Genomic DNA, 144179 nt, shown 5'->3' with positions numbered 1-144179 from the left:
CCTTCACAACCATCCCTCCTCATCAGGCCTGAAATTCCTCAGAGGGCCCCATTCCTTAGGATAAAGCACTATCTTATACACTTAAAATGTAAATTCTCCTTTGGCTCAAAATTTCAGCCTTTCACATTTATTTTTCCTACTTATCAAAAAGAGGCTTAGGTTAAAAAGAAAGTTAGAAACACTTCAACACTATCTCAGTGGGAATTTACACGGTTTATTCAGGAATTCATTTAGCAAACAAGGATTAAGATTAATTGGAGCCCTGGACGTACCTGGTTTTGAAGGTTTCATGGTCTGAAGCAGACCTGTAAACAGGTAAATCACATCCCATGTCTGAGAGCTGTGGAAAGAGCCTAGACTGAAGACACACAGACTTGGGAGGGAATCACATTTTTCCTTCTTACTGGTACCATCTTATGCCATGCAGCTGAACTTTGGTTTTCTCATCTGTAAACTATTAAGAACAAAACCAATTTCACAGAATTCAGGCTATAGCCATAGGGAGACTGCTCAAAGAAAAGAAAGTTTTATAACGGCAAGTGAACAAAGGAATCATCACCAGTCTTATGGGAGTCATGAGGAAGTATGGATAGGGTCTCATCTCAAAATATGCCAGTGCAAAGTGGTCCTTTTACAATTAGCTGGTTTTTGTTTGTTTGTTTTTGTTTTTGTTTTTGTTTTTAACACAAAAGGGTGAGGGAGTTTCTCAACTGTGGCTCCTTTTTTCGAGCCCAGGGCTCAGACAAAGTTCAATGTTTTCAAGCATTTAGCATATGGCCTGGCCCACGGTAGGCACTCAGCAAGCATTCCTTTCTTTTCCTTCCTCCAGTAGAAGGATGTACAAAGTGGTGTGGGGGTTCAGAGAAGGGTGTGACAGATTTACTCTGCTTCAGAAAACTGGATTTGACAAATGATCCTGAATCTTAAAGGATGAATGGTGGCTTGCCAGAAAGAGGGAAAAAAAGAAGGCTTTCCAGATAGTGCTAACATAATAGAGAAGGGAATAGAGGCTTACAAGAGGTTTGCATATTCAGAGACCAGCTGTAACTTCAATGTTTTACAAAGAATAACTGGACATGAGATAGGTTTAAGCCAAATTGTAAAAACCTTTGAAAAGCCATTTAATGCTTACTATTTCAGGAAAACAATCCAGGAATTCATTACTCTATCAAGATGAGGTTCCATTTTATGAGACTACTGTGTAAGGGATGGAAGCAGGGAGACCAGTTAGGCCTCTTTAAGGCCTTAAGATTTCACAGACAATGCCTTAGATTTGGAGAGAGCTTGTTTAATTAAAGTCCATTGGTACAGCTGGAGGTGTCCTGCAGAACCACATGCCTGGGGATTTTTAGAATTCATGAACATGTGACAAGGATGGATTCCATGGTACGTCTGGTAGGCTGCAAAAAGCACCTACCTTCCCAAACAAAAGACAGCCACATGCTAATCCCTGGAACCTGTGACTGTTACTTTCTATGGTAAAATAAACAAATAAAATGGAACAATGCTACTTTGTATGGTTAAATAAATTTAAATTTTTAATTGCACATATAACTAAATTAAAGATCTTGAAATTGGGATATTATCCTGGATTATCTAGATTGTCCCTGAATGTGATCACATATAGTAGAGGGAGGTAGTAGGAGATCTTACATAAACAAAGAAAAGGTGAAATGAAGATAGAACAGAGAGACATTTGAAGATGCTGGCCTTGAAGACTGGAGTGATGTGGCTACAAGCCAAGGAATGCCAATAGACACCAGAAGCTGGAAAATACAAGAAATGGATTCTCCCCTAAAGCAGCCAGAGGGACTATGTCCCTGAAAATACCTCAATTTCAGCCAAATAATATTGATTTTGGACTTCTGACTTCCAGAACTGTGAGGTAATGAATTTCTGTTGTTTTAAGCCACGAAGTTTGTGGAAATGTGTGAAAGCAGCCACAAGAAACTAATATAGTGCCTCCTCAAAGCTATCACTACTTAACACACTTGTTGACCCAGAAATCCCTAATTCTCAACAGGTATCAAGCCTCATTTGTCACATATTAGACATGGTACTCTTGTTATGTACTTTGGTCAAGTTTTCTTGGAACACATGAAATAGGGAGACCATCAACTTCATGGAGAATGAAAGGGGAAGAATAGGCGTGTTTATGGAAAAGCCCTATCCAAAACTAGCCTCTAAACCCCCAAAATGTTCACAAATGATTTAGATTTGGCAGCTCCTCTGACTGGATTAGATTTCAAGGAACCATATAATCAATCTCCCTGTCTTTGCCTGTAAGCAGCCAAGATCCTGAACCATGTGAGAATACCACATCTTAGGAGAAAATGGCTGGAGAAAGCACATATGGAGATCGGATTGGATTGTGTTGCTACTCAAAGAGATGCTGTTAAGACTGATATCAGTATCTCCCTCAAGTGTTAGATTGGAAAACAACTTCTGTGAGAAAGATTGGAGCAGAACCCTGAACACATTTTAGCCATCCTGTGAAGTCAGAAGGGCTTCATAAAATCCTCCCCCACACCCCGCAACTCCATTATCCTAAGGAATTATGCAGAAAAACTAAGTATACCTATGCGGATGTTGAAACCAACACAGCAGCGGAATGATGGCAGAGTAAAATCCTACAACTTCCAGCTATGGACGAGAATCTAGAGATCACCCAGCCTAAGCCCTTCACTGCACAGATGAGAAAACCAAGCAGATTTTTCAACCCAACTTTAAATATTTCAATATTTTCTCTGTAGTCTTGCTTCAGTGTCCATAGTGTTTTTCTGGGTCAGGTGCTGATTCATTGTAATGAAAACATACTTACAAACGCATCCCAGTACACAGAATGACCAAGATCTTTCCCCTGCCTGCCAAAGGGGACAAACTAAAATTCCTCCCGAAGTTTAGACGCGTCCTCAGGGTCTGGGACTGAAGCTCATTAGCAACCAGGGAATTAGCGGAACCTTGAGGCTGAACGGTTGCAGCCGGTACGGTGGCTTTGAGAAAAGAACACTTCCGGCTGGCGAGGCTGTGCCCCCAATTTGTGGTTAGGTTGGCCCCAGCCCTCGTGTTACGATTTGCCACGTTAACTCTGGAAGGCGGGCTTGCGTCTGGGTCAAGCTTTTCCATTGGCTGCTGGCAGGGCGGTGGTTTGGAGCGAGGGTAGCGCGTTGAACTGAAAGCCGCTCGGTCCAGTACAAGGCCTGCAGTCCGGTGGGAATCTGGGGGCCTGCAGGCTGGTGTCCGGTGGGAATCCGGGGGCCTGGACAGGTGTGGGTCCTTAGGGGATGGATCGCGTGTGGAGTGCGTGGTGCGGGAAGTGCGTCAAAGAGAAAGGGTCGTCACCACTTTGGGCCCAGCGCATCGTGGTCGCCTGGCTCAGTAGGGCCGAGTGGGATCAGGTGATGGTATATCTGTTCTGTGACGACCATAAATTGCAGCGGTACGCCCTGAACCGCATCACCGTGTGGAGAAGCAGGTAAGGATGCAGGCTCAGCCCTCTTGCAAGCTGGTGGAGCCTCAACTCTTCTTTGTAGGATTCTGATAAAGGCCCTATTCTATAATCTTCTCCTAAATGTCTAACGTCCTTATGAGTGGTTTGGGCGTTGCCCCTTTCCCAAGAGCCTGGGGGAAAGTCAAGCAGCCAAGTTTTGGTACTAATCCCGTTTAAAGAAAGAAAGAAAGAAAGAAAGAAAGAAAGAAAGAAAGTGCCTCAGCCACCCTCTTGTTAAATCTAGCTTTAACCCTTACATTCTTCCATCTTGGGGAGGATGCTGTAGGGACCAGCGTTGCCGAGCCAGGGTTTAAGGAGTAGGTTAACAACCTAGGGTGTATTTCTGAGTTGAATTGAGCTGGGGTGGGGGTGCTTACTAACAAAACCACGTTTGAATGGGGCGCCTCAGTCCAGTTGGTAAGATTGGGGAGCAAAGGATAAGGTCTTCTCTAACTGAATGAGTTGAAGTTGTAGAGTGAAAGAAAGAGGAATGTCCACATTTAATTTTTGGTTGATTGCCTAGCAGTTAGGTGTCCTTTGTATACCCTAGCCAGCCTCTCATGCGCTGTATACTATTGGATCCTAGGGACATTATCCTCCCCCTTCCCACTTGATTTGTGTCCTGTCATGCACTCTTGAGCCAGTTCAGTTATATAATTGGAATAACTTACAGCAACCTAGGTTCTGAGGGGGAGGGTGGATCAGGGTAAGGGACCTTTGTGATGGTGCTGGATTGTGGCCCTTTAGGTTAGGCAACGAACTCCCCCTGGCAGTGGCTTCTACTGCTGACCTGGTACGCTGTAAGCTCATGGATGTAACTGGTGGCTTGGGCACTGATGAACTTAGACTGCTCTATGGCATGGCATTGGTCAGGTAAGATCTACAGGGGTAGGAGTGGGGGTGGGTAGAGGAATGGGGGTGGGGGTACACTTGATAAGCAAAGCTTGGCTTTACGTGCTGCCTGAAACAAAAAGCCCCATGTGTCCCTCTGTATGGGTCACGCTGTGGTTGTTTGATTTGACAGCTTTTGGTACACCCTGTCAACACACATTCCTCTTTTTTTTTTTTCCTGAGAGCCTTCTATCCTCCATTTTTCTTTCCTTCTTTTTCTGGAATGTGGGGTAGGGGTGGTTTAGACCAAGTGATCTCAGTGAATCTCTTCCAGCTTTGACAATTTAATTTTTTTTCTTACCCTTTACCCAGATGAACTTCTCTGAATGGTTTGATGTCCTTGGCTATGACTTAATGTGGACTTTTCAACCCTTCCCTCATATATACCTAGCACCATCATGTTCCCCTTTTGTCCATGAACACTGAAAGGTTGCTGAGTTGAAGTGGACACATGGGCGGGGAATTCCTGATTTACAAAGTAATTCAGAGTGATTCTAGCTGTTTCATACACATCAGGAAAAAGGCTGCCACTGAATTTTCTCATCTGTTGAAGTCTGTTCATCTCCTGCTGTTTCCTTTGTGTGCATTGAGGTCCTCCCTAATTCTTTTTATCTTATCCATCATTTAGGTGGGCTCCCCATATCATTTGATGTAGGTAGTCTTTTGTTTTAGCATTTATAAAATATTATCTAGCATAGTATGTTATGTCGTGCCATGAATATTTATCCTAGACTGACCTCTTCAAGGCCAGAGCAGTATCTTATTCATCTGTATGGCTTCAGTACAGGGCAGACGTCCTTGTGCTGGCTGATACCAGTCATAAGAACAAGACAGAACAGTTATTGGAAAGGTTGTAGAAATGCAAGGTGTCAGTAACTCAGCAAGGTGTTTTGAAGCCCTACTGGTTTGAGTAAAACAGTTCTTGGGCTATGCCACTTATTTCTTCCCCAACCCCAGGTTTGTGAATCTCATTTCCGAGAGGAAGACAAAGTTTGTCAAGCTCCCTCTCAAGTTCCTGGCTCAGGAGGTGTGTATGACAAAATTGCCTTACTAAATGGGGCATGGGGTGATGTGGGCACGCAGTCAGACTAGCTCATCCCACCACTACCAGCCAAGCCAAGCAAGAACCCCAGAGCCTCAGCCTCCAGCTTGAAAGTAGCAGACTTGCTCCCTTGCTCATGGCTGCTATCTTCAGTGGCTTGGCCTTTCCAGCTTGTTTGGGGTAGGCCAGTGAAGCTAAGGCACTGGAATGCTCCACTGGGTGAGGACAAGAAAGAGGTGGCAGTCACAATGCCTGCCTTCTGGGAGCTGGCAGTCTGAGGCAGGAGATAAACTCAACCAATCAGCATGAAAATGCCTGACATTCCTGTCCTGAGTATGTGAGGTGTGTAGAGGCCCAGAGGGCAGGCAGGTTCTCAGTCATCAAGAGAACTTCCTGAAAAGGGGTATGGGAGAGAGGGAGGAAGGATAAAGGGTACCCAAGGATTCAGACTAATACAGACAAGGCAGAGGAAGGCTGGAGGTGATTGTTAATGCCCATTCATAGGAATCTCTTTATTGGAAGAGGGTCATTGGTGGTTGGAGGAGGCAGATTATCTTTCCTGATTTTCAAGATCATCTACACAGAGTAAAAAGAATAAGGAGACCTTGTTTATAATCTTGGCTCTGCCACTAAGACTGGAACCTCATCAAGACCTCAATGTCTCTGTCAAATGCAGGGAGGCCAGGCTAATTCATCTCTGTGGTCCCTTCCAACTTTAATATTGTCTGATTTCTGTACTCACACCTCCCTCACAATCAGGTAAACATTCCGGATTGGATTGTTGAACTTCGCCATGAGTTGACTCACAAGAAAATGCCCCATATAAATGACTGCCGCAGAGGTGAGACTTCAGGAAGTATATCTATCATAGTTAAGTCCAGGAGCCTGGACTGGGTGGCACTGTGGGGAGAGGGAGAAGGAGGAGGGTCTTTAACTGGTGTCAGAGCCAGAACTAGGGAGAGGCAAGTGAAGCACTTGTTTTGGGCACAAACTTTAAGTGGGTGTCAAAAGCTCAGTAATTGAATTAAATAACATTTTAATGTGGAAAAACCCACAATGAACAAAATATCAAAAAATTAAGTAAAGACAGGATTACCATTACTCATTTTTCCTTTTGCTTCAGACTCCACTATGGCTTGGCAGGATGCTATTCTGATCCTGTTTTGATATCTTGGTTACTTTAATTTTTGGCATCCCCTTAAATTTTTTGCCTGAAGGGGAATGGAAGGCAGGTTGAGAGGTGTGAACCATCAAATGTCATGAACCCAGAGGTTCTTTAGACACCCCATCCTAACTGATTCATCCTAGCCCTGTCATGTTGGGGAAACTGAGATCTAGAAAAGAGAAGAGACTCAGCCAAGGCCATGTAACTAGCTAGTGGGTCTGGGTCCCTATTCTCTCGCTTGCCAGCCCTATGTTATTTTTGGCATCCCATCTCTAATACTGGTATTAGTTTCTTCTAGGAAAGTTGCTGGTGAGCATGAGAAAGCAAAGAACAGGGAGATAACCCAGAGCAAGAATGGCTGCTTCTAGATATTTGAGATGTGTGCCTTCTTAGAGTTAAGCCTCTTCCCTGGGGTCTTCCCATAATGCTTATGAGACTGGGGGCCTGCTAGGAGCTGTTTGCCTGTGGCTAGTCATATGACACTTCCTTTCTTCCTCCCCTTGTTTAGGCTGTTATTTTGTTCTGAATTGGCTCCAGAAGACGTACTGGTGCCGCCAACTGGAGAATAGCCTGAGAGAAACCTGGGAGTTGGAGGAGGATAGGGAAGAGACAGATGAAGAAGACCAAGAGGAAGATAAAAACATTGTTGTTGATGACATCACAGAACAGAGAACAGAGCCTAAGGATAAGGGGAAAGGTGCAGAACTGGATGTCAGGGTTGATGGAAACAGTGAAAGCAACAAAGAGGTTGATTCACATTGGGAAAAGGCTCTGAGACATAAAGAGCTATATGGTAGGTGTCCTTGGGGGGCAGAGGCAGTATAGAGGGGCTCAAGAGTCTGGAAGGCCCAGACTTAGGGTTGACACTGGTTATTTCCCTGGCTCAGCAAATCCTCTGGGGTTGTAGTGAGTTTTAGCTTAAAAAAGTTACTGTCACATACCATTTCTCTTGAACCCTGTGAAGTAGGAGAGGCAAGAATTCTAGTTCCAAATTTACAACTCAAGAAATAAGGTGAGAAGGACTCACAGTCCCATGAGGAACAGAGGGCTGGGCTGCCCTATCTTTTCATACTCTGTTTTCAGAAAGAGCCCGAGAACTGCTGGTATTATACGAAGAGGAGCAGTTTAAGGTAAGAAAGCACCCTTGACTTTGTGTATTTTCACTTGCCCCAGCCATTTCTTCCTTCTTGCCAGCTTCCTGAGAGAAATCCTGAGAAGGAATTTGAAAGAAAAGTGGCAGAGCTGGAGGGAACTTCTCAGAAAGAGAAAGGGGGGAACTAGGAAGGAAACAAGAGAAGCAGAATACAGTTTGTTGACCCTTCACACCGATGGAAGAGAGCAGATGATGGAAGTTTGTGGATATATGCCCCACTGGGTGGTAGGGAACAACTGGGCATAGGTGGTTGCATAGTCCTGCAGTACTGCAGCTGATAAGCATATGGCACCCAGGAACTTTCCTAGATCAGGTGAACTTGAGGGTTGCTATTTTAGCAGGAAGGAAGGTAGCTTAGAAACCATTCAGCTTGACCCTTTTCACAGATGAAGGAATTGAAACCACAGATTAGTGAAGGGACTGGCCCCAGGTCACATATGTAGTTAGCGATAGAACCAGAATTCGAATCTTGGTCATCTGATACCCTTTCTTCCATAACCCATTGCTTCCCCTAATTCCTGGGCCCAGTTGTCTCTGGCCCAGTTCCAACAAAATGCCCCACTGTACATCTCAGTATTGGGGTGTCTGGTGATTGGGAGCCACAGGAAATTCAAGAGAAGGAGGGAGATGGAAGAAGAAAATAAAGTCTGGCATTTGAAGGTCAGGATAATTTTAATTGTGGGGTCAGTAAGGGAGTTGTGGTCCTACCCCTGAAGGGAGGTACTGAGAGGTCCTATGGGAAGGGATCCTTGAAGGGTGGGAGAGGGTTGCCTGGCTGAACCACCTTTCTCATGGTAACCTCTTTGCTGGCAGGTGCTTGAGAAATTTAGGTATTTACCTCAGGCTGTTAAGGCATGGAACAACCTGTCTCCACCTGTAGAATGCATCCTGGCAGAGCTCAAGGGCATTACATGTGAGAACAGGTGTGTAACTAGATAATTAGGGGCTGCCTACTCTAGCCGCCTCACTGAAATAGGTTTTCATATCCCAGCTTGCCAACCTCTGCTATAAGGAAATCTTAGGGATAATCCTGATCCCCTGTGGGGTGACCTGTGTTCTGCATGACCCCCTTCTCTTGGCCCTCCCAGCTACCAGGTAGAGCTTGCCTACTCTGAATCACTAAAATGACCAGAGACAGGAATGTTTGCTGTCATCAGTCCCCTGGCCAGCTTTGTTCCTCTGTGTCAAGTGGCATGTGGAGCTCTGGGCAAGTAGGAAAAGACTTTCATCTCTTTACCACTTCACTGTCTAGCCTTTGTCCAACTTTGAGGTAAAAGATATGGTGGGCACTGCAGATCTTTTTGAACTGCAATCAGGGAGTATTAATCCCTTGAATAGTTGTGGTTAGGGGAACAAAGGAGAGGCCTTCCCAGGGTCTGGCTCTTTGAAAGAGTAAGTCCTTCCCTGCTCAGTGTGGCCATGTGCCTTCCTTCCCCCCTACCCTCAAAATACTGCTCAGTTCAATCCAGAGCAGACAAACAGTGTCTATCCATTCCTTTCCTACCTAGTTCTTGGCTCTTGCTACCTAAATTCACCTGGAAAGGACTTTGGGGAACCTTCCACTAAGAACCAATGAAAGCATTGCTAGGCCTTCCAAACTAGGAAGAGTTGGAAGAAATATGGGATGGAACAGAGAGTATTAGAAAGGTTGTATATGTGGTAGGGTGGGCCTGGGTGGGAGCCTGCAGTGGAGGTTGGGATTACCCTGAGAGTCTTCATTCCCAGGATATTACTAGTTCCAAAGATGTTTTATCAGTGTCTGCCCACCCTAGGTTTCTTGGCACTCTTCAGCACAGGCCACCCAGCAGCTGGGACAACTATTCCTGTACCTCTGTATTGTAATGTCTGCCTGGTTATGCTGAGCAGGCAATTGGCTGGCTGCTTTAAGTGCTCTTCCTGGATACTGACCTGAGGAGGTGGGAGATGGATGGAAGGATATCCCTTTCCACCTCAAGCCTGATGGAGGGAGGGATCTGAGCATGACAACATGATCTGACAATGCCTCTGGGCATTGAGTCACCTTGGGAACTCATGTTCCACCTCTAGGCCTGGTCAGCTAGGGGAACCTCTCTTGGAGAAACTGCTCGCTCAGGAGAATACAGCTGGCTGTTGTTGGTTTCACTTTTAGCTACATGAGGTGAAAGCTGTACTTTCAACCTCTATAACTTAGTTCTAGGTTCTTGAGGTCCCTGAGATTAAGGATTATGTTTACTCCAGCAACTGAGTCCTCAAAGTTTCTGTTTCTAGGATCTGAAAGAGGGCAACCATGTAGAAGAGGAAGGATAAGAGACTGGAGGACTGTCAAGAGAAACAAAAAGACTGAGTAGTAGCTAAAGTCTAAAAGCCCTTGACTCTGTGACCTTAGTCATTTAACTCTCTGTGGGCCTGGGACTTTTCTCCATCTGTGTTTTCAGGCTTGTTCAGCTGCTACTGCCCTCATTATGGGCATTAGATCAGCATGTGCTTGGTAAATGTTCAGAACCCACTGATCCCAGTCTCTGACCCATCCTCTGTCCCAGAAGGCTGAGGCATGAGATCCAACTGTCAGTTACCTTTGCTTCCCCCCGTGCTGCTTTGCCCACCTGAGTCAGAGGCATAAGGTGCCTTGGGAGTGGGTGGGGGGTAGAAGAGGGTCTTCTCCCTGCTTAGTTGGCTTAATTGTCATCTTGCTTCAGGGAGGCTGTGTTGGATGCTTTTCTGGATGATGGCTTTCTTATCCCCACATTTGAACAGTTGGCAGCTTTGCAGATAGACTATGAAGGTATGGTCCTGGGGACTTACTTCAGTCTTAGAGTACTGTGTTTACTGGTGGGTAGGTGGCCCAAGGCTGTTTCCTGCCATTCCATAGCCTCTGGAAGCCTGTCTCAGATAAGCAGGACAAGTAGCCCCACTGATAACTCAGTTTCTGGGCTACTCTTAGGTGGCCTGGAATTGGGTGGGGTGGATGGGATGGGATGGAATAAGATGGGATGGGATGGGATGGGATGGGATGGGATGGGATGGGATGGGATAAGTCTTAATGTTATTATTGTGCTATGTTAATTGTGATTTAGTCCCTTGCTAGTGAGCTAGAACAGCAGAACTGGAAGGGCCTTGTGAGGTCATCTAGTTCAACATCCTCATGTTACAGATGGGCAGACTGAGGTCCAGAGAGGGGAAGGTACTGACCCAAAGTTACACAGTGAGTTATTGACAAAGCTGAAGCTAGAACCAGAGCTTTTTTTAAATACTCTGTTTTGAATCAGTTGGTTGCCAGATACTAACTGGTTTCTCTCCTTGCTGTTCTACTCTTCTCTTTCTGTTCTCTGGTGGCAACTCTGTTGTTGGTGGGCCCCCCTCCTCCCTCTCTCTCTTCCCCTTCCTCTACACCTTCTCTCTCCCTCTCATTTTCTTCTTTCCTCCCTGCCTTTTTCCCTCTCCTCCCTCCCGGTCTCCCATCGGCCCCTGCCTCCCCTTTCCTTATCAACCTATATCCCTCACAAACCAGAAAACATGGACTTGAGTGACATCCTGGTGCCAAAGCCGTTTTCTCAATTCTGGCAGCCCCTGCTCAGGGGTCTGCACTCCCAGACCTTCACGCAGGCCCTGCTAGAGAGGATGTTCTCCGAGCTGCCAACCTTGGGGGACAGTGGGATCCGGCCCACCTACATCCTCAGATGGACCATTGAACTGATTGTGGCTAACACCAAGACTGGTGAGAGAGTCTGGCCCTAGTCCCAGGGCCTAACACAGCCCAGGCAGGAGCATCTGCCATTGTTCTCAGCTCTCAGCTGAATAGCACCAGGCTGACACATTTCTTGTTAAATGTTTAGGCTTGCCCAGGAGGGCACCATAATAGCAGTGGACAAATCTTGTAGCTTTTTTTTCTCAGGGCCAACTAAACTCGGTCTGGGACACAAGGGCCTAAATGCTTGAGCAATTGGGAGGAATAGAGTGGGGAGTCTGGGGGAATAGGGAGAGACAGAGCCAAGCTTTTAAAAGTACAAGGTTGGGTGGGGGGCTTACTTTTTCCTTCTCCTCAAACCCTCTCTTCTCTGTCAGGACGGAATGCTCGCCGATTTTCTGCAAGCCAGTGGGAAGCAAGAAGGAGCTGGAGGCTATTCAACTGCTCTGCTTCCCTTGACTGGCCCCGGGTGGTTGAGTCCTGCTTGGGCTCACCTTGCTGGGCTAGCTCCCAACTCCTTCAGCTGTAAGTGTCTTGAATTCCATCTGGTAAGAGGGTGAGGCCCTGGCCTCAGGGCCACACAGCCCTAGGGTGGCAGAGTTGGACAGGGCTCTTGCAAAAGACTCTGAATCCCATTCCCCTCCTACTAACAGGTGGGAGATCTGAGTCCCAGATAAGGGAGGGGCATGGTATTCTTGCCTAAGGTCACACAGCTTAAGACCTGGCTGAACTGAGTCCAGTATGAGAATGAATGAGATAATCTATGCCCCCTTCCACCCCCAGAGTGCTTAGCACAGTGGCCTGTACAGAGTAAGTGCACAATAAATGGTAGCTGCTGTTTATTACTGAACCCAGTCTTCTGACTCTGAGCCCAGTGCTGTTCTCCTTTGTTATGCCTCTCCTTTGTGTGCCTTTCATAGGTGCTTACTGATTTTCAGTGGCTTCCTATTGCCATCCTCTAGGCTTCTTAGCCTGACATTCAAACATCTTTCAGATTCTGCCCCAACCTATCATGGTAACCATACCTCCTGTATTCCCCTTTACCCAGTCTACCCTGGGTGCTATAGTCAAACTGAATATTGCACTGGTTCCTGTAAATACCTGTGGTTGTCTCCCTTTCCTTTTCTCTGTCATATTCTGACCCTGGGTCACTTCCCTCATACTCATGGAAGCCTTTAGCACACAATTGTCTTCTTGCTTTCTGGAGCAATATCTGTTTCATTTGAGTGTCTCATCTGATACTCTTCAGCTCTTCAACTCTAGTGACCTTCATTTTCCACTACACTCAGCAACCCATTTCCATCATTCAGAGCTCCTCTGCCTCTGAAACCTGACATCCCAACATTCTTCTCAGTGACCATAACCTCTTGACCTTCATTTTCTCATCCTTGCATCCCATGATGTTAGCCCTCTGCCTGCATCCAAACCTCCATTCCTCCATTTCCTCTCTCCCTCAACCTTGCTTCCCCTCCATCCTATCTTTTGTTCATTGCTTCAACCGCTCATGATCAGGACCCTCTGCTCTGCCCATCCTTTGGTGTATCTGACTTGAAAACCCCTGAGCTGGGATTGATCTGACTCACTCTGCTTCCCCATTCCTCAGCCTGGGTAGCTGAGCTCTGCTGGAAAAAACCACATATCACTGTGGATTGATGCCATTACAGCAGTATGATTTTTAATCTCAGGCAGGCCTCAGTTCAGCTTGTCTGAACTGTTCTCTTTTACTTGTTCTCTGCCCACTTTCTCTCCCATTTCCCCACTTTTCTAAACCCTTACCACTGACCTCAAGCCCCTCCCCCTCTCCCATTTCACCGTAGCTTCCTCAAGCACAGGAAAACATCCAGAAGGGCCCCCTCAACCTGAGGTCCAGTCCTCGTGAACTAATCTGCGGCTACATTCAACCATCTTGCTAATCTTGGGATGAGGTGGCTTTGTCCCACCTCAAAGCCTGCTCTTCCACCTGTGCCCTGGAGCCAGCTCTGCCAGCATCTCTGGGCCCTTACCCCTGCCTCTCCTTTGCTCTACTCACTCTTAATCTTCAACCTATGAACATGCCTCGGGTTTTTTTTTTTTTTTTTTCATCTTAAAACAGTAGTAACACAAGCAAAATCTCCTTTGACCCTGCATCCTTGTGTTGGGTTATTACCAGCTTATCACTCCTTCCTTCCCCCATCAAAACATCTCAAAAGAGTAGTCTATACTCAATAGTCTTGATTTCCTACTACCCTCTTATTCCTCAACCTGCTATAATTTGACATTTACTTCCAAAACTGCTTCGACCTCCAAATTACCAAATCCAGTCAACTCTTGTCTGTTGCTGCATTATGGCTATTTACCACTCCCTTCTTAAAATGCCTGTGCTGTTTTCCTAGTTCCTATAAAGTACCAAGGCCCAAATCTCTTTAGTCCTGGCCTTACCCCCAAGATCCACCCTCCTATATTTGACTGTGTGTCAGACATGTCCCCGTGGATAGCCCACAGGCCAAAAGAGAATTGGTTATTTTATTCCCAACCCAATCCTGAAGTAATCCTCTTCTGCTCCCTATCTTCACTATATATGCTGTCATGCTGACTTCAAAATCTGAGATTTTGTGTTACCATCTCTACTTACCATAGTGTTTCCTTCCCTTTATCAGACTTAAGCTTTTCAAAGGTAAGGGCTCTGTATTAGCCATCTGTGCCCTAACACACCATGTAGATCCAGGTCCTAAATAGGCCTCAGTAAACATTCTCGAACTAAACTATACTCTGCTGTCTCATTGACGGCAGTGCTGTCTTTGGTGGGAGCTAACTCTGTGCCTGGGGACTAATTGAAGTGGGAGTCTGGATGCCAAGACCCTCTTAGTCCCCTGATCCCTCCATTGAGTGAGCAAGTCTTTCTTGAAACCTGATGGCATTGGTACAGTGGTAGCTTATAAGAAAAAAAAATGTGGCTTTATAGAGAATGTCAGCCAGGACAAAACCTCCAGGAGATGGAACTGAACCAAACAGCTAAATTGACAGATGTGTGTGCTCTAAAGAGAAGTGATATGGGTGGGTGGGACACTGGGAGGAGAACCAAAAAAGTTTGGAGGGTTCAGGAAAGCATGACAGTGAGGGCATTTGAGAAATTCCAACAGGAAAAAGAATAAACAAAGTTTCAAAGTCTAGAAAGACCATGGCATGTGAATGTAATGGGGGGAGGGAATGAAAAGACCAGCATGCAGAGGTTTGGATAGGTGGCCTTTAAGGTACTTTCCAATCCTAAGTGCCTGCAGAGTGGAAGCTGCTGGTCTTGGAGAAGTCTGGACCACAGAGATCTTCTCCCAATCCAAGCATACCAGAGGGATGTGACACATACCAGCAGTAACTGCAACTTACTTGGGTACGACTCCTTGTGCACAGATTCTGCATTTCCAAGATAATCAGTGAATCTAGTCCTAATCACCCAATACACAGATTGAGACACAGTATTACCCTAGCTATTATGCTGCAAGTCAGTGGTAAGACTGCAAGTCAGAACTGGGACCAGAATCCAGATATCCTGTCCTTACTCCTGTCTCTTTCTACACTGAATGTTCCATTAGATTGCACAATTGCAAAAAGTATATATTAGTAGGCACATACAGAACTTGGCTTTGTTTTCCTGAGAGGAAAAAAATAAAAGATACCACTGGCAAATAACTGTCAGACATGGTGCTGTGCTTTTTGTAGAAGCAATATCATGTGACACAACAGTCTTCTTATTTGGTAAGAAAGACATTGAGACGCTGAGGAGTGAAGTAACTTATCCAAAAGTCACATAGTTTGTTGATGGTGGGACAGAGTCCAAAATCCACATTCTTTCCACAACCTGACCTATGACCAGGCAAACCTGAGGAGAGAGATGCATTTTAAGATTGATATCACCCCCACACTTCAGTGGTTAGACTAGACAGCTTGAGATAGCATGTGGGTAATGATAAACAGTGGTGATACAGCATCTTGCCAATATCAAGTGCCTGGGAATATTCATTATTAAGCATACTAATGGACCACAGTGAGTTTCTCTCTGGCTTTTCCTCCAAAAATGCTGGAAACTTTTTAAAGTTTTTATTTATTTTTATTTTTTTTTTTGAGACAGAGCAAGAGCATGAGCACAAGTGGGGGAGGGGCAGAGAGAGAGAGGGGGATAGAGGGTCTGAAGTGGGCTCTGTGTGCAAAGCAGAGAGCCTGATGTGGGGCTCAAACCCATGAACCACGAGATCATGACCTGAGCCAAAAGGAGATACTTAACCCACTGAGCCACCAAGGTGCCCCAAGGCTGGAAACTTTTTAAAAACTTCTCCCAGCCAGCTGATATCAGTTCAGTTTGAGCCAGTGTCCTCTTGGAGTAATGAAATTAGCCATGCAGAAAGGGTGTCCCAGTAGAGTCACTAGTCCCCAGCCCTACCCCCAGTGACCAGAGATCATATGTGGTCAAATAGCCTGCTGAGCATATGACAACCTCCATGAATGACCCACAGTTCACAAACTCAATACCCCTAGAAGGAAACTATTTGTCCACTCCATCCATGCCTTCAGCAGTGACCAGGTGCCTGGTTCTATATGAGGCTGTACAAGGGATGTTGATCCTCTTCCTCCCCAGGAGCTCTCCTTCCTTTTGGCTCTGTGTCTGTTGGTTTTGCTGTTTGCACCGTCCTTTATGTGCACACTATCATCATCTTTAACTCCCCTTTGCCCAACTCCTACCATCCGGCCACCAAACCCTACTCTGTCTGTCTTTCATGGCTTCTCTCCCTCTCATCTCCATAGTCAGTGCCCTAGGTCAACCCTCACTCGCTCCCTGGTCTCCCTGTCCTCAGGCTTCCCCATCTAGTCTATCTTCCACATGGCCATCCTCTACACAGGCACCATGGTGATCTTCAGAGGTGGAGCCATCAGCTGTGCATAGAGTCATCAGGTGACCCCCTGTGCTCAACATGCACATTTAACCTTTGCAGTCTTCTTTTTCTCCCACAGCTCCCCAGCACAGCCCTTCCCCTGGAGCAAAGCTACTCCCGCTACATGTACCCAGTACAGTGTGCTCACTTTTGTCTCTGTATAAAGCCCTCGCTTGATCTTTCCTGCCCTCCTTGTGCTCTGCCTCTCTTCAGCTATTGTAGTGCCCAAGGTCTGCAGTGCTCATGTGGCCTCCCCACCCCACATCTTGCTTTGTCTTGTCAACCACTGACTTTTTTTCTTTTCCTCCATTCCAGGTTGGGCTGTAGTTGTTCCTGAAAAGGGATCAAATTTTGTATTCCATGTATAAGTTGCTCAGCACACTTCCAGGCATATCTTTGAAGCTCAGGACAAATTGCTCAGCTAAGCCATTGGAAGAGAGGGATCTGCCATTCCCATGTCCAGCCCTGTAGGTCTACTGCCTAGTTTGTGTATTTACACAGCATTTAGTACAGACTAATAGCTATCATTTATTACATGCCCACTCACTGTGTGCTAGGCACTATGCCAGGCATTCTATGTGAACTATCTTATTTACTCTTCCCAACAACCCTTTAAGTCAAGTGCCATCCTCATTTTACTGAGGATTGAAGTGAGCTACAGAGATGAATCACAGAGCTTGTTCAGGGTCCCTGGGCCCTTTCTGTTTTTGTATGTTCTTCTGCACTGCCTTTCAGAGGCCGGTCTGGAAACTCAAGAGACCAACTTCAAACCATGTAGTATTGGGGTATAAAGTGACTTGAGATTTTGAATCTTTCTTACCCCACCCCTCCCTTTGCTCAGTGTCTTCAAAGCCATGGGACAGGTCCTGCCAGATGAGGAGCAGGAGAAGCTGCTGCGAATCTGTTCCATTTACACCCAGAGTGGAGAAAACAGCCTAGTACAGGAGGGTTCAGAGGCCTCCCCCATTGGGAAGTCTCCATATACACTGGACAGCCTGTATTGGAGCTTCAAACCAGCTGGTTCCAGCTTTGGATCTGAAGAACCCCAGCAGCAGGAGGAGCAGGGCAGCCTTAATGATCTCCAGAAAAATGAAGAGGAGAAAGAGGTATTGGAAAATCAGGTGGAGGAGGAGGAAGAGGAAAACGATGACCAGAAGTGGGATGAGGAGGAGGATGAAGATGATGATGATGAAGAGGAGGAGGAGGAGGAGGAGGAGGAGGAGGAGGAGGAGGAGGAGGAGGAGGAGAGAATGGAGGTAGAGCCTTTCTCTGCTGAGGAGTCTTCCACTGCTGAGAATTCCAGGCTCCTGGCCCAGAAAACAGGAGCTTTACAGGGCTCTGCATGGCAAATTAGCTCTGGTAAGAAGCCTGGTACCCACTTTCTCTCACACCAATCTTCCTTCTCTGGCTGGCTCTTGAGGCTTCCCTCCACCCTAGAGGAGATGGAAAGTAGCAGAGGTTAGCCAGTATGAGGCAGGTCTGGGAGGCAGTCTGGTGTGTGGGTGGCACCTGGCTTTCTTCCCCTTTAAGACAGTATGTAAGCTTCCAGGCCCTAAGAGCTATCATGCTACTGGATGCTTCATGCAGAGAACACATTCAGAGGGGATGGTGTGGGTGTGGGCACTGAGCAGCAGAACACAGAGGAGAAAGTGAGAGGTGGGTGGATATATATGATTCTGCATTTGTTTTTTGTATGCAGTGATCCAGGAGCAGGTAGACAAATAATGCTTCCTATTTATATGTGAATGTGTATGGACACATGAGGGCTGGGTGGTGATGAGACAGAATTTTGCTGTGTATATGAGAAGGAAAACAGGTGTTAAGTTAGAGGAAGTGGAAGGGAAAGCAGAAGAGTGAAAATAAGGAGTGTTGTGGCTTTGGGGTGAGCATACAAGTTAATGGAACAAAGCCTAGAGGGGGAAAGAAAGAATTAGGTGATAAGAAAGTGGGGGTGTATGAATCTGTTCCTGCTAATGGATGTGTTTTGAGTGCCTTTGTTTAGGTTAGGGGATAGGAACCTTGAGGCAGGGAGATCCTGAAGGAAAGAACATTTTGGTGTATATGTATATACCGTGGAGGCAGGGGTAGATGCAGGGCAGTCAGTATGATGGAACCTGAAAGAGGGAAGGAAAACAGCTGGGACTGGGTGTGGCAGAGGGTAGGCATGTTAGGGAACAATAGGGAGAGATGGGGAAGACAGTGAAGGAACTTAGGGGGAAAGGTGGAGCCTTTGCTCTTGTGTGGACATGTGTGGAAGGTCTGGGGCATAAAGGCACTGAGTGCTAGGGGTAGGGGAACATGTTTACGTCTGTTTACCTGCCTGCACATGCTGCATATAGAAAGGCATGGTGGCAGAGAACTCCTTAGTACAAGGAGGGCCGTGTTTGGGATCTTTGTAAATATTGAATGGGAGGGGCATTGACATGGGCAGAATTGTATGAGTATGTAAGAGAGAGTAGGGACTGTGAAGTCATTGTGAAGTGGATGCTATGAATCTGTGAATAGATGTACACATGGTCGTGTATGTTTTTGGAAGAAGAGGCAGGGTCACTGAGACCTAAGGGAGACAGAAGGTATCTCTGTGAGGGAGGGGTATCTCTGCAATGAGAGGTGGGTGTATAAAGGTGTGAGAACAGGCAGTGAGACAGCCATCCAGAGGTAGCCTGTGTGTGTCTGTGTTGTCACTGAGGGACATGTACACGGATGTCAGGCTAGAGAGGCAGGGGCCATGATGTAGACAGGGTTGGGGATGCTGCTGATGGGGAGGGAAGGGAAGATGGTCGGGTCAGTGACAGACATGGGGAAAGTGGTCCCTGTCTGCGAAGGCATCTTTGTATTTATAGGGCAACACAGGGCATTAAGATAGGCACAACTTCCTTCCTGGAAAAGAGGGTGTGTGGTTCTGTGGATAACATAAAAAGCTAGTCCAGAATGCCAGGGCATTATTACAGAGAACTTTTAGGGTACCAAGGAGATGCAGAAGGCCTGAAATTGGACCTACTTGGAGGAGCTCATGAAGGCTTTGCTTGAAAACACTGGATGCACCAGTGTAAGGGTGGGGATGAGGCTTTACTATAATACTCTGTAGAGGGTGTTTAAGTGGTAGGACAGAGGAGGTGGGTTGTGCCTGATATGGTTTGTTCTAAAGTGGAATTTCTTTGGGGTGGTAGGGGAGTGGTTTATGAAAGTGGAAAGGCAGGATATTAAAGTCTTTTATTCTCCCTCTTTCCATTGCTGCTTCTGTGTGGCCATACACATATTTGGGGATATAGAGACATTAAGATTTCTGGCTTGTATTCCTGTGAATGAGAGGTGTAGGAGGCAGAGTGAAACTGGGAGCACTCATTGAATGGAGGGTCAGTCTATATGCCTTAGTGTGTATATTTAGGTGGCAGTGGGGAGTGGGATATGCAATAAGGCACCCCTTTCCTAGGTAAGGGATGTTCTGTGTGTGTATATCTGGGGGCAGTAAGACCTTGCAAAGGGACAGGGGGAGTATAATACCTCTGAGAGAGAGTACACTCTGAGGTGGGGTGTGTGTGTGTGTATCTATCTAAATGCAAGGCCACTAAGAAATGTGGCATTCAGACACGTTGGGGGTGGGGATTGTGTGTAGATGTGCAGGAAATCTAGGCCTTTCACATACTCTTGAGGTATCTGGGTTTGGGGATGAGGTGTGGGAATTCTGGAGTATCCAGACTCCCCAGAATATATGTGTGTACAGAGCAGGTGAGAAGTTGAGGCAGTGATACAGCCAGGTCTGAAGAAGTTGTTCTTGTCTATGTCTATGTTGGGGACATATCTGGGGAGGTGGGAGAACAAATATGTTTTTAGTTGTGTGCATGGCATGTGTGGACTTGGGAGTAGGTTGTGGTGGCATGTGTGGGTATGTGTGAACACATAGAGGGGATAAGAGCAATGAAGAGTGAATAGCCGAGTATGGAAGGGGTGGGGAGTGTGAAGGTAGAGAGGAGCTCATGAGAAATGATGCAGACAGGAGTGAGGCTGGACATGCACAGAAATCCCATGCTGAGAGGCTAATTGAAATGGGTGGGTAGACCGTGTAGTTAGGCCTGTACACCACTCTGAGAACTATCTAATCAACCCACTTTTACTTCCTCCCTTGGCTTCACAGAAGATGTACGATGGGATACCTTTCCCTTAGGCCTAATGCCAGGTCAGACTGAGGACCCAGCAGAGCTTATGCTGGAAAATTATGACACCATGTATCTTTTGGACCAGCCTGTGCTAGAGCAGCGGCTGGAACCCCCAACATGCAAGACTGGGTGAGTGCCAATGGCAGCAGGAATTCTTATCCCTTTCTCTGCCTCCTGCAGGAGGGAGGGAGGGAGGGAGGAAGGGAGAGACACAAAGCAAGATGGGTGGGGAAGGTAGCTTCCCCCAGTCAGGGCCTAAGTGAGTGATGGATAAGCTCCAGTCCCTGGCTGGGCATTTTCCAGGATTCCCAGTCCCTAGTTGGTGGTGGGGGGCGAGGTTGGTGGTGGTATTGAGGTAGCCTCACAGAGCTGGCTTGGCACCCCTCTCAGATTGCATCCAGTTTGTGTGTGTGTGTGTGTGTGTGTGTGTGTGTGTGTGTGTGTGTGTGTGTCTGTCTGCTGGTAACACAAAGGAGCCCGTCCAGAGGGCTTGTACATTCTGGAATGCGGGGCCATTGTGATTGGGAGAATCCTATGAGCACCAGAGAGAGACCTCTGTGGGTCTTCCCCTGTGCTGCCTGCCCACTCCCTGGGAAATGAGCCCATCTTCCTCTGGACATTCAGGGAGAGGGCTATAGAACCCAGGGGCTGCAGCAACAGGCCAGGGCCAAGACAGTGCTATGGACTCTCTGTCCTAGGCCAGGGGACAGCAGGCCTCTTAGAGAGGAGATGAGGCAGCTGGGAAAACCAGATAGTCTATAGTTGGGAGTGGGGCCCACATGTCTGAGAGACCTCCTCTCCCCTTGAATAAGGCTGAATAATGTGCTTGATGAGCACCACGGTATCAAGTGTGGGTAAGTAGAGCTGTTAATTCCAAAAGGAAGGGGAGTGGGCCCAGCTCCCATACCTCCTGTAGTAGGGGGGCTTCCTCTGCTGGAGCAAGCATGCCACCCCAGCTGCACCCCTGACTTGACTGTGTGGCCTTGAGCAAGTCCCTTTGCATCTCTGGGCTTCAGTCCCCCTATCTGTAAGATGGTAGACAATGGATGGGGATGGGACTAGATCATCTCTGAGGGTTTCAGCTGCAGTACTGTAACCATGGATCTGCCTGAGGGGAGGATGATGGCTTTGCTCTCAGCTGTCACCCTCATCTACCTTGAAGGACCTTTGATCTGCAGGAAGCAGGGGAAATGAGTGTTCTGAGCAGCACCAGGGAGGGAGAAGGCAGTCCTCTCCCTAGAGTAACCTTGCAATCCTGGGATGGGATCTGGGCCTAGCCCTGTAGCCCAGTCCTGGCCTTGGATGCCTTAACCAGCTGTTGGAGGTGGGATGGATCCAGCTCAGGGTACTCTGGGCCCCCAAGATGTAGGGCCTTAGAAAAAGACCTGTTAAGGTGGCCACTTTCAATATCTTCCTGGGGTGGGGTGGTTACGGGTCCTCCCTCCTACCTCAACTGAAATAGTTCTGCTTTGATCTGGTTTATATACTGGGGCTCTGAATAAAGTTTCATTTGAAAAGTTCTACTCCTTCCCTCCATCTCAATTGAGGGGAAGGCAAAACTATCCCTGGGGCCATCTGAAATAGTTTTTCAGATTTGTTCCATACTCTTCTTTGTAAAACTAGGCAGGAGGGTGGGTCCTTTCCATAGACACACATGCATCAAATACCCTTAGCCCTTCTAGAGCCTAAAGCTGCCTCCTTCCCTGACTGACCCCTCCCCCCTCTCTCCACAGCACCCTTGGCTTGAGCTGTGGCATGGGCAGTGACAACTGCAGCAACAGTAGCAACGGCAGCAGCAACTTGGAGGGCCTTCTCTGGAGCCAGGGCCAGCTGCATGGACTCAAAACTGGCCTACAGCTCTTCTGATACCCATTCTGGTGTAAAGTGTTTATTCAGCCCTGCTGGGGCAACAACCCATTCCCTGCCCCTTTTGTCCCTCACTCCTGCCCTTCTTGTCCCCTTGCTCTTCCCCCAGTGCACTTGACGCTCCATGAAACAACCTGGAAGACAGTCCATATCAGCCGTATCAGCTCAACTTTCCATCAGAGTGGAATTTTGACTGTTTTGGTTTTTTTTTAATTTTGTTCTGAGAAACAATAAAAAATAAACAGTTTTGATGTTTGTTAGATGAGGGGATGTGTGCTGGGGCAAACCAGTGTAGTTCTCCCTTTATTCTAGGGGGCGGCAGAGAATGTGGGATCGTAACAGGACTTTAAGCAGAAGCTTGGTCCTTTTGCCCCTTGGGCCCACTACCCCTAGTCATTTTCACAACTAGGCCCCACTCATACTTTCTTCCTGATTCAAACCATTTTCATTTCTATGACCTGTAGCATGGGGCCAGCTTACTTAGAAGCATTAGGCCCCATAAGCGAGGCATTGGTGTCTATAGAGCCCAGCCAGCATCAGGCGAATCTGCTCAGAACCTCCCTGACAGTGGGAAGATCCAGGCCTTCCTGATGCTACCTAGCAGGCTTCTGGTTCATTTCCTTGCTTACCCTCACTGGGCACTAAACAGCAAATGAAAGCCAAAGAGAATCCTTTGTTATTTTTCCATTCCTTTGGCCAAGAAAGATAGAGTGGACTTTACTATAGTAGGCATTGGAGACAGAGAATATCTTATGGAGTGGCCCAGAGCTCCTTCTCTGTGGTCACCAATTCCCTCAGACACTCAAGAGTGCCTACACTGTGTCGGCTCTGAGCTGCTAAGAGACTGGGATGAATAAATCATGTTCACATCCCTCAGAGCCCTCTGCCTGTGAGAAAAGACAAAAGTTGCCAATTATAACCTGATGTTCTGCTAAGTGCCCTAAGGGAGCTCTGGTGTACCACAAGTTCTTTGTTTTTTTTTAGGGTGGAGGTTGAGGTAAAGTCTGGCTATGGTATTATCAATTCTGGGGAGAGTGATAGCTGAGCAAGAGAGTGCATCTCTATAGGGCCAAGTTGGGCCCAGACAAGGGGAAGCAAGGGACAGATCTAGGCAACATTTCATACAAGAAGCTGGCCCAAGGGGTAGCTTGGAGCTAAGGAATAATGAAAAAAAGGAGAGGGCTTATGCTGTGAAAATTCCGAGGAGGAATTTAGTGGAAATGTTACACCAGAGCACTGTCAAATGTTAACTCGAGGTAGGATCCCTATGAAGTCCCCAACGTCTCTTAAAGGATATCCAGAATATCTTTGTGGGTATGTGTATATAATCATTTTTCTAGAACTGGCCCACAGATCTAATAAGATTATCAAAGGGTCCATCAGTCCAACAGCCCAACAGGGTTAAGATTTCCTATCTTGTGTAGACCCAAGCATTAGGATTGGGCGGAGCAGTCTCCTGCACTGGTTAACACAAAGTCAGTTTACCTCCAAATCTTCCCACCCCTGCCACAATGGTAAATGCTGTCTTTTGACATTGTGGAATGTCAGAGCTGAAGGATCCCAGAGCATCTAAGCCACATATAGCCAAGAGATTTATGAACATGTACTCTGTGATGTAGCTCAGCACCTGCTCCATGTGAAGATGGGTGTTGCAAACTTGTGGTTCCCCTCTACCACTTCTCTGGAGCTGCCTGGATTTTATATATTATGTATGTATTGGTATTGTATGTAAGATATTTTTTTGCCAAAAATTTGGAAATCATGCTGGTCTAACACCTAATTTTATGCATTGAGACACTGAGGCTGACAAAAAGAAAGGATTTGTCCAAGGGCACAAAACAAGTTAATAGTATATAGATCCAAGTTTCTTGCAACATCAGCATTATCTGGGTAATTGTTAGAAATGCAAATTATTGAACCCCATTACTGACCTGAATCAGAAAGGTTAAGGGTGGGCAGAAATCTGGCTTAATCACCATGTGATTCTGATGCATGCTGAAGTTTGAGATCACTGGAATAGAAAGGAAAAAAAAATCTGCCTAAAGACCTGGATTCCAGGGAATTCCACCACTCATGGGAGCAACCTTGGGTAAATTATGCCAGCTTCTTCATCTGTAGGAGGGTAATATTTGCCTCACAGGCTTGTTGTAAGGATCAGAAAAAAGGTAACAGATATGAAGTTGCTCTTTAAAGTGTACCATGCTTTGTATGTGTGAGCCATGTGGGTTCATGCCAGGATTTGTGGACCTCGAACCCAGGACTCAGGTCTGTATAACTTAGGACAAAGTGATTCCCCCTGGCTTTCAAAGACTGACCTAAAGATGAGAAACAGATTATATGAGCTCATTTCTAGTTCAGGTCCAGAGTCAAAGGCCATTATTTGCTGGAGTCCTGAAACCTGGGATTTGTGAAGCCAGGTCTCTGGGAAGGGCTGCTTTAGATGATGGGGTCAGAGGTTGAGTCAGGTGAGGGAAAGGGGTAAGGGAGGACCGGCCAGGAAGCAAGTGCTCTTGGACCTTTTCTTTCTGACTAGAGATCAGAGATGGATTAGAAAAAGGCTTTGGACTGTACACATTTAACTGGGGAACAAGGGAAGGAAATGTAGATTATACTGTTAATTCAACAACAGTAATTGAGAGTCACCCCTTCTGATAATTTATCTGTGAAGAACATAGTTTCTGTTTCTAAAGAACTGCCTTATTTGTAGAGGAGTCTGCATGCCAACATAATTATAAAAATGACAAGTGATAAGATAGAAGGATTGTTCAAGATCCCACTGGATAAGCACTAACAATGCTTGATGGAGGAGGTGGGACAGCTGAATGGAGGAGGTAACATTATCAGTGAGTCTTCAAAGGCAAATCAGAGAAGTAAGGTAAAAATTTGAAAGGGATAAGAAAGAGTATGGCGTGTTGGGGCACCAGTGAAGAGTCCAGGATAATTGGAACATGATAGGTCCTGAGGCCAGAGAGGTGAGCTAGAGAAGGAAATGGTCAAATTAGTTATTTCCCACCTATTACTAGGGAGAGACATTGGATACTGAATTGCCACTTCTTGGAATTCTACCACTCCCCAAACACTCAGGCTGCCACTGCTCTCCAAGAAAGTCTTAATTTATTAACATATTCTGTAAGTGTGCCTCATTTCCTCATGTGAGTGCAAGTTCTAGAAGACAGGAACTGTACTCTTCCTCTGTCCTTCCCTAGCCCAGTATAGACCAGGTCACTATTTGGTTCTAAAAACGTAATACATGTATGCCTGAGAAATGTGAAAGGAGGCAGAAAAAAGATAAGGAGAGATGAACACTCTTAGTCCCAAAAAGATGATAAAAGAAATATTCTCAGATTTATGAATAGCCCCTTCGAAAGGCTTAGGCTGGGCTCTCCTGCAGCAACTGTGGTCATCTCTTCCTTTAGAATGGGACTGGCCTGGATTGTGCATGGGGTAGGGAGGTTGGGGTGAGGGTAGGAAACTCCTAAAAAGCCTGAGGGAAGAGCAGACACCACTGTAATAAAGGGCTCATTGGCCTGGGAGCAATGAAGCCTGTGGTTCCAGTAGTGGCTTTGCGATTAACTCCCTGTTCAGTCTTAGTCAAATCTCTTCAGTTCTTGTAGCCTCAGTTCCCACACCTATAACGTGATGGAGTTGATGCAGCTGAGCATTCCACCTGTGACTTCTCTGTAACGTATAGGGTGCCAGGCTGCTTCTAGCTCTGATATTTTAGCTAATGTCCAACAGAGTATTTCTGTGGCCCTGAGAATATTCAGAGGAGAAACTAAGCCTGGGCCCTGAGGCCTCCACTTAGTTCTGACCCATGAGTGGAGGCCTGGCCCCAGTCCAGCCCTGTGGGAAACACAAGATGATTAACACTTGGAGCTGTGTTAGTATACAAAGATAGAAGAAGGCATATGCTTATTGTGATAAAATTCAGATGAACTCATTCAGAGAGATCCCTCTCCTTACAGCTTATCTCAAGATGCAAGTCCCAAGGACAGAATTTTTTTTGTAGTTTCAAGTTTTTATTTAAATTCAAGGATAGAAATTTAAGTTTAGAAGTTAACTAGAGTGTGTATAGATAGGTAGGTGTAATATGGCTTTTGTTGTTGATGTTCTTAAAGAAACACAGGCATTAGTAGTTAGTAGACAAATAGTTTATGCAGAAAATAAGTGTGGTAACAGTTCATTGTTGTCAATGATACAGCATTTTCAATCATGATTATAAGTGAAACAAATTAAAACCTCGTTAAGGAGTATAGCACATTCATGCTAGTGAGAACATTGCAAAGCATTGCACCTGCATTATAGGAGTAGACAAAACTGGGGACAGGATATATTTCCACTCAACTCTGGTTGGCTTTGTGTATTTTGTCATTGAGACTTACATTATGTTTGGGTCAAACAAAAAACCCAAAGAGGTTTTATAAAAGTTTACAACCATTAAACAGTATTGTTTAATCCCACAAATGGATAAAGCAAAGTACTATAGCTCAGTGATATACAAACCAGGACTAGAAATAGTCAATCTGCCTATGTATATAGCTAGCTACAATATGATAGACATTGAATATGCTAAGTCTTTTCAAAGGCAAGCTGTTTCCCAAAATGAACTGGTTTGGTTTCCATTGAGAACTAACTGTAGTGCCACTTCAGTTTAAGACTATGCCCTCCTCAGTGTTAGACCTGAGGAGAAGAAAATTAGGGGAAGGCAGAGAAGGGTTAGGAGGAAACCTGAGCAGGGCTCTTTGGATAGCTTAACATTATTTTCCCTGTGCAGTGTCAGACCTGGGTCACAGAGTAAAAGTGTATTGAAATTGTTGGCCCTCAAAAAGGGCATTTATACAAAGTCCCACACTTACAGCATAGATAGAACAGTAACTAAGTGCCTCTAAAAATGAACTCTTCTGTGTTAGAAGAAAGCTCAGTGCCAAAGGTTAATGGTTATCAATGTTTGAATTACCGTATAAAGATAATTTGTTTTAAAATAGAAAAAAATGGGTATTCAAAGTGTTCTGAAAACTAGCAGTGTGTGTGTGTACTTTATATTTATATTATTAGAGGGAAAGTTTTATAGACCCTTTGCATAAGGTATCTGTCATTCTCCTTTCCATACCTTGTACTTTAAGATAGAGTGCAATGGCTGTAATGTTACCTTTGAAAAGGCTCTGGTGCCTGGATTCACCATACCACTCCAGAATCACACTTCTTCAGATTGAAATAAAAATAACAACAAAATTACAAAAAAAGAATCACAAAATTTACAAAATCTAAGGTTTGAACAGGCACCGACTTGCTAGGAGTTCAGTAACTCAGTGAAAAAACTTAAAAGTACAAAGCACCTCTTGCAAAATACACTGTTCCTTGAAAACCACACAAAACACTGTGTAGTAACTCTGCTGAGTGTTTGGAGGTAAGTATTCTGAAGGACATATGCTTAACCCTAGGAAGGAAGCCTGACTTTATTATCAAGAGAGCTGAGGAAGTTCCAATTCTTCTTTGTATTTGTTGTTTTATAATTAAAGACAAAATGGAAAAGTCAAGAAGTATACAGACCTCGGTATAAAAAAAGTTCTCTAATAACTTCACTAAAAACCACACTAGATTTATGCATTCAGAATTGTACAGCTCCATTTATAGATTCTTGCAGATTATTCACTAACACACTTTTTACACAAAATCCCTTTTGCAGGGACATATTAAGTTTAACAAGCTAAAGAAAACTTATGCAATATAGTGCTTGAAACTGCACACATAATAGCTGTGTGCATAATAATAAACAAACCTCGAAAAATAGTCTTTGTCTATAAGCTACTACTTGGAAATCGCTCCCTCATGACCAGGCTGCTTTCTTGTGACACACAGTGCCACAAACATTATGATGAAAAGTCAGTATCGAACTTAGTTTAATATGAGTTTTGTACATTTGTTTTTATACAATCAGGAAAAAAAGAGATACAATTTGTATCAACAAAATGTCATTTCTGGTTATTTGAGGCATTGCTTTTAGCCACTTTGGTTCATAAACATTTTATGAGAAAAATGACAATTGCTTTTGGAAAATAAAAAATACATACACTGCCTTAAGTATTTCCTGTGTTGAGAGAAGGTTACAATGTTTTTGAGTACTTAACATGAACATGTTCAAGATAAATTGCAGCTGACAAGATTAATCTTGTGCTTCCCCGTAAATTGTGCAGCTAGTGGATACTTTAATCCTATTGATCATTTTGTTAGGAAGATGAACTAACTGGCAGAAAGGCAGTAGAGTCATCTAAGAGTGTCAAATACCCTGATTTAGACATGGGGCCAATTTAGAAGGTCCAAGAAGTTGAAGGAATGAAGTGGTATTTGTGTGAAATAGCAAGCACTTCAGTGGCAACTGTCACTCTCTATTTTCTACCTGACAGAAAATACTTTTACCACTCAAAATGCTGGGGAATGGAAAGACCAGAGAGGATAGGAGATGAATATGAAGTTGTGGTTAACTGAAGAGAAATGCTGGCTGAGGTGCAGTTTTGATCAACTAGGACAGTGACAGAAAACCAAAAAGCAGCATTCAAGCCATTATCAAACCACCAGAAACAACCCTGACTACAGCCTCACATGCGGAGTGCTTCATGGTAAGAAAATTTATAGGCAGTCACACCTTCTCATGAAGAAACAAAAGGCCAAAACCAGGCCACCTCAACTTTCATGAAAAAAAAAAAAAAACACATAGAAATTAGCAAGTTCCAGCTCAAGAAATAGCAGGTCATGGTTCAAAATGTTGAAGTATGCAATGGATTTAAAAAGGGGTTCATTTAGTACTGCTTAAAAAAAAAACAAAAACAATAAATGCAAGAGGCATTTAGCTACAATGGTTTCCACCCTGAGAAAGTTGTGCAAATGGTGCTGCTCAATCCAAAATCCTGTGTGTTTAGTGACGCATTTAAGAATTTTTAAGGGAAAGTGCATAACTGAACCAGCTATTAGCAAAGATGTAGCATCCCCTTTTGTAAGCTGCCTTTTTCCACTTAGAAAATCCCCTGGTTTTGTTTCCTAAAGAAATTCTGTTCCACTAATGATCCACCTTATTGCCCAAAGAGTGGACAGCAGAAGAAAGTGGATTACATGGCTGTGCACTGTCCTCCATTACATTTTATCCTGTGATGTTGAATACTGCATAGGTCATAAGTTTAAAGGGTATCCATTAGACACTCCTTGAGTGCAGCTTTGTGTTCATCATTTAATGCTGCATGAGTTTGGCCATCTCTCCTTGGAAAAGGGAAGTGGAGTCTGGTAGTAAATCCCTTCATCCTTGTCAAACTCTTCTGTGCTTGTCTAGCACACACCTGCTATGCTTGTCCATCAGCTCCTCTGAAGAAGAAAGCTGTAATCTGATCCCAAATTTGCTAAAGTGAAGAGACTTAAAAGCTAAGAACTGTCAGTGTTGACAAGTAAAAAGTGCAAAGGAAATACAGTTAGTTTTCTCTGTTGCCTAAGAAAACAATATTCAAATATTGGCATGTAATTTCACTTTCAGAACTAGTTGAAACTATGAAATGTGACATAAAATCAAGTTAGATTCATGATCTATACAGCTGTAGACTAAGGACTGTGCAGAGCTTTTCTTCTCATTATCACTATATAAAAGGTTATATGGGGATACATAAACATCTCAAACTAAATACATACAGTTATGCATGCAATATAATTGCTAACAATAGGTTTGAAATATAGGTCTAGAGCTTTGATGTGACCCTATAGCTTGGTTAATAAAGATATTGAATGGTCAGATATTCATGCAATAAATTATGTATTTACTTTTTAAAAGCTTTAAATATCCTATTAAAAATCCCAAAAGGTAAATTCAATATATGATTTGATCCAGATGCTCTTGCTCTCTAAATTAGAAATATTATCAATACTTTGTAATATAGAATGTGCAACTAAGAAAAAATTGATAATGGAATCCTTTGGGAGTTTCTTGATTTTAGATCTCTCCTCATGAGTTTTGTCCTCCATTATCCGCATGGTGCCGAGCAAAAAAGCATGGGACTTGGAGTCAGAGGACTTGAGTGTGAATCCTGATTTGGTCACTTGCTAGCAGTGTGACCTTGGCAAGTAACTTAATCACAATGAGATTCAGTTTCCTTTTGTAGAAAATAAGATTAGTAAAATTTACTTTACAGGGTTGTTTTGCGCTTCAAATGACAGAAACACTATAACTTGTAAAGCGCAACACAAAATTATTAGTTACTTTTATCTTAGCATTGACGCATTATTAGTATGAATATTTATATATGTATAAAGGAATAAGTCCTGTGTCATGTCAACGTGCAGCCCTAAGCTTAGAAACAATCAAGGCTGCCAGTTGCTGGGCATCTGCTGTGTGGGGATTCTTTTCCATCACTGCAAGGACGATGTTTGAAGGGAAAATATTGCAGAGGTTCTTATAAGTCTGATACTGGTGCTCTGGGATCATATGCTCCCTGGTATCATTGCACATTCCAACCCAAGGATTCCTCCAAAGCTGTTCCATCTTTTCAGGCATGCTCCGTACCATGACTGGCTCATAGCATGGTTGCATGAGGCTGTTACTCAAGGGATAGGAGTGATAGCCATAGGAGTCGGTTGTACAGGGTAATGGGTCCCAGCTGGCATGTTGTTCCCGGCACAGGGGAGGTCTTCTTTGCCTCATTGGGTTGCTTTCATAGAGGCGGGAGTCAGAAATACTGTCCATCCGAGTCATTACCAGAGCACGTCCTGGCTGGGGGGTTGCCCCAGGGTGGAGATTAGGAGGCATGGGGTAGTCTCCAGGACAGCTTGAACATGCTCCAGTTGCTGGGTGCTGGGCTTGTAGAACTAAGTGGGGAACTGACTGCTTGTGGGGGGCTTGCTTAGAATCCTCTGGGCCATAGCTCTGCACTCGTGTTAAGGCGTCATGGTAACCATGAGGAAAAGGCTGAAGACGGTTCTGAGATACTGAGCGATGCAGCTTTAAATTGCCTTCAGGATGGCCATCAGCTACAGCCAAGTACAGGTTGTTGTAAGAGGAGTAGTTGTCGTTCCTGGTATGGCTCATACGATTGTCAGGACAGAGGTTGGGACTCCGGGCATACACCCCTCGGTCTACTTCAGCCATGTAGTACTCTCGATTATGCATGCTGTTGATGTTCAGTTTGGAGAAGTCGCCTAACATTGAATAGTAGCTGTGGTCCCCCAGGGACTCAAACTTTGAGTATTGGTCAGCATAGCTAATAGGTGTCCCATGGCTGTTGGTAACCAGGATTGGAGGGTACTTCATACTAGCCATGTGTTCCAGTGAGGCCTTCTGGTGGGGGAGATGAGAGGATCCTGGCACTGGGCTGCTGGCTGAACGAGTGTTGAGTGCACCCACCGCATGGCTTTTGGGGGGTGGGATTGTGGGGACACTTAGGGCAGTCACAAGTGAGGGGACAGAGCTGGCCTCAGGCTTACGGGCAATGGACAGCCATTCCTCAGGCTCCACAGCCATGGACCGGATGCTGGGATCCGATTGGCGCTTGGGGGCCACACGTTTGACTTCGGAGGTTATTTCACCTTTGGCATTAGACAGCCCTGTGCTACACTTGGCCAGGGTGCCTTCACTCATGGTTTTCACTGTGGACAGTTTGGCACTGATGCGGAGCTCATCAGCCACCGAACGCTGTGGTTGGTTGGCCCGCTCCGGATGGTAGTATTTGCACTTGTGGCCATAAGTGCATTTTTTGCCTGAAAAATAATGTCTTGGGGTAAGACTCTCTCTCATACTGGTGCAAATCTGTCAGAAACTGCTGTAATAAACTGGGTACTCAGGTTAGAGTTTTACTATTTGGGTTTAAGAAGAAAGTTAACTGTCCATAAAGATGAGAGGCAGCACAACACCAAGGAGGCATCACACACTGTGAGGGAAGAAGGAAGAAGTGGAAACCTGGACAGGAAACTGCAACGTAAAAGCTAAGAACTGAGCAGTTGAACAGCCTTCACTTTCCTGTAATTCACAACTTTGCCTAGGCATAACCTGCATGCTGAGGCAGTGTAGGGCAGCAGCAGGCAGCACAGTGCAGTGCAAAAAGCACAGGCTTGGAAGCCAGTCAGCCTGAGTTTCAATTTCAGCTATGTTGTTTACTAGACATGTGACCTTGGTAAGTGACTTTACTTTCTGAGCCTCATTTTAACTCTTCTGTAAAAGAAGTCCATAATTATGCCTGTATTATAAGGTCATTGTAAAAATTAAATGAAGCTAATGAACAAGAAAATACCGTATAATTTAAATAAATGTTAACTGAGAAAAAAAACCCAAGATGTCACATAAACAAATGATTATCCAAAAAGAGTGAACATCCAAAGTAGCTTCAGACCAAGCAGCCCATGTTGCATTGTTAGGCTCACAAACTTTGTATCAGAAGGACTTGGCATAGATCATGAAAGCACTCTAGACAACTATATTTTTAAAAACCAAATGAAAATGAAGTTTGGAAGAAAACTGGAAAATACAGATCTGAAGAAAAGGGTATTATTAGTTGACAGAGAGTGCAGTCACCTACTTGAGAGACACAGCCTTTTTTGAGGCCAAATCCAATTTGGCATTGCCTTTTCTGCTTCTGTAGGCCATGTGAGTTTCTGCACTTCCCTGCCTCCAGCAACACTGCTCAGGATGGAGACAGCTAGAACACATGTATCATTTAAACAAGCGGCAACTAATTTTCCCTTCAATTCTAGTTACGTGTTTCTCATGCAGTTTTTATGGATTTTTTTTAAATGCCTGAGAATACTTAGACACAGACTTTAACTCACAGAACATAGACAAGTTGCAATTTTCCATTTGAAAGGGAAACCTTTGAGATGTAAGTATTCACATAGTCCTTGTGTTTCTTTTAGTATAGAACTCAGTTATGCACATAGGTACTCACCATAAGGGCATGGTTGCTTCTTGTACTCTGGAACAACAGGTCTCTTTCTCAAGAAATTTTCAAGATTTGGGCCATGGCGTCCTAAAGGATCATCTGGAGGCATAAATCTAAAAGCAAACAAGCAAGAGATAAATATCTTCCTTTCTATCCCCATTACCCTTTTTTAGGAGTTCAGATCTTCATTACTCCTTTCCTATACTGTTGTCATGGCCTTCTAATTGTCCTTTCTGCCTCAGGTCTATCTCCTGCTAAGCCAGCAGTTCTTCCCTTCATTCCCACGTGAACACACACACACACACACACCAAAAATATGATTTTTTCCAGTGTATCATTCTGTGGACTATACATTTCAACCATACGAGCATGCCTGCTGGTTCCCCCCACATGCAACCTACTTTCACATCTTTATAGCTTTATTCATGAAATTCTTTTTACCTGTAGTGCCCAGCAATCCTCTTTCTTCTGTATGTAAACTTCATCTCAAACGTTATGTCCTGTTTGAGGCTTTTTTCCTATTATTTCATGTAGACAAAGCAATTTTAAAAACTCTAACCATACTACTTATCACAACATGTGTGGTTCTCTTTCGCTTCTCCACTACACTTTGAGCCTCTTAAGAGTGAGTCTTGTTTCCTATTCAGCCTCTTATCCCCATGGCAATTAGCATAATTCACAGTACACAGTAAATGTTCAGTAAATGTTTATTGAAATGAAAATCTATTCCTAGTGGAAACATGGATTTAAGCATTCAGGGCCTACTAAAAGAAACGTACTTGTCATTCACAAAAGAATACATCAGCAACCGCTCCTCTATAAACTTCTTCCATTCTGGCTTTTCAACTTGAAGGTCTCGGTAGTTATCATTAGATACAATGATGCCGTCGGAATCAAAAGCCAATTTGACTATGAACCGGTCATCATAACAGACAACTCTCCTGCCCTGGACCCTTCGGGATGGTGTGAAGACAAGAATCTTTTCTTTCTCCAGTTTACGTAGAATATCTTGATCTGTCAAAATATAGATTATATGCCACAGAGTAGAAACCATCTTTGGAAACTAGCAGCATTATCCTCATATTACAAATACAGAAGTTGGTACTAGATAGATGAGTGTTATTTGCTCTTAGAGAGAAAGTGGCCTTTATTCCTGGCTATGGCACCAATTTGGATTGTGACATTAAGCAAGTCACCTTCTCCTTTGGACTTCAGTTTTTTTTTTCCCACGTTTTTTTATTTATTTTTGGGACAGAGAGAGACAGAGCATGAACGAGGGAGGGGCAGAGAGAGAGGGAGACACAGAATCGGAAACAGGCTCCAGGCTCTGAGCCATCAGCCCAGAGCCCGACGCGGGGCTCGAACTCACGGACCGTGAGATCGTGACCTGGCTGAAGTCGGACGCTTAACCGACTGCGCCACCCAGGCGCCCCTGGACTTCAGTTTTTAATAAAGTGAAGGAACTGAACTCAATGACATCTAAGTTTCAAAAACAACCATGAAGAGTGAGAAATAACACTGATATCCTAGCATTCCTTATGTTTGTTTTTTCTTTTGGCTGAAGCAGCAGCTTTTGACTGTTGAAGAAAACAGAGCAGTATACTGAGGATGTATCTGCCAGGAGGAGGGTAAAACATCACTCCTTGGGACTTACATTTTTCCCTTCTTCCTGAAGGAAAGCCACAACTAAGTGGAAACAAAGCTGTACCATGTTGAGTACTGACCCCCTTTCCTTTTGGTATCTTAATTGATGAGGAAAGAAAGCATACAGGCTGGGCTTGAGCAATGGCAGGGTCCACTCTCAGGCGGAGGTCGTGACCCTGTTCAGAAGCTGGCAGACAGTTCCACAACACAGTTCTAACAGCCATTCTGACATTCTTATTTGGCACATCATGCAAAAGCTGATACATAGAGGACTAGGGTCTATATGTTCTCAAATTCTATAAAGAGTTAGCTTCATATAGTGTAGGTGAATATAGTAATCCAACTAACATTAGGACCACATCCTGACTTTTGTGGACCTTAGTTTTCACTTTGAAATGTCCTTATTTCATAAAGAAATATTAAAAATTACACTTTACAACTGCTTTGGTATAAAAACAAATTATCTAGATACATTATTATAAATTAATTGTTATATTAAATGTTTCCTTCAATATTAAAAGAAAATAAAATTAAAACATATTTTTGTTAAATTTTTTTCCAGTGTAGTCAACACACAATGTTATATTAATTTCAGGTGTACAATATAGTGATTCAATAATTCCATGCATCACCCAATGCACATCATGACAAGTGCACTCCTTAATCCGTATCACCTATTTACCCATCCACACCACACAATTCCCCTTTGGTAACCATCAGTGTGTTCTTTATAGATAGGAAATTTTTTGGTTTGTCTATCTCTCTTTTTAACTTTGCTCATTTGTTTCTTAAATTCCACATATGAGTGAAATTGTATGGTATTTGTCTTTCTCTGATTGACTTAAATCGCTTAGCATTATACTGTCTAGCTCCATTCATGTCATTACACACACATATATACGTATATATATATATACACACACACATATACATACACATAGAGAGAGAGAGAGAGAGAGAGAGGGACCACACAGGCAGAGGAGGGGCAGAGAGAGGGGGAAATCCCAAGCAGAGAGAAAATCCCAAGCAGGCTCTGCTCAGTGAGCACAGAGCCTGATCAATCCCAGGAACCATGAGACAATGACCTGAGCCGAAATCAAGAGTCAGAAGCTTAACCAACAGAGCCTCTCAGATGCCCCTAAGTTTTAAGTTTTTAAGTTTTTATTTTGTAAGTTTTTATTTCAATTCCAGTTAGTTAACATATAGTGTTATATTACTTTCAAGTGTACTAGATTTAATTCTTTCTTATGGCTGAATATTCCATTGTATATATACACCACATTTTCTTTATCCATTCATCAATCTATGGACACTAAGGCTGCTTCCATATCTTGGCTACTATAAATAATGCTCCTATAAACATAGGAGTGCATGTGTCCCTTTGCATTATTTTTTTTTTGTATTTTTTTGATAAATACCCAGTAGCACAATTACTGGATCATAGTGTAGTTCCATTTTTTACTGTTTGAGGAACTTCCATAATACTGTTTTCCACAGTGGCTGCATGAGTTTGCATTTCCACCAACAGCACAAGAGGGTTCCTTTTTCCCCACACCTTGCCAATATTTATTTCTTGTGTTGTTGATTTTAGCCATTCTGATAGGTGTGAGGTGATATTTCATTTCAGTTTTGGTTTGCATTTCCCTTATGATCAGTGATATTGAGCATCTTTAATGTGTCTGTTGGTCATCAGTATGTCTTCTTTGGAGGAGAAATTTCTGTTCATTTCTTATGCCCAATTTTAATTGGATTGTTTGGGCTTGGGGTGTTGATTTGTGTAAGTTCTCTACGTATTTTGGATACTAGTCCTTTATTAAATATGTCATTTGCAAATACTTTCTCCCATTCCTTAGGTTGTTTTGTTTATTGTTTTTTTTAGTTTTGTTTATTGTTTTAGTTTTGTTTATTGTTTCCTTTGCTGTGCAGAAGCTTATTATCTTGATGAGGTACCAATAGTTTATTTTCACTTTTATTTCCCTTTCTTCAGGAAACATATCTAGAAAAAATGTTACTATTGATGCCAGAGATCTTACTGTCTTGTGTTCTCTGCTGGAATTTTTATGATGTCAGGTCTCTCATTTAGGTCTTTAATCCATTTTGAGCAGTTTCATTCTTTTGCAGTTTGCTGTGCAGTATTCCCAACACCATTTGTTGAAAAGACTGTCTTTTTCCAGTGAATATTTTTTTCCTACTTTGCTAAAGAGTAATTGACCACATAATTGTGGGGTTATTTCTGGGTTTTCTAATCTGTTCCATTGATCTATGTGCCTATTTTTGTGCCAGTACCATATTGTTTTGTATACTACAGCTTTGAAATGTAACTTGAAAACCAGAATTGTGATGCATCCAATTTTTCTTTTATTTTTCAAGCCTAACATAGGGTTTGAACTCATGACCTTGAGATCAAGACCTGAGCTTAGATGAAGAGTCTGACACTTAATTGAGTCACCCAACACCCTATACCACTTCTTTATCCATTCATCAGTCAATGACATTTGGACTCTTTCCATGGTTTGGATATTCTAGGTAATGTTGCTATAAACAGCAGAGTGCACATATCCATTTAAATTAGTATTTTTGCATTCTTCTGGTAAATACCTAGTAGTGCAATTGCTGAATAGTAGAGAAGTTCTATTTTTAACTTTTTGAGAAACCTCCATACTGTTTTCCAGAGTGGTTGCACCAGTTTGCATTTCTGCCAACAGTACAACAGACTTCCCCTTTCTAAACATCCTTGCCAACACATACTCCTTTTTGTGTTGTTGATTTTAGCCATTCTGACAGGTGTGAGGTGATATCTCATTGTAGTTTTGATTTGTATCAAAGATGCTGAGCATCTTCTCATGTGTCTGTTAGCCATCTGTATGTATCCTTTGGAAAAAAATGTCTATTCATGTCTTCTGTCCATTTGTTAACTGGATTATTCATTATTTGGGTGTTGAGTTTTATAAGTTCTTTATATATTTTGGATAGTAACCCATTATCACATGTGTCATTTACAAATATCTTCTCCCATTCAATTCTTTTAGTTTTGTTGATTGTTTCCTTTGCTGTATACAAGCTTTATATTTGATGAATCCCAATAGTTTATTTTTGCTTTTGTTTCCCTTGCTTCAGGAAACATATTTAGTAAGAAGTTGCTATGGTTGATGTCAAAGAGATTACTGCTTGTGTTCTCCTCTAGGATTTTGATCATTTCCTGTCTCATATTTAGGTCTTTCATCCACTTACAATTTACTTTTGTGTCTGGTGTAAGAACATGGTCCAGTTTCATTCTTTTGCATGTTGCTGTCCAGTTTTCCCAACACCATTTGTTGAAGAGACTGTGTGTTTTCCATTGGATATTCATTCGTGCTTGTTAAAGATTACTTGACCATATAGTTGTGGGTTCATTTCTAGGTTTTCTATTCTGTTCTATTGATCTATGTGTCTATTTTTGTGCCAGGGCCATACTGTTTTGATTACTACAGCTTTGTAATATAACTTGAAGTCTGGAATTGTGATGCCTCCAGCTTTGCTTTTCTTTTCTTTGAGATTGCTTTGGCTATTTAGGATTTTTTGAGGTTTCATACGAATTTTATGATTGCTTCTTGTAGTTCTGTGAAAAATGTTGGTGGTATTTTGATAGGGATTACATTAAATGTATAGGTTGCTTTGAGTAATATAGGCTTTTTAACAATATTTGTTCCTCCAATCCATGTGCATGGAATATATTTCCATTTCTTTGTGTCATCTTCAGTTTCTTTCATCAATGTTTTATAGTTTTCAGAGTACAGGTCATTTGCCTAGGTTTTTGGTAAAATTGTAAATGGGATTGATTCCTTAATTTCTATTTGTGCTGCTTCATTGTTGGTGTATAGAAATGCAACAGATTGCTATACATTGATTTTCTAACCTGCGACTTTACTTAAATTTTTTTGTCAATTCTACACTTTTTTGGTATAGTATTTCAGGTTTTCTATATAGGTTATCATGTCCCCTGCAAATAGTGAAAGTTTTACTTCTTCCTTGCCAGTTTGGATGCCTTTTATATCTTTTTGTTGTCTTATTAGTGAAGCTAGAACAGCCAATACTATGTTGAATAAAATTGATGAGTGTGGACATCCATGTCTTGTTTCCTGACCATCCATCCCCATGGAGAAAGATACTAGCCATGGGTTTATTATAGATGGCCTTTATTATGTTGAGGTATGTTTACTTTAAACTTACTTTGTTGAAGGTATTTTTTTAAATCATGAATGGATGTTGTACTTTGTCCAGTGCTTTTTCTGTGTCTACTGAAAACGTCATATGGTTCTTATCCTTTCTTTTATTGATTGATGTATTACACTGATTTATAATGAAGTAATGCACAATGCTTGAATCCAGGAACCAATGCCACTTGATCATGGTGAATGATTATTTTAATATATTGTTGAATTTGGTTTGCTAGCATTTTGTTCAGGATTTTTTGCATCTATGTTCATCAAATATATTGACCTGTAGTTATATTTTTAGTGGTATCTTTTTCTGGTTTTGATCACAGAATGCATTTGGAAGTTTTAGTTACTTTTCTATTTTTTGTAATAGTTTCAGAAGAATAAGAATTAAGTCTTAAAATGCTTGGAGGAATTCACCTGGAAGACCCTTTTGTTTGTTGGGAGTTTTGTGATTACACATTCAATTTTTTTTGTTGGTTATCAGTCTGTTCAAGTTTTCTATTTTTTTCTGCTTCAGCTTTGGTAGTTTATATGCTTCTAGGAATTTATCTATTTCTTCTAAGTTGTCCAATTTGTTGGAATATGGTTTTTTGTAATCTTCTCTTATACTCATTTGTATTTCTGTTGTGTTGGTAGGTATTTCTCCTCTCCAATTTGTGATTGTATTTATTTCAGTCATCTCTCTCTCTCTCTCTCTCTTTGATGAGTCTGTGCAGAGGTTTATCCACTTTATTGATCTTTTTCAAAAGTACAGCTTCTGGTTTCATTGATCTATTTTCTTAGTTTCTATATTATTTATTTCTGTTATGATCAGAAATATGATTTATTTCCCTCTTTCTGCTGGTTTCATGCTTCCTTTATTGTTCTTTTTCTAGCCTCTTTAGGCACAAGGTTAAGTTGTTTCATATTGTTCTTGCATCTTGAGGTAGGCCTATATTGCTATGACTTGCCTCTTTGAACTCTTTTACTGCAACCCACTGGTTTTTGGTGGTTATAATTTTTATTTTTTATCCTATCAATTCATATTTTATTTTATTTTATTTTATTTTTACTTTTTATTTAAATTTCAGTTTGTTTACAAAACAGTATGATATTAGTTTCAGGTGTACAATTTAGTGCTTCAGCACTTGCATACATCACCTGGTGCTCATCACAAGTGCACTCCTAACATAAAGCAACTATTTAACACATCTTTCCATCCACTTCCACTCTGGTAGCCATAAGTTTATTCTCTATAGTTAAGAATCTGTTTCTTGTCTTGCCCCTCCCTTTTTTTTTCCATTATCATGTGTTTTGTTTCTTAAACACCACATATGAGTGAAATCATATGGTATTTGTCTTATTCTCATGAACCTATTTCACTTAGCATAGTACTCTCTAGCTCCATCCATGTAACTGCAAATAGCAACATTTCTGGTTTTTTATGGCTGTGTAATATTCCATTGCATCTTTATCCATTTATCAGTTGATGGACATTTGGACTATTTCCATAATTTTGCTATTTTAGTTAATGCTGCTATAAACATCAGGATGCATGTATCCTTTTGAATTAGTATATTTGTATTCTTTGGGTAAATACCTAGTGGTGCAATGCCTGGGATGATTCTATTTTTTAACTTTTTGAGGAACCTCCATTCAGTTTTCCAGAGTGGCTGCACCAGTTTGCATTCCCACCAACAGTGTAAGAAGATTTCTCCACATCCTTCTAACACCTGTTTTTTCTTCTGTTGTTGATTTTAGCCATTCTGACAGGTGTGAGGTGATATCCCATTGTAGTTTGGATTTGCACTTCCTGATGATAAGTGATGTTGAGAATCTTTTTACGTGTCTTTTGTTCCATGTATTTTTTTTTTTACTTCTTTTAATTCCTGGTTTCATTCATTACTTAGTAGCGTGTTTTTTAACCTCCATGTATTTGTACTCTTTTCAGATTTTTGTGTGTGATTGATTTCTAGTTTCATAGCTTTGTGGTCAGAAAAGATGCATGGTATTTATTACTTTGCTCTTCTTGAACTTGTTGAGATTTGTTTTGTAGGTGAAAATGTGATCTATTCTGGAGAATGATCTGTGTGCACTTCAAATGAATGTGTATTCTGCTGCTTTCAGATGGAATGTTATGAATGTATCTGTCAAATCCAGTTGCCAGTGTCTCATTCAAAGCCATCATTTCCTTGTTGATTTTTTGTTTACACGATCTATCCATTGATGTAAATGGGGTGTTAAAGTCCCCTACTATTATTGCATTATTATAGATTAGTTTATTTATGTTTATTATTAACTGTTTTACGTACTTGGAGACTCCTATGTTGAGTGTGTGTGTATGTATACATATATATATTTCAATCAATTGTTATATCTTCTTGTGGGATTGTCCACTTTATTATTATATACTGTCCTTCTTTGTCTCTTGTTACAGTTTTTCTTCTAACTTTTTTGTAAATGTTTGTTTATTTTTCAAAGAGAGAGACAGAGAGTGAGCAGGCGAGGGACAGAGAGAGAGAGACACACACAGAAACTAAAGCAGGCTCCAGGTTCTGACCTATCAGCACAAATCCCGATGTGGGGCTTAAACCCACAAACCGTGATTTTATGACCTGAGCCAAAGTCAGATGCTTAACTGACTGAGCCACCCAGGAGCCCTCACAGTTTTTTTATTTTAAACTGTATTTTGATTCTTATTTAAATAGCAGAGAGCTGGATGGGGTGGAAGATGGCGGCGTAGGAGGACGCTGGGCTCACCGCGTGTCATGCTGATCACTTAGCTTCCACTTACACCTGCTTAAATAACCCAGAAAACCGCCAGAGGATTAGCAAAACTGAGTCTCCAGAGCCAAGCCCAGACGAGAGGCCCACGGAAGAGGGGCCCCTCCTGAAGTGGATCACCTAAGGAGAAGCGAGCTAAGCCTGCCCCTCCTGCCCCTGTGCACCTTGCCTACCCACCCCAGCTAATACGCCAGATCCCCAGCACCACAAGCCTGGCAGTGTGCAAGTAGCCCAGACGGCCACGCCACCCCACAGTGAATCCTGTCCCTAGGAGACGGGAAGAGAAGGCACACACCAGTCTGACTGTGGCTCCAGCAGTGGGCTGGGGGCAGACATCAGGTCTGACTGTGGCCCGCCCACCAAATCCAGTTAAACACCACAGCACAGGGAAGTGCCCTGCAGGTCCTCACCACGCCAGGGACTATCCAAAATGACCAAACGGAAGAATTCCGCTCAGAAGAATCTCCAGGAAATAACAAAAGCCAATGAACTGATCAAAAAGGATTTAAATAATATAACAGAAAGTGTATTTAGAATAATAGTCATAAAATTAATCGCTGGGCTTGAAAACAGTATAGAGGACAGCAGAGAATCTCTTGCTACAGAGATCAAGGGACGCAGGAACAGTCACGAGGAGCTGAAAAACGCTTTAAACGAAATGCAAAACAAAATGGAAACCACGACGGCTCAGATTGAAGAGGCAGAGGAGAGAATAGGTGAACTAGAAGATAAAGTTATCGAAAAAAAGGAAGCTGAGAGAAAGATAAAAAAATCCAGGAGTATGAGGGGAAAATTAGAGAACTAAGTGATACACTAAAAAGAAATAATATACGCATAATTCGTATCCCAGAAGAGTAAGAGAGAGGGAAAGGTGCTGAAGGGGTACTTGAAGAAATAATAGCTGAGAACTTCCCTGAACTGGGGAAGGAAAAAGGCATTGAAATCCAAGAGGCACAGAGCACTCCCTTCAGACGTAACTTGAATCGATCTTCTGCACGACATATCATAGTGAAACTGGCAAAATACAAGGATAAAGAGAAAATTCTGAAAGCAGCAAGGGGTAAACGTGCCCTCACATATAAAGGGAGACCTATAAGACTCGTGACGGATCTCTCTTTTGAAACTTGGCAGGCCAGAAAGAATTGGCACGAGATCTTCAGTGTGCTAAACAGAAAAAATATGCAGCCGTGAATCCTTTATCCAGCAAGTCTGTCATTTAGAATAGAAGGGGAGACAAAGGTCTTCTCAAACAAAAACTGAAGGAATTTCTCACCACTAAACCAGCCCCACAAGAGATCCTAAGGGGGATCCTGTGAGACAAAGTACCAGAGACATCACTACAAGCATAAAACATACAGACATCACAATGACTCTAAACCCGTATCTTTCTATAATAACACTGAATGTAAATGGATTAAATGCGCCAACCAAAAGACATAGGGTATCAGAATGGATAAAAAAACAAGACCCATCTATTTGCTGTCTACAAGAGACTCATTTTAGACCTGAGGACACCTTTAGATTGAGAGTGAGGGGATGGAGAACTATTTATCATGCTACTGGAAGCCTAAAGAAAGCTGGAGTAGCCATACTTATATCAGACAAACTAGACTTTAAATTAAAGGCTGTAACAAGAGACGAAGAAGGATATTATATAATAATTACAGGGTCTATCCATCAGGAAGAGCTAACAATTATAAATGTCTATGCGCCGAATACCGGAGCCCCCAAATATATAAAACAATTACTCATAAACAGAAGCAACCTTATTGATAAGAATGTGGTAATTGCAGGGGACTTTAACACACCACTTACAGAAATGGATGGATCATCTAGACACACGGTCAATAAAGAAACAAGGGCCCTGAATGAGACATTGGATCAGATGGACTTGACAGATATATTTAGAACTCTGCATCCCAAAGCAACAGAATATACTTTCTTCTCGAGTGCACATGGAACATTCTCCAAGATAGATCATATACTGGGTCACAAAACAGCCCTTCATAAGTTTACAAGAATTGAAAATATACCATGCATACTTTCAGACCACAATGCTATGAAGCTTGAAATCAACCACAGGAAAAAGTCTGGAAAACCTCCAAAAGCATGGAGGTTAAAGAACACCCTACTAAAGAATGAGTGGGTCAACCAGGCAATTAGAGAAGAAATTAAAAAATATATGGAAACAAACGAAAATGAAAAGACAACAATCCAAACGTTCTGGGACGCAGCGAAGGCAGTCCTGAGAGGAAAATACATCGCAATCCAGGCCTATCTCAAGAAACAAGAAAAATCCCAAATACAAAATCTAACAGCACACCTAAAGGAAATAGAAGCAGAACAGCAAAGACAGCCTAAACCCAGCAGAAGAAGAGAAATAATAAAGATCAGAGCAGAAATAAACAATATAGAATCTAAACAATCTGTAGAGCAGATCAACGAAACCAAGAGTTGGTTTTTTGAAAAAATAAACAAAATTGACAAACCTCTAGCCAGGCTTCGCAAAAAGAAATGGGAGAGGACCCAAATAGATAAAATCATGGATGAAAATGGGATTATTACAACCAATCCCTCAGAGATACAAACAATTACCAGGGAATACTATGAAAAATTATATGCCAACAAATTGGACAACCTGGAAGAAATGGACAAATTCCTGAACACGGACATGCTTCCAAAACTCAATCAGGAGGAAATAGAAAGCTTGAACAGACCCATAACCAGTGAAGAAATTGAATTGGTTATCAAAAATCTCCCAACAAATAAGAGTCCAGGACCAGATGGCTTCCCAGGGGAGTTCTACCAGACGTTTAAAGCAGAGATAATACTTATCCTTCTGAAGCTATTCCAAGAAATAGAAAGGGAAGGAAAACTTCCAGACTCATTCCATGAAGCCAGTATTCCTTTGATTCCTAAACCAGAGACCCAGTAAAAAAAGAGAACTACAGGCCAATATCCCTGATGAATATGGATGCAAAAATTCTCAATAAGATACTAGCAAATCGAATTCAACAGCATATAAAAAGAATTATTCACCATGATCGAGTGGGATTCATTCCTGGGATGCAGGGCTGGTTCAACATTCGCAAATCAATCAACGTGATACATGACATTAACAAAAAAAAAGAGAAGAACCATATGATCCTGTCAATCGATGCAGAAAAGGCCGTTGACAAAATCCAGCACCCTTTCTTAATAAAAACCCTTGAGAAAGTCGGGAAAGAAGGAACATACTTAAACATCATAAAAGCCAGTTATGAAAAGCCCACAGCTAACATCATCCTCAATGGGGAAAAACTGAGAGCTTTTTCCCTGAGATCAGGAACACGACAGGGATGCCCACTCTCACCGCTGTTGTTTAATATAGTGTTGGAAGTTCTAGCATCAGCAATCAGACAACAAAAGGAAATCAAAAGCATCAAAATTGGCAAAGATGAAGTCAAGGTTTCGCTTTTTGCAGATGACATGATATTATACATGGAAAATCCGATAGACTCCACCAAAAGTCTGCTAGAACTGATACATGAATTCAGCAAAGTTGCAGGATACAAAATCAATGTACAGAAATCAGTTGCATTCTTATACACTAACGATGAAGCAACAGAAAGACAAATAAAGAAACTGATCCCATTCACAATTGCACAAGAAGCATAAAATACCTAGGAATAAATCTAACCAAAGATGTCAAAGATCTGTATGCTGAAAACTACAGAAACCTTATGAAGGTAATTGAAGAAGATATAAAGAAATGGAAAGACATTCCCTGCTCATGGATTGGAAGAATAAATATTGTCAAAATGTCAATATTACCCAAAGCTATCTACACATTCAATGCAATCCCAATCAAAATTGCACCAGCATTCTTCTCGAAACTAGAACAAGCAATCCTAAAATTCATATGGAACCACAAAAGGTCCTGAATAGCCAAAGTAATTTTGAAGAAGACCAAAGCAGGAGGCATCACAATCCCAGACTTTAGCCTCTACTACAAAGCTGTCATCATCAAGACAGCATGGTATTGGCACAAAAACAGACACACAGACCAATGGAATAGAATAGAAACCCCAGAACTAGACCCACAAACGTATGGCCAGCTCATCTTTGACAAAGCAGGAAAGAACATCCAATGGAAAAAAGACAGTCTCTTTAACAAATGGTGCAGGGAAAACTGGACAGCAACATGCAGAAGGTTGAAACTAGACCACTTTCTCACACCATTCACAAAAATAAACTCAAAATGGATAAAGGACCTGAATGTGAGACAGGAAACCATCAAAACCCTAGAGGAGACAGCAGGAAAAGACCTCTCTGACCTCAGCCGTAGCAATCTCTTACTCGACACATCCCCAAAGGCAAGGGAATTAAAAGCAAAAATGAACTACTGGGACCTTATGAAGATAAAAAGCTTCTGCACAGCAAAGGGAACAACTAACAAAAGTAAAAGGCAACCAACGGAATGGGAAAAGATATTTGCAAATGACATATCGGACAAAGGGCTAGTATCCAAAATCTATAAAGAGCTCACCAAACTCCACACCTGAAAAACAAATAACCCAGTGAAGAAATGGGCAGAAAACATGAATAGACACTTCTCTAAAGAAGACATCCGGATGGCCAACAGGCACATGAAAAGATGCTCAACATTGCTCCTCATCAGGGAAATACAAATCAAAACCACACTCAGATATCACCTCACACCAGTCAGAGTGGCCAAAATGAACAAATCAGGAGACTATAGATGCTGGAGAGGATGTGGAGAAACGGGAACCCTCTTGCACTGTTGGTGGGAATGCAAATTGGTGCAGCCGCTCTGGAAAGCAGTGTGGAGGTTCCACAGAAAATTAAAAGTAGACCTATGCTATGACCCAGCAATAGCACTGCTAGGAATTTACCCAAGGATACAGGAGTACTGATGCATAGGGGCACTTGTACCCCAATGTTTATAGCAGCACTCTCAACAATAGCCAAATTATGGAAAGAGCCTAAATGTCCATCAACTGATGAATGGATAAAGAAATTGTGGTTTATATACACAATGGAATACTACGTGGCAATGAGAAAAAATGAAATATGGCCTTTTGTAGCAACGTGGATGGGACTGGAGAGTGTGATGCTAAGTGAAATAAGCCATACAGAGAAAGACAGATACCATATGGTTTCACTCTTATGTGAATCCTGAGATACTTAACAGAAACCCATGGGTGAGGGGGAGGAAAAAAAAAGAGGTTAGAGTGGGAGAGAGCCAAAGCATAAGAGACTGTTAAAAACTGAGAACAAACTGAGGGTTGATGGGGGGTGGGAGGGAGGGGAGGGTGGGTGATGGGTATTGAGGAGGGCACCTTTTGGGATGAGCACTGGGTGTTGTATGGAAACCAATTTGACAATAAATTTCATATATTGGAAAAAAATAAAAAAATAAAATGGTAAAAAAAATAAAATAAACTGTATTTTGACTTACAATAGTCTTGCTACCCTGGCTTTTTTTTTTTTTTTTTTGACATCCATTTGCATGATACATGTTTCTCCTTCCCCTCATTTTCAATCTGCAGGTGCTTTTTTTTTATTTTTTTTTAACGTTTATTTCTTTTTGAGACAGAGAGAGACAGAGCATGAATGGGGGTAGGGTCAGAGAGAGAGGGAGACACAGAATCAGAAGCAGGCTCCAGGTTCTGAGCTGTCAGCACAGAGCCCGATGCAGGGCTCAAACTCACGGACCGCGGGATCACGGTCTGAGCCAAAGTTGGATGCTTAACCAACTGAGCCACCCAGGCGCCCCTCTACAGGTGCTTTTGAAGTCTAATGTGAATCTCTTGTAGGCAGCATATAGATGGGTCTTGTTTTCTTTATCCATTCTGTCACCCTATATTTTTTTTTGATTGGAGCATTTAGTCCATTTACATTTAAAGTAATTATTGATAGATATGTATTTATTGCCATTTTGTTACTTGTTTTGTTTTTTTCCTGACTATTTTCTGTGATCCTTTCTTATTTTTCATGTTTTGCTGATTTTCTTTAGTGATATATTTGTATTCTTTCTCTTAATTCTTTGCATATTTATTAGTGTTTTTTGATATATGGTTACCATTGGGTTTGTATATACCCTCGTCTTCATAAAGCTGTCTATATTAAGTTGGTGGGCATTTATGTTTGAATTCATTCTTTCTCCTCTCCTTCCCATGTTTTAGGTATGTATCATTATATTTTATATATCATTTTATTTTGTGAGTTCCTTGACCTATTTTTTAAAGAAATGTTTATTTTTACTGCTTCTTCATTTTTTTAATCTTTATACTGTCATTTTGTGTGTGTCCTTCCCATTCAAAGTACCCTTTAATATTTCTTGAAGGACTGGTTTAATGGTCACAAACTCCTTAGTTTTGGTTTATCTGGAAAACTCTTGATCTCTCCTTCTATTTTGAATGATTGCCTTGCTTGATAGAGTATTTTTGGCTGCAGATTTTTTTCCCATCAGCACTTTGAATATATCATGCTACCCCCTTCTGTCTTGCCAAGTTTCTGTTAAAAAATCTCCTGCTGGCCTTATGGCTTTTCCTTGTAATATACTGACTTCATTTGTCTTGACAATTTTAGGATTTTTTTTTGTGTATCATTATATTTTGCAAACAATATGTCTTAGTGTGTGTCTGCTTTTGTTGATTTTGATGGGAGTTCTCTGTGCATCCTGGATCTAGATATCTGCTTCCTTCACCAGTTTAGGCAAGTTTTCAGCTATTTTTTCTTGAAATAAATTTTCTGCCCCCTTTTCTCTCCCCTCCTTCTTCTTCTTCTGGGACTCCTATAATACAAATGTTATTACATCTGGTGGAATCACTGAGTTCCCTAAGTCTATTCTCATTTTGTGTAATTGTTTTTTCTCTTTTGTTCAACTTAATTAGTTTCCATTACTTTTTCTTGTAGGTCACTAATTTGTTCCTCTGCTTCTTTCATCTTGCCATTCTTTCCATCAAGCTGATTTCTCATTTTGTTTATTTTTTTTTAATTTTTTTAACGTTTATTTATTTTTGAAACAGAGAGAGACAGAGCATGAACAGGGGAGGGGCAGAGAGAGAGGAAGACACAGAATCTGAAACAGGCTCCAGGCTCCGAGCTGTCAGCACAGAGCCCGACGCGGGGCTCGAACTCACGGACCGTGAGATCATGACCCGAGCCGAAGTCGGACGCTTAACCGACCAAGCCACCCAGGCGCCCCTCATTTTGTTTATTGAGCCCTTTATCACTGCTATGTTGTTCCTTATCTCTGTGTTAAGGATCTCACTCATGTTTTCCACTCTTTTCTCAAATCTAGTAAGTATCCTTATGAGCATTATTTTAAATTCTCCATCAGGTATGTTACATATGTCTGTTCCTTTTAGATTTCTGGCGGTCACCATGTCCTGCTGTTTCATTTGGGATAAATTTCTCTGTCTCCTCATTTTGTCTGTCTCTCTGTGTCTGTTTTTGTGTGTTAAGAAAGTCATCAATGTCTTGTGCTCTTGAAAGTAGTGACTTTTTGGGACACCTGGGTGGCTCAGTCGGTTAAGCTTCCGACTTCGGCTCAGGTCATGATCTCGTGGTTCATGAGTTCAAGCCCCGTGTCGGGCTCTGTGCTGACAGCTCAGAGCCTGGAGTCTGTTTCAGATTCTGTGTCTTCCTCTCTCTCTCTGACCCTCCCCGTTCATGCTCTCTCTCTGTCTCAAAAATAAATAAACGTTAAAAAAAAAAAGAAAGTAGTGACTTTTTGAAGAGGAGGTCCTGGAGTGCCCTGCAGTGCAGTGTCCCCTGTTCACCAGAGCTTGGCACTTTAGGAGAGTAACCTGTATGTGTTGTGTATGCCTTACTCTTGTGTCTGAGTCAACTTTTCTTTTCAGTGCAGTTGTCTGCACTGATTCTCTCAGTTGTGGGCTGCGTTTGCTCTCTGTAATATTAATGGGACCCAGGCAGGCCATTTCTGAGATGGCATCCCTACTAGGGAAATTGAGAATGTGGAGCAGTGTTAGCAAATTTTGCAGTGGGACTCTAGTTTTTTGCTGGATACTCCGGAGCACCGCAGCACCTGAAGGCTGCATGTGGGATTGTCTAGGGTGTGATACCGACTGTACCACATGACAACTGCAGGCACAGCTGGGCACAGTGTGTGATGGTGGCTGGCGTCACATGGCTGGGTGCAGCAAGTCAACTGATTGTGGGATACTTCAGCAGGTATGCCCCCAGTGTCTGGATATGATACACATCAATATCTGTGTCCCAAGTGTCTGGATGTGGCATGTGACAATAGCTGGCGGTGCATGGCTGGGTGCTTCACTGTGGCTTGGCAGGGTGCATGGTGGCAACTGTCCACCTGGTAGTTGGGCAGGGTACACATACAGCTTTAACAAAATTTACCCTGAACTCTGGGTCAAAGATGTGGGTGCCTGTGTAGCCCCATGTCTCACAAGTAGTACTGTGTTTATTCTGGGGGTTCGGGGAGGAAAATGGTGACTCCCATCTCTCTTGTTACCAGAGAAGTTCCCCAACATGCTCCAAAATCAGTATAAACTTATCTTCATCTTGTTTTGTAAGCTCTTGTTTCTATGTTTCCTGTTCATGGGCTGTTTTCTCTTTTAGGGTGGGGACTAGGGTACCACTTTCCTTCTCAGCTAGCCTATTGCTGAGTCAGCTGACTTTAAACATTAGGCTCCATGTGCTGCTGGTTATACAAACTTACAGAATTCAGCCCCTCTGATATTTAAGGCTAGATGTTATTGTAATTTATCTTCCCTGTGGGTTCCCTGGTGCTTTCCCCTCTCTGCAAGCACAGTTCCCTCCTTCCTGCAGGCTGCTCCCAACTAAGGTACCATTTCTGCCCTTCCTAACCTCTCTAATGTGTCTCCTATAAATTTAGTTGTGGACATTGTTCTGCCAGTCTTCGTATCACTCTCTCGTTTATTGACATAGTTATGAGTGATATCTAGTTGCAAATGAGGGATGGCATGAGCTCAGGGTCTTTCTACTCTGCCATCTTACCTGTGCTTCAAATTAAAACACTAAAAGTATCATGGGTCCTCGACACTGGGTCTTCTGTGCCTCATGGCTAATTTGGCTCTGACTGTTCTCTCTATATATTTTACCCTGTAATTTGCAAATCTCACAATCACTTCTTTGGTACAGCATGTGATTCATACCCTACTATGGTTTCTTCAGTTCTTTGGAAAATTCAGTCACTCACACATAACCATGTTCACCTTTCTTTAGTCTGAAGTCTATGGTCAAGTAGAAAAGCACTTTTTTTTAATACTGTATGCTTTATTCCTTACTGAATTCAAATTGTCTCAATTTAACTGCTATATGTGACAAAGCAATAACAGTTTTATTTGGATCAGGAAAAAATATGTTTAAAAACATACTTAATATGAGGCTTTCCCCATTGCTCAATAACAGCTGTATTGAGGTAAGATCAATTGGAACACCCAGAAAATCAATTCTGCAGAATGGCAGATGGAGCTCCACAGTTGGAAAGGGATAGCATAGCAGATGCAAGGTGTGTGGAACTGATTTGGGGGATAGAATAATGGTGCTGCAGAGGGGAGGGAACTTTTTCCCTGTAGAGACAAAAAGGAGAGAAAGAGAGAGGGGTTGAGAAAGTGTGGCATCGAGTTTGCACAAGAGGAAACCCTCTCTAGACCATTCACTGCGGAGTGAGAAGTACTGAGTCTCCCAGATTGGTTTTGTTTGTTTGTTTTGTTTTTGTTATTGTTTTTTGCAAACAGCATTTGGAGCTCAAACTCTGAGGTTTTGGAAGAGCACAAATTTCTCCAGAGCTGATCTGTGGTGCATACTCCTGGAGAGGAGGGAGCTGGGCCCAGTGGGCGTAGCATGGTGTTGGGGTCTCCAGGGCTCATTGTGAGAGAACACTCCCCTTCCTTGAGTACTTTTGAAAGAGGGTATATTGCCTCCCCAAGGACAAAAGACCCTGTAAGCATCAGCAAAAGGCCTTTTATTAGCAAGAGAAAGAAGGACACCCAGAGGGAATATAACCTTTGCTGCTTTTGTCGGTTCTGCACCATAGACTGTGCACACTTTGCAGGCATGAGACTGTTTTTCATGGACAAAGGACTTCAGACACAGCATGGAGAGGCTGTACTCTGGAGGAGGGTGGCAGATCCACATGGTGCCTGGTCCCTTAAGACTTCAGGTTTTGAATCCCAGTGATGTGTGCCAAAGAAAAAATGCAGCAGAGTTGTGGTGCAGGGCCAGCTGACTGCCCTCGCTATTCTGTGAGGACTTCCTGAAGAGGGGGGTGGGTGAGGTCCCCTGTCCCATGACAAAAGATTAGGGTAGCACAATTTTCTCCCCAACACCAACACAGTGGGATTTCAGAGAGCAACAAAGCAGGCCCAGTTGGAGGCAAGACCCATTTACACAAAACCCCACCCCCCTTATGCCTGGCAACTGCCTATTTATGGGGAAAGACTGACTCTGAGCCAATGCAGCAGGCCTCTTCTCCAGAAGACCAACACAAACATCACTGCACATGCACCAAATATACTCAAAATCGAATACTTAAAAAAAAAAATAACAAACCTGAAGTTCTGGTGGGAATAAGACCAGGCTTAGTTTTGTTGTTATTGTTATTGTTGTTGTTTTGTTTTGTTTTGGTTTCTTCTTTCCCCTTTTTTTCTTTTGGAATCAGGCTCCTAGGTTTTTTTGTTTGTTTGTTTGTTTGTTTGTTTTCATTTTCTCTGGTTTCGGATCAGGCTTTTTTATTCTTGTCTTTGTTTCTCTTATTTTTTTCTAATTTTTCATTCTTTTTGCTGGAATCAGCCCTATAGATTTGGATACTATGTTTTTTTTTGTTTCCTTTCCTTTTATCTTTTCTGGGGGTCATGTTTTGTTTTCTCTTGTTTCCTTTTTTCCCAGGCTTATTTTAATAAACAAATCAAAGCACACCTAGTTAAAGGTCCAAACAAAACCCAATGCAACCAAGGAGGAGTCTGCAGAGGGCTGACCAGTGGGAAGAGCAGCCAAAACACAATAGCAGAATGCACACAGCACACACCAGAAACACTACCTGAGATGCCAGGCCCTGGACAGTGTGTGGCCCTTTTTAATATAGTAGTACTCACAGGTGCAGTAAGCATAACAAGCCTTTAAAACATGCAAAGGCAGAAACTTAACAAAAATTACAAGACAGGAATTTTCCCCAAAAAGAAACGTCAAGAAGAAATTACAGCCAGGGACTTGCTCAAAACTGATATAAGCAAAATATCTGAACAAGAGTTTAGAACAACAGTCATAAGACTACTAGCTGGGCTTGAAAAAAAAAACAAAAACAAAAACAGAGAAGACACCACACAAACCCTTGCTGCAGAGATCAAAGACCTAAAAACTAGTCAGATTGAAATACAACATGATATAACTAAGATGCAAAAACAACTGTATACAGTCACAACAAGGATTGAAGAAGCAGAGGAGTGAATAGGTAATATAGAAGATAAAATTATGGGAAAAATTAAGCTGAAAAGAAGAGACAGTTGAAAGTATTAGATCACAAGGAGAGACTTAGAGAACATAGTGATTCAATAACATGAAACAATATATGTATCATAGGAGTCCCAGAAGAAGAAGAATGGGGAAAAGAGGAAGAAGGTTTATTTGAACAAATTATAGCTGAAAACTTAACCTAAGTGGGGAAGTAAACAGGCATCCAAGTCCAAGAGGCACAGAGAACACCCCTCAAAATCAACAAAAACAGGTGAACAACATGAGATAACATAGTGATATGTGCAAAGAACAAAGATAAAGAGAAAATTCTGAAAGGAGCTAGGGACTAAAAGTCATTAGCTTACAAGGGTAAACACATAAGGTTAGCAGCAGATATGTCCACTGAAAATTGGCAGGTCAGATGATAGAGGAAGAAAATATTCAATGGTCTGGTAAAAATATGCAGCCAAGAATTTTTTATCCAGCAAGGCTGTCATTCAGAATACAAGGAAAGATAAAGATTTTCCCAAACAAAAACTAAAGGAGTTTAAAGGAATTTGTGACCACTAAACCAGCCCTGCAAGAAATTTTAAGGGGGACTCCGAGTGGAGAAAAAGAAGAACAAAGCAACAAAGACTACAAAGGACCAGAGAACATCACCAGAAACACCAACTTTACACAAAATATAATGGCACTAAATTTGTATGTTTCAATATTCACTCTGAATGTAAATGGACTAAATACTCCAATCAAAAGACATACAGTATTAGAATGGATTAAAACACACACACACACACACACACACACACACACGATCCATCTATTTGCTGACTACAAGAGACTCATTGTAGACCTAAACACAACTGCATATTGAATATGAGGGCATGGAAAACCATCTATCTTGCTAATGGAGGTCAAAAGAAAGCCATAGTAGCCATACTTGTATCAGACAAATTAGATTTTAAAGCAAAGACTGCAACAAGAGATGAAGAGGGCATTATAGCATAATTAAGGGGTTAATCCCTTAAGAAGAACTAAAAATTGTAAATATTTATGCCCCTCAACATGGAAGGACCCAAAAATATATATCAAATAATAACAAACATAACAAAACTCATTGATAATAATACCATAAAGATAGGGGACTTTAATACCCCACTTAGAACAATGGACAGATCATCTAAGCAGAAAATAAAATAAAAAAAAAAGGAAAATAAGGAAATGATGGCTTTGAATGACGACCTGGACCAGATGGACTTAACACGTATATTCAGAATGATTCATCCTAAAGCAGCTTAATACACATTCTTCTTGAGTGCACATGGAACATTCTCCAGAATAGATTATATACTGGGTCACAAATCAGCCTTCAACAGGTACAAAAAGTTCAAGACCAAAACATGCATAATTTCTTTTTTCTTAATATAATTTATTGTAAAATTGGTTTCCATACAACACCCAGTGCTCATCCCAACCACTGACCTCTTCTCTGCCCATCACCCGCTTTCCTCTCTCCCCCAACCCCCATCTACCCTTAGTTTGTTCTCAGTCCTTAAGAGTCTCTTATGGTTTGCCTCCCTCCCGCTCTGTAACTTTTTTTTTACCCTTCCCCTCCTCCATAGTCTTAACATATGAGTGAAAATATATGGTATCTGTCTTTCTCTGCCTGGCTTGTTTCACTTAGCATAATACCCCCCAGCTCCATCGACGTTGCTGCAAATGGCCAGATTTCATCCTTTCTCGTTGCCAAGTAGTATTCCATTGTATATATAAGCCACATCTTCTTTATTCATTCGTCAGTTGATGGACATTTAGGCTCTTTCCATAAACTGGCTATTGTTCAAAGTGCTGCTATAAATATTGGGGTACATGTGCCCCTATGCATCAGCACTCCTGATGGGTAGATTCCTAGCGGTGCTATTGCTGGGTCATAGGGTAGTTCTATTTTTAATTTTTTTGAGGAACCTCCACACTGTTTTCCAGAGCAGCTGCACCAGTTTGCATTCCCACCAGCAGTGCAACGGGTTCCCATTTCTCCATATCCTTGCCAGCATCTGTAGTCTGCTGATTTGTTCATTTTAGCTACTCTGACAGGAGTGAGGTGATATCTCATTGTAGTTTTGATTTGTATTTCCTTGATGAGGAGTGATGTTGAGCATCTTTTCATGTGTCTGTTGGCCATCTGGATAGCTTCTTTGGAAAAGTGTTTATTCATGTCTTCTGCCTATTTCTTCACTGGATTGTTTGTTTTACAGGTGTGGAGTTTGGTGAGTTCTTTATAGGTTTTGGATACTAGCCCTTTTTATCTGACATGTCATTTGCAAATATCTTTTCCCATTCCATCGGTTGCCTTTTAGTTTTGTTGATTGTTTCCTTTGCGGTGCAGAAGCTTTTTATCTTGATGGCGTCCCAATAGTTCATTTTTGCTTTTAATTCCCTTGCCTTTGGGGATGTGTCGAGTAAGAAATTGCTGCAGCTGAGGTCAGAGAGGTTTTTTCCTGCTTTCTCTTCTAGGGTTTTGATGGTTTCCTGTCTCACATTCAGATCCTTCATCCATTTTGAGTTTATTTTTGTGTATGGTGTAAGAAAGTGGTCTAGTTTCATTCTTCTGAGTGTTGCTGTCCTAAACATGTATAATTTTTTTTAAAAAACTGTTTACATTTATGTATTTTTGAGACACACAGAGCACAAGTGGGGGAGGGACAGAGAGAGAAGGAGACACAGAATCTTAAGCAGGCTCCAGGCTCTGAGCTGACAGCACAGAGCCTGACACGGGGCTTGAACTCACAAACTGTGAGGTTATGACTGGAGCCAAAGTTGGACACTTAACTGACTGAGCCACCCAAGCACCCCTAGACATGCATAATTTCTAATCACAACGCTTTGAAACTTGAAATCAACCACACACACACACACACACAAATATTTGGAAAGCCCTTCAATACATTGAGGTCAAAGGACATTGTACTAAAGAATGAATGGATTAACCAGGAAATTAAATAAGAAATTTCAAAATATATGTAAGCAAATGAAAATGAAAACATGACAATCCAAAACCTTTGGGATGTAGCATAACCAGGCTGAAGAGAAAAGTATATAGCAATTCAGGACTCTCTTGAGAAGCAAGAAAGGTAGCCTTTCTCAAAAAAAATCTAACCTTACACCTAAAGGAGCTTGAAAGGAGCAGCAAATAAAGCCTAAAACAGGCAGAAGGAGGGAAATAATAAAGATTAGAGCAGAAATCAATGATATTGAAACAACGCAACAACAACAAACAACAACAAACAGAACATACAAACGAAAATTAGGGCTGTTTCTTTGAAAGAATAAGCAAGATTGATAAATCACTAACCATAATTCCAAAAAGAAAAGAGAAAGGACCAAAATAGATAAAATCATTAATGAAGAAGATACATCACCACCAACACTGCAGAAATGCAAACAATTATAAGCAAATACTATGAAAAATTATATGACAACATATTGGGCAATCTGGAAGAAATGGACAATTCCTAGAAACTCACACACTACCAAAACTGAAAGAGAAAGAAATAGAAAATTTGAACAAGCCAATAACCACCAAGAAATTGAATTAGTTATCAAAATCTCCCATCAAACTAGAGTCCTGGGCCAGATGGCTTCCCAGGGGAATTCTACCAGACATTTAAAGCAGAGTTAATACCTATTATTCTCAAACAATTCCAAAAAAAAAAAAAGTGGAAAGAAATCTTCAAAATTCGTTCTATGAAGTCAGCATTATGTTGATTCCAAAACCAGACAAAAACTGCACTAATAAGGAGAATTACAGGCCAATATCCCCAATAAAACTGGATGCAAATATCTTAACAAGATACCTGCAAATTGAATTCAACAGTACATTAAAAAAATATTCACCATGATCAAATGGGGTTTATTCCTGGGCTGCAAGATTGGTTCAATATTCACAAATCAATCAACATGATACACCACATTAGTAAAATAAAGGATAAGAACCATATAATCCTTCAACAGATGCAGAAAAAGCATTTAACAAAATGCGGCATCCTTTCTTGATAAAAAGCCCTCAAGAAAGTTGGTAGAGAAGGAACATACCTCAACATCATAAAGGCCATATACAAAAGACCCGCAGCTAATACCATCCTCAATGGGGAAAAACTGAGAGCTCTCCCTTTAAGGGCAGGAACACAACAGAGATGTCCACTCTCAGCGCTGTCCAACATAGTACTGGCAGTCTTAGCCTTAGCTATCAGACTACAAAAAGAAATAAACGCATACAAATCAGCAAGGAAGAAGTCAAAATTTCACTCTTCAGTGATTTCATTTATAACTGCACCAAAAACCATAAGATACCTAGGAATAAACTTAACCAAAGAGGTAAAATATCTGTACACTGAAAACTATAGAAATCTTATAAAAGAAATTAGAGACACAAATAAATAAAAAAAGCATTGTATACTCATGAATTGGAAGAACAAATATTGTTAAAATGTTTAAACTACCCAAACTAATCCACACATCCAATGCAATCACTATCAAAATAAAACGAGCATTCTTCACAGAGCTAGAACAAGTAATTCGAAAATTTATATGGAACTAGAAAATACCCCAAATAGCCAAAGTAATTTTGAAAAAGAAAACCAAAGCTAGAGGTATCACAATTCCAGTCTTCAAGCTGTATCATAAAGCTGTAATCATCAGGACAGTACGGTACTGACACAAAACGAGACAGATCAATGGAACAGAGTAGAGAACCCAGAAATGAACCCATTAATGTATGGCCAACTAATCTTTGACAAAGCAGGAAAGAATGTCCAATGGATAAAAAGACAGTCTCTTCAGCAAATGGTGTTGGAAATACTGGACAGCAACATGCATAAGAATGAACCTGGACCACTTTCATACACCATGCACAGAAAGAAACTCAAAATAGATAAAAGACCTAAATGTGAGACAGGAAACCATCAAAATCCTAAAGAAGAAAACAACCAGCAACCTCTTTGACCTCAGCCACAGCAACTTCTTACTAGACATGTACCAAAGGCAAGGGAAACAAAAGCAAAAATGAACAAGTGGGACCTCATCAAGATAAAAATCTGCACAGTGAAGGAAACAATCAACAAAACTTAAAGACCACTGTTGGAATGGGAGAAGATAATTGCAAATGACCTTTCTGATAAAGGACTAGTATCCAAAGTCTATAAAGAACTTATCAAACTCAACACCCAAAAAACAAATAATCCAGTGACAAAGTGAGCAGAAGAAATGAACAGACACATTTCCAAAGAAGGCATCCAGATGGCTACCAGACACATAAAAAGATGCTCCATATCACTCACCATAATGGAAATATAAATCAAAACCACAATGGGATACCACTTCACACCTGTCAGAATGGTTAAAATTAACAACATAGGAAACAATAGATGTTGGTGAGGATGCAGAGAAAAGGGAACCCTTTTGCACTGTTGGTGGGGATGCAAACGTGTGCAGTCACTCTGGAAAATAATATGGAGGTAGCTCAAAAAAATAAAAATAAAACTCTCCTACGACCCATCAATTGCAATAGTAGGTATTCATCCAAATGATCAAAACTCCTGATTCGAAGTGGCACATGCACCCCAATGTTTATGGCAGCACTATCACCAATAGCCAAATTATGGAAAGAGCTCAAATGTCCATCGACTGATGAATGGATAAAGAGAGTGTGGTATATGTATTATACAAAGGCTTATTATTTGGTGACTAAAAATAATTAAATCCTGCCATTTGCAACAACATGGATGGAACTAGAGTCTATTATGCTAAGCCAAATATAAGTCAGTAAGAGAAAGATAAATATCATATGATTTCACCATTATGTGGATTTTAAGAAACAAAACAAATGAACATAGAGGAAGGAAGGAAAAATGAGGTAAAAACAGGGAGGCAAACAATAAAAGATATCACTCTTAAATACAGAGAACAAACTGAGGATTGCTGGAGGGGTGGAGGTTGGGAGGATTGGCTAAATGGGTGATGAGCATTTAGGAGAGCACTTTTTGACAAGAGCACTGGGTGTTATTTATAAGTCATGAATCACTGGGTTCTACTCCTGAAACCATTACCACACTCTGTTAACTAACTTGAAGTTAAATATATAAATTAAAATAAATATACATTTCAAATAAAAATACACTTAATATATTTTAAATATACTTAATAAACTTATAAAATAATTATCTAAGTTGGGATCATCTTTTCCCCCAAATATCTTGCTATCTTTGCCTCTGGATGGGCAGAAATGTCTTATTTGAAATAGTACCTGTAATTGGTGCATCAGGACGGGATTGCTCCTTTCTCCATGCAGGCACAAATACAGTAATATCTTTATGGCCTTTGTCTAGAAACCAGTCCACAGCAAGTTGTATTCCTCTGCAGGAGAATTCTTCTTTATTCCCATGGCTTTAGGAAGATAATGAAAAGATAAAGGATCGACAATAGGTAGCAAGGAAATACTCCAAACAGGCTTATTCTTAGTAACAAGACATTAACAACAGAAATTTTATTTCTTGTTGGTACTAAAGATGTATTTTTAAAAACATCAAATCAAGTTCTTTTTTATTCAATTATTAAAAATATTTCCATTATTATTACACCTTTCTTCAAGGCCCCAAATGTTTAATAATGACTCTCAATTTATAGCAACCTTTGTGGCTACTTTCTACCACTATTTCAATTTTCTCTCTCTTCTTTCTGTTTCTACTACCACTTTATTTTAGAAGATTAAGATATTCACAACAGAAGAGGAAAGAAGAGGTGTAACCAGAGGTTTAGATAAAGGTTATATGTAAGATTAGTTGGAGACGAGTTTTAGGCACATATATTACCTTAAAAATAACATTGACAGCAAAAATGATACACACATAAATGCTGACTAAAAATAGTTGTACATTTAATTAAATATAATATGTTAATAAAACCCACATTCTTGAAAATGTTAAGATTTGAGAAATTCTCACAATACTACAGGGAAGAAAAAAGATACAGAGTATATATAATGTAATCCCAATTTTGTAGAAGAAAGTCTATATATAAGTTTAGAAAAAATGCTAGGAAGTAGACACATCAAACTATTAATAAAAAGAGTCATTCTGTGTGAGAGGATTATAAGTGCCTTATTTCTTAATCCATATTTTTTTTAAAAAAAACTAAGTATTGCTTTTATAATAGAATATGATTTAAAAACAGAAGATATTTTATTATAATTATTTGTAGGTGTAAACATTGTAAAAACTTAAAAACTCAAACATAAATTTATTTGATTGGTAATTTGAAGAGGGAAAATTAACAGATAAATTGGAAAAAGATATATTTATTGTCATTATATTAAAAATTCATAGTGTACTAGATTTATGCCTTGTTTGCCTGTGGAAAATTCTAATTTCTTAGCATGGAGTCTGATGTTCTGACATATATATAAACCACACTAAATTGTAATTATTAAACAACTTGGATGGCAAAACAAATTGGCATACATTACATTACATGTACCAATTCTAGCACAATAAAGTGGATATTGCCCGTTAAGACTCATCAGCAAAGAATAATCATTTTTCTAAAAGGTTAATTAAGACAATATAATGGGGTTTCTCTCTTTAGATTTCTTACTTGCTCACTGGTGATCACTGAACTACAAGATAAATTAGCTCCAATTATATTATTCCCTTTGGGTAAATTCATACATAATCTAAGAAGCCCATTAATACATACATGGCTGGACTTCCCACGGTCTTAATCACTCTTGAGGCACATGATAAAAAAATATTAAATTCTTTCATTAATATTTCCAAACACATTTTAATCATGTTTTATTCTTTAGTATGTACCATAAAGCAAACACTACTAAAAGTCAAAACACTTAAGAAAAAAAAAGGAAAGGAAAATATATTTAAATGCCAATACACTCCAAGGTAGCCTTAGAAATAGCTACCACACTGCTTCTAAAAAGTTGAACAATGGATAAATTGGGCAAGCCTATGGATCTTAAAGGGTTAATATTGGATGGATCCAGCATGAAACAGGCAGATAGGGAAGATGTCCAGATATTATTTTTCCCACTGTTATAGTGCTGGTAAATATAAGAATAACATGAACTCAGGAAAATCATCAGAATTGCCATTAGAGGGGGAATTTGGAGGAAGGGTATAGATTTCATTTCACCTAGGTTGGCAGTGCTATAAAGTGTGTCTTTCCAAACACAGTCTAAAACCAGAAATAAATACAAGAGTAATATCTGCTGTTGAATATGACAATTTTATGTTTTATGCTGCCAATTTCTTTGTGTAAAAATATTTCCACTAAATAAGTCAGACAGAGAAAGACAAATGTTATATGATTTTACTTACATGTGGAATCTAAAAAACAAAACAAATAAATACAGAAAGCAGAAATAGACCCATAAATACAGAGAACAAACTGGTGGCTGCCAGAGGGGGAGTGGGCAAAATGGGTGAAGGGAATGGAATGTACAAGCTTCCAGTTATAGAATAAATAAGTCATGGGGATGAAAGGTATAGTATAGGGAATACAGTGAATGGTATTGTTATAGAACTGTATGGAGACAGATGGTAACTATACTTGTGGTGAGCATAGAATTGTCCAGTCACTATGATGTACACCTGAAACCAATGTAATATTGCATATCAACAATAATAAAAATAAAATATTTTTCACTATGAAAAAATTGTATACCAACATATTAAACAACTTAGAAGAAATGGGTAAATTCCTAGAAATAGGATTTTGGTCCAATACACGAAGACCCTGAATTCATCCCCTCCATAGAACACACCAAAGTACACCTATTTATAGAACAATTCCTGAACAGCCTCTGTGCAACCAAAGATAGAATGTCAAAAGAGAAGAGAAAGGGAGATGAAGACATGGTAACAAAAAGAACTCCCACCCCCGACAATGCAAACAGCAGAGAGAAGGGATAGTACTAAGGGACCAGAGAAAAGTTCCTCTGTCCTTGGATACAGAATAAAAGCTGTGATTTAAAAAAGCAACTATCATATAAGAGATAGCACCAGAAAGATGGCAGAAGAGCTGTGGGATCTAGGTATAAAGAACTGGAGAACAACATAGTTTAGTTCCCTCTCCACCTTGAAAACGCAAACTGGAGCAGAATCCACGTGCACAGCCAGTTTGATGCCTCAGTGGCCCCCAGATCTTCAAGCCTATATCAGTCCTGGTAGCTCTGGGGCACAGAAAAAAAAAGTGCAGTTTAAAAGGCCAAAGGAGCTGAGGGTATGCTCTCTGAATCAGAAGAATGGGAGACTGACAGGATTTATACTCCCCCTCCACCTTAAAACAACAGATAAAAGCAAGGTCTCGTCTCCACAGCTGGCTTGCTGCCTCACTAAACCATAGCTAGGAGCCCCCACACCAGCCTTAACCATCCTACCAAGGTGGCCACAGGTGCAAAGCACTCCAGAACACTCCAGACATACATCACTTTGGCTTCAGATAGGTTTCTAGGGCATGCTTGATACAAAGTGCTATGGAACCTCCTGAGTGATGTCTGCTCCCCTGCCAGGGTGCCTTCTGAGTGAAAAAAAAACCCAGAACACCCATGTTTGCATCAGTTTTACCCACCCCACTAGGATATCTGCTGCTCAGAACACCTTGAAGTACTCATGCTCACACTGGTCTTTGCTCCAGTTGCCTGGGTAGGGTGCCCACTGCACTGAACACCTTGGCACACCCCAGTTTGCACCAAATTCAGCTTTAGATGTCCTACCAGGTTCTCATCAGTGTGGAAAGTTCTAGAATAATCCGTCTTGAAATCAGTTCAGCTTCAACTCTCCTGTCAGGGCACATGTGTGGAAGAGTCCAGGGACCACACTGGCCTGCATCCACTTTAGCTTTAGCTGCCCTGCCAGGGTTACCTTTGCGTGGAGTGCCCTAGGACGTCTTAGCCTGTACCCTGCTTTGGCTCCAGCCAGCCACCCTTTCAGGGCACCCTCTATGCAGAGGGTCCTGGAACACCCCAGGTTATATCCACTTCAGCTTCAGTTATTCTGCCAATATGGCTTCTGGGCAAAGAGCTCCAAGTCCTCTCAGCTTGCACCCATTTTAGCTTCAGCTATCCTGTCAGAGCATCCCCTGTGCATAGAGCCCAGGAACCCCCTGGCCTTCACACCACCTCTGCACCAGCCACCCCACCAATACGTCTTCTGCACAGACCATTCCAGGACACCCCAGCTTGCACTCATTTAAGCTTGACCTGTCCTTCCAGGAGACCTTCACAGAAAGCCCTGTGATCTCCTGACCTGCACCCATTTCAGCTTTAGCTGTACTGCCAGGACACTTGCTGAATGGCGAGCCATGGGACTTCCCAGTCTGCACCTAATCTTAGCACCAGGATCTTTCCAAGACACCCTCTATGAGGAGATTTCTGGGACACTCCAGTTTACACCCACTTTAGCCTTAGCTCTACTGGCAGGACACCTAGTCCTTAAAAAGGCCGGGAACTGCACTGATCTACACTTGCTTCATCTTTAGCTGTCCTTCCAAGGTGCCCATAATGTGGAGGACCCCAGGACCTCCAACCCATGCCAGCCACGGCTTCAGCCAGTCAGCAAAATTCCCTAAGCACACATATACTACATAGGGGAAAACCATACACAAGAAGATTCCTTCTCCTAAAGAAGTGGCAGTTCTGCTTAATCCATAAAAATAAACAAAGTCGAGCAAAATGGGAAGACAGAATATGATGCTTCAAAAGAAAGAATAAGACAAAACCTCAGAAAAAATAGAACTAAAAGAAATGGAGGTAAACAATATACCTGATGAATAATTTCAAGTAATGATTGTAAAGACACTTACTGAGGCTGGAGAGAAGAGTGGAAGAATCAGTGAGACATTCAAAAAAGACATAAAAATATTAAAAAGAACCAGAGTTGAAGAATACAATGACTGAAATAAAAAAAAAACACACAGATAAAATCAACAGTATATTAGTGGGTGCAGAAGAACTGAATAGTGACATGAAAGATAGGGAAATGGAAAACACCCAATTAGTGGGTGCAGAAGAACGGATCAGTGACATGAAAGAGGGAAATGGAAACAGTGCTGAAAGGAAAAAAAAAAAACTTAACACCAAGAATATTGTACCCAGTAGGCTTATCATTCAGATTTCAAGGAGAGATAAAGAGTTCCCAGACAAACATAAGATAAAGAAGTTTATTATCACTAAACCAATCCTCACAAGAAATATTAAAGGAACTTCTTTAAATGGAGAATAAATGGCCATAATCAGACACAAGAAAATTATGAATAAAAAGATGTATATACATTAAAAAGCATATACATACATCATGGAGGAGGGAGTAAAAGATAAGAAAGAAAGTGTTTTTTTTTTAGAATGTGTTTGAACTGAAATGACCATCAACTTAATATAGTCTACTATATACTTAAGATGTTATATATGAACTTCATGGTAAGAACAAATTCAAAACCTATAATAGATACACAAAAAGTAAAGAGAAAGGAAGCCAAACATAACACTATAGAAAGTTACCACACAGAAAGAGAGCAGAAGAAATGAACAGCAAAGAACTACAAAAACAGCCAGAAAACAAATAAAATTGCAATAAGTATATACTTATCAATAATTATGTTAGATGTAAATGGTTTAAATACTCTAATCAAAAGACATAGTGAGGCAAGAGGTATCACCAGCTAGACCCCAAGATCTGGTCCTTACTGCCCAACTACTTGTACTCACTAACCTTTGTTTTATGTTTTACCCTAAGCTCTTCTTTCTGGCTTTTCTCCTGACTCAGGCAAATGAATCCCAAAACCACCTCCAGATGCTGTCCACTGACCTGACAAGACCTCCCATGGGCCCAGACCACTCAGGCTATTTGAACTAAACCAGACTCATGCCTGTGCAGATGGACAATGGAGTGACCTCTGGAATGACCTAAAATGTCCTTCACCTTATGATAATACTAAAATTTCCACCCAAGGAAGAGCCTCATCCTTTATAAATACCCCAGTAATCAATCTGAAGACTGACAGAACAAACTCCACAACTAAAGGGAGAGAAAAGGTCACATCAAAGAAGATAAGAAGTGCAGATGGGGTTTAGGGGAGAAAGGTATCACAGGTGCTGCAGAGGGGAGGGAACAGTAGTTGCAGAGAAAGGTGAGAGAGAGTGGAGCACACAAGGAAATGCACAAGGAGAACATTTCCCCAAAGACGTTGACTGGGAAAATAAGAGGGGCTGATTTTTGTGAGTTTTTGCAACCAGTGATGCTTAAAGCCTGGAGTTTTAAAGGTGGGCTTGGCTGGGATAGAACCCTGAGGACACCATGCTGCTCCTTGAAAGAAGGCAAGGAAAACAACCAGGGGTACGCAGCATGGAAACAGCAATCTGAAGAATGGGGCACACAACAGGGACATTTGTGGATCATCTTGGAGCACATCCTTTAGAGGCAGCATTCAAGGAAAGGCCTCTCTGGGAACAAAGGAGCTAGCCAGCACCATTTCCCTCCCCCACCCCTCAGCATAAACACAGCCATGTAGAGGAAAGAGCACAGTGCCAACACTGGTTGCCTAACTTGTTCAGACCTAGCCTCACCCCCTGTGCTGAGAAGGGACTGCCCTTCTCAGTCAAGCTTCCCTCAGTCCCAGCTTGGCAGGCTCCTCCACATAACACTAGCACAAACCACTGCCCAGGACACATCTCTAAAGCCTGGAGTTTTAAAGGTCATCAGTCTTGGCTGAGAGAGAGCCTAGAGGGCACTGTGCTGCTCCTATTGAAAAGGCAGACAACTACTCTCATTGGGGCGCCTGGGTGGCGCAGTCGGTTAAGCGTCCGACTTCAGCCAGGTCACGATCTCGCGGTCCGTGAGTTCGAGCCCCGCGTCAGGCTCTGGGCTGATGGCTCAGAGCCTGGAGCCTGTTTCCCATTCTGTGTCTCCCTCTCTCTCTGCCCCTCCCCCGTTCATGCTCTGTCTCTCTCTGTCCCAAAAATAAATAAAAACGTTGAAAAAAAAATTTTTAAAAAAAGAAAAGGCAGACAACATGGAAAAAGTGATCTGAAAAAAACTGGGGCGCACAGCAGGGACATTATTCGCTCTTCTCAAAGTGCTTCCATGTGAAGCAGCATTCACAGAGACACCTCTCCAGGGACAAAAGAACTGGCCGGTGCCATTTCTCACCCTCAAGCCCTCAGCTTAACACAGAGCCATCTTTGGGAAGCAGTGAAGAGCCAACATAAGCTTCCTAACTTGCTTACCCCAAGTTCCACACCTCTGCATTCTGAGGGGACTACTCTTCTCAGTCAAGCTTGCCTTATTCCCAGCACAGAAGGTTCTTTCACCAGAAGACCATCAGAAACCCCTGCCCACAGAGTCTGCAGGGCTTCAATTCTGGTGGAAGTAATATTAGGTCTCATTTAAGAAGCAGACCAGAGCACACCTAGTAAAAGCTCACTACATTCTGCTCAAGGACCAAATACTGTCCACTGCAGGCAAGGAGAACCTCTGCAGACAACTGGCCTGAAGGAATAGTGCAACCAAAAATCAACTGCAGAGTGCATACAGCACACCCCAGAGACACTCCCTGAAATGTCAGACCCTGGGCACTACATGACCTCTTTTTCATAAAGAAATTACTCTCAAGAGCAGGAAGCATAACTGGCTTTTCTACCACACAGAAGGCAGACTTCGACAAAATGTGAAGCATAGGAATTCATCCCAAAAGAAGGAACAAGATAAGGCCACAGCCAGAGATCTAAGTGAAACAAATATAACGAAGATGCCTGATGCCAGATACCACATTAATAAAAGAAAGGAAACATCATTTCAATAGATGCAGTAAAAGTATTTCACAAAACACAACATTCATATGTGATAAAAACAAAACCTTCAACAAAGTACATTTAGAGGGAACATACCTCAACATAAAGCCCATCTATGAAAAAAAAAACACAGCTACTATCATCCTCAATGGGAAAAGAGAGAGATTTTCCTCTATGGTAAGGAATAAGACAGGGATGTCTACTCTCACCATTGTTACTTAACATCATACTGGAAGTCCTAGCCACAGCAATCAAATGATGAAAAGAAATAAGAGGCATCTAAATCAGCAAGGAAGATGGGGCACCTGAGTGGTTCAGTCAGTTAAGCATCCAACTTTGGCTCAGGTCATGATCTCACAGTTCATGAGTTTGAGCCCCGCGTTGGGCTGTGTGCTTACAGCTCAGAGCCTGGAGCCTGCTTTGGATTCTGTATCTCCCCCCCCCCTCTCTGCCCCTGTCCCCCCACCCCCACTGGCACTCTTTGTCTCTCACTCTCTCTCTCTCAAAAATAAATAAACATTAAAAAATTAAATTGGCAAGGAAGAAGTAAAACTTTCACCATTTGTAAATGATATAATACTCTACATAAGACCCAAAAGAATCCACTAAAAACTTTCTAGAACTGTTACAAAAATTCAGGAAAATTGCAGGATACACAATGTACATAAATCTGTTGCATTTCTTTTTATTTTAAATCTCTTGCATTTCTATACACCAATAATGAAGCATCAGAAAGAAATCAAAGAATCAATCCCATTTACAATTACAACAAAAACAAGAAGATAACTAGGAATAAACATAACCAAAGACGTGAAAGACCTGACGTCTGAAAGCTATAAAACACTGAAGAAAGAAATTGAAGACAGCACGATGAAATGTAAAAACATTCCATGCTCATTGACCAAAAGAACAAATATTGTTAAAATATCTATACTACCCAAAGCAATCTACACATTTAACATAATCCCTATCAAAATACCAACAATATTTTTCATGGAGATAGAACAAACAATTGTAAAATTTGTATGTAACCACAAAAGATCATGAATAGTCAAAACAACTTTGAAGAAGAAAAGCAAAGCTGGAGGTATCACAATTCCAGACGTCAAGTTATATTACAAAGCTTTGGTCATCGAAACAGTATGGTACCAGCACAAAAATAGACACATAGGTCAATAGAACAGAATACAAAACTCAGAAATGAACCCACAACTATATGGTCAAGTAATCTTGGACAAAGCGGGAAAGAATATGCAATGGGAAAACGTTTCTTTTCAACAAATGGTGTTGGGAAAACTGGACAGCAAAATGCAAAAAAAAAAAAAAGTAAACTAGATCACTTTCTTACACCATACACAAAATTAATTCAAAATGAATGAAAAACCTAAATGTGAGAGACAAAACCATTAAAATCCTAGAGGAAAACACAGACAGTAACCTCTTTGACATAGTCTCTAAAAACTTCTTACTAGCTACGTCTCTTGAAGCAACAGAAACAAAAGCAAAAATAAACTATTGGGATTTCATCAAAATAAAAATATGCACAGTGAAGGGAACAATCAACAAAATTAAAAGACAACCTATGGAATGGGAGAAGATATTTAAAAATGACATATATGATAAAGGGTTAGGGTCCCAAATCTATAAATAAATTATAAAACTCAATGCCCCAAAAAATGAGTAATCCGATTAACAAATGCACAGAAGACATTAGTAGACATTTTTCCAAAGAAGACCTACATATTGTCACCAGACACTTGAAAACATGTTCAACATCACACATAATCAGGGCAATACAAATCAAAACTACAATGAGGTATCACCTCACGCCTGTCAGAATGGCTAAAATCAACCATACAAGAAATAACAGGTATTGAAAATGATGTGAGGAAAGGGGAAACATCTTGAACTGCTGGTGGGAATGAAAACTGGTGCAGCCACTCTGTAAAACATATGGAGGTTCCTCAAAAAGTTAAAAATAGAACTAACCTACAATCCAGCATTTGCACTAAGTATTTACCCAAAAAATACAAGATTACTAATTCAAAGGGATACATGCACCTAGATGCTTATAGTAGCATTGTCTATAATTGCCAAATAATGTAAGTGGCTCAAGTGTCCGTTGACTAATGAGTGAGTAAAGAAGATGTGATATATATATATATATATATATATATATATATATATATAAAATGCCATAAAAAAAGAATGGAAATCTTGCTATTTTCAAGGACATGGATGGGACTAGAGAGTATTAGGCTATGCAAAATCCGTAAGTCAGAGAAAAGTAGATACCATATGATTTTACAAATATGTGGAATTTAATAAAGAAAATAAATGAGCAGAGGGGAAAAAAAGAAAGAGAGGCAAACCAAGAGACAGACTCTTAACTATAGAGAATAATCTGATAGTTAGCAGGTGGGAGGTGCGGGTGGGGGGTTAAATAGGTGATGGGAACTAAGGATTCCAGTTGTGATGAGCACTGGGTGTTTTATGTAAGTATTGAATTACTAAACTGCACACCTGAAACTAATATTACACTGTATGTTAACTTACTGTAATTTATGTAAGAAGTTTAACAAAATTTATATTGAGGAATTAATGGAAAAAGTTCCAACCCTTTAGCTGAGAGCCCGTTATTTGTAGTCTTGGCAGCAGCCAATGTTTAGCAAAGTTCCCTCTTGTATTTATACTTTATTTAGAAGGCATCATGACATTATAAGTAATAATTATTTTTCTCTATTTTAAGTATTTATAAGTATGTATTATTTACTGAGACTCAATGGTATATTGCAGAGGTATTAGGGTAGATCTGGAAAGAACTGGTTGAAAAACATGAAAGGATAGGATAAAAAGACTTGCAGCTATATCTATTTTAAAAAGGAAAGAAATCAGGAATAAATGGGCCATAATCAAATGAGAAACTGTATTCTTGTGACTTAAATAAAATAGCTATGGGTTTGATTGGGGCAAGTCATTAAAGATTTATTTGTCTCAGTTTCTCACTTAAAAGTGGGATAACAATATTTTCTTTAAAGCTTTTTTTTCTGTGATAATAAGAGAATATATACTAAGTGCTTAGTATATTGGAAATCATTACATGTATTTGTGATATCTCTATTTATTTTAGCCAAAGAGAAAAAACATTTCCTTTTTCTCTAAATATTACAAAACTGTTGTATGTTAATACAGATTTTCTGTACATTCTTTGAGTGTATGAGGTGATATGTGTTTATGTGAGCCAGTGTCTATGCAATGTGTCTATAGATGCTTCTGCTTTTTAATGTCATTAAAGCCACAGTTTTGTATTTTCAAAAGAAAAAATAGGGTGGAAAAATATGTTTTAAAAATTTAAGACCAGTATATATTCTGCCTACAGGACACTCATCTCAGAGCTAAAGACACATACAGACTGAAAGTGAAGGGATGGAAAGAAAACATTTACGATGCAAATGAAAGAAGAAAAAAAAACTGGAGTAGCAACACCTAAATCAGAGAAAATAGACTATTTTTACTTAATTTTACTTTAATTCTTCACACCCCCATGTTTTTTGGTATATGGTGTCATATTTTACTCTCTTTTATTTTGTGAATCCCTTGACTGATTTTTACACAAATAGTTATTTTTACTGTTTTTGTGATTCCTGCTTTTCATATGCTCACTTAAGGTCTTTCCTTTCCACTCAAAGTGTTCCCTCTAACATTTCTTGTAGGGCTGGTTTAATGGTCACAAATTCCTTTAGTTTTTGTTTGAGAAACTCTTTATCTCTTCTTCTATTTTAAATGATAGGCTTTCTGGAGAGGATATCCTTGGCTGCAGAGTTTTTCCCTTTCAGTACTTAGAATGTATCATGCTACTTCCTTCTGGCCTACAAAGATTCTGCTGAAAAATCCGCTGATATAGACTTTAAAACAAACAATGTAACAAGGGACAAAAGAGGTAATACATAATGAAAAAGGCATCAATCCAACAAAAGGATATAACAATTGTAAGTATCTATACACTGGAGTGCCTAAGTACATAAAGCAAAGATTAATGGAAATTAAGACAGAATAGCAGTAAAGGACTTCAGCAGCCCACTTACATCAATGGATCGATCACCCAGGTATAAAAACAATAAGAAAACAGTGTCTTTGAATGACCTATTAGACATTAATCTAGAAGTCAAGATGACTAAGGAGTACAAGGACCCTAAGCTTGCCTCATCCTTTGAACACAGCTAGATAAATATCAAATCATTCTGAATACACAATAAATAAATCTGAGGACTGAGAGAACAAATTGCACATCTATGGGGAGAAAAACAGTCATATAGTGGAAGGTAGGAGCTGCAGAGAGATGATTTGGGGGAGAAAAGAATTGCAGGTTCTGCAAATTGGAAGGAGCTCTGCTCACAGAAAGGAGAGAGAGAGAGAGAGAGAGAGAGAGAGAGAGAGAGAGAGAGAAGTGCACAGGGTATTAAAAAGAAAAACGCTTCCACAAAACCATTGAATGGGAAAAGGAGAGGGGCAAACTACCACAAGTTTTTATAAGCAATGGAGCTCAAAATCTGAAGTTTTAGAAGTCTGTACCATTGCTGAGATCATGCCTGGTGGGCTTAGTGGTGTTCCTGTGGGGAAGGAGGGCAGAGGCCTGGGAATAGACAGCATGGTCTGAGGATCCCCAGTGTCACATGGGACAAAGAGTTCCCCTTCTTGGAGTGCATTTGGAAGTGGTGGCATGGCTTCTCTGGGGACAAAATTGCAAGTGGATGCCAATGTGCTGCCCTGCTCACTAGCATAGGAACAGAGACACCTGCTGAAGGCAGAAAACCTTGGTTCCAGCTTTTTGCTATACTTTATCATAAACACCAAACCACTGTGCAGTTCTGTGATGGCTTGTCTGGGACAAACTGGCACCAGCCACAGTGTGGCAAGACCCTTCCCCAGAGGATCAGCGCAGGTTTGCACTGTGCTGGGATCCTAAAATTTGGAGTTTTGAAACCCAACTGTATGCCTGACATAAAGCACAGGATTACAGAGTGCCCGGCAGACAGAGAGCTTAGACACAGACAAGGTAAGGACAGGGATATGACAGAAGCCAGGGACAAAAGAAAGAAGATTGTTTACTCTTCTGTGAGGGCTTCCTGAAGAGTGATTGATGCCATCTCCACTCCAGGGAGGATAGAGTGGAGTGATGTCATTTTCTCCTCCTGGCCATCAACATTTACAGACACCAGTGATCAACACAGCACTCCCCAGTGGAAGTTAGAGCTACTTGCATCGAGTTCCACCGTCTTGTGTCTTGTAGCTGTATCTCCACTAGAGCAAATCTTCCTGAGAATCAGCACAGCAAGCCCCTTCCCCAGAAGACAAGCCACAAATCCCTTGCATGTACCAAGTCTACTGATCATAGATTGCTGCAAAACTACAGCTCTAGGGGAAATAAGGTCTTTCTTCTTTTAACAAACCAACCAAAAAAAGCCTAGTTAGAACTTACCACACAGTGGACAAGGTCCAAAGACCTCCAACTGAAAACAAGCAGACACTGCAGAGGAATGACCTGAGAGAAGAAGCAGTCAAAATAAAACAGCAGTGTACATTCTAAAACACCTCCTGAAGTACCAGGCCCAAAAGAGTATAGGAACTCTTAATAATATAGACATTACTTAGGAGTGGAAATATAACAGTCTTTTGTAACAATCACCCCAAAACACAGTGACCTAGACAAAATGACAAGACAGAGGAATTCACCCCAAAAAAGAACAGGAAAAATCAGTTGCCAGGGAATTAATCAAAACAGGTATAAGTAAGATAACTGAACCAGAATTTAAAACAACAACCATAAGATACTACCCGAGCTTGAGAAAAGCATCGAAGACATTAGAGAATCATTATCCCTTACTGCAGAGATAAAAGAACTAACAACTAGCCAGGCAAAAATAAAAAAAAAAATGCTATAACTGAGATGTAAAACTGACTGACTGCAATGTCAACAAGGATCAATGAAGCAGAGGAATGAATCAGTGATATAGACATTAAAATTATGAAAAATAAAGAAGCTGAAAAAGAAGAGGAAGAGAAAGGTATTGGTTCACAAATGTAGACTTAGAGAACTCGGGAACTCCTTAAAATGCAATAACATTTATATCACAGGAGTCTCAGAAGAAGAGAGGGAAAAAGAAGCAGAAGATTAATTTGAACAAATTATAGCTATAAACTTCCTTAATCTGGGGAAGTACACAGAAATCAAAATCCAAGAGGCAAAGAGAACTCCCATTAAATTAAATAAAAGCTAACACACACTAAGGTATATTGGAGTCAAACTCACAAAATACACAGACAAAAAAAAAAAAAAAAGAATTCTTAAACAAGCAAAAGAAGTCCTTAGTCTACAAGGGAAGACAAATCAGGTTCACAGAAGATCCATCCACAGAAACGTGGCAAGCCAAAAGGAAGTGGTAAGATATATCCAACATGCTGAATTGGGAAAAATATGCACCCAAGAATACTTTATCCAGCAAGGCTGTCATTCAGGATACAAGGTGATATAAAGAGATTCTTAGACAAACAAAAACTAAAGGAGTTCATCCTCAATAAACCAGCCCAGCAGGAAATATTACAAGGGACCTTTGAGTGGAAAGAAAGACCATAGGCAACAAAGATTGGAAAGGAACCAAGATCACCAGAAACACTAACCTAACTGGTAACACAATGGCACTAAATTTGTATATATCAATAATCATTCTGAAATTAAATGGACTAAATACTCCAATCCAAAGATATAGGATATCAGAATGGATAAAAAAAAAAGAGCCATCTATATGCTGACTACAAGAGACTCATTTTAGAACTCAAGCCACCTGCAGATTGAAAGTGAGGGCATTGAGAACCACCTATCATGCTAATGAAAGTCAAAAGAAAGATGGAGTAGCCAAATTTATGTCACACAAAATATATTTTAAACCAAATACTGTAACAAAAGATGAAGGAGGGCATTATATCATAATTAAGAGACCTATCCATCAGGAAGATCTAACAAGTGTAAATATTTATGCCCCGAACTTGGAACACTCATATATGACTCAATAACAAACATAAAGAGACTCATAGAAAATAATATCATAATAGTAGGGGACTTTAATACCCCACTTTCAACAATGGATAGATCATCTAAGCAAAAAATCAACAGGAAACAATGGCATTGAATGACACACTGGACCAGATAGACTTAACAGATATATTCAAAACATTTCATCCTATGGGGCGCCTGGGTGGCTCAGTCGGTTAGGCGGCCGACTTCGGCTCAGGTCATGATCTCATGGTCTGTGAGTTCGAGCCCCGCGTCGGGCTCTGTGCTGACAGCTCAGAGCCTGGAGCCTGTTTCAGATTCTGTGTCTCCCTCTCTCTGACCCTCCCCCATTCATGCTCTGTCTCTCTCTGTCTCAAAAATAAATAAACATTAAAAAAAATTAAAAAAAGAACATTTCATCCTTGGGGCACCTGGGTGGCTCAGTCGGTTAAGCGTCCGACTTTGGCTCAGGTCATGATCTCACGGTCCGTGAGTTTGAGCCCCACGTCGGGCTCTCTGCTAACAGCTCAGAGCCTGGAGCCTGTTTCGGATTCTGTGTCTCCCTCTCTCTCTGGCCCTCCCCTGTTCATGTTCTGTCTCTCTGTCTCAAAAATAAATAAACATTTAAAAAAAATTTCATCCTGAAAAAGAATACATATTCTTTTCAAGAGTACATGGAACATTCACCATAATAAATCATATACTGGGTCACATATCAGGCCCCTAAACAAGTATAAAAAAGATTGAGATCATACCAAATATCTTTTTCAAACACAACGGTATAAAACTTGAAGTCAACCACTAGAACATATTTAGAAAGACCACAAATATGTAGAGATTAAAGTACATCTTACTAAAGAATGAATTGTTTAACCAGAAAATTACAAAGAAATTTAAAAAAATACATAGAATCAAGTGAAAATGAGAACACAACAATCCAAAACCTTTGGGATACAGTAAAGTCAGTCCTACGAGGGAAGCATATTAAAATACAAGCCTATCTCACGAAGCAAGAAAAGTCTCAAATAAACAACCTACCCCTACACCAAGGAAGCTAGAAAAGGAACAGAAAAAAAGCCTAAAGCCAGCAAAAGAATGGAAATAGTAAAGATGAAAGCAGAAAGAAAATGATATAGAAACTAAAAAACAAACGGTAGAACATACCAATGAAAGTAAGAGCTTGTTCTTTAAAAGAATTAACAAAATTGATAACCCCTAGTTATATTTATCAAAAAGAAAAGAGAAAGAACACAATTAACTAAAATTATGAATGAAAGAGTAGAGACCACAACCAACACCATAAAAATACAAACAATCATAAGAGAATGTTATAAAAAATATATGCCAACAAACTGGGTAATCTGAAAGAAATGGATACATTCCTGGAAACATGCAAATAACCAAAACTGAAAAAGGAAGAAATAGAAAGTTTGAACAGACCCATAATGAGCAAAGAAATAGATTCAGTAATAAAAAAAAACCTCCCAGCAAACAAAAGTCCGGGGCCATATAGCTTTCCAGAGAAATTCTACCAGACATTTAAAGAAGAGTTAATGTCTATTCTTCTCAAACTATTCCTAAAATAAGAATGGAAGAAAAACTTCCAAACTCATTCTATGAGGCCAGCATAACCTACATTCCAAACTCAAAGATTTCACTAAAAAGTTGAAATACAGGCCAATATCCTTGATGAACATGGATGCAAATATTCTCAACAAATTACTAGCAAATCAAATCCAACAGTACATTAATAGAATTACTCACCATGATCAATTAGGATTTATTCCTGGGCTTCAGGGGTGGTTCAGTATTTGTAAATCAATCAACATGAACACCACATCAACAAAAGAAAGTATAAGAACTATGTGATCCTTCAGTAGATGCAGAAAAAGCATTTGACAAATTCTTTTTTTTTTAATTTTTTAATTTTTATTTTTGAGAGAGACAGAGTGCAAGTTGGGGAGGGGCAAAGAGGGAGGGAGACACAGAATCTGAAGTTGGCTCCAGGCTCCAAGCTGTCAGCATATCACCCGTGAGGGCTTGAACTCACAGACCATGAGATCATGAACTGAGCTGAAGTCGGAGGCTAAATCTACTGAGCCGCCCAGGTGCCCCATCAACATCCATTATTGATAAAAACTGTCAACAAAGTAAGGATAGGTGGAACATACCACAACATCATAAAGGCCATATAGGTAACACCCACAGCTAATATCATCCTTGATGGGGAAAAACTGAGATCTTTTCCTCTATGATCAGGAACAAGACAGGGATGTCCAATCTTTTCATTACCATTTAAATGAAAGTCTTAGCCTCAGCCATTGGACAGCAAAAAGAAATAAAGGCATCAAAATCAGCAAGTAAGAATTGAAAATTTCACTATTTGCAGATGAAATGATCTTCGATGTAGAAAACCTAAAATACATGAATTTAGCAAAGACGCAGGATATAAAATCAACATACAGAAATCGATTACACTTTATACATCAATAATAAAGCAGCAGAAGGAGAAATCAAGGAATAGATCCCACTTATAATTCCACAAAAATCATAAGGCACCTAACCTAGGAATAAACCTAACTAAAGAGATAAAAGATCTGTACACTGAAAACAATAGAACACTTATGAAACAAATTGAAGAGGACACAAAGACATTGAAAAAAAGTTCCATGCTCACGAATTAGAAGAACAAATATTGTTTTACTACCCAAAGTAATGTACAAATTTAGCACAATCCCTATCAAAATACCACCAGTATTTTCACAGAGGTAAAATAAACAAGCCTAAATTCTGTATGAAATAACAAAAGACCCCAAATAGTCAAAACAATCCTGGGGGAAAAAAAGCAAAGCTGGAAGCATAATGATTCCAGATTTCAAGCTACATCACAAAGCTCTAGTCATCGAGATAGTATGGTGCTGGCCCAGAAACAGACACATAGATCTATGGAACAGAATAGAGAATCCAGAATTGGAGCCACAAATGTATGGCCAAGTAATCTTTGACAAAACAAGAAAGAGTATCCATTGGATAAAAAGACAGTCTCTTTAACAAATGGTGCTGGGAGAACCGGACAGCAACATGCAGAAGAATGAAACGAGACCAGTTTCTTACACCATGCACAAAAATAAATTCAAAATGGATAAAGGACCTGAATGTGAAACAGGAAACCATCAAAACCCTAGAGGAGAAAGCAGGAAAAAACCTCTCTGACCACATCCGCAGCAATTTTCTTACTTGACACAGCCTGGAAATGATTCTCCAAAGGCAAGGGAATTAAAAGCAAAGATGAACTATTGGGACCTCATGAAGATAAAAGCTTCTGCACTGCAAAGGAAACAATTAACAAAACGAAAAGACAACCAACAAAATGGGAAAAGATATTTGCAAATGACATATAGGACAAAGAGCTAGTATCCAAAATCTATAAAGAACTCACCAATCTCCACACCCGAACAACAAATAATCCAGTGAAGACATGGGCAGAAGACATGAATAGACACTTCTCTAAAGAAGACATCCAGATGGCCAACAGGCACATGAAAATATGCTCAACCTCGTTCCTCATCAGGGAAATACAAATCAAAACCACACTCAGATACCACCTCACACCACCTCACACAGTGGCTAAAATGAACAAACCAGGAGACTATAGATGCTGGCGAGTATGTGGAGAAACGGGAACCCTCTTGCACTGTTGGTGGGAATGTAAACTGGTGCAACCGCTCTGGAAAACAGTGTGGAGGTTCTTCAAAAAATTAAAAAATAGATCTACCCTATGACCCAGCAATAGCACTGCTAGGAATTTACCCAAGGGATACAGGAGTGCTGATGCATAGGGGCACTTGCACCCCAACGTTTATAGCAGCACTTTCAACAATAGCCAAATTATGGAAAGAGCCTAAATGTCCATCAACTGATGAATGGATAAAGAAGATGTGGTCTATGTACACAATGGAATACTACTTGACAATGAGAAAAATGAAATATGGCCTTTTGTAGCAACGTGGATGGAACTGGGGAGTGTTATGCTCAGTGAAACAAGTCATACAGAGAAAGACAGATACCATATGTTTTCACTCTTATACGCATATTGAGAAACTTAACAGAAGACCATGGGGGAGGGGAAGGAAAAAAAAGTTAGAGAGGGAGGGAGACAAACCATAAGAGACTCTTAAAAACAGAAAAATCTGAGGGTTGATGGGGGGTGGGAGGGAGGGAAAGATGGGTGATGGGCATTTATTTAATAAATTTCATATTAAAAATAAATAAATAAAATTTAATATCTTTTTGTAATTAAAAAATAGGGGCGCCTGGGTGGCGCAGTTGGTTAAGCGTCCGACTTCAGCCAGGTCCCAATCTCGCGGTCCGTGAGTTCGAGCCCCGCGTCAGGCTCTGGGCTGATGGCTCGGAGCCTGGAGCCTGTTTCCGATTCTGCGTCTCCCTCTCTCTCTGCCCCTCTCCCGTTCATGCTCTGTCTCTCTCTGTCCCAAAAATAAATAAAAAATGTTGAAAAAAAATTAAAAATAAAATAAAATAAAAAATAAACGCAGTGTATCCAAGAGCTTTTTTTAAAAAACAAACTAAATTGATTAACCCTTCGCCAGACTCACCAAGAAAAAAAGGACCCCCAAAATGAAAACAGAAATGAGAGAGAAGTAACAACTGACATCGCAGATATAAAAAAGGATTACAGGGGCTCCAGGGGAAGATGGCGGCGTAGGAGGACGCTGGGCTCACCGCGCATCCTGCTGATCACTTAGATTCCACCTACACCTGCCTAAATAACCCAGAAAACTGCCAGAGGATTAGCAGAACGGAGTCGCCAGACCCAAGCGCAGACGAGAGGCCCACGGAAGAGGGTAGGAAGGGCGGCGAGGCGGTGCGCGCTACACGGAATGGCGGGAGGGAGCCGGGGCGGAGGGGCGGCTCGCCGGCCAAGCAGTGTCCCTGTGTCTGGCTTGCAAAAGCAGAGGGGCCTGACAGACTGTGTGCCGACAGCAAGCACGACTTAGCGTCTGGGAGGTCATAAGTTAACAGCTCTGCTGGGAAAGCGGGAAGCCTAGAGGACAAAGGGAGGGAGAGCTGCTGAGCCCCCCGGACGACAGAGCTCAGTTTGGTGGGGAACAAAGGCGCTCGCCAGCGCCATCTCCCCTGCCCATCCCCCAACCAAAATCCCAAAGGGAACCGGTTCCTGCCAGGGAAATTGCTCCCTCCCCGCAAACACCAACTCTGTGCTTCTGCGGAGCCAAACCTCTGGCAGCAGATCTGACTCCCTCCGGCTGCCACAGGGCCCCTCCTGGAGTGGATCACCTAAGGAGAAGCAAGCTAAGCCTGCCCCCCCTGCCGCCGTGCACCTTGCCTACCCACCCCAGCTAATACGCCAGATCCCCAGCATCACAAGCCTGGCATTGTGCAAGTAGCCCAGACGGGCCACGCCACCCCACAGTGAATCCCGCCCCTAGGAGAGGGGAAGAGAAGGCACACACCAGTCTGACTGTGGCCCCAGTGGTCGGCTGGGGGCAGACATCAGGTCGGACTGCGGCCCCGCCCACCAACTCCAGTTATACACCACAGCACAGGGGAAGTGCCCTGCAGGTCCACACCACTCCAGGGACTATCCAAAATGACCCAGCGGAAGAATTCCCCTCAGAAGAATCTCCAGGAAATAACAACAGCTAATGAGCTGATCAAAAAGGATTTAAATAATATAACAGAAAGTGAATTTAGAATAATAGTCATAAAATTAATCGCTGGCCTTGAAAACAGTATACAGGGCAGCAGAGAATCTCTTGCTACAGAGATCAAGGGACTAAGGAACAGTCACGAGGAGCTGAAAAACGCTTTAAATGAAATGCAAAACAAAATGGAAACCACCACGGCTCGGATGGAAGAGGCAGAGGAGAGAATAGGTGAACTAGAAGATAAAGTTATGGAAAAAGAGGAAGCTGAGAAAAAGAGAGATAAAAAAATCCAGGAGTATGAGGGGAAAATTAGAGAACTAAGTGATACACTAAAAAGAAATAATATATGCATAATTGGTATCCCAGAGGAGGAAGAGAGAGGGAAAGGTGCTGAAGGGGTACTTGAAGAAATAATAGCTGAGAACTTCCCTGAACTGGGGAAGGAAAAAGGCATTGAAATCCAAGAGGCACAGAGAACTCCCTTCAGACGTAACTTGAATCGATCTTTTGCACTACATATCATAGTGAAACTGGCAAAATACAAGGATAAAGAGAAAATTCTGAAAGCAGCATGGGGTAAACGTGCCCTCACATATAAAGGGAGACCTATAAGACTCGTGACTGATCTCTCTTTTGAAACTTGGCAGGCCAGAAAGAATTGGCACGAGATTTTCAGTGTGCTAGACAGAAAAAATATGCAGCCGAGAATCCTTTATCCAGCAAGTCTGTCATTTAGAATAGAAGGAGAGATAAAGGTCTTCCCAAACAAACAAAAACTGAAGGAATTTGTCACCACTAAACCAGCCCTACAAGAGATCCTAAGGGGGACCCTGTGAGACAAAGTACCAGAGACATCACTACAAGCATAAAACAGACAGACATCACAATGACTCTAAACCCATATCTTTCTATAATAACACTGAATGTAAATGGATTAATTGCGCCAACCAAAAGACATAGGGTATCAGAATGGATAAAAAAACAAGACCCATCTATTTGCTGTCTACAAGAGACTCATTTTAGACCTGAGGACACCTTTACATTGAGAGTGAGGGGATGGAGAACTATTTATCATGCTACTGGAAGCCAAAAGAAAGCTGGAGTAGCCATACTTATATCAGACAAACTAGACTTTAAGTTAAAGGCTGTAACAAGAGATGAAGAAGGACATTATATAATAGTTACAGGGTCTATCCATCAGGAAGAGCTAACAATTATAAATGTCTATGCGCCGAATACCGGAGCCCCCAAATATATAAAACAATTACTCATAAACAGAAGCAACCTTATTGATAAGAATGTGGTAATTGCAGGGGACTTTAACACCCCTCTTACAGAAATGGATAGATCATCTAGACACACGGTCAATAAAGAAACAAGGGCCCTGAATGAGACATTGGATCAGATGGACTTGACAGATCTATTTAGAACTCTGCATCCCAAAGCAACAGAATATACTTTCTTCTCGAGTGCACATGGAACATTCTCCAAGATAGATCATATACTGGGTCACAAAACAGCCCTTCATAAGTTTACAAGAATTGAAATTATACCATGCATACTTTCAGACCACAATGCTATGAAATTTGAAATCAACCACAGGAAAAAGTCTGGAAAACCTCCAAAAGCATGGAGGTTAAAGAACACCCTACTAAAGAATGAGTGGGTCAACCAGGCAATTAGAGAAGACATTAAAAAATATATGGAAACAAACGAAAATGAAAATACAACAATCCAAACGCTTTGGGATGCAGCGAAGGCAGTCCTGAGAGGAAAATACATTGCAATCCAGGCCTATCTCAAGAAACAAGAAAAATCCCAAATACAAAATCGAACAGCACACCTAAAGGAAATAGAAGCAGAACGGCAAAGGCAGCCTAAACCCAGCAGCAGAAGAGAAATAATAAAGATCAGAGCAGAAATAAACAATATAGAATCTAAAAAAACTGTAGAGCAGATCAACGAAACCAAGAGTTGGTGTTTTGAAAAAATAAACAAAATTGACATACCGCTAGCCAGGCTTCTCAAAAAGAAAAGGGAGATGACCCAAATAGATAAAATCATGAATGAAAATGGAATTATTACAACCAATCCCTCAGACATACAAACAATTATCAGGGAATACTATGAAAAATTGTATGCCAACAAATTGGACAACCTGGAAGAAATGGACAAATTCCTGAACACCCACACTCTTTCAAAACTCAATCAGGAGGAAATAGAAAGCTTGAACAGACCCATAACCAGCGAAGAAATTGAATCGGTTATCAAAAATCTCCCAACAAATAAGAGTCCAGGACCAGATGGCTTCCCAGGGGAGTTCTACCAGACGTTTAAAGCAGAGATAATACCTATCCTTCTCAAGCTATTCCAAGAAATAGAAAGGGAAGGAAAACTTCCAGACTCATTCCATGAAGCCAGTATTACTTTGATTCCTCAACCAGACAGAGACCCAGTAAAAAAAGAGAACTACAGGCCAATATCCCTGATGAATATGGATGCAAAAATTCTCAATAAGATACTAGCAAATCGAATTCAACAGCATATAAAAAGAATTATTCACCATGATCAAGTGGGATTCATTCCTGGGATGCAGGGCTGGTTCAACATTCGCAAATCAATCAACGTGATACATCACATTAACAAAAAAAAAGAGAAGAACCATATGATCCTGTCAATCGATGCAGAAAAGGCCTTTGACAAAATCCAGCACCCTTTCTTAATAAAAACCCTTGAGAAAGTCGGGATAGAAGGATCATACTTAAAGATCATAAAAGCCATTTATGAAAAGCCCACAGCTAACATCATCCTCAATGGGGAAAAACTGAGAGCTTTTTCCCTGAGATCAGGAACACGACAGGGATGCCCACTCTCACCGCTGTTGTTTAACATAGTGCTGGAAGTTCTAGCATCAGCAATCAGACAACAAAAGGAAATCAAAGGCATCAAAATTGGCAAAGATGAAGTCAAGGTTTCGCTTTTTGCAGATGACATGATATTATACATGGAAAATCCGATAGACCGCACCAAAAGTCTGCTAGAACTGATACATGAATTCAGCAAAGTGGCAGGATACAAAATCAATGTACAGAAATCAGTTGCATTCTTATACACTAACAATGAAGCAACAGAAAGACAAATAAAGAAACTGATCCCATTCACAATTGCACCAAGAAGCATAAAAGACCTAGGAATAAATCTAACCAAAGATGTAAAGGATCTGTATGCTGAAAACTATAGAAAGCTTATGAAGGTAATTGAAGAAGATTTAAAGAAATGGAAAGACATTCCCTGCTCATGGATTGGAAAAATAAATATTGTCAAAATGTCAATACTACCCAAAGCTATCTACACATTCAATGCAATCCCAATCAAAATTGCAGCAGCATTCTTGTCGAAACTAGAACAAGCAATCCTAAAATTCACATGGAACCACAAAAGGCCCCGAATAGCCAAAGGAATTTTGAAGAAGAAGACCAAAGCAGGAGGCATCACAATCCCAGACTTTAGCCTCTACTACAAAGCTGTCATCATCAAGACAGCATGGTATTGGCACAAAAACAGACACACAGACCAATGGAATAGAATAGAAACCCCAGAACTAGACCCACAAACGTATGGCCAGCTCATCTTTGACAAAGCAGGAAAGAACTTCCAATGGAAAAAAGACAGCCTCTTTAACAAATGGTGCTGGGAGAACTGGACAGCAACATGCAGAAGGTTGAAACTAGACCACTTTCTCACACCATTTACAAAAATAAACTCAAAATGGATAAAGGACCTAAATGTGAGACAGGAAACCATCAAAACCTTAGAGGAGAAAGCAGGAAAAGGCCTCTCTGACCTCAGCCGTAGCAATCTCTTACTCGACACATCCCCAAAGGCAAGGGAATTAAAAGCAAAAGTGAATTACTGGGACCTTATGAAGATAAAAAGCTTCTGCACAGCAAAGGAAACAAGCAACAAAACTAAAAGGCAACCAACAGAATGGGAAAAGATATTTGCAAATGACATATCGGACAAAGGGCTAGTATCTAAAATCTATAAAGAGCTCACCAAACTCCACACCCGAAAAACAAATAACCCAGTGAAGAAATGGGCAGAAAACATGAATAGACACTTCTCTAAAGAAGACATCCAGATGGCCAACAGGCACATGAAAAGATGTTCAGCGTCGCTCCTTATCAGGGAAATACAAATCGAAACCACACACAGGCATCACCTCACGCCAGTCAGAGTGGCCAAAATGAACAAATCAGGAGACTATAGATGCTGGAGAGGATGTGGAGAAACGGGAACCCTCTTGCACTGTTGGGAATGCAAATTGGTGCAGCCGCTCTGGAAAGCAGTGTGGAGGTTCCTCAGAAAATTAAAAATAGACCTACCCTATGACCCAGCAATAGCACTGCTAGGAATTTATCCAAGGGATACAGGAGTACTGATGCATAGGGGAACTTGTACCCCAATGTTCATAGCAGCACTCTCAACAATAGCCAAATTATGGAAAGAGCCTTAATGTCCATCAACTGATGAATGGATAAAGAAATTGTGGTTTATATACACAATGGAATACTACGTGGCAATGAGAAAAAAATGAAATATGGCCTTTTGTCGCGACGTGGATGGAACTGGAGAGTGTGATGCTAAGTGAAATAAGCCATACAGAGAAAGACAGATACCATATGGTTTCACTCTTATGTGGATCCTGAGAAACTTAACAGGAACCCATGGGGGAGGGGAAGAAAAAAAAAAAGAGGTTAGACTGGGAGAAAGCCAAAGCATAAGAGACTGTTAAAAACTGAGAACAACCTGAGGGTTGATGGGGGGTGGGAGGGAGGGGAGGGTGGGTGATGGGTATTGAGGAGGGCACCTTTTGGGATGAGCACTGGGTGTTGTATGGAAACCAATTTGTCAATAAATTTCATATATATATATATATAAAAAAATAATAAAAAAAAATAAAAAAGGATTAGAATAGAATGCTACAAAAAATTACATGTCAACAAATTGTATAATCTGGCTAAAAAAGATACATTTATGGAAAAATACAATCTTCCAAAACTCAATAAGGAAGAAAGAAAAAATCTGAATAGACCAATTACTGGTAACAAAATTGAATTTTATATATATATATATATATATATATATATATTTATATATAAAATCAGTTATATATATATATATATATATATATATATATATATATATATATATAAAAGTTCAGGACCAGATCGATTTACAGGTGAATTCTACCAAACATAAAAAAAAGAAAAACATTTAATATCTATTCTCAAACTATTCCAAAAAATAGAAGAGAAGGGAAAGCTTCCAAATCGATTCTATGAGGCCAGCATTACCCTGATACCAAAACAAGACAAAGATATCACAAAAAGAAAGCTATAGGTTAATATTCCTGATGAACATAGATGCAAAATACCTCCCCAAAATATTAGCAAACCACATTCAATAAAACATTAAAAACATCATTCACAACCATCAAGTGGGATTCATTCTGAAGATGCAAAGCAGTCAACATGATACACCACATAAACAAAATTAAGGTTAAAAATCATATAATCATATCAGTGGGAGCAGAAGAAACATTAGACAAAATTCAACATCCATTCATCACCAAAACTCTTAGCGAAGTGGTGTACAGAGAACATACCTCAACATAAGAAATGCCATATACAGGAAACCCACAGCTAATATCATACTCAATGATAAAAAAAGAAAAAACTGTGAGCTTTATCTCTAAGATCAGGAATAAGACAAGGATTTCCACTCTTGCCACTTTTATTCAATATAGTACTAGAAGTCCTAGCCACATCATCAGACAATGAAAAGAAGTAAAAGTCTTCAATATTGATAAAAATGTTGAACTTTCACCATTTTCAGCTGACATGGTACTATACGTAGAAAATTTTTAAGACTCCACCAAAAAACTACTAAAGTACTAAATGAATTAGTAAAGTTACAGGATATAAAATTAATACACAGAAATTGGTAGTGTTTGTATACACTAATAACAAAGTAGAAGAAAGAGAAACTTTACAAATAACTCCATTGACAATAGCACCAATAAAGTACCTAGGAGTAAGCCTAACCTAGGAGTAAGCTTAAGTAAGAATGGGCAACAGATCCATTCTCAGAAAACTATAAAACATTGATGAAAGAAATTGAAGATGACGTAAAGTAATGGAAGGACATTCCATGGAAATGGAAGGACATTTCATGTTTATGGATTGGAATAATGAATATTGTTAAAACATCCACAATACACAAAGAAACCTATGAATTCAATGCAATTCCTATCAAAATACCAACCACACTTTTCAGAAAACTAGAAGAATAATATTAAAATTTTATGGAAACACAAAAGGCCCTCAATAGCCAGAGTAATTTTGAGAACAAAACACGCTGGAGGTATCACAACTCTAGATTTCAAGATATATTACAAAGCTTTAGTAATCAAAACAGTATAGTACTGGCACAAAATGAGACACATAAATTTATGAAGAGAATAAAGAGCCCATAAACCCACACTTATATGGTCAAATAATCTATGAGAAAAAGAGGTAAGACTATACAATGGGGAAAAGATAGTCTTTTCAATAAATGATACTGGGAAAACTGGACAGCTACATGTAAAAGAATGAAATTGGACCAGTTTCTAACACTGTACACAAAATAAACTCAAAAGGGATTAAAGACCTAAAACCTAAAAATGTTAGAAGAAAACACAGGTAATAATTATTCAGACATCATCTGTCAACATTTTTCTAGATATACCTCTTCAGGCAAGGGGAATAAAAGCAAAAATAAACTATTGGGATTACTTCAAAATAAAAGACTTCTTCACAGCCTGGAAATGATCAAAAAACAAAAAGGGAACCTAGTGAATTGGAGACGATATTTGCAAATGATATTTTCAATAAGGGGTTAATATCCAAGCTATATAAAGAACTTATACATCTAGACAGCAAATAAACCAACAATCTGAGTTTTAAAAATGAACTGTGGACCAAAGTAGACATTTTTTTTCCAAAAAAGACATACAGATGGCTAATAGACACATGAAAAGATGCTCAACATCATTAGTAATCAGGGAAAGGCAAATCAAAACCACAAAAAGATATCACCATATGCCTGTCAAAATGGCTAGAATAAAAAAGACAAGATATAACAAACGTTGGAAAGGATGTGGAGAAAAAGGAACCTTTGTATACTGTTGGTTGGAATGTAAATTGAAATATCCTCTGTGAATATATATATATATATATATATATACACTCCTATGTTTTTATATATACATTCCTATATATATATATATATATACACACACACACACACACACACACACACACTCCTATGTTTGTTTGTTGCAGCACCACTTACAATAGTCAAGATATGGAAGCGACTCATGTCCATTGATAGATGATTGGATAAGGATGACATATAGAGATACATATATATGATGGATAATATTATAAAACTATTAAAAAAAAGGTTAAGTTCATGCCATCTGTGACAACATAGATGGGTAAGTGAAATAAGTCAAACAAGGAAAGAGAAATACCACATGATTTTATTCATATGTGGAATCTAAAAACCAATTAAATGAATAAGCAAAGAAAAGGAAGAATTAGACCTTTAAATACAGAAAACCAACTATTTCCAGATGGGATAAGGTGGGGTGCTGGGCAACATGTGTTAGGGGGAGTAGGAGAGTAGGAGATATAGGCTTCCAGTTATAAAATGAATAAGTCATGGGAATAAAAAGCACACTATAATAAATACAGACCAGAGTGGCTTCACTAGTTTGCATTCCCACTGGCAGTGCAAGAGGACTCCCCTTTCTCCACATCTTGACAACATTTGTTTGTTGTGTTCTTAAATTTAGCCATTCTGACAGGTGTGAAGTTATATCTTATTGTAGTTTTCATTTGTATTTCTCTGATGATGAGTGATGTTCAGCATCTTTTCATATGTCTGGTGGCCACCTGTATATCTTCCTTAGAAAAATGTCTATTCATTTCTTCTGCTAATTTTTAAACTAGATTATTCATTTTTTTGGTGTTGAGTTTTATAAATTCTTATGTATTTTTGGTGTTGAGTTTTATAAATTCTTATGTATTTTGAATACTAACACTTTATCAGATATGTCATTTTCAGATATCTTCTCCCATTCCTTAGGTTGCCTTTTAATTTTGTTGACTGTTCCTTTGATATGCAGAAACTTTTATTTTCATAAAGTCCCAATAGTTTATTTTTGCTTTTGTTTCCCTTGCTTCAGAAGACATCTATAAAGAAGTTGCCACAGCTTATGTCAAAGAGTTTACTGTTGGGGCACTTGGGTGGCCCAGTGGGTTAAGTGTCTGACTGTTGATTTTTGTGCAGTTCAGGATCTCACGATTCATGGGATTTAGCCCTTCATCAGGCTTTGTGCTGACAGCATGGAACCTGCAAGGGATTCTCTCTCTCCCTCTCTCTCACCCCTCCCTCACTCACTTATGTGTGCTGTCTCTCAAAATAAATAAATGTAAAAAAAATCCTGTCTTCTCTAGGATTTTAATGGTTTCAAGTCTCACATTTAGATCTTTCATCCAGTTTGAATTTATTTTTGTGTTTGGCGTAAGAAAGTGTAGTTTCATTCTTTTGCATGCTGTCATCCAGTTTTCCAAACACTGTTTGTTGAAAAGAGTGTTCCCCACCCCCCACTGGATATTCCTTCTTGCTTTCTCAAAATTAATCATATAGTTGTGGATTCCTTTTAGGGTTTTCTGATCTGTTCTATTGATTAATATGTCTGTTTTTGTACCAGAACCCTACTGTTTTGATCACTGCAGCATTGCATATAACTTGAAGTCTGAAATTGTGATTACTTCAGCTTGCTTTTCTTTTTCAAGTTTGCTTTGGTTATTTGGAGTCTTTCGTGGTTCAAAAGAAATTTTAGGATAATTTGTTCTAGTTCTGTGCCATTGGTATGTTGACCAGGATTGCATTAAATGTGTAGATTGCTTTGTCTAGTACAGACAATTTTCACAATATTTATTATTGCAATACATGAGCATGGACCGTCTTCAGAATAATTTTCAGAATATAGGTCTTTCACCTCTTTGGTTAGATTTACTCCTAGGTATCTTATGGTTTGGAGTAGAATTGTAAATTTGATTGACTCCTTGGTTTCTCTTTATGCTTCTTAATTATTGGTATACAGAAATGCAACAGATTTCTGTACATCAATTTTGTATCCTGCGAATTTACTGAATTTATCACTTCTAGCTGTTTTTTTTTTTTTTTTGGTGGAATCTTTCAGAGTTTCTATATAGTGCAAGTAGTGAAAGCTTTACTTCTTCCTTGTCAATTTGGATGCCTTCTATTTCCTTTTGTTGTCTGATTGCTATGGCTAGGTCTTCCAGTGGTATATTTAGTAACAGTGGACATCCCTGTCTTGTTCCTGATCATAGAAGAAAAGCTATCAGTTTTCCCCCATTGAGGATTATCAGTTACTGTGGAACACAGTATGGAGAGTCCTCAAAAAGTTAAAAATTGAACTACCCTACGATCCAGTAATTGCACTACAAGATATTTATTGAAAGGATACAAAAATAGTCATTCAAAGGGATGTATGCATCCTTATGTTTATAGTAGCATTTTCTGTAATAGCCAAATTATGGAAACATTTGAGTGTCCATTGACTAATAAATGGATAAAAAAAGTTACAGAGAGGGAGGGAGGCAAACCATAAGAAACTCTTAAATACTGAGAACAAACTGAGGGTTGAATGGGGTGGGGGAGAGGGGAAAGTGTGTGATGGGCATTGAGGAGGGCACCTGTTGGGATGAGCACTGGCTGTTGTATGGAAACCAATCTGACAATAAATTATATTTAAGAAAAAAAGAAAAAAAAAGATGTGATACACACAGACACACGATGGAATATTACTCAACCATAAAAAAGAATGAAATGTTGGCATTTGCAATGATGTGGATGGAGCTAGAGAGTGTTATGCTAAGTGAAATAAGTCAGAGAAAGGCAAATACCTATGATTTCATTATATGTGTAATTTAGGAAACAAAGCAAATGAGTGTAGGAAAAAAGTGAAAGATTCAAATTGAGAAAAATACTATTAATTGTAGAGAACAAAGTGATGGTTACTTGAGGGGAGGTGGGTTGGAGGATGGGTTAAATAGGAGATGGCAATTAAGGAGTGCACTTGTTGTGATGAGCACTGGCTGTTGTATGGAAGTGTTGAATCACTATACTGTACACCTGAAACTAATATTACCTTGTATGTGAACTAACTGGAATGTAAACAAAAACTTAAAAGAAATATAGTCAATGATATTGTAATAACTTTGTATGGTATCAGATAGTAGCTACAGTAATGGTGAGCATAGCATAATGCATAAAATTGTCATATCACTATGTTGTGCATCTAAAACTAATTTAATATTGTGTGTAAACCATAATGAAAAACATTGCTAAAAATATTAAATCTTCCAGTACTGAAAGAGGAAGAAATACAAAATCTGAGGAGACCAATTACTAGTAATGAAACTCAATCAATAATCAAAAGACACCCAACAAGCAAAGTCTAGGACAAGATGGATTCATAGGTGAATTGTATCAAACATTTAAAAAGTCAATATGCATTTTTCTCAAGCTAGTCCAAAAAAATTGAAGAGGAGGAGATGGTTTCAAACTCATTCTATGAGGATAGCCTACCATTGTATGAACAACAGGCAAATATACTTTGATTCCTAAACCAGACAGAGACCCAGTAAAAAAAAAAAAAAAAGAGAACTACAGGCCAATATCCCTGATGAATATGGATGCAAAACTTCTCCATAAGATACTAGCAAATCGAATTCAACAGCATATACTTCAAAATAATTAGAAATAAATATCCTTGATGAGAGTAGATGCAAAAATATTCAACAAAATATTAGGAAACCAATTTGACAAAACATTAAAAGGATAATACATCATAGTTTTGTGGGATTTATTCCAGGGATTCAACGATGATTCAATACCACAAATTGATCAACTGACACACCATATTAATAAGGGATAAAAATTATATGATCATCTCAATAGATGCAAAAAAAGCATTTGATTAAATTTATCATCTATTTATGATTAAAAAAAAACTCTAAAAAGTGGATATAGAGGGAAGGTACCTCAACATAATAAAGGCCATATATGAAAAGTCCACAGCTAACATCATGCTCAATATTAAAAAACAGAAGTTTTCCTCTAAGATCACAATGAAAACAAGGATGTCCTCTCTCATCACTTTTATTCAACATAGTTTGGGTGTCCTATAGGGAGAAATTAAGCAAGAAAAAGAAATAAGAGGCATTCGATTGGTAAGGAAGAAGTAACAGTGTCACTATTTGCAGATGACATGATACTATACTTAGAAAACTCTAAAGATTCCACCAAAACCAATTAGAATTGATAAAATGAATGCAGAAAAGCTGCAGGATACAAAATCAATACACAAAAATCTTTTGTATGTCTATACACCAATAACAAACTACGGGAAGTATGAAACAACCTCATTTACAATTTTATCAAAAAAGAATAAAATACGTAAGAATAAACCTAACCAAATGAAAGACTTGCACTTTGGAAACTTTCAAACACTGGTGAAAGAAATTAAAGGTGACACAAATTAATGGAAAGATTACTGTTCTTATGGATTGGAAAAATTAATATTGTTAAAATATCCATACTGCCCCAATCTACAAATGCAATGCAATACCAACAGCATTTTTCACAGAACTAGAACAAGTTATCAAATTTGTATGAAACACAAAAGACCCTGAATAGGCAAGGCAATCTTGAAAAAGAACAAGACTGGAGGTATAACAATCCCAGATTTCAAACTCTACTTCAAATAACAGCAACCAAATCATATGGTATTGGCACAAAACTAGACACATGGAATGGAATAGAAAGCCCAGAAATAAACCCACATAGGAGGAGAGCTGAGATGACAGCATAATAGGAGGACTATATACCTCCCCCAAATATTAGCAAACCACATTCAATAAAACATTAACAACATATTATGAAAAACTGTATGCCAACATACAGTTGGCATATAGTTGAGCCTGGGTGGCTCAGTCAGTTAAGCATTCGACTTCAGCTCAGGTCATGATCTCATGGTTTGTGAGTTCAGGCCCCTCATCAGGCTGTCTGCTGTCTTCACAGAACCCACTTCGATCCTCTGTCTCCCTCTCTCTGACCCAACCCCTGCTCTCTCTCTCTCAAAAATAAATACATTTTTAAAGGAAAAGAAAAACTGTATGCCAACAAATTGGGCAATCTGGAAGAAATAGATAAATTCCTGCAAACATACAAATTACCAAAACGGAAACAGTAAGATATAGAAAACTAGAACAAACTGATAACAAGCAAAGAAATTGAATCAGCAATCAAAAATCTCCCTACAAACAGGGGTGCCTGGGTGTCTCAGTCATTTGAGCATCCAACTTCAGCTCAGGTCATGATCTCATGGTTTGTGAGTTTGAGCCCCGAATTGGTCTCTCTCCTGTTAGGGCAGTGCCCATTTTGGATCCTCTGTCCCCCTCTCTCTCTGCCCCTCCTGCACTCATGCTCCCTCACTCTTAAAATTAATAAACATTTTTAAATATCCCTCAAAACCCAATGTGCAAGGCCAGATGGCTTCCTAGAGAAAGTCTACCAAACATCTAAAGAAAAGACAATATCTATTCTTCTGAAACTATTCAAAAAAGGAATAGAAAACTTCCAAATTCATTCTATGAGGTATCACTCTGATTCCAAAAACTCCACTAAAAAAGGGAACTACAGGCCAATATCCCTGATGAACACGGATGCAAAAATTCTCAACAAAATACTAGAAAATTTAATCCAATGGTACTTTAAATTAGTCATCCACCATGATAAAGTGGGATTTATTCTTAGACTGCAATGGTGGTTCAATATTCACAAATCAGTCAACATGACATACCACATTAATAAAAGAAAATATAAGAAACATGTGATCCTCTCAATAGATGCAGGAAAAGCATTTGACAATGTACAACATCCATGGATGATAAAAAACCCTCAACAAAGTAGGGATAGAGGGAATATACCACAACATCATAAGGCCATATGCGAAAGGACCACAGCTAATATCATCCTCAATGGGGAAAAAGTGATAGCTTTTCCTCTACAGTCAGGAAGAAGACAAGGATGTCCACTCTACCCATTACTATTTAACATAGTACTAGAAGTCTTAGCTTCATCCATCAGACAAATAAATAAATAAATAGCATCCAAATTGGTAAGGAAGAAGTCAAGCTTTCTTACTATTTGCAGATGATATGACACTATAAAGAAAACCCAAAAGACTCCACAAAAATTGCTATAACTGATACATGAATTCAGTAAAGTTGCGGGATACAAAATCAATGTACAGATATCTGTTGCATGTCTATAAACCAATACTTAAGCAGCAGAAAAAGAAATCAAGGAATCAATCCCATTTGCAATTGCACCAAAACCCATAAGATACCTAGGAATAAACCTAACCAAACAGGTAAAAGACCTTCAGTCTAAAAACAATAAAAGACTGATGAAAAATGTGAAGATGACACAAAGAAATGGAAAACCATTCCATTCTCATGGATTGGAAGATAAAGTATTGTTAAAATATCTATAATACCCAAAGTAATCTACAAGTCTAGTGAAATCCCTATCAGAATACCACCAGAATTTTTCACAGAGCTAGAAGAAACAATCCTTAAATTTGTATGGAACCACAAAAGACCCTGAAGAGCCAAAGCAATCTTGAAAAAGAAAATAAAAGCTGGGCACACCACAATTCCTGACTTCAAGTTACATTACAAAATGATCAAGACAGTATGGCACTGGCACAAAAACGGACGCATAGATGAATACAAAAGAATAGAAAACCCAGAAATGTATCTTCAACTCTATGGTCAACTCATCTTCAACAAAGCAAGAAAGAATATCCAATGGGAAAAAAAAACTCTCCTCAACAAATCGTGCTGGGGAAACTGGATGGAAGCATGAAAAACAAATGAAACCATACACAAAAACAACTTCAAAATGGATGAAAGACCTAAATGTGAAAAAATAAACCATCACAATCCTAGAGGTGTACACAGGCAGTAATCACATTGACATTGATTGTGGTAACTTCTTAATAGATGTCTCTGGAGGCAAGGGAAACAAAAGTGAAAATAAGCTATTAGGACCTCATCAAGATAAAAAGCTTCTGCACATGGGGCGCCTGGGTGGCGCAGTCGGTTGGGCGTCCGACTTCAGCCAGGTCACGATCTCGCGGTCCGTGAGTTCGAGCCCCGCGTCAGGCTCTGGGCTGATGGCTCAGAGCCTGGAGCCTGTTTCCGATTCTGTGTCTCCCTCTCTCTCTGCCCCTCCCCCGTTCATGCTCTGTCTCTCTGTGTCCCCAAAAAATAAATAAACGTTGAAAAAAAAATTAAAAAAAAAAAAAGCTTCTGCACAGCGAAGGAAACAATCAACAAAACTAAGAGACAGCCTTTGGAATCAGAAAAGGTATTTGAAAATGACATATCTGGAAAAGAGTATCCAAAATATACAAAGAACTTATCAAACTCAACACCATAAAAACAAATAATCCAGTTGAAAAATGGGCATGAATAGACATGATTCATGATAGGTCATGAACGACATGAATAGACATTTTTCCAAAGAAGATATACAGATGGCTAACAGACACATGAAAAAATCACTCATCAGCAGGGAAATACAAATCAAAACTACAATGAGATATCACCCCCCCACCTGTAAGAATGGTTAAAATTAATACCACAGGAGAAAACTGGTGTTGGCGAAGATGCGAAGAAAGGGGAACTCTTTTACACTGTTGGTGTTAATGCAAACTGATGCAGACACTATGGACAACAGTATGGAGGTTTCTCCAAAAGCTAAAAGCAGAACAACCCTATGACACAGCACATGCACTGGTAGGTATTTACCCAGCAGATACAAAAATACAATACACAATGGAATATTACTGAGCCATAAGAAAGAATGAAATCTTGCCATTTGCAAAGACGTGGATGGAACTAGAGAGTATTATGCTAATGAAATAAGTCAGTCAGAGAAAGACAAATACCATATGATATCACTTACAAGTGGAATTTTTGAGACAAAACAGATGAACATAGGGAAAAAAGATTCAAACCAGGACACAGACTATTAACTATAGAGAACAAATTGAGGGTTACTGAAGGGGAGGTGGATGGTGGAATGGGTTAAACAGGTGATGGGTATGAAGGAGGGCACTTGTGATGAGCACTGGGTGTTGTATATAAGTTATGAAACGTTGAATCCTACACCTGAAACTAAACAAACAAAAAAAAACAATAGAAATAAACCCACTGTATATGCTCAATTAATCTATGACAAAGGAGGCATAAATATACAATGCAGAAGACAGTTGCTTCAATAAATGATTCTGGGAAAACTGAATAGCTACATGCAAAATAATAAAACTGGATGACTTTGTTACACCTTGCGCCAGAATAAATTAAAACTGGATTAATGCAGAAGCTTTTTATTTTGATGTAGTCCTGATATTTAATTTTCCTTTAAAAAATGTTTGTTTGTTTATTTATTTCGAGGGAGGCAGAGACAACAATGAGCAGGGAAGGAACAGAGAGAGACACACACAGAATCTAAAGCAGGCTCCAGGCTCTAAGCTGTCAGCACAAAACCTGATGTGGGGTTCAAACGCTTGAACTGTGAGATCATGACCTGTGCCTAAGTTGAACGCCCAACTGAATGAGCCACCCAGGTGCCCTTTTATTTTGCTTTTATTTCCCTTGCCTCAAGAGACATAGCCAGAAAAATGTAACAGTCGATGTCAGAGACTTTACTGCCTATGCTCTTTTGTATGATTTTTTATGGATTCAGGTCTTACATTTAGATCTTTAATCTATTTTGAATTTATTTTTGTGTATGGTGTAATAAAATGGTCCAGTTTCATTCTTTTGCATGTAGCTGACCAGTTTTCTGAACATCATTTGTTGAAGAGACTATCTTTTTCCTATTGTATATTGTTTACTCCTTTGTCAAAGATTAATTTACCATATAATTGTGGGATTGTTTCTGGATTTTCTGTTCTGTTCCTTTGATATATGTGTCTATTTTTGTGCCAGTTCCACCCGGTCTTGATCACTAGTTTTGCAATATAACTTAATGTCTGGAATTGTGATTCTTCCAGCTTTGCTTTCCTTTTTCAAGGTTGTTTTGTCTATTCGGTGTCTTTTGTGGTTCCATACAAATTTTAGGATTGCTTGTTTTCCCTCTTGGAAAAACGCTGTCTTTATTTTGATACAGATTGTACTAAATGTGTAGAATGCTTTGGTTAGTAATTTTTCTATATATCATATTTCTATATATCATATATCAATATTTTTTCTATATATCCATGGTCATGGAATGGTTTTCCATTTCTTTTTGTCATTTTCAATTTCTTTCAAGAATGTTTTACTTTTTTTCATAGTAAAGGCCTTTCACCTTTTTTGTTAAGTTTATTCCTAGGTATCTTATAATTCTGGTGCAATTGTAAATGGGATTTTTTCCCTTAATTCCTCTTTCTCCTGCTTCATTTTAATGTATTGAAATGCAATAGATCCAATAAAAGGTTAATATTAAAAATATAGAAAGAATTTATAAAACACAACACCCTTCAAAAAATGAACAATCCAATTAAAAATTGGCAGAAGAGTTGAGCACACATTTCTCCATAGAAGGCATACAAATGGCCAACACACATATGAAAAGACAATCAACATCACTCATTATCAGGGAAATGCAAATCATAACTACAGTGACAGATCACCTCTTATCCCTCAGAATGGCTAAAATTAAAAACATGAACACCAATTGTTGGCAAGGATGTGGAAAAAAATAACTCTCTTGCACTGTTGATGTGAGTGCACACAAGTATACACTCTTAAAACACTATGGAGTTTCCCCAAAAAGTTCAAAAAAGAACTACCCTACAACGTGGTAATCACACTGCTGGGTATTTATCCAAATAAAAAACAAAACAAAACAAAACAAAACACTAGTTCAAAGGGATACATGCACCTCGATGTTAATTGTAACATTATTTATAATAGTCAAATTATGGAAGCAGCCCAAGTGTCTACCAATAAATGAATTAATAAAGTAGAGGTAATATATTTAAAAAATGAAATATTATTCTTTACAAGAAAAAATAAAATCCTGCCATTTGCAAGGAGATGGCTGAGCTAGAGTGTTTTTATTTAATATGAAATTTATTGTCAAGTTGGTTTCCATGCAACACCCAGTGCTCATCCCAAAAAGTGCCCTCCTCAATACCCATCACCCACCCCCCATCAACCCTCAGTTTGTTCTCAGTTTTTAACAGTATCTTATGGTTTGGCTCCCTCCCTCTCTAACCTCTTTTTTTTTCCTTCCCCTCCCCCATGGTTTTCTGTTAAGTTTCTCAGGATCCACAAAAGAGTGAAAACATATGGTATCTTTCTCTGTATGCCTTATTTCACTTAGCATAACACACTCCAGTTCCATCCACGTTGCTACCAAAGGCCATATTTCATTCTTTCTCATTGCCATGTAGTATTCCATTGTGTATATAAACCACAATTTATTTATCCATTCATCAGTTGATGGACATTTAGGCTCTTTCCATAATTTGGCTATTGTTGAAAGTGCTGCTATAAACATAGGGGTACAAGTACCCTTATGCATCAGCACTCCTGTATCCCTTGGATGAATTCCTAGCAGTGCTATTGCTGGGTCATAGGGTAGGTCTATTTTTAGTTTTTGGAGGAACCTCCACACTGTTTTCCAGAGCAGCTGCACCAGTTTGCATTCCCACCAACAGTGCAAGAGGATTCCCATTTCTCCACATCCTCGCCAGCATCTATAGTCTCCTGATTTGTTCATTTTAGCCACTCTGACTGGGGTGAGGTGGTATCTGAGCGTGGTTTTGATTTGTATTTCCCTGATGAGGAGCAATGTTGAGCATCTTTTCATGTGCCTGTTGGCCATCCGGATGTCTTCTTTAGAGAAGTGTCTATTCACTTCTTCTGCCCATTTCTTCACTGGATTATTTGTTTTTCGGGTGTGGAGTTTGGTGAGCTCTTTATAGATTTTGGATACTAGCCCTTTGTCTGATGTGTCATTTGCAAATATCTTTTCCCATTCCGTTGGTTGCCTTTTAGTTTTGTGGATTGTTTCCTTTGCTGTGCAGAAGCTTTTTATCTTCATGAGGTCCCAGTAGTTCATTTTTGCTTTGAATTCCCTTGCCTTTGGGATGTGTCAAGTAAGAACTTGCTGCAGCTGAGGTCAGAGAGGTTTTTTCCTGCTTTCTCCTCTAGGGTTTTAATGGTTTCCTATCTCACATTGAGGTCCTTTATCCATTTTGAGTCTATTTTTGTAAATGGTGTAAGAAAATTGTCTAGTTTCATTCTTCTGCATGTTTATGTCCAGTTCTCCCAGCACCATTTGTTAAAGAGACTGTCTTTTTTCCATTGGTTATTCTTTCTTGCTTTGTCAAAGATTAGTTGGCCATCCTTTTGTGGGTCTAGTTCTGGGGTTTCTATTCTATTCCATTGGTGTATATGACTGTTTTTGTGCCAATACCGTGCTGTCTTGATGGTTACAGCTTTGTAGTAGAGGCTAAAGTCTGGGATTGTGATGCCTCCTGCTTTGGTCTTCTTCTTCAAAATGGCTTTGGCTATTCGGGGTCTCTTGTGGTTCCATACAAATTTTAGGATTCCTTTTTCTAGCTTTGAGAAGAAAGCTGGTGCCATTTTGATTAAGATTGCATTGAATGTGTAGTTAGCTTTGGGTAGTATTGACATTTTAACAATTTTTATTCTTCCAATCCATGAGCACGGACTGTTTTTCCATTTCTTTATATCTTCTTCAATTTCCTTCATCAGCTTCCTATAGTTTTCAGCATACAGATATTTTACATCTTTGGTTAGGTTTATTCCTAGGTATTTTATGCTTCTTGGTGCAATTGTGAATGGGATCAGTTTCTTTATTTGTCTTTCTGTTGCTTCATTGTTAGTGTATAAGAATGCAACTGATTCCGGTACATTAATTTGGTATCCTGTGACTTTGCTGAATTCATGTATCAGTTCTAGCAGACTTTTGGTGGCGTCTGTAGGGTTTTCCGTGTATAATATCATGTCATGTGCAAAAAGTGACCTTGACTTCCTCTTTGCCAATTTTGATGCCTTGGATTTCCTTTTGTTGTCTGATTGCTGATGCTAGCACTTCCAACTCTGTGTTAAACAACAGTGGTGAGAGTGGATATCCCTGTCATGTTCCTGTTCTCAGGGGGAAAGCTCTCAGTTTTTCCCCATTGAGGATATTAGCTATGGGATTTTCATGAATGGCTTTTATGATGTTTAATTATGTTCCTTCTATACTGACTTTATCAAAGGTTTTATTAAGAAAACATGCTGAATTTTGTCAAATGCTTTTTCTGCATTGATTGACAGGTTCTTATCTTTTCTTTTATTAATGCGATGTATCACATTGATTGATTTGCGAATGTTGAACTAACTCTGCAGCCCAGAAATGAATCCCACTTGATCATGGTGAATAATTCTTTTTATATCCTGTTGAATTCGATTTACTAGTGTCTTACTGAGAATTTTTGCATCCATATTCATCAGGGATATTGGCCTGTAGTTCTCTTTTTTTACTGGGTCTCTGGTTTAGGAATCAAATTAATGCTGGCTTCACAGAATGAGTCTGGAAGTTTTCCTTCCCTTTCTATTTTTTGGAATAACTTGAGAAGGATAGGTATTATCTCTGCTTTAACTGTCTGGTAGAATTCCCCTGGGAAGCCATCTGGTCCTGGACTCTTATTTGTTGGGAGGTTTTTGATAACAGATTCAATTTCTTCCCTAGTTATGGGTCTGTTCAAGCTTTCTATTTCTTCCTGTTTGAGTTTGGAAATGTGTGGGTGTTTAGGAATTTGTCCACTTCTTTCAGGATGTCCAGTTTGTTGGCATATAATTTTTCCTAGTATTCCCTGATAATTGCTTGTATCTCTGAGGGATTGATTGTAATCATTCCATTTTCATTCATGATTTTATCTATTTGGGTCATCTCCCTTTTCTTTTTGAGAAGCCTAACTAGAGGTGTAACCATTTTGTTTATTTTTTCAAAAAACCAACTCTTGGTTTCATTGATCTACTCTACAGTTTTTTAGATTCTATGTTGTTTATTTCTGCTCTGATCTTTATTATTTCTCTTCTTTTGCTGGATTTAGGCTGTCTTTGCTGTTCTGCTTCTATTTCCTTTAGGTGTGCTGTTAGATTTTGTATTTTGTTTTTTGTTGTTGTTGTTTTGTTTCTTGAGATAGGCCTGGATTGCAATGTATTTTCCTTGCAGGATTGTCTTTGCTGCATCCCAAAGCATTTAGATTGTTGTATTTTCATTTTCATTTGTTTCCATTTTTTAAAATTTCTTCTCTAATTGCCTGGTTGACACATTCATTCTTTAGTAGGGTCTTCTTTAACCTCCATGCTTTTGGAGGTTTTCCAGATTTTTTCCTGTGGTTGATTTCAAGCTTCATAGCATTGTGGTCTGAAAGTGTGCATGGCATGATTTCAATTCTTGTATACTTATGAAGGGCTGTTTTGTGACCCAGTATGTGATCTATCTTGGAGAATGTTCCATGTGCACTCGAGAAGAAAGTATATTCTGTTTTTGGGATGCAGAGTTCTAAATAGATCTGTCAAGTCCATCTGATCCAGTTTATCAATCAGGTCCCTTGTTTCTTTATTGTTTCTGTGTCTAGATGATCTATCCATTGTTGTAAGTGGAGTATTAAAGTCCCCTGAAATTACCACATTCTTATCAATAAGGTTGCTTATATTTGTGATTAATTGTTTCATATATTTGTGGGCTCCCGTATTCGGTGCGTAGACATTTATAATTGTTAGTTCTTCCCAATGGATAGACCCTGTGATTATTATATAATGCCCTTCTTCATCTCTTGTTACAGCCTTTAATTTAAAGTCTAGTTTGTCTGATATAAGTATGGCTACTCCAGCTTTCTTTTGACTTCCAGTAGCATGATAGATAGTTCTCCATCCCCTCACTCTCAATCTGAAGGTGTGCTCAGGTCTAAAATGAGTCTCATGTAGACAGAAAACAGATGGTCTTGTTTTTTTTTTTCATCCATTCTGATACCCTATGTCTTTTGGTTGGAGCATTTAGTCCATTTACATTCAGTGTCATTATAGAAAGATATGGATTTAGAGTCCTTGTGATATCTGTAGGTTTCACGCTTGTAGTGATGTCTCTGGTACTTTGTCTCACAGGATCCCCCTTAGGATCTCTTGTAGGGCTGATTTCGTGGTGATCAAGTCCTTCAGTTTGTGTTTGTTTGGGAAGACCTTTATCTCTCCTTCTATTCTAAATGACAGACTTGCTGGATAAAGGATTCTCGGCTGCATATTTATTCCATTCATCACATTGAAGATTTCCTGCCATTCCTTCCTGGCCTGCCAAGTTTCAGTAGATAGATCCATCACTAGTCTTATCAGTCTCCCTTTATATGTTAGAGCATGTTTATCCCTGGCTGCTTTCAGAATTTTCTCTTTATCCTTGTATTTTGCCACTTTCACTATGATATGTCGTGCAGAAGATCGATTCAAGTTACGTCTGAAGAGAGTTCTCATGCCTCTTTCATTTCAATGCCTTTTTGCTTCCCCAAATCAGGGAAGTTCTCAGCTATGATTTGTTCAAGTACACCTTCAGACCCTTTCTCTCTCTCTTCCTCCTCTGGAATCCCAATTATGCATATATTATTACGTTTTATCGCATCACTTAGTTCTCTAATCCTCCCCTCTTACTCCTGGAATTTTTTATCTCTCTTTTTTTCAGCTTCTCTTTTTCCATAATTTTATCTTCTAATTCACCTATTCTCTCCTCTGCCTCTTTAATCCGAGCTGTGGTCATCTCCATTTGATTTTGCAGCTCATTTATAGCATTTTTTAGCTCTTCCTGACTGTTTCTTAATCCCTTGATCTCTGTAGCAATAGATTCTTGGCGGTCCTCTATACTTGTTTCAAGCCCAGTGATTAATTTTATGACTATTATTTTAAATTAAGTTTCTGTTACATTGCTTAAATCGTTTTTGATCAGTTCGTTAGCTGTCGCTACTTCCTGGAGTTTCTTTTGAGGAGAATTCTTCCATTTTGTCATTTTCGATAGTCACTGGAGTGGTGCGGAACTGTAGGGCTCTTCCTCTGTGCTGTCTGGAGTAACTTGCATTGGTGGGAGGGGCCACAGTCTGACCTGATATCTGTCCCCAGCCCACCACTGGGGCCATAGTCACACTGATGTGTACCTTATCTTCCCTTCTCCCAGGGGCAGGACTCATTGTGGAGTGGTGTAGTCCCTGTGTGGGCTACTTGCACACTGCCAGGCTTGTGGTGTTGCTTTGATGGAATCTGGTGTATTGGCCGGGGTGGATCCGCAAGGTGCACAGGGGTGGAATGGGTAGGGTTAGATCACTTTGCCTTTGGTGGTCGGCTTCTGGAGGCGCCCTGTGGCACCAGGAGGGAGGCAGACCCATCAGAGGGATGGATCCACAGAAGCACAGCATTGGGTGTTTGCGAGGTACAAGCAAGTTCTGTGATGGGAGCTGGTTCCCTTTGGGATTTTAGCTGGGGGATGGGCGAGGGAGATCGTGTTTCCCAGTGCCTTTGTTCCCTGCCAAGCTGAGCTCTGTCTTCCCAGGCTCAACAATTCTCCCTCCCATTGTCCTCTAGCTCTCCCACTTTTTGAGCATAGCTATTGACTTATAATATTCCAGATGTTAAGTCCCTCTGGCTGTAAGAACTCACGCAGTCTGGCCCCTCTGATTTTGTAAGCCAGACTCAGGGGCTCTGCCTTGCCGGGTGGGCTGTCCCTCCACTGCCCCGGCTCCCTGCCGCCAGTCCGTGTAGCACGCACCACCTCTGTGCCCTTCCTACCCTCTTCTGTGGGCCTTTTGTCTAGGCTTGGCTCTGGAGAGTCCGTCCTGCTAGTCTTCTGGTGTTTTTCTGGGGTATTTAGGCAGATGTGGGTGGAATCTAAGTGATCAGCAGGATGCGGTGAGCCCAGTGTCCTCCTACACCGCCATCTTTCCCAGTCCTAAAGAGTTTAATGCTAAGTGAAATAAGTCAGAGAAAGACAAATACCATGGTTTCACTTAAATGGGAAAGTTAAGAAACAAAAAAAAGAACAATGGAATAAAAAGAAAGTTATACAAACCAAGAAACAAACTCTTAACTATAGAGAACAGATGGTTACCAGAGGGAAGGTGGGGGGGGGTGAAATAGGTGATGGGGATTATCAGATGCACTTGTCCTGATGAGCAATGGGTGATGCATGCAATTGTTGAATCACTATATTGTACACTTGAAATTAATATAACACTGTATGTTAACTATATGAGAATTTAAAAAATAAAAAAATAAAATAATAAAATAAAATAATGGATTAATGATCTAAATAAAATACCTGAATCCATTAAATTCCTGAAAGAAAACATTGGCAGTAAACTCTTGATAGGCTTTAGCTATACTTTTATAGATCTGTCTTATTAGGTAAGAGAAACAAAGCAAAAATAAATAATTGGGACTACATCAAACTGAAAAAAAAAAACAATTATTCCACAGTGAAGGAAACTTTCAACAAAATAAAAATGTAACATACTGAATGGAAGAAGTTATTTGCAAATGATATATGTAATAAGTGGTTAATGTCCAAAATATATAAAAAAAAACTCATAGAACTCAATGCCAAAAAAACCCAACAAATAATTTGATTACAAAATGACCTGAATAGACATTTTTTGAACAATATCCAGATGGCCAACAGAGGCCTAAAAAAATGCTCTACATCACTGGTCATCAAGGATATGCAAATCAAAACCACAATGAGATATCACTTCACACCAGTTAGAATGGCTAGTGTTTAAATGACAAGAAATATCAAGTGTTGATAAAGATGTAGAGAAGAAGAAAACTTGTGCACTATTTGTAGAAATGTAAATTGGGGCAACTACTATAGATAACGGTATGTCAGTTTCTCAAAAAATTAAAATTAGAAATACCATAAAATCCAAAGTGCCCGGCTTGCTCAGTAAGTTAAGAGTCTGACTCTGGATTATGGGTCAATTCATCATCTCATGGTTGGTAAGGTGGAGCTCTGCCTCAGGCTCCTGGCTGATAACATTGAGCCTGCTTGAGATTTTCTCTTTCTTCCTCTCTTTCTGCCCTTCCCCTATCCGTGCTCTCACTTTCTCTCTCAAAATAAATAAATAAATAAATAAATAAATAAATAAATAACTTAAAGAAAAGAAAAGAGAAAAAAAAGAAATACTATACAATCCAGTAATTCTATGTCTGGGTATTTACCCAAAGAAAATGAAAACACTAATTCAAAAAGACATGTGTACCCCTATGTTGATCACAGCATTATTTACAACAAGCAAGACATGGAAGTAACCTAAGTGTCCATCAAAAGATGAATGCATAAAGATGTGATACAGACACACACACACACACACAGAATGAGAGACAGAGAGAGAGAGAGAGAGAGAGAGAGAGAGAGAGATATTGGAATATAACTCAGCCATAAAAGAGTTAAATCTTGCTATTTGTGACAACATGGATGAACCAGAAGGTATTATGATAAATGAAATAAATAAGACAGAGAAAGATAAATACCATATGGTTTCACTTATATGCAAAATCTAAAGAAACATAACAAATGAACAAATAAAAAAATAGAAACTGGCTGATAGAACAAATTGATGGTTTCTAGAGGGGTGGGTAGGTAGGGGATGGACAAAAGAAGTGAAGGGGATTAACAGTTACATATTCCAGTTATAAAATAAATAAGACATGAGAATATAATGTATAGCATAAAGAATATAGTGAATAATGTTGTAACAACTTTGTAGGATGACAGATGGTAATTAGGCTTATTGTGATCACTTCTCAATGTAAGTATCAAATCATTATGTTGTACATATGAAACTAATACAATTAGTATGTCAATTATTCAATTAAATATCTTTCCTCATTTTAAGAGTAATATATATTTATAATGTAAAATGTGGAAAATGCAAAAAATATAAATTTTTCTTTACATTTTTATTGTTTTACTACCTTCCAGAGACAAACATTATTAATGTTTTGATACATCTGTATTCTGGTATAAATTTTTAACATACTGAGATTTATCATGTTAAAAAATGTAAAATGTCTACAGCATGCCATTGAAAATATTCCATTGGAGCATTCCAGGAAGTGTACCAAATGTCCAATAGGAATCAGAATTCAATTTCAACATTTATGAAGGTGGAAGTGATGTCCTACATAAGGGCCCAGTACACAAAGTTTAGTGCTCAATAAATATTTGAGAAATGCATAAAAGAAAAAAAATAGTGTAACATAGAATGATTCTTGTAAGATCACCTGTTATAGCCTAAAACCACAAAGTATTATTTTGCAATTTAAAAAGTAAGACCTAAAAGCTTATCTAAATGTAATCTAACAGTATAGACCTGCAAGTCACCAAGTGTCTCTTGGTGACAGTATATCTCATTTTGTTTTGTAAACTGGTTTAGATATGTATTATGATCCAGATTCCAAGCCAAATTCTGCCTAGCAGATTCATCACTGGCATCTCCTTCTGCCCTTTTTGTAGGGTTTAAGTATTTGGGTTTCTCTCAAACTTAAAGAATATGGCGGCATTTGCATTTGACATTCCTTAATTCCTCTGAAATAGATTTTTCTTCCCAAAGGAGGCAGCTCTCAGAATGAACATATATTTTAGGATCTTAGCATATTGATATATGCTATTCACCAGTGTGTGAGTCACAGGTACACCACTACTGTAAATGTTAATGTTAGATGACAAGCAAAACATCATGAGTTCAATGCAGGCTCATATAATATGCTGAAGAAAAATAGATGTTAATATGTAGTTTAAGAAGTATAAATCTCATGATAAAGTTACAGCTAAGCAATGGGGAAGTAAACCAAATTTATATTAATAGCACTAACAAATCCATAAGCAGACTATGGCACTGAACTTTGACTATGTGAAATGTGACTGCAGAATAAATGGGACTCATCAGTAACTAACCTAGTCAGAAAAGGAAAGAGATGCTAACAAGGGCACAGCTGGCAATTTTAGAAAATCATGGGGTCTACTATACACTATGTTTATATACTCCTAAAAATATGGTTGAGTGCTGCTTTTTTTTTCTTTTTTCTTTATTTAAATTGTAAGACATCTTTAACTTTGCAAAGCAACTCCAACAAAAGACAAAATCTCATCTTCCTATCAGTATTACAGTTTGCTACTGGCATAGACTAGATATGCTGAAAAGAATTACCTTGGCAATTAATCTCTTCAGTATTCCTTAAAAAGCACAAGAACAATACTACAGTGTCTTTTATAATAAGTAATCCTTCAAGTCGAAAGATAAGGAAGGTCTTATATCACCATGAAGCCAAAGTCTTCAACGAAGTCTTGGGCTCTTATCATCCCCACATCCAAAACACAAAATACTTAAAGGAGTGTAGGCCTTGGAAAACCAGTCCAATCTAAGGTGTTTGGGGTGGTCTAGTCTGGTAAGATATTGAGTTTGGCAGATCCCATGCCTCTTCCCTTCAAAAATTAGTTTATGCCTATTAGAAGATCAGAGTAACCATTGGCCTTTGAACATAGAAATCACCCTCTGCTTTTCACTGGCCCTTTGCATCATTCTAATTACTTTAGTATTGTGTACAAGCCATTTAACTTTCTTGTGACTATGCTTCTAGTTTTCCTTCAGTAAAACAGGGGAGATGTCTAGCTTGCTTTACCCACCTTGTGATGAAGCTGTCATAATTAAAAGTTTGAAAAAGGAAATGTGTAAGGGTATTTCCTGCTACCAGGAGGAATATGAAATATTCTTAATAACACTAATAGTCACATATTATTGCATTTTATTGTCAAAAAAGCATTGAAGTCAGATTCAGGTTTTAATGCAAACATTGTCATTCATTACTTGTATAACCTTGGGCAGTTACTCAACCTCTCTGAACCTGAGTCTCCTCATGTGCAAAAATTAACCAAATTAGTCTGTTCTTGTAGACGTTTTAGCGTGGATTAAATTACATATGCAAAACTACCTGGCACTTGCAGTGATGAACACTGGGTGTTGTACGTAAGTGATGAATCACTAAACTCTACATCTGAAACTAGTACTACACTCTATGCTAACTAACTGGAATTTAAATAAAAACTTGAAAAAAAGAGAACAAACACATTTTTAAACACATATTTTTAAAAAAACATATATTTTTAAAATTTAGTTTCATTTCATTTATTTGAAGCCAGAGGACTTAAGTTCAAATTCTCACTTTGCTACTTACTAGCTTTATCAAATGACCTCAAGAAAGCCATTTAACCTTGCTGAGCTCTGTTTTTCTCATCTGTAAAATAAAGTTGCTGTGAGGATTAAATAGAACTATATACTAAAATATACATCAAGATAGTCTGCTAAGTAACTCCTACATACAACAATGGTATCGTTGATAAGACTTGTCCTATTCCTGCTCCCTTTGTATCTCTATAGCAGCATCCAATAGTGTACTACATACTGTGGGGAAAACAAGGGAAGCATAAAATAAGGCCCCTGTCCTCAAAGAGAATTGGATAATCAAATGAAAATCTTGCTAGTCTAAGGCTTCTTACTTTTGTTCTGATTGTGTACAGTCTAAGACTCCATTGAGTTCATCAAGGAATGATAGACTCATAGGAAACAGGCTCCTGATTATCGGGAATTTTTAAGCCAGAGCTGAATGGCAATTCATTTTAGAAACAGAAGAAGGTTTTTATTTTGATGAAGTCTAAATAGTTCATTTATGCTTTTGAAAAAGAAAAAAGAAGGAATTCCTAAAGATCTCTGACATGAATTAAAAAATTATGTGAGAAAATATGGAATAAAGTATGAAGGCACTCTTGGTTATGTATTACTTTCCTATTGCTGCTATAACAAATTACCATATATTAAATGTCTTAAAAAAACACCAATATATTTGTGTTTAGTTCAAGAGGTCAGAATTCTAAAATCAAAATGTTGACAAGGCTATGTTGTCTCTTCAGGAGAGAATCTCTTTCCTTGCCGTTTTCAGTTTCTGGAGGCTTCCCACATTCCTTGGCTCATGGCCTCTTTCTTACACCACCCATCCTCTTGTTTATGTCATTGCATTTCCTACTACCCATTAAAAAATAATTTTCCTTATTTAAATTTTTTGATGCTTATTTTTGAGAGAGAGAGAGAGAGAGAGAGAGACACAGGGAGGGGCAGAAAGAGAGGGAGATACAGAATCCAAAGCAGACTCCAGGCTCTGAGATGTCAGGACAGAGCCTGATGTGGGGCTTGAACCCACTAAACATGAGATGATGACCTAAGCAAAAGTTGGACGATTAACTGACTGAACCACCCAGGCATCCCTCCTACAATTCATTCTTATCCTGTTGCCTCCCTTCCTTTTATAAGGACCTTTGTAATTACAGTGAGTCCACCTTGATAATCCAGAATAATCTTACCTATCTCAAATTCTTAATCATACCTGCAAAGTTCCTTTTACCATGTAAAATAACCTATTCACAGATTCCAGGGATTAGGATGTGGACATCTTTAGGGGGATATTACTCAACCTATCATAGTTATTATAGCTCAGAGATAATCATTGGGATTAAAAGAGCCAGGATGGTGTCAGTGAAGGCAGTGCATCTTGATAGGTATGAAGATAAGGACGAGGTTACTCCTATGTTTGGGAATGACATGAACACAAGCAGGGGTGTAGAAATCATCATAATTTACATGGAGACTATTCAAAAGACTGATGTAAATACAGTAGGTGTGAGAGCTACAACCAAATGGGAGGAGAGAAATGTCATATCAAAAAGCCAGGCAAAGGGATCCAAATTTGGTAGAATCGCAATTGGGAGTCACTGTAAGCTCCCAAGTAAGCCGCCAAGTGAAATTATAAAAACAGCATTCTCAGGATGATTGGTCTAGGCAAGCAGAGGTGGGAGAAGATACCCCAGAAGGAACAAAGACTGAATGATGTCTCTACTGAAGCATCACTGATGTCTCAGCTGCTTTCAGAGTACCTGAACACAAATGGCAACAATTCCAAGGGAGAGAGAAAAGGCCAAGGCAAGATCATTTTAGCCTCTCTCCACCTACAGGAGCATAAGCTGCAGACAACAGCCAAGAGCCTCCGATAGTGCTTTGCAAAGGGAGATGATTTTTATGAGCTCAGGGATGTTTTGTTTTGTTTTGTTTTTAAAGATTGAAAATATAATACGCTTACCTCATTGCCACATTACTTCCATCTATGACAACTGGCCTCAAATTTTCACTGTTGTCTATTTCATCTTCAAGAGACAGTTCAGGGCTTGCAATCTCTCTAGAGCTGGGACCCCTAGGTACTAACAAACTCAAACTGGCCTGCCCTTCTGAATCGCCTTTGTTCCCAAGCCTGACGAGCTCTGCCAATACATCATTAATAAGTGATTCTGGGCCCAGCTTGTTCAATACTGATTGAATCTGTGCCTCTGCATAGCCCAGCTTTAGAGCAAAATCCATCTTGGCTTGGTATTCTTTTTCCAAGTCAAGCTTCCTATCCTGTAGAATGCTGCTCTGGGAGAAGCTTGGATGATCTAAGCAGGGTGATCTAAAGAGCTGACGGTGTGGCTTGGCGGGAATATCCTTTTTTTTCAACTGAGCATCCCCAGATCCGTAGCTATTGTCATTGTTACTGTTCTTAAGGCTCATCTGTTCAGGTTCATTCTCAGAGTTCATCCACTCCTCAGAATCAGCATTGCTCTGCTCCATCCTGTCCTTCTTAGATTGTTGTTTCTCTTCCTTGGAGGAACTCTTCTCCATTTTTGATGTCCCCACTGCAGCTGTGGCCGTCATCCCCATTCAGTGGGCAGTCTGAAGTCTAATCAGCTCTTTTTCTTTTTAGCCTGCTTGAAATCCACATACAGTTATATTCCTTTGTAGTAAAATGTGGTGGTAGTGATGGTGAAAGTCTTTGCCTGTTTGGTTTGGTATGTTCAGATGTTACCAGTCCCTACAAATAAACACACATACCACAATCATGTTTAGTAACATTCTGGAAAGGCATTTAAGAATGCACAGGTTTCTTTTTAAGAAATACACACTGTATGACATTTTGTTTTTGTACTTTAAATGATTGGACTCACCTTATAACAAAAAAATATATACTCTAATTCTTTAATAATTATAGGCATAAAAATTTCAATGGTAGCAATTGTGATATAATCACCCCCCATTCACACACAAAATAAATCACACTAAAGTTAACTTATTATCACAACTTTGTGAAAGGCAAACATGGCATTTCAACAAGGTGCAGGAATATATACATCCTTAAAAGGACTTTCTCTTCTCCTTTCTGAGAGATTTCCAGATTTCACACCAGATCCCTCTTGCTAAAGTGCAGTTCCATTCCTGAAAAGCACATCTCTAGCACCATTCATTGCAACAGATCAGAGACTCTATCTACTAGGGAGACTAGAAAACCATTAAAATTGCTTTCAAGAAATTGAAGTAGGTAAAAGGTGATAAGTAGGTAGATGCACTCTAGATTTTTTTAAAGGGTCTGTGTACACTTATGAATTGTATCTGCAGCCTATTTCATTTATTGTATTTGTATTTATTGTATTGTAAAAAGTCAGTTTGCACAATAAACCAAAACATTTTAAAATAATATCTGTTACCAAAGAGAATTAAGGACAATTTTATTTCTGAACTCCTCTCTCACCTACCTCAATTGTCCCCACAGGTTTGAGTTCTAACTTAGGCAAGGTGTTTTTTCTCAGTCTGAGCCTTGGTTTCCTCAAATATAGAATGAGAATACTGATACTTACCTCACAGGTTAAAGATTATGTAAGATGAGTAAGGAAAGTCCTTAGAAAAGTGAACAGAACACAGTAGGTTCTCAATATATGTAAAGGGTGCAACAGACACCATCAAAGGATTTTTGTTGTTGCTGTTGTTTTAAGGGAGGCTGTCAATAAGACAAGGTAGTAGATGTGTGAGCACTGACAAGCTCTTCAGGTGGCAACAGTTCACTAATCTAAAACAAGACTATTTATGTAACCAATGTACTAGGGTTACACTTTAGTTACACTTTAGTACTGTTTATGCAAACAGGAAGAAGGCACTAATAGTTCTAACTAAGAATAATATGGATAGCTGCATGTTTGCTTTAGGAAAGTCACATTTGGAAATTTTATATGCACACAGAATTGCCATCTCAGTACTGACATTCAGGCAGCATGTGACTTCTATAATGATTACACTACCTCTTGTGTCTTCAAAAATTTCCCTTAATGAATTAGCCAATACATAGACATCCATTTTACTTTCACTTCTCCATTAATCTGTTATTTGAACTTTGAAGTCTATTTCCTTTAAAATTCCATTTTATTATCTGACTTATATCTTATTCTCTTCAAAATAATTTCTAGTGCACATAAGACATTGAGATTTTCACCACATAGGACATTGAGATTTTCATCTTGCACTTATTTAAATCTCAAAAGTCACTTAAAAACAACTGTTTATAAGATCAACTGTATATTTTATTGGCAAATGAGAGGTACCTATAGATCAGTTTGACTATTCCTAGCTAATGAACTATAGAATTTCCCCCCCTTTTCTATTATCTTATATTTTGCTTTGTCCAAGTTAACATTGATGTGAGCACATTTACCAAGTTCATGTACATATACAATAGCAAATTTAAGCTCAAGGAAAATCTCACAGCACAAAAAATCCTCACTGCAATTACTAGTTTTTATTATGAAAATTTTCTACTCAAATAACATAAAGCAGAAGAGAAATAAATGACTTAGCAAACGTAAATTTGATTTACCTTTCAAAGTCTTAAGCAAGAAGATTTTTAAGAAAAATATTGATTGTCCTTAAACCTGTGCATGTGTGGTGTCATGTGGTTTTTTTTGTTTGTTTGTTTTCTTGAACAACAGAAACTTTTTGAGGCAAAGATGTAAATAACGTTTTTCATTCAAAAGAACAGTCATTGAGTGCCAGACACTGAAATAAGCCCTAGGTCTAGGAAAAAAACAAAACAAAAAAATAGAATTTCTCCTGTCCTCAAAGAACTCATAAGCTAATAAAGATTGGCTATACATGGCTCTAGGAAGTGTTAAAAACAATTCTATAGAATATGATCACTGGGATACTTTTGAGAATAAAAAGAACATTACTAATAATTATGTCAGAACATTAGGCATAAATTAGGTATATCCAAGGTAAACCTGAATACATGGCTGATCCTTCAAGTTACTTGAAAATTTCCATTGACATACAAAGGAGGAAATGTTAAATTCTGGCAGTGGAGTCAGAGATAGGGGTGATGGTTATAGTGATTAGGAAAAAATTCAAGAAGTATATAATATTTGAAGTAATTTTCTGACTAATAATTAATAAACATTCACTTAGTGTTGACTATCTGCCAGGAAACAGGAGTTGGGGATATAAAAAAAAGACATGGATTCTGATCTCAATGTTCTTACAGTGGTGATGGTGGGAAGTGGAGATAGATAATAATAAAATAATTATATAATTTATAGTTATAAACTGTGATAAGTGAATAAATGTTAATAATATAAGGAGTTATCAGTTGAAACTTAGAGGAAAGAGTAACAATTTTCTTGGCAGAAAGAGTTTTTAAAATTATAAATGTATAAACATTAATATGACATTGTACCTTTGTCAACACCTAATGCCTAATATTACTGGTGAGGAGTGATAAATGAAAGCATTGAGGATGGCTAAAGGAAAATGGTTACTTTTGCCCCAAAATGAAAGTAAGTAGGGAAAAAATTTCAAAGATAAGGTTCTAGCTGCTACTTATTAAAGGTGTTGAAAAGATTATTTTTTATTGTTATTAATTGAAAAATTTACAAATGAATGCATTAAAGAATGACATACTTTTGAAAATCTTACTAGTCAGATGAACTTGTAGGACGGGATATAGTTTGTTTTAAGAAGTCTAGAACTTTGACACCAGATAACAACGTGTTACAAGTACAGAGTTTGCCTATAGTTTACTTAAAAATATGATTAAGCAAATGACTGCAAAGTTGCATTTGAATCTAAAAAGAGTAGACAAATATATGCAGGCAAAAATTGCCAACATTGACCTTAATGAATTACCAAGAAGAAAAAAAGTCTTCTTCCCATTCAGTCTGCTACTCTACTTTCTTTATTCATCTCCTCCTTCCCATCTTTTTATTATGAAATAAAGGTTATTTCTATTGCATTCAGGTAAAGCAATTTCTCAAGATAAATATTCAAGTTGTACTACAAACTCAATCTTTTCCAAAATCTGCCAAACAACACCATGTATGGAGACAGAAACATCTTGCCATGTCTACAGAGCCAAAACCACTGGAAATGTGCAAAAAAACTCAATAGCCGTGTAGGACAGAGCTGTCCAAGCAATAGCCAAGTCAAGAAGAAAATATTAAATTCTAAATGATCTACATGTGGCTAAGCCACTTTATTATTATTTTTTACATATAATTTATTGTCAAGTTAGCTAACATACAGTGTACAGTGTGCTCTTGGTTTTGGGGATAGATTCCCGTGATTAATCACTTATGTACAACACGCAGTGCTCATCCCAACAAGTGCCCTCCTCAATGCCTATCATCCATTTTCCCCTCTCCTCCACCCCCAATCAATCCTCAGTTCGTTCTCTGTATTTAAGAGTCTCTTATGGTTTTCCTCCCTTTCTGTTTAAAACTATTTTTCCCCTTTCATTCCCCTATGGTCTTCTGTTAAGTTTCTCAAGTTCCACATATGAGTGGGTGGGAATGCAAACTGTCACAGCCTCTCTGGAAAACAGTGTGAAGTTTCCTCAAAAAATCAAAAATAGAAATAACCTATTACCCAGCAATAGCACTACTAGGAATTTATCCAAAGGATACAGGAATGCTGATTCATATGGGCACTTGTAAACCCAATGTTTATAGCAACACTTTCAACAATAGCCAAATTATGGAAATAGCCCAAATGTCTATCAACTGATTAATAGATAAAGAAGATGTGGCTTATATATACAGTGGAATACCTTGGCAAATAAGAATGAAATCCTGCCATGTGCAACAATGTGAATGAAACTGGACTGTATTATGCTAAATGGAATAAGTCCTTTATTATTTGTGAAGGCATTATCTGTACACTGGGAGGCATGTTTTAAAAGAGACTTAGGGACACCTAGTTAGGCAACTACCCTTCTCTTTCCCTTCTAGCAGTATTTTTTTTCATAATAAGCATCCTCAAAAAAGGATATCAAAAGTCATCTACTATGCAGGATTTTGGTAGGGTCTAGAAAATTGAGAAGTGGCCATATTTCAGTCATCATAATATTCAGCTCTTCTCTTAGTTTCTAATCTTTGAACCGTAACACTGTTTTGAGAATTAGCTTTAAAGAGAACAAATCTAAATCTATATTGTATCAAGGCATCATAATTTACTTAAAAATGGGAAATAATACTTATAAAACTTTAGTAATAATAATACCAATAAAATATAACAAATATTTACATTTACATTGCCTATTAGAGTTGCCTAAGGGCAACAGGCTTTCAGCCAACAGGGCTACATAATTACCTGAATAACCCAAATTTGGATTGTTGTGACTTATATATATATATATCACTTTTCAATTCCCTAAATTAAGCTTATCAGTTAAAGAAGTTACATAAACATCAGAGGGAAACATGAAGTGTGATATTTCTTTTTTTTAATTTATTTTTTCAATATATGAAGTTTATTGTCAGATTGGTTTCCATACAACACCCAGTGTTCATCCCAAAAGGTGCCCTCCTCAATACCCATCACCCACCCTCCCCTCCCTCCCACCCCCCATCAACCCTCAGGTTGTTCTCACTTTTTAAGAGTCTCTTATGCTTTGGCTCTCTCCCACTCTAACCTCTTTTTCTTTTTTTCCCCTTCCCCTCCCCCATGGGTTTCTGTTAAGTTTCTCAGGATCCACATAACAGTGAAACCATATGGTGTCTGTCTTTCTCTGTATGCCTTATTTCACTTAGCATAACACTCTCCAGTTCCATCCACGTTGCTACAAAGGGCCATATTTCATTCTTTCTCATTACCACGTAGTACTCCATTGTGTATATAGACCACAATTTCTTTATCATTTCATCAGTTGATGGACATTTCGGCTCTTTCCATAATTTGGCTATTGTTGAAAGTGCTGCTATAAAAATTGGGGTACAAGTGCCCCTATGCATCAGTACTCCTGTATCCCTTGGGTAAATTCCTAGCAGTGCTATTGCTGGGTCATAGGGTAGGTCGTTTAATTTTCTGAGGAACCTCCACACTGCTTTCCAGAGTGGCTGCACCAGTTTGCATTCCCACCAACAGTGCAAGAAGGTTCCCGTTTCTCCACATCCTCTCCAGCATCTATAGTCTCTGATTTGTTCATTTTGGCCACTCTGACTAGCGTGAGGTGATATCTGAGTGTGGTTTTGATTTGTATTTCCCTGATGAGGAGCAACGTTGAGCATCTTTTCATGTGCCTGTTGGCCATCCGGTTGTCTTCTTTAGAGAAGTGTCTATTCATGTTTTCTGCCCATTTCTTCACTGGGTTATTTGTTTTTCGGGTGTGGAGTTTGGTGAGCTCTTTATAGATTTTGGAAACTAGCCCTTTGTCCGATATATCATTTGCTAATATCTTTTCCCATTCCGTTGGTTGCCTTTTGGTTTTGTTGGTTGTTTCCTTTGCTGTGCAAAAGTTTTTTATCTTCATAAGGTCCCAGTAGTTCATTTTTGCTTTTAATTCCCTTCCTTTGGGGATGTGTCAAGTAAGAAATTGCTACGGCTGAGGTCAGAGAGGCCTTTTCCTGCTTTCTCCTCTAGGGTTTTAATGGTTTCCTGTCTCACATTCAAGTCCTTTATCCATTTTGAGTTTATTTTTGTGAATGGTGTGAGAAAGTGGTCTAGTTTCAACCTTCTGCATGTTGCTGTGCAGTTCTCCCAGCACCATTTGTTAAAGAGACTGCCTTTTTTCCATTGGATGTTCTTTCCTGCTTTGTCAAAGATGAGCTGGCCATACATTTGTGGGTCTAGTTCTGGGGTTTCTATCTATTCCATTGGTCTATGTGTCTGTTTTTGTGCCAATACCATGCTGTCTTGATGATTACAGCTTCGTAGTAGAGGCTAAAGTCTGGGATTGTGATGCCTCCTGCTTTGGTCTTCTTCTTCAAAATTACTTTGGCTATTCGGGGCCTTTTGTGGTTCCATGTGAATTTTAGGATTGCTTGTTCTAGCTTCGAGAAGAAGGCTGGTGCCATTTTGATTGGGATTGCATTGAATGTGTAGATAGCTTTGGGTAGTATTCACATTTTGACAATATTTATTCTTCCAATCCATGAGCATGGAATGTTTTTCCATTTCTTTATATCTTCTTCAATTTCCTTCATAAGCTTTCTATAGTTTTCAGCATACAGATCTTTTACATCTTTGGTTAGATTTATTCCTAGGTATTTTATGCTTCTTGGTGCAATTGTGAATGGGATCAGTTTCTTTATTTGTCTTTCTGTTGCTTCATTGTTAGTGTATAAGAATGCAACTGATTTCCGTACATTGATTTTGTATCCTGCAACTTTGCTAAATTTATGTATCAGTTCTAGCAGACTTTTGGTGGAGTCTATCAGATTTTCCATGTATAATATCATGTCATCTGCAAAAAGCGAAACCTTGACTTCATCTTTGCCAATTTTGATGCCTTTGATTTCCTTTTGTTGTCTGATTGATGATGCTAGAACTTCCAACACTATGTGAAACAACAGCGGTGAGAGTGGGCATCCCTGTCGTGTTCCTGATCTCAGGGAAAAAGCTCTCAGTTTTTCCCCACTGAGGATGATGTTAGCTGTGGGCTTTTCATAAATGGCTTTTATGATCTTTAAGTATGTTCCTTCTATCCCGACTTTCGGGAGGATTTTTATTAAGAAACGGTGCTGAATTTTGGCAAATGCCTTTTCTGCATCGATTGACAGGATCATATGGTTCTTATCTTTTATTTTATTAATATGATGTATCACATTGATCGTTTTGCAAATGTTGAACCAGCTCTGAAGCCCAGGACTGAAACCCACTTGATCATGGTGAATCATTCTTTTTATATGCTGTTGAATTCGATTTGCTGTATCTTATTGAGAAATTTTGCATCCATATTCATCAGGGATATTGGCCTGTAGTTCTCTTGTATTACTGGGTCTGTCTGGTTTAGGAATCAAAGTAACACTGGCTTCATAGAATGAGTCTGGAAGTTTTCCTTCTCTTTCTATTTTTTGAATAGCTTGAGAAGGATAGGTATTATCTCTGCTTTAAACGTCTGGTAGAACTCCCCTGGGAAGTCATCTGGTCCTGGACTCTTATTTGTTGGGAGATTTTTGATGACTGATTCAATTTCTTCGCTGGTTATGGGTCTGTTCAAGCTTTCTATTTCCTCCTGATTGAGTTTTGGAAGCGTGTGGGTGTATAGGAATTTGTCCATTTCTTCCATGTTGTCCAGTTTGTTGGCATATAATTTTTCATAGTATTCCCTGATAATTGCTTGTATCTCTGAGGGATTGGTTGTAATAATTCCATTCTCATTCATGATTTTATCTATTTGGGTCATCTCCCTTTTCTTTTTGAGAAGCCTGGCTAGAGGTTTATCAATTTTGTTTATTTTTTCAAAAAACCAACTCTTGGTTTCGTTGATCTGCTCTACAGTGTTTTAGATTCTATATTGTTTTTTTCTGCTCTGTTATTTATCATTTCTCTTCTTTTGCTGGATTTAGGCTGTCTTTGCTGTTCTGCTTCTATTTCCATTAGGTGTGCTGTTAGATTTTGTATTTGGGATTTTTCTTGTTTCTTGAGATAGACCTGGATTGCAATGTATTTTCCTCTCAGGACTGCCTTCGCTGCGTCCCAAAGCGTTTGGATTGTGGTGTTTTCATTTTCATTTGCTTCCATATATTTTTTCATTTCTTCTGTAATTGCCTGGTTGACCAATTCATTCTTTAGTAGGGTGTTCTTTAACCTCCATGCTTTTGGAGGTTTTCCAGACTTTTTCCTATGGTTGATTTCAAGCTTCATAGCATTGTGGTCTGAAAGTATGCATGGTATGATTTCAATTCTTTTATACTTAGGAAGGGCTGTTTTGTGACCCAGTATGTGATCTATCTTGGAGAATGTTCCATGTGCACTCGAGAAGAAAGTGTATTCTGTTGCTTTGGGATGCAGAGTTCTAAATAGATCTGTCAAGTCCATCTGATCCAATGTATCATTCAGGGCCATTGTTTCTTTATTGACCATGTGTCTAGATGATCTATCCATTTCTGTTAGTGGAGTGTTAAAGTCTCCTGCAATTACCACATTCTTATCAATAAGGTTGCTTATGTTTGTGAGTAATTGTTTTATAATTTGGGGGCTCCCATATTCAGTGCATAGACATTTATAATTGTTAGCTATTCCTGATGGATAGACCCTGTGATTATTATATAATGCCCTTCTTCGTCTCTTGTTACAGCCTTTAATTTAAAGTCTAGTTTGTCTGATATAAGTATGGCTACTCCAGCATTCTTTTGACTTCCAGTGGCATGATAAATAGTTCACCATCCCCTCACTCTCAATCTAAAGGTGTCCTCAGGTCTAAAATGAGTCTCTTGTAGATAGCAAATAGATGGGTCTTGTTTTTTTATCCATTCTGATACCCTATGTCTTTTGGGTGGCGCATTTAGTCCATTTAAATTCAGTGTTACTATAGAAAGATATGGGTTTAGAGTCATTGTGATGTCCATAGGTTTCATGCTTGTAGCGATGTCTCTGGTACTTTGTCTCACAGGGTCCCCCTTAGGATCTCTTGTAGGGCTGGTTTAGTGGTGACGAGTTCCTTCTGTTTTTGTTTCTTTGGGAAGACCTTTATTTCTCCTTCTATTCTAAATGACAGACTTGCTGGATAAAGGATTCTCGGCTGCATATTTTTTTTCTGTTCATCACATTGAAGATCTCCTGCCATTCCTTTCTGGCCTGCCATGTTTCAGTAGAGAGATCAGTCACGAGTCTTATAGGTCTCCCTTTATATGTTAGAGCACGTTTATCTTTAGGTGCTTTCAGAATTTTCTCCTTATCCTTGTATTTTGCCAGTTTCACTATGATATGTCGTGCAGAAGATCCATTCAAGTTACGTCTGAAGGGAATTCTCTGTGCCTCTTGGATTTCAATGCCTTTTTCCTTCCCCAGATCAGGGATGTTGTCAGCTATTATTTCTCCAAGTACACCTTCAGCCCCTTTCCCTCTCTCTTCCTCCTCTGGGATACCAATTATGCATGTATTATTTCTCTTTAGTGCATCACTTAGTTCTCTAATTTTCCCCTCATACTCCTGGATTTTTTTATCTCTCTTTTTCTCAGCTTCTTTTTTTTCCATAATTTTATCTTCTAGTTCACCTATTCTGTCCTCTGCCTCTTCAATCCGAGCCATGGTTGTTTCCATTTTATGTTGCAGCTCATTGATAGCAATTTTTATCTCCTCCTGGCTGTTCCTTAGTCCCTTGATCTCTGTAGCAAGAGATTCTCTGCCGTCCTCTATACTGTTTTCAAGCCCAGCGATTAATTTTATGACTATTATTCTAAATGCACTTTCTGTTATATTGTTTAAATCCTTTTTGATCAGTTCATTAGCTGTTGTTATTTCCTGGATTTTTTTTGAGTGGGATTCTTCCATTTAGTCATTTTGGATAGTCCCTGGAGTGGTGCGGTACTGCGGGGCACTTCCCCTGTGCTGTCTTGAAAAACTTATGTTGGCGGGCGGGGCCTCAGTCAGACCTGATGTCTGCCCCGGGCCCACCACTGGGGCCACAGTCAGACTGGTGTGTGCCTTCTCTTCCCCCTCTCCTAGGGGTGGGATTCGCTGTGGGGTGGCGTGGCCTGTCTGGGCTACTTGCACACTGTCAGGCTTGTGGTGCTGGAGATGTGGCGTATTAGCTGGGGTTGATTGGCAAGGTGCACAGGGGCAGGAGGGGCAGGCTCAGGTCGCTTTTCCTTTGGAGATCCGCTTCGGGAGGAGCCTTGCGGCACCGGGAGGGAGTCAGATCCGCCAGAGGGATGGATCCACAGAAGCACAGCATGGGGTGTTTGGGTGGTGCAAGCAAGTTCCCTGGCAGGAACTGGTTCCCTTTGGGATTTTGGATGGGGGGTGGGCACAGGAGATGGCGCTGGCGAGCGCCTTTGTTCCCTGAGAAGCTGAGCTCTGTTGTCTGGGGCTCAACAACTCTCCCTCCCATTGTTCTTGAGCCTTCCCGTTCTCTGAGCAGAGCTGTTAGCTTATAACCTTCCAGATGTCAAGTCCCTCTGCTTTTGCAAGCCAGACTTGGGGGCTCTGCTTGGCTGGCGGGCCGCCCCACCTCTCCATCTCCCTCCCGCCAGTCCATGTAGTGCGCACTGCCTTGCTGCCCTTCCTACCCTCTTCTGTGGGCCTCTCGTCTGTGCTTGGCTCCGGAGACTCTGTTCTTCTAGTCTTCTGGCGGTTTTCTGGGTTATTTAGGCAGGTGTAGGTGGAATCTAAGTGATCAGCAGGATGTGCAGTGAGCCTAGCGTCCTCCTACACCGCCATCTTCCTATTATGTCTGAAGTGTTATATTTCTTAATGCTTGGGAGGGAAAGAAGTTAGAAACCTTTACTGAATCTCAAAATGAAAAAGTTTCACATGAAAGCAATGTGAGAAAATTTAAAGTACAAATCTTCCCATTTTCCTTTCTATTAAATCAATTACATACAGCAATTATATCATAAAGGAGAAAGACTTGTTGTACTGCTTCCTCAACCTCCAGTTACACCGACTTGTTTATGTGTTCTTGGATGGTTCACAGGTTGTAATGCTCAGCAAAGAAATAAGAATTTAAAAAAACTTATTTTCTGTGGCTGGTAAAAAATGAGATTTTCCTCAAGCAATGAGAACATGTTTGTCAGCCTGTCCTTACACACCTCTAAAACAATATCATTTTTTTCTTTACAAATTTTTTGATATTCAATGGATTCTCAATATGATGCTTGTTACAGCAAAAATTTTCATGGCCAGAGCTAAGCACAACTGATCTATTCAAAATTTTCGATTTCATTTCAAAGGTATTCATATCAGTGGCTTCAATTCTTGTCCCTTGTCCCCACATCAGATGTTGGAGCTTTAGACAAAATGTTTATAGAAAAGTAACAGTTTCCCGACATTCATTATCCATTTATCCCTCCAGGATTTCAAACATAATAGATGCACAATTTGATTTCAAGACCCATTACTCTTAGCTTTTGAACTAAGGCTCATTATTCTGCAATCTTGTACCTCCACTCATTTCATTAGGAAAGACAGCCACAGCACATGTATAGCATCCTGCTCTACACAACCCAGTGTCCAAATGAACTAAAAACACACTAGGAACTGTAACCTTAGTTAATACTGTATTTAATCGTCCATATAAAAAAGCATTTCCAATGATCAACCTTATAGAAGGAAAAGGAAATTTTGGGTTACATACTATTTCTTCTTTCTATATAAAGAAGGTCTAAAGAAAGATCAGTTGAAATTCATGTGGGGATTTGGTTTGCTAGTATTTTATAGACGATTTTTGCATTTATGTTTATCAAATATATTGACCTGTAGCTCTATTTAGTAGAGGTCTCTCTCTCTGGTTTGGTACCAAGATACTGGCTGGCTTCATAGAATTAATTTGGAAGTTTTAGTTTCTTTTCTAATTTTTGGAATAGTTTGAGAAGAATAAATAGTAAGTCTTAAAATGTTTGGAAGAATTTGCCCACGAAGCCATTTGGTTCTGCACTTTTATGTTTTTAGAGTTCTGTGATTACTGATTCAATTTTTGTTCTGGTTATCAGTCTTTTCAAGTTTGATATTCTCCCTGTTTCAGCTTTGGTGGTTTATATGTTTCTAGGAATTTATCCATTTCCTCTTGGTTTTCCAATTTGTTGGCATATAGGGTTTTTTTTATAATCTTCTCTTATACTCATTTGTATTTCTGTGATGTTTATTGTTATTTCTCGTCTCCCATTTGTGATTGTACTTATTTGAGTCCTTTCTCTTTTTTTTTCTTGATGAATCTGGGTAGAGGTTTATCCATTTTATTGTTTTTTTCAGTAAAAACCAGCTCCTGGTTTCACTGATCTTCATTTGATCTTCTTAGTTTCTATATTATTTATTTATAATCTAATCTTTATTTCCCTCCTTCTGCTGGTTTCAGGCTTCCTACGTTGTTTATTTTTCTGGACCCTTTAGGTGCCAGGTTAGGTTGTGTGAAATTGCTCTTGCATCTTGAGGTAAGCCTATCTTTCTATGGCCTTCCATTTAGAACTGCTTTTGCTGTTTCAGGAGCTATGGCATAGAAGAAGAGGGACTGTGACTTCCTCATCCCTCAAACTCAGCTGAACTGAGGTCAGATTACTTGGAACACCCAGGAAATAGGTCTGCAGAGTGGCAGAAGGATCTCCACAGTTGGAAGGAGACATCTTGGCAGGTACGAGGTATATGGATGTGAATTGGAGGAGAAGAAAATAAAAACAGTAGTGCTACACAGTGGAGGGAACCTTTCCATGGAGAGACAAAAAGGAGAGAAAGAGAGATGAGTTGAGACAATGTGGTATTGAGTTAGCACAAGAAGAAAACCTCTCTGGACCACAGACTTGGAAGTGAGAAGTACTACATATCACAGTTCTTTTTTGCAAACAAATTTTGTAGTCCAAACTCTGAGCAGAGCTGTGACACACACTCCTGGGGAGGAGGGAGATAGCCCCAGACTGCATAGCATGGTGTAGCGATCTTCATGATGCACTTGGGAGAGAATAGTCCTCTTCTTGGAGTACATTTGGAAGAAGGTTTATTGCCTACCCAAGGACACAAAACTCTGAGGGGTGAAGCAAAAGCCTTCCATCAGCAGGATAGAGAGGCTCGACTCTGGAGGAGGGGAACATATTCACATTGTGCCTGGAACTTTAGAACTTTGGGTTTTGAATTCCAGCTGTGTGCCAAATAAAAAACCCAGGAGAGTTTTGGTTCAAGGATAGCTGACTTCCACAGCTATTCTCTGAGGGCTGCCTGAACAGCAGGGGTTGAGGTACCTGGCCTGAGGATAAGACACTGGAATGGCGCCATTTTCCCTCTCAAGACCAACGTGGTGAGACCTCAGAGAGTAAACAGTGACCCCCAGTGGAGGCAGGGCCCACTTATGCCAAATCTTGCCCCTCTGTGCCTGGCAACTACCTATTTACTGGGACAAGGCAGAATCTGAGCCAATGCAGCCAACTTCTCCTCAAGACTAGCACAGCCACCAGACCCCAGAGAAATAGACAACTCACAGACAACTTTGTTTTCCTTTTATCCTTCTTTTTCTGTTTTTCTTTTGGAATCAAGCTCATAGCTCCTTAATGTTTTTCATTTATTATTCTGGTTTTTTGGGGAGATCAGGCTTTTTTAATTATTTTTGTTTTCCTTCTTTTTATATTTCCTTCTCCTTTTTTTTCTATTTTTTTCCTTTTTCTTTGGAATCAGCCTTATAGATTTTTTTTTAATTTTTTAAAATATTTATTTATTTTTTATATAGAAAGAGACTGAGCGTGAGTGGGGGAGGAGGAGAGAGAGAGAGGAAGTCTGAATCAGGGTCCAGGATCTGAGCTGTCAGCACAGAGCCTGATGCAGGTTTCGAACTCATGAACCATGAGATCATGACCTGGCTGAAGTTGGATGCTCAACCAACTGAGCCACCCAGGCACCTTTCATCCTTATAGTCTTTTTATTCTCTGTTTGGTTTAATTTTGTGCCCTTTCTTTTACTCTTTTTTGGGATCAGGCTTCCCACTATCTCTTTTTCCAAGGTTTCTTCAACAAATCAAAACACACCTAGACAAAGGTCCAAACACTCCACCATTGCAAGCAAGGAGGAGTTGTGCAGAGGACTGACCTATGGGAAAAAGCAGCCAAAATTCAATAACAGAGTAACCAAGCATATACCAGAAATACTTCCTGGAGTGCCAGGCCCTGGAGAGTGTATGGCCTCTTTTTAATATAGCAGTACTCTCAGGTTCAGGAAACACAGCAAGCTTTTCAAACATGTAAAAGAAAGAAACATAGCCAAAATGACAGAAGATATTTGAACATTAACTTAGACCAGCAGTCATATGACTACTATCTGGGCTTTAAAAAACATACAAGACACCATAGAAACACTTGTTGCAGAAATCAAAGACCTAAAAACTTCAGGCTGAAATAAAAAATGCTATAACTGAGATGCAAAATAGATAGATACAATGACATCAAGGATTGAAGAAGCAGAAGAGAGAATAGATGAAATAAAAGATAATATATGGAAAATAATGAAGCTGGAAAAAAGAGGGAGAAGAAATTACCTGATCACAAGGGGAGTATCAGAGAAATAAGTGATTCCATGAAACTAAACAATATACATATCATAGAAGTCTCAGAAGAAAAGTAGTGAGAAAAGAGGGCGGGGAATTTATTTGAAAAAAAAGTAGCTGAGAACTTCCCTGATCTGGGGAAGGAAACAAGCATCCAAGTCTAAAAGGCACAGAGAACTCCTCTCAAAATAAACAAAAACAGGTTAACACCATGACATATCATAGTGAAACTTGCCAAATACAAAGATAAAGAGAGAATTCTTAAAGAAGCTAGGAACAAAATTACCTTAACCTACAAGGGTATATGCATAAGGTTAGTAGCAGACCTGTCCACTGAAACGTGCAGGTCAGAAGAGAGTGGTAGGAAATATTCAATGTGCTGAATAGGAAAAATATGTAGCCAAGAATCCATTACCCAAACAAGGCTGTCATTCAGAGTAGAAGGAGAGGTAAGGACTTTCCCATACAAACAAACAAACAAACAAAAAACTAAAGAAATTTTTTTTTGGGGGGGAGCTCTCGGAGAGGAACAAAAAAGACCAAAACAGCAAAGACTATAAGGGACCAGAGAACATCACCAAAAACACCAATACAGATAACACAATGGCACTAAATGCATATCTTTCAATAATCACTCCGAATGTAAATGGACTAAATGTTCCAATCAAAGACACAGGGCATCAGAATGGATTAAAAAAAATATTGATCTATATGCTGCCTACCTTGGACTCATTTTATACCTAAGGACACTTGCAGATTGAAAATGAGGGGATGGAGAAGGATCTTTCATGCTAATGGAGGTCAAAAGAAAGCTGGGGTGGCTATACTTATATCAGACAAACTAGATTTTAAAACACAGACTGTAATAAGAGATAGATAAGAGCATTATTATATATTTAAGGGGTCTATCCCTTAGGAAGATCTAACAGTTGTAAATATTTATGCCCCCAAATTGAACACTCAAAATATAAATCAAATAATAACAAACACAAAGAAACTCATTGATAATAATACCATTACTGTAGGAGACTTTAATATTTCACTTACAACAATGGACAGATCATCTACAAAGAAAATCAACAAGGAAAAAAGGCTCTGAATGATACACTGGACCAGATAGACTGAACAGATATATTCAGAACATTTTGTCTTAAAGAAACAGAATACATATTCTTCTCAAGTTCACATGGAACATTATCCAGAATAGATTACATAATGGATTTCAAGTCAACCCTCGACAGGTACACATATATTGAAATCATACCATGCATATTTTCAGATCACAATGCTATGAAACTTGTTATCAACCATAATAAAAATATGGAAATACCTCAAAAACTTGGAGGTTAAATAACATCCTACTAAAGAAGGAATTCTTTAACCAGGAAATTAAAGAAGAAATTTAAAAAATACATGCAAGTCAATTAAAATGAAAACTTGATAGTCCAAACACTTTGGGATGCAACAAACAGAGTGCTAAGAAGAAAGTAAATTGTTATTCAGGCCTATCTCAAGATGCAAGAAAGGTTCCAAATACACAACTTAGCCTTATGCCTAAGGGAGCTAGAAAAGTGGCAGCAAGTAAAGCCAAAAGCCAACAGAAGGAAAATAATATAGCTTAGTGCAGAAATAAACAGTACAGGAACAAAAGAAATAGTAGAACAGATCAATGAAACTAAGAGCTGGCCATAGAAACACCCAAATAGGTAAAATAATGAATGAAAGAGGAGAGATCACAACCAACACCATAGTAATACAAAGAATTATTATACAATACTATGAAAAATTATATGAAAACAAACTGGCCATTCTGGAAGAAATGGGAAAATTCCTAGACACTCACTACCAAAACTCAAATAGGAAGAAATAGGAAATTTGAATATGCCCATAACCAGCAAAGAAATTGAATTAGTTATCAAAAATCTCCCAACAAATAATACTCTTCCCACACTCCCAGGTGGCTTCCCAGGGAAATTCTACCAGACATTTAAAAAAGAGTTAATACCTATTCTTCTCAAACTGTTTCAAAAAATAGAAATGGAAGGAAAGCTTCCTAACTCATTCTATGAAGCCAGCATTACCTTGATTTCAAAACCAGACAAAGAATCCAATAAAAAGAATAATAGGCCAATATCCCTGATAAACCTGGGTGAAAAATTCTCAACAGGATACTAGCAAATTGAACTCAACAGTACATTAAAATAATTTTTATTATGATCAAGTGGGATTTATTCCTTGGCTGCACGTCTGATTCAATATTCACAAATTAATCAATGTGAGAAAACATATTAATAAAAAAAGGATGAGAACAATATGATCCTTTCAATATGTACAGAAAAAGCATTTGACAAAATACAGCATCCTTTCTTGATAAAAAAAAGAAAGTAGGTATAGAAGAAACATACTTCAACATCATAAAAGCCATATATGAAAGGCCCATAGCTAATATCTTCAATGGGGAAAAATTGAGAGATTTCCCCTTAAGGTCGGTAGCATGACAAGGATGTACATTCTCACCACTATTATTCAACAAAATACTGGAAGTCCTAGCCTGAAAACTCAGACAACAAAAAGATTTTTAAAAAGGCATCAAAATCAACAAGGAAGAAGTCAAACTTTCACTCTTCATGGATTACATGATACTCTACATGGAAAACCTGGAGGACTCTGCCAAAAACTGCAAGATCTGATGCATGAATTCAGCAGTCTTGGGATATAAAATCAACATACAGAAATTGGTTGCATTTCCGCCCATGATGAAATGGCAGAAAGAGAAATCAAGGAGTCAATCCCATTTACCATCGGACCAAAGCCATAAGATACCTAGGAATAAACCTAATCAAAGAGGGAAAAGATCTGTACTTTGAAAACTGTAGAAAGCTTATGAAAAAAATTGAACAAGTTAAAAAGAAATGGAAAAACATTCCGTGCTCATGGATTTAAGGAAGAAATACCATTAAAATATCTATACTACCCAAGCCAATCCATACATTAAATGCAATCCCTATCAAAATCCCTATTATCACCAGCATTCTTCACAGAGGTAGAACAAACAATCCCAAAATTTGTATGCAACCAGAAAAGACCCTGAATAGCTAAATAAATGATGAAAAAGAAAACAAAAGCTGAAGGCTCACAATTTTGAACTTTAAGCTATATTACAAAGCTGTAGTCATCAAGATAGTATGGTACTGGCACAAAAACAGACACATAGATCAATGGAACAGCATAGAGAACCCATTATAGTTTTGATTTGCATTTCCCTGATTATGGATGATATTGAGCATCTTTTTGTGTCTTTTCTTCCATGGACTTTTTTTTATTTCTTCTTTTAATTCCTGGTTTACTCACTCATTATTTAGTAATATGTTATTTAAACTCCATATTTTTATGCTCTTTTCAGAATTTTTGTTGTTTATTTCTAGTTTCATAGTTTTGGGGTCAGAAAAAATGCATGGTATTACTTTGCTCTTCTTAAATTTGTTGAAATTTGTTTTGTGGGGAAAAATGTGATTTATTCTGGAGAATGTTCTGTGTGCACTTGAAAAGATTGTGTATGCTTCTGTTTTATGATTGAATGTTCTGAATGTTTCTGTTAAATTCAGTTGCCAGTGTGCCATTCAAAGCCATTGTTAAGGAAACAATGGAAAGGAAATCAACAAGGAGTTGATTTTCTGTTAACATAATCTATCCATTGATGTAAATGGGGTGTTAAAATCTCCTACTACTATTGTATTATTATCCATTAGTTTCTTTATGTTTGTTATTAACTGTTTTATGCATTTGGGCACTCCTATGTTGAGTGCATATATAATTAAAATTTTTATATCTTGTTGGATTTTCCATTTTATTATTATATAGTGTACTTCTTTGTCTCTTGTTACACTTTTTATTTCAAGTCTATTTTGATTTATATGAGTCTTACTACTCTGGCTTTCTTTTGACACCCATCTGCATGATAGACATTTTTCAACCCCTCATTATCAATGTGCAGGTGCTTTTAGGTCTAAACTGAATCTCTTGTAGCAGCATAAATAGGCCTGTTTTTATCCATTCTCTCACCATATGTCTTTTGATTGGAGCATTTAATCCATTTACACTTAAAGTTATTTTTTAAAGTTTATTTTGAGAGAGCAAGCTAGCAGGGAGGGGCAGAGAGGGGGGGGAGAGAGAGAGAATCCCAAACAGGATCCACACCATCAGCGCAGAGCCCAATGTGGGGTTCGAACCCATAAACTGAGCCAAGGTCAAGAGCTGGATGCTCAACCAACTGAGCCACCCAGGCGCCCTTTAAAGTAATTGATAGATATGTATTTATCGCCATTTTGTTTCTTGTTCTGTGTGTTTTTTAAAATATTTTCACTGATCCTTTCTTGTCTTTCTTGTTTTGCTGATTTTCTTTAGTGACATGTTTGGATTCTTTCTCTTAATCTTTGCACGTTGATTAGTGGTTTTTGGTATATGATTACCATTAGATTTGTATATATCCTCTTCTGCATATAGTTGTCTATATTAAGTTGGTGGTCATTTAAGTTTGAATCCTTTCTTCTCCTCTCCTTTCCATGTTTTAGGTATATATCATTATATATTATATCTTTTTATATCATTTTATTTTGTGAATTCCTTGACTGATTTTTTTACAGAAATATTTATTTTACCACTTCTGCATTTCTTACCTTTATACTGTCATTTTTGGTGTCTCCTTTACATTCATGGTACCCTTTAATATTTCTTGCAGGGCTGGTTTAATGGTCACAAATGCCTCAGCTTTGGCTTATCTGGGAAACTCTTGATCTCTCCTTCTATTTTGAATCGTTTCCTTCCTGGATAGAGTATTTCTGGCTGCAGATTTTTTTCCCCATTCATCACTTTGAATATATCATGCTACACCCCTCCCCCCTTCTGGCTTGCCAAATTTCTGTTGAAAAATCTGTTGACATTATGGCTTTTTCCTGGTAATTTACTGACTTCATTTGTCTCAATACTTTTGGGATTTTTCTTTATCACTATATCACTAAGACAGTATGTTTTAGTGTGTGTCTGTTTTTGTTGATTTTGATGGGAGTTCTCTGTGCATACTTGATCTGATATCTGTTTTCTTCCCCAGTTTAGGCAAGTTTTCAGCTATTCTTTCTTGAAATAAATTTTCTGCCTCCTTTTCTCTCTCCTTCTTCTTCTTCTGGGATGCCTATAATACAAATGCTATTACATCTTATGGAATCATTGAGTTCCCTAAGTCTACTCTCATTTTGCATAATTGTTTTTTTCTCTTTTGCTCAACTTAGTTTCCATTACCTTGTCTTGTAGGTCACTAATTTGTTCCTTTGCTTCTTCTATCTTGCCACTATTTCCTTCAAGCTTGTTTCTGATTTCTTTCCATCAAGCTTGTTTCTCACATGAGATCTGTGTTAAGGACCTCACTCATGTTTTCCACTCTGTTCTCAAATCCAGTGAGTATCCTTATGAGCATTGTTTTAAATTCTCTATTAAGCATGTTACTTATATCTGTTCCTCTTAGATCTTTGGCTATCACTTCGTCCTGCTCTTTTATTTGGGATAAATTTCTCTGTCTCCTCATTTTGTCTGTTTCTCTGTGTTTGTTTTGTGTGTTAAGAAAGTCACCTATGTCTTGTGCTCTTGAAAGTAGTGACTTTTTGAAGAGGAGGTCTTGGAGTGCCCTGCACTGCAGTGTCCCCTGTTCACCAGAACTTGGCACTTTAGGAGAGTATCCTGTGTGTGTTTTGTGTGCCCTGGTCTTGTGTCTGAGTCAAGCTTTCATTTCAGTGTAGTTGTCTGCACTGACTTCGTTGTGGGCTGTGTTTGCTCTCTGTAATATTAGTGGGACCCAAGCAGGCCATTTCTGAGGTGGCATTCCTACTGGGGAAATTGAGAGTGGGGCAGTGGAGTTAGCAAAATTTGCATTGGGATTCTAGTCTTATTCTGGACACTCTGAAGTGCTGCAGCAGCCAAGAGCTACATGCCGGGGTTGTCTGTGGATTGAGCCTGGGTGTACCACTTGACAACTGCAAGGCACAGCTAAGCACAATGTGTGGGGCTGTTGGTGCCACATGGCTGTGTGCAGCATGGCAGCTGAGTGTGGAGTGCCTCAACAGGTATGTACCCAATGTCTGGACATGGTTCACATCAACAGCTGTGCTCCAGGTTTCTGATAGTGGCATACAATAGTGGCTGGTGGTGCATGGCTGGGTGCTTCACTGTGGTTTGGCAGGTGTGGGTGACAACTGCATCTGGTTATTGGGCAGCGCACACACACAGCTTTAACAAGATTTGCCCTGAGCCCTACATCAAGGCTATAGTTGTCTCTGTAGCCTCACCTCCCACAGGTTGTTCTGTGTTTATTTTGTGGGAGCAAAATGATGTCTGCCATCTCCTTCAGTTTCAAAGTAGTCCTCCAAATGCTCCAAAATCAGTATGAAAAAATTTATCTCCCATTTACCCTTAGCGTTGTGTAAGCTTCTGTTTTTATGTTGCATCTCTGTGCAGGCAGTCTCTTTAAGAGTGGCTACCTAGCTATCACTAACCCTCCAAGCTCACCCAATATTGAATCAGCTGACTTCTAAGGATCCAGGTTCCAAGTTCCACTCATTACACTAATGGAATTCTGCACTTCTGATTTTTCAAAGCCAATCTGTATGGGGGTTAGTATTCCCTGTGGGCACTCCCTGTGCAAGAGCCTGTTTATCTGCTTTCTCTGCACATGTAACTCCCTCCCTCCTGTAGACAGCCTCTCTCCATCTTTCTGGCCTTTCTAACCTTTAAGATGCAGTTTCTCTTCTATATTTAGTTGTGGAGTTTGTTCTGCCAGTCTTCACATCACACTCTGGTTTATTTACTTGGATGTGGATGATACCCAGTTGTAACCATGGTCCTTCTACTCTGCCATCATACCAAGCTCCTTCTTGAATGTGTGTGTGTGTGTGTGTGTGAGAGACATTGTGTAGTCATCTCACCTGTGAATATGTTTTCTAACCTGGAAAATGTGGACATTCTTATCTGTCTGCTGAGAGGAATGGTATGGATCAAACAAGAAGATGGATGTTGAAAGCATGTCATAAATTTATATTTGTATAAATGTAAGATATTTTTACACTTGGTTATAGCAAGGAGGTATAAAACACTTATGAAAAACAGCAGTAACAGGAGTAGAATGAAAGTCAGGAAAAAATAAGTGATTGTACCAACTGTACTAAGATCAGTTGTGATCTTGGGCAAATTATATTATGTTTCTGAACCAGTTTACTTGTAAAATGAGAAAGATGAGAGTACCTATTTCATAAGGTTTTGTAAAGATTAAATGCAAAACAGATTTGAAAGCTGTTTATAAGCTGTAAAGTTCTATATTAGTCATCCATCACACCTATTTTCATATCCTTAAATATGGTATGTTGCTTCACTGTCAACTATACTGTTGAAATATAATGTCAAAGTAGTATTTCTCTTGGGCTCGTGTTCCTATCTTATCCAGACATTGCCATTAGAAAAATAACCAAAAGCTGTTTTTTCATATTATAAAGTCAATTTGCCAATTCAGATATTTGAAGTTAGGAAGTTATAATTTTTTTGTTTTACTTTTTATCTGCATACTATGTGTCCAGTACTGCTCTGGTTACTGAGGGATATAAAACAAATATTACATTGTCCCAATAAGGTGCTTACATTCTATTAGGTAAGACAAATATGTAAATAAATGGTTATAGAACAATATAATATGCTTTCATAAAGTTGTTTATAAATGATAAGGGAATACCAAGGAGAGAATAAGTAGTTCTGATATCTGAGGCAAGGGAAGTAAAATTTGAGCTTGCATTGAGTATTCATCAGGGAAAAGGAAAAAAAAATGGTGGAAGACTCACTGGGCTGATGGAATAGCATATGAATGGACATAGAGATGAAATACATCATAGAGTTGTCAAGACCAATGAGTAATGCTTTTCACATTCAGGATTCTCTCCCCTCTACCTTTCCAATTTCTCTTCCTCCCTCATTGTTACAATTCTACCTCTAGACTGTGAGCTCCACAAAAGTCAAGAATCATTCACAGTCATTGTATTTCTGCTTCCCTAATCCCAACACTTTGAATATTGCTACATATGTGCTATATTTTCAATAAATATTTTATTAAAATGCTTCATCTTTGTACTGTTGTTGCCTTTGACACACTCATAGATGCCTTCAGTCATGTTCAGCTTATCAAAGTTATAAAGATCATTTAACTTTATATAAATATTGAGTATATATATATATGTATTTGTAAAGCACTTTTTTTAGACAGTCAAGATTACAAATAGTGAAAACAGTATATGAAAAAATCTCTACAAATGTCCAAAAGTTCGTGTAATTACTTTTATGGCATGAAATCTTTTGCTAGTTACATAACATTAAGTAGTAGTTGTGGGTGATGTCAAAAAGAAAGGAAGAGAAAGGTCCTCCAAATTCTGATTTCCAATAAAAGCAATAAGAACACTAACAAAAATTGCTAAATCAACTTTTCCAGAATTCTGGAAATTAAAGACTTGAAATAATCCAAGGAGTGTTTATTCTAAAACAAAAAACAAAGACAAAACACAAAACAACAAATAACTGGCTGAACCTTGGTAATAACAGAACGTTGTGGCATTTAAATTTTCCCTATTGCCACTTCCTCTCCCCATATTCATGGTGGCCTTGATGAGCCAACAGCTTCACAACCACAGTAGCAATGAGAAACAGCAATCTAGAAGCAAATAGAAGGATCAGAATGAGTTTATAGCTCCTCCAAGTCCCATCCCCATAGAATTATTATCTGATCTTTCTGGCAGTTTCTTGGAACACGTGACTCACAGTATTTGTTTTTATTTGACCTGACTTAAACCTTGGGCATGGTGAACAGATTTTTGCTACAGAGATGTTTATCAAAAAACAAAAAACCTAGTAGTGATTGTTTAACATTACAGCTTTTTTTAGGTCATAATAACAGTTGGGGCAAACAAAAAAGCTGACCAAAAAACTTAGAAGGAAAAGCTTGGAACTAGGTGTCCATAGGGGATATTGAAAAGCTCCACATATTTCTGAGGATTTACAAGGATATGTGTATGTGCAGGGTTGTACATGTGTTCAAGAAAGACCCCAAAAGGCCCACATCTTTCATCTCTGGCTAACTTTAAGGCTCTGCACAGAAGGAAATAAAGGTTGAAGCAGTTATGAAATGCACTCTAGAGTGTTGAATGTGTATCCCAACATGCACACAAAATCACTTGGCAAAGGGAAAGTAATTTATTGGTTCAAGGCATTTAAGAAAATTTTTGTGGAACCATTAGCTGAAAACTAAGCTATTCCAAGCAAGGACCTCAGTGGTTACACACACACACACACACACACACACACACCATAAAATACAATCTTTACAGAATTATTTCAGAAGTCACTAAATGACAATTACATCAAACCCTATGAGAAAGGAGGTAATCCGATTTCCAAACTTGCCACATTACATTTTTTAAATGTTCAGTTCTCAACAAGAAATTAAGAGAAATACAAAGAAACAAGAATGGATGCCCCAGGTGATGTCAGTAAGATGGTGGAAAAGGAAGTCCACTGCTTGTTTCCCACCTCAGCAACAATAATCTGACAGCCATTCATGAACAAAAGTCTTTTTGTGGGAGCTTTGAGATCCAGATGGGAGATTGTGGAAACTTGTTGTAGTCTAATATCAATGAGGGCCATTTTGAGATGGCAGGTCCATACCCAAGTAGTTGAATCTACAACCATGGTCCCAGCTACAAAGATAGCAACAGTTCTGTATCCCTTCAGATTCAACTACAGCCTTGTTTAACCTTGGTCCTGTCACCAGTACCATATGCCAAGGGACCCAGGAGAAGTCATACCTGTCCATGTTTCAAGTAATAGACCCAGATCTTGGTCCTGGTTGTGGATCCTGAAGTGGCCTGTGACTTGACCTTAGCCCATCTCAGCAATGATCTGGAAGCCCTTGGAAGCAAGCCTCCAAAACTCCGTCCAACTGTAGATTCAGAAACAACCCTGTAACTGAGTTCTAGTCCCTCCCAGAAGCAGTTTGTAGGCAGCTGTGCCTCCAAATCACCATAAAACTTGGTTGCAGCCACTCCCAGCTAAAATCTGGGAGCAATCCTGACAGCCTATGGACCTGGTGGGAGATATGTCTGTCTGCACCCCTAGAGATAATTAAACAGCTTGTAACTTGGCCCTGACTCCTCCCAGCTATGGTCAAGGAGTACTCCTGCTTGGCAAGGCTTCTGCTGGGAGAAGTACTCATTGGTAACCCTAGAGACAGGCCAGCCAATTTCAGTCTGATAGCAGATGCTGAAACTACCTTATGTCTCAGCTCCAGGCACTCCCTGCCATAGTCTGTAAACAGTCCTTTTGGCCCAGGGAACCACTAGGAGACATGCCTATTAGTATCCATGGAGAGAGGCCAAACAGGGTCCAACAGCAGATCCTGAAAAACCTTATGATTCAGACTCAGCCCCTCTGAGCTACAGTCTACGATCAGTCCTGCCTTCTCAGTAACCCACCAGAACACTTACACTATACTCCAACTGTAGATCCTGTAAATGTCCCTACCAAGAACAGTCTGGGATCACTTCTGCCTGCCCGGGAAAATGGGAGACACACCCGTTGGTTCCTGGGGCCAGGTCTGCAGACCTCAGTCTTGGCTGTGGACACAAAAGTAGCCCTGGGACTCAATTGAAGCCCCTATCAGTCACCGTCTAGGGCCAATCCTGTCTGTCCAGAGATTCACCCAGTAACCTGGGAACCGTAGGAATTCTGTCATGGATCTGATCTGGCAGGAGACAAACACATCCATGCACCTGGTAACAGGCCTGTTATGGACTAAGCTGTGGATCTTAAAGTGGACTTTTGTCCAGGGTCAGACTTACTGAACAGTAGCCTGGAGGTCATCCTAATCTATCCAAGGTCAAGACAGAATCAATTCCCAGCAATCCAAGCCTCTCTGGTAACAAGCCCACCAAATGGGGACACCACTGCAAATGCAGCAATAGCCACATGACCCAGCTCCAACCCAACTTGATTACAATTCTGGAGGTAATTACATCAACTCAGGAAAACAACAAGAAAATGTCCTTAGCTCTCCAAATCCAGTCTGTTAAGACCATAATATATGTCTATTTCTCCAAATGCACACATAAATGCATGGATCATGAAGAGGCAGACAAATATGACACCATGTAAGGAAGAAAAGTCTCCAGTAATTGACACTGAAGAAATAGAATCTATGAATTGCCTGACAAAGAAATAAAAATAATCATCTTAAAGAAACTCATTGAAATGCCAGACAACACAGACAACTAAATGAAATGAGGAAAACAATGCATGAACAAAAAGGAGCTTAATAAGGAAATATAAATTATAACAAAGAGCTAAGCAGAAATCCTAGAAGTGAGGAATAAAATAATGGTACTGAAAATTTTAATAGAAAGCTTCAACCACAGATTCAATCATGCAGAAGGATCTGAAAACTCAAAGACAGGTCACTTAAAATTACCCAGTTAGAGGAACAAAAAGAATGAAAAAAAATGAAGAAAGCCTACATAAATTATGGGACAACATCAAGTGAATTAACATTCAAATATTAAGAGTTCCAGGAGAAGAAAGAAAGGAACAGACATCTTATTTAAAGAAATAATAGTGTATGGGGATCCTGGGTGGCTCAGTTGTTTAAGCGTCCAACTTCAGCCCAAGTCATGATCTCTTCATGGGTTCGAGCCCCACAACAGGCTCTATGCTGACAGCTCAGAGTCTGGAGCCTGCTTCAGATTCTCTGTCTCCCTCTCTCTCTGCCCCTCCCCTGATTGCACTCTGTGTCTCTGTCTCCCCAAAATAAACAAATATTAAAAAAGATTTTTAAAGAAATAATAATTTAAAAGATTCTTTTCTTTAAAGTTTATTTACTTATTTTTGAGGGAGAGAGAGAGAGAGAGAGCAAGCTAGGGAGGGGCTGAGAGAGAGAGAGGGAGAATCACAAGCAGGCTTCATGCTGTCACTTCAGAGACTGACATGGGGCTTAATCTCACAAATGCTTAACCAACTGAGTCACCCAAGTGTCCCTAGCTAAAAAGATTCTAAATCTTGAGAGGGATATGGACTTTCAGGTACATGAAGCTCTAAAGACCCCAAGCAAGGAAAACATGAACTACAAAATAGGAAATAATAATCAAAATGTCAATAATAAATTCCTACCTATCAAAAATTACTTTAAATGTCAATAGATTAAGTTAGCCAATCTAAAGACATAGAATGGCCGAATGGATTTCACAAGATGTAACATGCTGTTTGTAAGAGATTCACTTATAGACACATATAGGTGGAAAGTAAAGGGAAATAAAAAGATATTCTATGCAAATGGAAACCAAAAGAGAGCAGAAGTGGTTATACCAAGATTATATACATATGTAGTCAAAATCAGCCATAAGAAACACAAAAGATTACTATATAGTGGAAAAGGGGTCAATTCATCAACAGGATTTAAGTATTTTCTACATATGTGGACACAACTTTCAAGAACTTAAATATTTAAATAAATATAATCAGAATAGAAGGAAGAAATAAGCAAAAATACAGTAACAACGGGGGTTTCAAAAATGTGCTTTCAACACTGAATAGATTATACATATAGAAAATCAATAAGAAAACACTGGATTTTAATTATACTGTAGACCAAATGGACCTAATGGATACATATATAACATTCCATCTAACAGAACCAAAAAACAATTTTTTTCTCAAGCACACATGGACCATTTTCAAAGATAGGTCACATGTTGGTCACAAAAGAAATACCAACAAGTTTGAAAAGATTTAAATGATATCAAGTATTTTTTCTGACCATAATAGTATGAAATGAGAAATGAATTACAGGAAGCAAATTGCAAAATTCACAAATATGTGAAAACTAAACAGTATACTCTTGAAAACCTAATGAGCCAAAAAAGAAATCAAAAGAAAAATCAGAAAGTATCAGACACAAAAAAATATGGAAACACAACATACCAAAACTTAAAGGATGCAGCAAAATCAATACTAAAGGAAAATTTATATAGCTAAATGAAAAAAGAAAGGTCTCAAATAAACAAGCTAACTTTACACCTCAACAAATGAGAAAAATAATAAACTGAGCTCAATGTTAGCATAAGGGAGAAAATAATGTAGATTAAAGCAGAAAAAAATAAAATAGAAACTAGAAAGATGATAGAAAACATCAGTGAAAATAGTTGGTTTTCTGAAAAGTTAAACATTTTGACAAATGCTTACATAGAACCAAGAATAAAAAGAGAAGCCTCAAATAAAGAAAAGCATAAATGAGAGAGGAGACATTACAACTGATACCACAGACATACAATGATCATGAGAATAACATCTCAGGGTGCCTGTGTGGCTCAGTCAGTTAAGCATCCAACTTCAGCTCAGATAATGATCTTATGGCTTGTGAGTCCCAGCCCTTCGTCAGGCTCTGTGTTGGCAGCTCAGGGCCTGGAGCCTGTTTTCGATTTTATGTCTCCCTCTCTTTGCCCCTCCCCCTCTCACACTCTGTCTCTCTCTCTCTTTCTCTCAAAAATAAATAAACATTAAACAAGAATAACATCTCAAAAATTGGATAACCTAGAAAAATGGAAAAATTTCTAGAAACCTACAACCACCAAAATTAATCATGAATAGAAAACCTGAACAGACCAATAATGAGTAAAAAGGTTGAAATAGTAATAATAATAATAACTCTGCCAACAAAGAAAAGTTCAGGACCAGATGGCTTCACTGATGGCTTCTATCAAACATTTAAAAAACAATCAATGCCAGTCCTTCTCAAACTCTTCCCAAAAATGGGAGACAAAGGAACAATTCTATACGCATTTTATAATGCAGAATTACTCACATACCAAAGCTAGACAAGGAAATTACAGGCCAATATTCCTGATGAAAATAGATGCAAAAATCCTTTAAAAAGTACTAGCAAACTGAAATAAATATTACATTAAAAGGATCATATACATGTTCAAGAGGGATTTATCCCTGAGATGTCAGGATAGTTTGACATATGCAAATCAATAAGTGTGATGTACCATATTAACATAATGAAAGGGAAAATTACATAATAATATCAACAGATGCAGAAAAAGTGTTTGATAGTGATCTTAAATTTGTATGGAACCACAAAAGACCCCAAATAGTCAATGCAATCCTGAAAAGGAAAACCAAAACTAGAAGCATCATGATTCTGGATTTCAAGCTATATTACAAAGCTGTAGTCACCAAGATACTATGGTGCTGGCACAAAAACAGACACATAGATCAATGGAACAGAATATAAAACCATAAATGGAACCACAAATGTATGGCCATCTAATCCTTGACAAAGGAGGAGGAGTATCCAATGGAAAAAAGACAGTCTCTTTAGCAAATGGTGCTGGGAAGACTGGACACTAGCTTGAAGAAGGATGAAACTGGGCCACTTTCTTATACCATACACACAAAAAAATTCAAAATGGATAAAAGACCTAAATGTGAGACAGGAAAACATCAAAATCTACAGGACAATGCAGGCAGCAACCTCTTTGACCTTGGCCAGAGCACCTTCCTACTAAACACGTTGCCAAAGGCAAGGGAAACAAAGGCAAACGTTTACTATTGGGACTTAATCAAGATAAAAAGCTTCTGAAAAGCTAAGGAAACAATCAAAAAAACTGAAAAGTAGCCTATGTAATGGGAGAATATATTTGCAAATGACACATCAGATAAAGGATTAGTATCCAATATCTATAAAAAAATGTATCAAACTCAACACCCCCCAAAAATTAACCCAGTTAGGAAATGTGCAGAAGAGATGAATAGACACTTTTTCAATGAAGATATCCCGATGTCTAACAGACACATGAAAAGATGCTCAACATCACTCATCACCAGCCATCAGAATGGCTGAAATTAGCAACTGAGGAAACAACAGGTGTTGGCGAGGATGTAGAGAAAAAGGAGCCCTCTTGCACCGCTGGTGGGAATGCAAACTGATGCAGCCACTCTGGAGAACAGTATGGAGGTTCCTCAAAAAACTAAACATAAAACTACCCTACAATCCAGCAATTACACTATTAGATATTTACTCAAAGAATACAAAAAACAGATTTGAAGAGGTACATGCACCCCAATGTTTATAGCAGCATTATTAACAACAGTGAATCTATGGGCATAGCCTCAAAGTCCATTGACAAATAAATTGATAAAGAAGATGTGATATCTATATATCTTTCTCTATCTCTATCTTTATCTCTATCTCTATCTCTGTATTTCTCTATCTTTATATATAATGGAATATTATATATATATATACACACACACATATATACACATATAATGGACTACTATTCAGCCATCAAGAAGAACGAAATCTGTCCATTTGCAATGACATGAATGGAGCTAGACTGTATTACGCTAAGTGAAATACATCAATTAGAGAAAAACACCATACGTTTTTATTCATATGTAGAATTTAAGAAACAAAACAGATGAGCACATGGAAAGAGGAGAAAAAAGAGAAGAGAGGAAAACAAACCATAAGAGATTTTTAATGAGAAATAACAAATTATGAACTTGATAGAGAGAGGTGAGTGGGGGATGGGCTAGATGAGTGATAGGTACTATGGAGGGTATTTGTTGTGACGAACACCGGGTGTTGTACATAAGTGATGAAACACTGAATTCTACTCTTGAAGCCAATATTGCACTAAATGTTAACTACCTAAAATTTAAATTTAAAAAAAAGGAAAATAAAGAAAAGTTAATGCCTCTTCTCAAACTATATCAAAAAAACAGAAGTGTAAGAAAAACTTACAAATTCATTCTATGAGGCCAACATTTCCCTGATACCAAAACCAGAAAAAGACACGACTAAAAATACAACTACAGACTAACACCTTTAATGAACATAGATGCAAAAATCTGCAACAAAATGCTAGAAAACAGAATCCAACAGCACATGTAAAAAGTCATTAACCGGGGAGGGACCGGAAGATGGCAGCTTAGGAGGACGCTGGGCTCACCGCGCATCCTGCTGATCACTTAGATTCCACCTACACCTGCCTAACTAACCCAGAAAAGCACCAGAAACTAGGAGAATGGAGCCTCCGGAGCCAAGCACAGACAAGAGGCCCACGGAAGAGGGTAGGGAAGGGCCGAGAGGTGGTGCGCGCTCCACGGACTGGCGGGAGGGAGCCTGTGTGGAGGGGCGGCCCGCCGGCCAAGCAGAGACCCCAAGTCTGGCTCACAAATGCGGAGAGGCCGGACGGAGTGTGTTCCGACAGCAAGCGGGACTTGCTTAGCATCTGGGAGGTCATAAGTTAACAGCTCTGCTCGGAAAGCAGGAAGCCTGGAGGACAAAGGGAGGGAGAGATGCTGAGCCCCAGGAGGACAGAGCTCAGTTTGGCGGAGAACAAAGGCACTTGCCAGCGCCATCTCTCTTGCCCATCCGCCAGCCAAAATCCCAAAGGGAACCAATTCCTGCCAGGGAACTTGCTTCCTCCTCGCAAACACCCAACGCTGTGCTTCTGCGGATCCATCCCTCTGGCAGCGGGTCTGACTCCCGCCCACTGCCACAGGGCCCCTCCTGAAGAGGATCACCTAAGGAGAAGGGAGCTAAGCCTGCCCGCCTGCCCTCCTGCCCCCGTGCACCTTGCCTACTCACCCCAGCTATTACGCCAGATCCCCAGCTCCACAAGCCTGGCAGTGTGCAAGTAGCCCAGACAGGCCACACCACCCCACAGTGAATCCCGCCCCTAGGAGAGGGGAAGAGAAGGCACACACCAGTCTGACTGTGGACACATCGGTGGGCCTGGGGAAGACATCAGGTCTGACTGTGGCCCCACCCACCAATGCAAGTTATTCAAGACAGCACAGGGGAAGTGCCCTTCAGGCCCGCACCACTCCAGGGAATATCCAAAATGACCACACGGAAGAATTCCCCTCAGAAGAATCTCCAGGAAATAACAACAGCTAATTAACTGATCAAAAGGATTTAAATAATATAACAGAAAGTGAATTTAGAATAATAGTCATAAAATTAATCGCTGGGCTTGAAAACAGTATAGAGGACGGCAGAGAATCTATTGCTACAGAGATCAAGGGACTAAGGAATAGTCAGGAGAAACTAAAAAATGCTATAAACGAGCTGCAAAATGAAATGGAAACGACCATGCCTCGGATTGAAGAGGAAGAGGACAGAATAGGTGAACTAGAAGATAAAATTATTGAAAAAGAGGAAGCTGAGAAAAAGAGATAAAAAATCCAGGAGTAAGAGGGGAAAATTAGAGAACTAAGTGATGCACTAAAGAGAAATAATCTACACATAATCGGTTTTCCAGAGGAGGGAGAGAGAGGAAAAGGTGCTGAAGGTGTACTTGAAGAAATAATAGCTGCGAACTTCCCTGAACTGGGGAAGGAAAAAGGCATTGAAATCCAAGAGGCACAGAGAATTCCCTTCAGACGTAACTTGAATCGATCTTCTGCACGACATATCATAGTGAAACTGGCAAAATACAAGGATAAAGAGAAAATTCTGAAAGCAGCAAGGGATAAACGTGCCCTCACATATAAAGGGAGACCTATAAGACTCGTGACTGATCTCTCTTTTGAAACATGGCAGGCCAGAAAGGATTGGCACGAGACCTTCAATGTATTGAACAGAAAAAAATATGCAGCTGAGAATCCTTTATCCAACAAGTCTGTCATATAGAATAGAAGGAGAAATAAAGGTCTTCCCAAACAAAAACTGAAGGAATTCGTCACCACTAAACCAGCCCTACAAGAGATCCTAAGGGGGACCCTGTGAGACAAAGTACCAGAGACATCGTTACAAGCATAAAACATACAGACATCACAATGACTCTAAACCCGTATCTTTCTATAATAACACTGAATGTAAATGGATTAAATGCGCCAACCAAAAGACATAGGGTATCAGAATGGATAAAAAAACAAGACCCATCTATTTGCTGTCTACAAGAGACTCATTTTAGACCTGAGGACACCTTTAGATTCAGAGTGAGGGGATGGAGAACTATTTATCATGCTACTGGAAGCCAAAAGAAAGCTGGAGTAGCCATACTTATATCAGACAAACTAGACTTTAAATTAAAGGCTGTAACAAGAGATGAAGAAGGGTATTATATAATAATCACAGGGTCTATCCATCAGGAAGAGCTAACAATTATAAATGTCTATGCGCCGAATACTGGAGCCCCCAAATATATAAAACAATTACTCACAAACATAAGCAACCTTATTGATAAGAATATGGTAATTGCAGGAGACTTTAACACTCCACTTACAGAAAAGGATAGATCATCTAGACACACGGTCAATAAAGAAACAAGGGCCCTGAATGAGACATTGGATCAGATGGACTTGACAGATCTATTTAGAACTCTGCATCCCAAAGCAACAGAATATACTTTCCTCTCGAGTGCACATGGAACATTCTCCAAGATAGATCACATACTGGGTCACAAAACAGCTCTTCCAAAGTATAAAAGAATTGAAATCATACCATGCATGCTTTCAGACCACAATGCTATGAAGCTTGAAATCAACCATAGGAAAAAGTCTGGAAAACCTCCAAAAGCATGGAGGTTAAAGAACACCCTACTAACGAATGAGTGGGTCAACCAGGCAATTAGAGAAGAAATTAAAAAATATATTGAAACAAACGAAAATGAAAATACAACAATCCAAATGCTTTGGGACGCAGCGAAGGCAGTCCTGAGAGGAAAATACATTGCAATCCAGGCCTATCTCAAGAAACAAGAAAAATCCCAAATACAAAATCTAACAGCACACCTAAAGGAAATAGAAGCAGAACAGCAAAGGCAGCCTAAACCCAGCACAAAAAGAGAAATAATAAAGATCAGAGCAGAAATAAACAATATAGAATCTAAAAAAACTGTAGAGCAGATGAACGAAACCAAGAGTTGGTTTTTTGAAAAAATAAACAAAATTGACAAACCTCTAGCCAGGCTTCTCAAAAAGAAAAGGGAGATGACTCAAATAGATAAAATCATGAATGAAAATGGAATGATTACAACCATTCCTCAGAGATGCAAACAATTATCAGGGAATACTATGAAAAATCATATGCCAACAAATTGGACAACCTGGAAGAAATGGACAAATTCCTAAACAACCACACTCTTCCAAAACTCAATCAGGAGGAAATAGAAAGCTTGAACAGACCCATAACCAGCAAAGAAATTGAATCGGTTATCAAAAATCTCCCAACAAATAAGAGTCCAGGACCAGATGGCTTCCCAGGGGAGTTCTACCAGACATTTAAAGCAGAGATAATACCTATCCTTCTCAAGCTATTCCAAGAAATAGAAAGGGAAGGAAAACTTCCAGACTCATTCTATGAAGCCAGTATTACTTTGATTCCTAAACCAGACAGAGACCCAGTAAAAAAAGAGAACTACAGGCCAATATCCCTGTTGAATATGGATGCAAAAATTCTCAATAAGATACTAGCAAATCGAATTCAACAGCATATAAAAAGAATTATTCACCATGATCAAGTGGGATTCATTCCTGGGATGCAGGGCTGGTTCAACATTCGCAAATCAATCAACGTGATACATCACAT

General features: G+C 39.5%; 2 protein-coding genes across 4 annotated transcripts; one reads left to right on the top strand and one right to left on the bottom strand.

Moving 5' to 3' along the window:
- The first annotated feature begins 3138 nt into the window (after nt 1–3138).
- LAS1L (LAS1 like ribosome biogenesis factor) lies at nt 3139–22589 on the top strand. 3 transcript variants are annotated; one of them, XM_030305326.1, is made up of 14 exons: nt 3139–3475; nt 4238–4363; nt 5339–5408; nt 6183–6264; nt 7097–7381; nt 7672–7718; nt 8555–8664; nt 10417–10502; nt 10872–10922; nt 11229–11435; nt 11783–11930; nt 17148–17665; nt 20442–20592; nt 22197–22589. In XM_030305326.1, the coding sequence occupies exons 1-14, from the start codon at nt 3285–3287 to the stop codon at nt 22327–22329; spliced, it is 2205 nt and encodes a 734-aa protein (XP_030161186.1). In that variant the 5' UTR covers nt 3139–3284; the 3' UTR covers nt 22330–22589. The 3 variants fall into 3 exon arrangements, with proteins under 3 accessions (XP_030161186.1, XP_032447999.1, XP_030161187.1); XM_032592108.1 differs by lacking the exon at nt 10872–10922 and adding an exon at nt 8270–8401; XM_030305327.1 differs by lacking the exon at nt 10872–10922.
- Nucleotides 22590–30637: 8048 nt separating this feature from the next.
- On the bottom strand, nt 30638–109944 carry ZC3H12B (zinc finger CCCH-type containing 12B). Its single transcript, XM_030305323.1, has 5 exons — nt 109337–109944; nt 59604–59743; nt 34013–34247; nt 33240–33346; nt 30638–32058 (listed from the first exon to the last, which is right to left on the bottom strand). Exons 1-5 carry the CDS (start codon nt 109942–109944, stop codon nt 30638–30640), a joined length of 2511 nt encoding a protein of 836 aa, XP_030161183.1.
- Between the last annotated feature and the right edge of the window lie 34235 nt (nt 109945–144179).

This window comes from Lynx canadensis, chromosome X, assembly GCF_007474595.2.
Source record: "Lynx canadensis isolate LIC74 chromosome X, mLynCan4.pri.v2, whole genome shotgun sequence".
In the NCBI taxonomy this organism is placed as follows: Eukaryota; Metazoa; Chordata; class Mammalia; order Carnivora; family Felidae; genus Lynx; species Lynx canadensis.
This window is presented reverse-complemented; position numbering and strand designations above follow the sequence as displayed.

Bases quoted from the DNA above. Each gene is read 5' to 3' on its own strand.
- ZC3H12B (XM_030305323.1), bottom strand. From the start codon at position 109,944: ATGACGGCCACAGCTGCAGTGGGGACATCAAAAATGGAGAAGAGTTCC. The intron at 34,248-59,603 runs GTACTATTTCAA...ATATTTTGACAG, and splicing joins TCCTGATGCACCAATTACAG to ATCAAGATATTCTACGTAAA. The intron at 33,347-34,012 runs GTACGTTTCTTT...GTTTGCTTTTAG, and splicing joins TATTCTTTTGTGAATGACAA to ATTTATGCCTCCAGATGATC.
- LAS1L (XM_032592108.1), top strand. From the start codon at position 3,285: ATGGATCGCGTGTGGAGTGCGTGGTGCGGGAAGTGCGTCAAAGAGAAA. The intron at 11,931-17,147 runs GTAAGTGTCTTG...CCCTTTGCTCAG, and splicing joins AGCTCCCAACTCCTTCAGCT to TGTCTTCAAAGCCATGGGAC. The intron at 17,666-20,441 runs GTAAGAAGCCTG...TTGGCTTCACAG, and splicing joins TGCATGGCAAATTAGCTCTG to AAGATGTACGATGGGATACC.